General features: G+C 36.4%; 2 protein-coding genes, 1 long non-coding RNA gene and 1 pseudogene across 6 annotated transcripts; all 4 read left to right on the top strand.

The window, feature by feature from the left end:
• Positions 1-33,710: 33,710 nt before the first annotated feature.
• On the top strand, positions 33,711-86,345 carry LOC129870088 (kinesin-like protein KIN-7K, chloroplastic). Of its 2 annotated transcripts, none has more exons than XM_055944677.1 (24): positions 33,711-34,107; positions 34,322-34,565; positions 34,646-34,743; positions 35,847-35,936; positions 39,443-39,495; positions 44,220-44,285; positions 44,360-44,413; positions 46,395-46,454; positions 48,279-48,357; positions 53,811-53,878; positions 54,004-54,066; positions 54,701-54,805; positions 56,182-56,286; positions 56,433-56,540; positions 56,619-56,762; positions 57,803-57,985; positions 58,194-58,352; positions 68,717-68,938; positions 69,289-69,429; positions 69,525-69,650; positions 69,822-69,872; positions 69,993-70,040; positions 70,125-70,328; positions 85,413-86,345. In XM_055944677.1, the coding sequence occupies exons 2-24, from the start codon at positions 34,327-34,329 to the stop codon at positions 86,004-86,006; spliced, it is 3,060 nt and encodes a 1,019-aa protein (XP_055800652.1). In that variant the 5' UTR covers positions 33,711-34,107; positions 34,322-34,326; the 3' UTR covers positions 86,007-86,345. The 2 variants fall into 2 exon arrangements, with proteins under 2 accessions (XP_055800652.1, XP_055800653.1); XM_055944678.1 differs by lacking the exon at positions 33,711-34,107 and adding an exon at positions 34,140-34,245.
• An 8,034-nt stretch (positions 86,346-94,379) lies between these two features.
• Positions 94,380-94,901, top strand: LOC129869704 (uncharacterized). The gene is made up of 2 exons (XM_055944345.1): positions 94,380-94,441; positions 94,568-94,901. The coding sequence occupies exons 1-2, from the start codon at positions 94,380-94,382 to the stop codon at positions 94,899-94,901; spliced, it is 396 nt and encodes a 131-aa protein (XP_055800320.1).
• A 26,446-nt stretch (positions 94,902-121,347) lies between these two features.
• LOC129871730 (uncharacterized) lies at positions 121,348-126,265 on the top strand. 3 transcript variants are annotated; one of them, XR_008762304.1, is made up of 4 exons: positions 121,348-121,706; positions 123,163-123,278; positions 125,521-125,604; positions 126,019-126,265. It is a non-coding gene; the product is annotated as an uncharacterized LOC129871730 (long non-coding RNA). The 3 variants fall into 3 exon arrangements; XR_008762302.1 differs by having other exon boundaries at positions 121,349-121,706; positions 123,172-123,278; XR_008762303.1 differs by lacking the exon at positions 123,163-123,278 and having other exon boundaries at positions 121,352-121,706.
• Positions 126,266-136,600: 10,335 nt separating this feature from the next.
• Positions 136,601-136,720, top strand: LOC129871806 (5S ribosomal RNA; annotated as a pseudogene).
• The last annotated feature ends 7,459 nt before the right edge of the window (positions 136,721-144,179 follow it).

Raw genomic sequence — 144,179 nt, 5'->3', positions numbered from 1 at the left:
TGGTGAGTTTTATTCTATCTTGAGTACCTCTAATGTATTGTTATTTCATTTTTCCATATTACATACTCGTACATTCCACGTATTGACGTCCATTTGGGCCTGCATCATTTTATGATGCAGGGACATGTATTAGTGATCATCAATAGGCGCTTCATTGAAGATATATTTATTTCCTAATAGTGGTGAGAACTCCTTGCCTTCGGAGGGATCATATTCATTCTTTCCATTGCTTATGAGTAGTTATTTTTTTTTGAGCTAGTCATGAACCTGTCATTGGCACCATTTAGGTAATAGAGATAGAGGCTTCATAGACTAGATAGTGATGGATTTATTTTGATGTCTTTAACTCTTGATTAGTTTTCTTTCAAACTATGTTTTTGATTTGAATGATGGAGATTGATGATTAAGTTATCGCACTAAGATTTATTTTTCTCTTAAAGTAAGTATTACGCTGAATCAATGAAAGTGTGATCAGGCCAAGTGTTTCTCTTGGGAGCCATCAATGGCTTTGGAGTGTCGGCACGCCCAGGGTACCCTCTTGGGGCATGAAAGATAATCTTCATTCCAGTATTGTAAAGCTATCAAAATGTTGGACTAAATTCTTCCTCATTCCTTACATATCTATATAGTCAAGTTGAGTTTCAAGTTCGATTTTTTTAATTCTTATAATGTGAATTCTTAAGTTATATATATAAATTCCATTGTATTCTTGTATATATTCAAATATAACTTGATGAGTTTCATAGGTTGAGTTTTTGAGATTATGAATTCATGTTTGCATTCACATAAACCCTAGTTGAGTTTTGTATTAATTATTTTATGCACTATTAATAGTTTACAGAATGATTATTTTCAACATTTAATTAAGAAAGAGTTTGACATGAGTATGAGTTTGAGAAGTATTTTAATTATTACTTTGAGCATGGGCTAAGAAGTCTCATTATCATTATTTTGAGCATGAGTATTAGTTTATTGAACATTTATTTTGAGATTGAGTTGAGGAGTCTAATTATGTTTTAAAACATGCATTCATTGAGTTGAGTTTAAGACTATTTTAGAGAGAAAATATGAGTTGAGTTTTGAGCTAAGTCCAGAAAGAGACTAAATGAGTTAATTGAGTAAATACACTTATTTGAGTTATGAGAATAATAAATTATATTTTGGGAGTAGTATTGAAAAATAATTTGGGTAAGAGTATACAACAACTCGAACCCCATGATCTATGTAGTTAGCATAGGGTAGGATAGTACCGTTCAATCGGGCGACTCCTCATTGTCCCAAAAGACGGCTTTCATTCGATCTAGAGATGAGTTTGCATCCCTTACCCTTGCAAGGTGTTGGACAATTGTGGCAACGATAGAAGTTCATTGTATCATCACTAGCTCATAAGTGATGGTTGTTGGTTAAACAACTCTCCAAGAGTAAAATATTATATTTTTATATACTGAGTTGCATTCACGTATCCATATTTTCTAAAGCATTGTTTTACATATATTGCTTACCTTATTGAGTTGAGCTATTTTCATAGTTATATGAGTTGAGTTAAGATTAGTAATTTTTGAGTAATTTCCTTTCAGCTATTTTACACATTGTATATTTCATGTACTGATGCTATTTGGCACTGCATCATTTTATGATGCAAACACAGATGGTAGAGATCCTCAACAGGCACATCTTTGGAGATCAAATTTCCATCCCTATTTTCGTGAGACCTTTTTACATTCAAAGGTACCCTTGAGTCTTTATCTTTTATTTTTTACTAACTATTTTAAGGTAGTTGTGGGTCTGTCCTGGTACCTATTTCATAGACCATTTTAGAGACTTTATAGACTAGTCACAGACAAAGTTTATTTTGTTATTTTCTAAGTTCATACTTTTAAACCATTGAGCTGTAATCTATATATATTTGAGTATTGAGATTTTATTATGAGAAGTTAAGTTTGCATATACTATTTGTGCCTATATGAAATCCTTTTCATGAGATAAATCTTCCGCTGAATGAGTTAAGCCAGGCCAAGTGGTTCTCTTGGGACCAGCAATGATTTTTGAGTGTCGTCCATGTCTAGTGTGTAGGCTCGCGGTGTGAGCATATTCTAAGGTAGACTCCATATAAATATGAATATGAGTTATATGTCAATCCACTATCTAAACTATTGTAATACCCCATGTTGTGCTAACCTAAACTAGGCTCGATGACGATGAGAAAAGTTGAGGAAAAGAACTGAGTTTGAGGACCATGAGTGACCTCTATGATTTGTAAAGGTTTCTAGGAGTCGTAGAGACAACTAACAGATCCTGCCAACATTTATTTGGCATTTTGGAATTGAAAAGCCTCCTTACGAATTGATCTTATGACTTATAAAGACATCAACGACTCATAGGAATGAGTCATAAAGTTGTTGCATGACTTACGAGAAACATTACCCTCAATACTTTATGTATGATATCAAATCATAGGAAAGACTACGATTCGTAGAAATTGTTACACCCCACACTCTTGAGCTCAGAATGTTTCTTAAGGTTCTTAAAAGTTATCATGTGGGGCAGATAATCTACGACAGTATCAAACAATCCTAAGAAAGGGAGAATGTGGTTCCCCATAGTAGGGAAGGTTGGAAATAGAGTCATGAGAAGTCGAAAGGAGTTGGAGACAAGTAATGAGTCATAGGACTCGATTTACCTACGTAATCTATTAACTTAGAAGTCTTACACACTTGAGCTACATGAGTATATACTAAGATTGCGTAGCCGGGATTACATGGGTTCTTAAGTTAAGACGAGATTATGAACCCACAAGGGAGAGAAAAGGATGACATGTGGCAGCAAGAGGAGAGTGCCACATGGCCACAGGAGGAAGTGCTATGTGGCACCAGCTGAAGTAAGGAGGTGACCCACCAGCCTGCTTGAGGGTGGACCCAACTGCCATGTGGCAGCCCCTTATTGGTTTCATGATTGAGGTGGCCCAATAAGGGTTTGACACGCATCACCCTTAGGGGATGACACATGTTACCTCCTAAGGGAAAGTATATCTATTTCATTTGATGACTAAGTCATCATATTAAATTTTTTACAACCTTAGAAAGTGACAGAGAAAGAGAGAAAAACGCTAGGAGCTAGAGGGAGCAGCCACGGGTTTGAGCAAAAGAAAAAGTAAGGCCCGATTTTATTTCATGAATTAATTATTTAAGGTATTTTATAGTGATATAGCGGTGTTTAAAAACGTAAAATTTTATTTTGGGGCAGCAAGGAAGAGTTACAAACAGTCTGCGACTTTTCAACATGTTAAGAGAACTTCCGAGACAAGTTTTAGCAAGTTTTAGCAAGGTATGGCTTGGTTCTCTTCTCCCACATTTTGGTAAGGGTTTGGTATTAATAATGTAAAGTTGCTTTTTGGAGAAGTATCAAAAGGGTAACAAGCAGCCACAAAATTTCAGCATGTTTAGAGAAGTTCCGAGGTGCAATTTGGCAAGTTTTGGCCAATTTCGGATAAGGTAAGGTTTCTCCTTCCAATTTGAAGTTTATGGTGTTGTTGTAGGGTGTATTATACACCTTGTATGTTGTGGAAGTGTAAGAATTTTGTAGAAATGCTCGACATTAGGAACAAACTAAATTGGAGTCGTTATAATTAAATTGTAGTCGAAATGAGTCATTGTGCGTATGGGGTGCTGCTGCAGGTGTATGGTGGTGTGTTTTAGGGCTGGAACATGGCCTAAAAGAGGTGTGGGTGCTTCTAGTTTCATCCACCTGACCTTTCGTGTTACACCCCACATTTTTAAACCTGGAATGTCTCTTAAGTTTCTTAGACGTTATCATGTGAGCCGGATAAGCTACGACACTATCAAACGACTCTAAAGAAGGGAGAATGTGACACTCCATAGTAGAGGAGATTGAAAATAGAGTCATGAGCATCCGGGAAGAATTGGAGACCAAGTAACGAGTCGTAGGACTCGATTTATCTACGTAAGCTACTAACTTAGAAGTCTTACGTACTTAAGCTATTGGAGTACATACCAAGCTTACATAGCACGGATTACATAGGCTCTTAAAATAAAATGAGATTACGAACCCATGAGGAAGAAAAAAAAGACACATGGCAGTCAATGGAGGAGCAACATGTGGCAGCACCTCAAGCAAGCAGGTGACCCACCTGCTTGGGGTCAAGTAGGTGACCCACCTGCTTAGGGGAGGTGGGCCCCACTGCCACGTGGCAGCTCTCCTTGCTTGCATGGACACGGTGGCCAATAGGGGCTGGACATATGTCCCTCTTAGGGGTATGACACGTGTCACCTCCTAGGACCACATATATACATGTATATTTTGGCTTAATTTCAGTTTCTGCACTTAAACTTCAGCAAAAAAAAGAAGAACAAAACCCTAAGTCTAGAGAGAAAAAAAGGACGGCTTGGAGAAAAAAAGTACGTAAGTCCAAATTTCATTCCGTAAATTAATTATCCATCATCTACCACGATGATATGGAGGTATTAGAAATATAAAATCATGGCTTGGTGCAGCCAAAACAAACAGCAAACAGTACACACAACTTCCAGCACGCTAAAGAGGTTTCCGAGGTGCAACTTTGGCTAGTTTTGGCCAATTTCGGGTAAGGTAAGGTTTCTCCTTTAAATTTGGATTTTATGGGTTTGTTATGGTGTGTATTAGTTATATTTTATACTTCTGTAAGTATAAAAAAGTCGTGGAGATGCTCAGCGAAAGAAACAATCTAAATTGAAGTCGTCGTAGTTAAATTGTAGTCGAAATGAGGCATTGTGGGTATGGAGGCTGCTGCTGGTTTGGTGGTGCGTGTTTCAGGGTCTAAATGTTCCATAAAATAGGTGGGGTATCTTATGGTTGCAGCCACATGACCCCCGCTTCGTATGGTTAAAGATTTTGCAAAATGGAAACAAGAAACCTTATTTTGGCGTTGTAGTTTCGAGTGAGTCATTTGGGGTTTATATTGTGTAATGTTGCCATGATATACATATATATGATCTTATGGTTATGTTTTTGTTTGGGTTTAGGTATTAAGGACGTAATTGGGGATTCGGATAGGGCACATTATAGGGGAGATGCTGCCCGATTTTCGCTAACTCTTTAACTAGTTAAAGAACTAATCTAGGAGGCGAACGAAGAGTTGAGTTCTATGAATACTCATGTGTAACCTAAGGTTCTGGACAGCCAAGGGTTATTAATATTCATGTTGCTTTTATCTTACTTAGGTTCAAAGGAAGACAAGACGAACGGGATAAAAAGTAACCCGTAAGAGGTATGTAAAGCCTATTCTTTCTCTTTATTTTGGCATGCCATAGAGGTAAGTAAAAAGTAATATGATCTCTGAAGTAATTCCATTCCTAAATGTCTCCTGTTCTCTTCTGGATTATGAACTCTCACTTTAGTTGAACTACTTTCCTCGAACTTACTATACGTTAAACAGACAATGAATATACAAGTTTCTAATCGGAGAGACTATATGACTACATGTACTCTGAAATCCTTAAGCGGTTAGCACTACTTTGGTATGGGCCTAAATACCCCAAGATGTTAATTAATATAGTCCTAATGGCCTTTAGATGTCACTTGAGCTGATCATATTACCACCCTGATTCTCAGACGCTAGCTTAGCCTTCATATACTGTCGAGTCTCCGATAATGATTTAAACTACATATAGTTACTCACTACTCTACTCGTATATACTGTAACACTTCTTTCACCATATCCCAGGCCAAGAATAGTAATCGTGCATAATTCGCTGCATTGTCCACCGAGCCCTTCATTAGAGGGTCGGGATACGTATGTATATATATATGATGATGTGTTGTAATAAGGTGGTGATGGCACTGGGTTGTGATGATCTTACAGATATATCCACTAGACCCCTGATAGGGCCAGCTATATGATATAATTTAAACATGCATATTTTTATGATTCACAGAGTACAGGTACAGAGGCTTCTTTTATAGTGTACTTGATTCCTTGCTCCTCCGTTTCAAATATGTTTCCAGTTATGCTATGTTATGTTTTACATACTCAGTACATTTATCGTACTGACCCCCTTTCTCGGATGGTTGCATTCATGCCCGCAGGTACAGGTTCACAATTTGGGGATCCACCAGCATAGGAGTCCCATTCAGTGGTCCAGAAGTGCTCCATTATGATGGAGCCTGATTTTGGGTACTAAACCTTGATGTATGTATTCATTTTGTTCACGGGTATGGTGGGGGACTTGTCCCGCCTTATGTTACTATTCTACATACTCTTAGAGGTCTGTAGATACGGATGTGTATTGTACATATGTGGGGTGTGTGTATATAAATTATATATGAGGGGTATATGAGTTGCATATGCGTGTATGTATAGTTGTGCTGATATAACTTATAATTTGGGGCGTTCCCTTATCATAGCGGTCTTGTCGTCTTGCATATATGTGTATTATGGAATGACCCTATATGTTACAACAGTCTTATTGGCTTGTATATTTTCTTACCTGTTAGTGTATTTTGAGTATAGACAGGAGACAGGCTATGTATAGTTGGTTGGGGTACACGTGTGTATCCAGTTTGGACACCCATCAAGGCCTACGGGGTTGGATCGTGACACTCCATTTTGTATGGTTAAAAGTGTTGCAAAATCGAAACTAGGAACCCTATTTTGGTATTATGGTTTTGAGCGAGTCATTTGGGGTTTATGTTGTATAATGTTGATGTGAATTACATATATATATTCTGCAGGTTATTGTTGTTGGTTGTCTTTAGTTATTAGGAGTGTAATTGGAAATTCGGATAGGGCATATTATAAGGGAGATGCTGCCCGATTTTCGTTAATCCCTTAACTAATTAAGGAACTAGTCGAGAAGGCGAGCGAGGAAACGAGTTCTATGAATTCTCGTAGGTAGTCTAAGATGCTGAAAAGTTTAAGGTTGTTGATACTTGCATTGCTTCCATGTTAAATAGGATTGGAGGAAGACGACGTGAACGTGGTTAAGAGAAGCCCGTAAGAGGTATGTAGAGCCTGTCTCTCTTTTCTTTTGGGCATGTCTTAGATTTAAGTGACAAATGATATGTGTATGAAGCCTGGGGTAATTCTATTCATGAGCTCTGAACATGATTCATGATTCATAATTCGTGTTCACTTCTGAATGTTAAGACTCTTAAAGTAGTTAAGCTCCCATTTCTCAAGTCTTCTATATGTTGAAAAGTAGTGTATGTAAAGCTTATCTTTCCCTTCTTTTGGCATGTCTTCAAGTTAAGTAGTGAATGATATGAGCTTGAGGGTAAATCTACTCATAAATGTCAAGCGTAATTCACGACCCTTATTTACTTCTTAATGAAAGCACTCTGACAGTAATTGAACTAGGGCTTCTCAAGCCTTCCATACGTTAGGAAGTGAGGAGTATGTAAAGTCTATCTTTCTTTTCTTTTGGTATGTCATAATCTTAAGTGGATTGTGTATGTAATGTGGGAATATTTCCATTCATAGAACCCTAAGCATGATTCGTACATATTATTCACTTCTTGATATTAGAACTCCTGCGATAGTTGAGTTATTGTCTTGTAAACCTTGTACGTAATGAAAAGTATTATACGTGAAGCCTATCCTTACCTTCTCTTGAAATGGTTTAATGTAAGTGAAATGCTATGGGATGTGAGTTAGAGTTAGTTCCATTTATAGATTCTGGATGTGATTCATGACTCATACTCACCTTTGAATAATAAGGGCCTTGAAGTAGTTGAACTACGACCCTTGAGCTTTCTATAGGTTGAATAGTGATCGGATGCGTAAGCTCCTATACCTAAGGGCTCTTAAACATACTTTATGGTGATACTTGAGGGATGTTTGATATATTACTAAGGTTTACGTGTACATATATGCATTATTATATCATATAGGGATCGGGTCGAACGTTCCTCGGCACTAACGTATTATATGTATAGGGATCGGGCCAAACATTCCTCGATACTAACTTATTATATGTATAGACATCGGGCCGAACGTTCCTCAGTACTAACGTAATATATGTATAGGGATTAGGCCAAATGTTCCTTAGCACTAACCTATTATATGTATGGATCAGGCCGAACGCTCCTCGGCACTAACCTAATATACATATCGATCGGGTTGTACGTTCCACAACGCTAATAGTATGCATATGCCTATGATGATAAAATAATGCATTTGTTACACCGAGTCCCCGAGCGGGCCGAAACGGTATATGATAATGGTATACATGACCTTATCTTGTAAGGTGCAGGTATAATACTCTGTTAAATTTTATACTTATCCCCTGCACCCCTATGGTAACTGTAATTTCCTTATGATGTTTTGTACTTTACATACTCAGTACATATGTCGTATTGACCCCTCTTTATTCGGGGGGCTGCGTTCATGTCCGTAGGTACAGACACAGGTTTTGAGAGTCTACCAGCTTAGAATTCTGCTCAGCCAGTTTTGAAGAAGCTCCATTGTACCGGAGCTGAGTTTTTGGTACTGAGTATTGGATGTATATGTTTACTTATTTAGGGGTACGGTGGGGGCCCTGTCCCGCCATATGATATGGTTGCTATTCTTAGAGGTCTGTAGACATATGTATGTGGTTGTTTGTAAGTTATTCCAGTTGTGCCTATACAGCGTGTTGTAACATTATTACACTACAGCAGCCTTGTCGGATTATATGATTTCTTATTTGTTGGTATACTAAGAGTCGAACAGGAAATGGTTTTACTTATAATTAGCAGGGGTACACACATGTGTCTAGTTCGGGCACCCGTCAAGGCCTACAGAATTGGGTCATGACAGAAATGACTCACAGAACCGACTCGATAATTGGTCAAATTTTGGAAAGGGGACTCACTCCTACAATTTGAAATAATGAGCATAGAAGTTACTACGAGTCATATAAATGGCCTATAGAGAAACTTCAGAGACCTATCATTTCAGTTTTCTGAGAAACCTATAGGACATGTTTACGACTCGTCGAATTGAGTCATAGACACCAACATTCTTCAACCCAGTTCTATGATTGAATATGGCAACTTGTACAAGTTTGTTTGAGTCGTAATGGCAACTCATAGGCAAATGTTTTTAAGATTTTAATAAGGGTAAATTGGTTTTTTCCCACCCCTCTTAGACTAAAACCCTAATGTTTTAGGACTAAATTAAGTCCTTTAATAGTACCTTGAATGCATAATACTCTCATTAACACTAAGGCAAATTGAGAGCAAGGATTGGAGAATAGGAGAAAGGCTAGGGTTCAAACTCTTCGAGTAAGGTCTTCAAATCATCGATTGTTCTTCACTCCAGGTATGAAGGCTGAACTAAAATATGGATTTTGTCCCTCCATGTGCCCATGATTATGATAGATTAATTGTGAACGGATTGAGTCTCCATGATTGTATTTCTTGAGAAATTCTTGTCTTAAAAATATATATGTTTTATGAATTATTGATGAAATATTAATTTTTTCAAATTAATTCCTTCAACACATGATTTGAAATACTTGTTTACTTAACCCTAGTATCATGGTGATTGATATTGAATTATATACATCTTAAGAATGAGTCTAGAGCCTTGAACTGTGAGTTTACGATTGTGATTGGAATTTGAGTGTGATGATAGTACTGATAGTATTGACAAGTTGATAGTCTGAAATATTGTCATAAATGATTGTCTAAAACCTCTCTTAATAAATAATTGAGAATAATAGGGAAACTGATTGGTTGAAAGAATTGATTTGATATAACGAAAGAGTTGAAAAGAGACTTATTGGTTTGGTTTGATTCGAATTGAATGTTTTATGAGCTTGAGTCTTAGGAGGAGTATCGAGCATAAAATTGGGTAAGAGTAAGTAATAATTCCAACCCAATAACTATGTTGCCAAATGTAAGAGAGGATTAAACCGTTAAAGTTGGATGTTTCCTAAATTTATGGCCTAACATGATAGGACTTGATTGGTTATGGATCCATGATTGTTAATTTGTTCCTACCCTAGCAAGGAAAGGACGGACGTGGCAACAAAATCATCTTGTTATACTATCACTAGCTCATAAGTGATGGTTGTTGGATCAAAGAAACTCCCATATAAAACTTGATAGTACCCTGACTTGGATTGGAATAAATTGGAATGGATTATGTATGATAGGTCTTTATCTAAATCTTATTCTTGTTTAGACTTAGGAGATCAAGTTAGAGTTGTTCATTTTTCTAATTTGAGATTATGAGTTAATTTGATTCTACCCTGATGCATGTTTCATTCGGTTATTTTACATAGTTGTACATTTAATGTACTGACATCCATTTGGGCCTACATCATTCCAAGATATAGAGACAGGTACTAGAGATCATCAACAGGCGCATCGTTGATGATCTATTCGCTTCTAGCTATTTGGTGAGTCCTCCCTATTTTTTAAGGATACCGCAGTTATCTTTCTAGTTTTGAGTTAGCTTTTCTTTATTTGATTTGTGGTAGCCATGAACCTACCATTAACACCTTGTAGATTGTTGATAGAGGATTCATAGACTAGAGTGTTGATGACGTTGATTCTTGTTATTTTGACTAGTTTCTTTTGTACAATTTGTTTAGTTGATGGGATAGATAGTTGGGCTTTGGCCTTCTTTTATAAGTAGTTTCTTAATGATTTGAATCTTTTGCTAATAGAATATGATTGAATGAATGTGTAATTGGACTAAGTAGTTCGCTTAAGTACCAATAATAGTCTTTGAGTGCCAGACACATCTAGGGTACCCTCTCGGGGCATGACAAACTTGGTATCAGAGCAAAAAGTACAAGAGTACTATAGAGTCTATGAAGTCGTGTCTATTAGAGTCTTGCTTATGGGTGTATTGCGCACCACACTTATAGTCAGGAGTCTATAGGACATTCAAAATTGTTTCACTTCTTTCATATACTGAGTTTGTGCTAAAGAGTTTAACTCTAAAAAATCCTTCCTAATTCGTGCATTACACATTTATAGAAAATACCTCCTAAACATACCGCTAGGGAGAGGAAAGCTGCTAATACTGAGTTTCTACAATCCAAGATGCCCCCACCTACTAGAGTTAGAACTAGGGTTTGACCTACAAAGTCTATTGAGGCACTACAAGAGCCTACTACTCAGCTAGCTCCTACTTTAGAAGCCGAGTTTTAAGGTGTCATCACTATGCTCACCCACTTAATAACTGGCCAGAGGGGTAACCAAAGTTCACCAGCTCCCACCTCTATCTCTCAAGATTCATCCACTTCGGTAAGGATCCGAGACTTCTTGAGGATGAACTCACCAGTCTTCAAAGGTTCCAAGGTTAAGGAGGATTCCTAAAATTTTGTTGATGAGATGTGGGAGATCTTGAAAGTGATACATACTACGGAGATTGAGGGGGTTGATTTAGTGTCTTATCAACTTAAGGATGTGGCATATGTCTACAACAACCAATGGGAAGAAAGTAGAGGTGAAGATTTGGAGCCTGCTATCGAAGATAATTCGAGGGAGCCTTCATTAATCACTTCTTTCCCAGAAAGTTGAGGGAAGCAAAGGTAGAGAAGTTTGTGAAGCTAAAATAAGAATGGATGGTAGTGAAAGAGTATAGTTTAAAGTTCATCCAGTTATCCCGATATGCTCCATAGATGATCTCAGATATGAGATCAAACAAATGAAAGTTTGTCTTCCGCTTGGGCAAATATGAGAAGAAGGAGTGCAAAGCGTCACTGCTAATTTCTGACATGGATATTTCCAAGTTGATGATGTATGCACAGCAAGTAGAGAATGATAAGAGGAAAGACAAAGAGGAGCACTTGAGTAAGAAGGCAAAGTCAGTTGGGCATGAAAATGAATAAAGGCAGGGCAAGGGCAACACATCCTTCTTTTAAAAGAGGTCTTCTAACTAAGCCCCATTAGCAGCAAGTGCACTTGCACCGCATAGCATGTATGATCAGTAGCGACAGAGTCACCAAAATTCCAGAGCCCAGGGTTTTCAATCCCAGGCTAGTGTGGTTCAGGGTTTGAAAGGAAAGCCGTCTTATAACAAATGCGCTAAGCTTCACTTGGGAGAGTGTAGAGAGGGGAAGAATGGTTGTTACAAATATGGTCAAGTGGGCCATTTTCAGAGGGAGTGTCTGACATGGGGCAATGGAGCCTAGTCTTCTACCACAGCACCACCGACTAGAGGTAATTAGAAGGGCACTACTTCAAGTACGAGCAGAGTTACAAATTATCTATAAGCCATGGGTAGTCACTAGGATTAGGAGAACTCCCCAGACATTGTGACAGGTATGATTTGAGTCTTTACTCTTAATTGTTATGATTTGATGGATTCAACTGCCACTTTATCCTTTGTATCTCCTTATGTGTCTAGTAGATTTGATAAAATTTTGAGTGTCTTCTTGAGCCTTTCAGCATATCTACTCATGTTTGCAAGACTATCCTAGCTGAGAGGGTATATAGAGATTGTATGGTGTCTATCTATCACAAGGATACCATGGTTGACTTAGCTGAGTTGGACATTGATGATTTTGTTGTAATTCTTGGCATGGACGGGCTATAGTTTTATGCCTCTATTGATTGTAGATTTCGGATTGTTAAGTTCAATTTCTTGAATGAGCTTATCTTAGAATGGAAGGATAGTTTTATTGTGCCTAAGGTTAAGTTTATCTCCTATCCTATGGAAAAACGTTAATCTCTATAGAGTGTATTTATCACCTTGTTAAAGTCAAATATGATAGTGTTAAGTCCCCCACTCTTGAGTCTATCCCAATTGTAAATGAGTTTCCTAAAGTGTTTCTTGAGGATCTGCCTAGAGTCCCTCTTGATAGAGAGATTGACTTTGGGATTGATATTCTTTCCGATACGTAGTCCATCTCTATTCCGTAATATAGAATGGCTCCTACTGAGTTGAAAGAGTTGAAAAAGTAGCTGAAAGATCTCCTAGATAAGGGATTCATTAGGCTGAGTGTCTCAAATTGGGGGCTCCGGTCCTATTTATGCAAAAGAAAGATGGGTCATTGAGAATATGCATTGATTATCGTCAACTAAATAAGGTCACCACAAAGAACAAGTACCCATTTCCAATGATAGATGATCTATTTGACCAGCTTCAATATGCCACTTGCTTCTAAAAGATACACCTCAGATCAGGCTACCACCATCTGAAAGTGAGAGAATGTGACATACCAAATACTGCTTTCAGAACCAGGTATGGTCACTTTGAGTTTCTTGTTATGTTCTTTGGTTTGACCAATACTCCTTCAACATTTATGGACTTGATGAACAGAGTGTTCAAAAAGTATTTAGACATGTTTGTGATAATTTATAAATAATATACTGATTTATTCGCGAAGTGAAGAGGAGCATGCTATTATCTCAGAATTGTCATGTAGGCTCTCAAGGATAGGGAACTATATGCGAAGTTTTCAAAGTGTGAATTTTATCTTGCTTATGTAATATTCCTAGGCCATGTTGTATCTGGAGAGGGTATACGAGTTGATTTGCAAAAGATTGAAATGGTTAAGAATTGGCCGAGGTCTACATCCCCGACAGACATAAGGAGTTTCAATGATTTTGCTGGCTTCTACCATAGATTTGTTAAAGGGTTATCATTCATATATTCACCATTGACTAAGGTAACTCAGAAAAAGGCTAAGTTTCAATGGTCAGATGCTTGTGAGAGGAGTTTTCAAAAGTTGAAAACAAGATTGACTACTGCTCTAGTGTTATCCCTACCCCAGGGAACAAATGGGTTTATTATCGATTGTGATGCATCCGGAGTAGGATTAGGATATGTGTTGATGAAGAAGGGAAAACTATTATCTTATGCTTCTAGACAGCTCAACATTCATGAGAGGAACTACCTAACTCATGACCTTGAGTTGGACGAGTTGAACGCCTTAGTATTCGCTCTCAAAATTTGGCGCCATTATCATTATAGCGTATATGTTGATGTGTTCACAAATCACTAGAGCCTTAAGTATGTGTTTACTCAAAAAGAGTTGAACCTAAGGAAGATGAGATGGCTTGAGTTGCTCAAAGATAATGATATGGGCATTCTCTACCACCTAAGTAAAGCTAACGTTGTTGCTAATGCTCTTAGCAGGTTATCTATGGGGAGAACTACCCATGTAGAAGAGAAAAAGAAAAAATTGCCCACAAAGGTACATAGACTAGGGCGTTTGGGAGTTCAACTTATCGCCTCTAGTAAGGGTAGTACAATAGTTCGGAATAGAGCTGAATCATCTTTAGTTGCGGAGGTAAAAGAAAAACAAGATCAAGATTCCACTCTCCTCCAACTAAAAGATGATGTACATAAGCAAAAGGAAATGGTTTTTACCAAAGGGGGAGATAGAGTGTGGAGGTATCAAGGGAAATTATGTGTTCCAAGCATTGATGGAATTTGAGAGAGGATCATGGCAAAGGCCCATAATTCTAGGTATTCCATCCATCTAGGTTCTACAAAGATATACCATAACTTGAGAGACGTATATTGGCGGAGTGGAATAAAGAGAGATATAGCAGAGTTTGTGTATAAGTGTCTGAACTGCCAACAAGTTAAAGTTAAGTACTAGAGGCCTTACGGAATAGCCCAAAATATTGAGATTCCAGAATGGGAGTGGGAGATGATAAATATGGACTACATTATAGGTCTACGGCGGTCCCACAGACAGCATGACTTTATTTGGGTGATTATGGACATAATATCCAAATTTGCCCATTTCTTGCCAGTTAATACTACGGACACAATAGAGGATTACACAAATTGTATCTTAGAGAGATTGTTAGACTGTATGGAGTTCCTTTGGCTATCATTTCAGATAGGAGATCTCAGTTCACAGCTTAATTTTGGAAGTCATTCAAGAAAGTTTGGGTTCAAGCGTGAACCTTAGTACTATTTTTCATCCATAGACAGACGGCCAGGCAGAGCGTACGATTTAGACTTTGGAGGATATGTTGAGAGCCTATGTGATAGACTTTAAAGGTAATTGGGATGATAATATACATCTTATTGAGTTTGTATATAATAATAGCTTCCATTCGAGCATTCAAATGGCTTCTTATGAAGCTCTTTATAGGAGGAGATATCGATCGCCTATCGGTTGGTTTGAGGTTACTAAAGCTGAGTTAATTGGACCAGACTTGATTTATTAATCTATGGAGAAAGTGAAGATCATCCAGGAGAGGTTGATTATATTCGTGCCTTGAGTAAACCCTTAGCTTAGTCTTCATTAGAGGATAAATAATCCCAAGGGCGAGATATTGTAAAACCCTATTTTTTCCTAACCTAAACTAGGCTTGATGACGATGATAAAAGTTGGGAAAAGAACTGAGTTTGAGGATCATGAGTGTCCTTTATGATTCGCAAAGGTTTCTAGGAGTCGTAGAGATGACTCATAGATCCTGCCAATACTTATTGGCATTTTGGAATTGAAAAGCCTCCCTATGAACTGACCTTACGACTCGTAAAGACATTGACAACTCATAGGAATGAGTAATAAAATTATTGCATGACTTATGAGAAACATTACCCTCAGTACTTTAAGTACGATGTCGAATGGTAGGAAGGACTATGAGTCATAGAAATGACTCATAGAACCCACTCGATAATTGGTTAAATTTTGAAAAAGGGAGTCACTCCGATGAATTAAAATAATGAGCCATAGAGTTCCTACGAGTCGTATAAATGACCCATAGACAAACTTCAGAGACTTATCATTTCATTTTTCTGAGAAACCTGCAGGATGAGTCATGTTTACGACACATGAAGATGTTTATGACTCGTTGAATTGAGTCATAGACCCCAACATTCTTCAGCCCAGTACCATGATTGAAGATGACGACTTATAGAAGTTTCTATGAGTTATAATGGCAACTCAGAGGCGACTATTTTTAAGATTTTAATAAGGGTAAATTGGTCTTTTCCCACCCCTCTTAGACTAAAATCCTGACATTTTAGGACTAAATTAAGTCCTTTAATAGTACCCTGAATGCATAATACTCTTATTAAAACTTAGATAAATTGAGAGCGTGGATTAGAGAAGAGGATAAAGGCTAGGGTTCAAACTCTTCGAGTATTATCCAAACATGATAGGACTTGATTGCTTATAGATTTATGATTATAGATTCATTCCCACCCTGGTAAGGTAAGGGTGGACGTGGCAATAATATCGGTTTGTTGTACTATCACTGACTTATAAGTGATGATTATTGGATAATAGAAACTCTTATATAGGTCTTGATACTACTCTGACATGGATTGGAATAGATTGGATGGACTGGATTGTGTATGATAGGACTTTGTCTAAATCTTATTATTGTTTAGACTAGGACATCATGATAGAGTTATTCATACTTCTGATTTGAGATTATGAGTTGATTTGATTCTACCCTGATACATATTTCATTCTGTCATTTTACATACTCATATATTCCATGTACTAACTTCCATTTGGTCTTGCATCATTTCACGATATAGAGACAAGTACTAGAGATCATCAACAGGTGCATCATTGAGAATTTATTCGCTTTCAGCTAATTGGTGAATCCTCCCTAATTTTGAAGGATATCATAGTTGTCTTTCTAACTTTGAGTTAGCTTTTCTTTATTTGATTTATGATAGCCATGAACCTGTCATTGTCACCTCATAGATTATTGATAGAGGCTTCATAGACTAGAGTATTGATGACATTGATTCGTGTTTTTTGACTAGTTTCTTTCATACTATTTATTGAGTTGATGGGATAGATGGTTGGCCTTTGTCCTTGTTTTATGAGTAGTTTCTTAATGACTTGAGTCTTCCACTGATAAAATGTGATTGAATGAATATGTAATTATACTAAGTGGTTCACTTGAGGACCAATAATGGTCTTCGAGTGTTGGTCATGTCTAGGGTACCCTCTTGGAGCATGACAGTCACTAAGGCTTCTACGATAGCACGTAGTTTTAGAACTATAGGTTTCTACTAGGGTTCCTACATGGATTACCACAACAAAGTTCACTCGGTGTTAAGTCATTCCTAATAAAAAACATAATCATTAGGAAAGGCAATTAAACACCAATCCACATTCATAAAATATATTATAATAATAATACCTTCTTAAAAACCATGATCATAACATAATATGTGGACACTTACCTTTCTACGTATCCCAATTATAAATTCCTTCATATTTTGAGAAAACCTGTCATAATTTATGGTTACTTGCTTGAAATATACTTGAAAACTTAATTCATAACTTTCATAAATCTTTCATTAATCCTTGGTCATAAATTCATAGAAAAATACATGAGTCCTTGCAAAACTTATTGAAAACAAGTAATTAAACTTAAATCATGCATGAAATTTACTATTAGAATTAAGTAAGAGCATAATTAAATTGACTCAATGAAAATTGATCAAAACTCTATAATCTTTTAAATTGAAATTAATAGAAAAAGGAGGAAATCTTTGGGACTCCATGACTGAAAAGGATCTATGGATGAATTTCTACATACCTTTATAATAAAATTACAAAAGAAAGCTCTAAGAAATGGAGAATTGACTTTTTCTTGAAACCCTAAGTCTTTCTTGGTGTGGGGAGGACTACTAGAGAGAAAACCTTGAAATCTTTGGGTGAATTTGAGAGAATGAGAGGGCATGAGGGAATTTTGAAGGAATTGGGTACTTGTAGGCTTAGCATAATACCCAAAACAACATAGCTTAGGTGTAAAAAAACAAGAAATACCTAAAATAAAACTCATTAAAAACTATCGGATGGGACCTATGATTGGGATCTACGGGTCGTAAGGATAGAGTCATAGAAAAAGTGCACCAAAACTTGTGCTATTGCAAATTGCACTGAGTGCTGTGTTCAGAATTAGGAGTTGAGGCTTTCTTTGAAGTAATTTCCCCTTTTCCTGTGTTTCTAGTGTTCTTTGTTTATCTAGCTGATCACTTGTGCATGTAAAGTTTGGGTCTACTTTGGTGTGTGAATTGTATTCCCTTGTGGAACATGAGTCGGGCGTAGTAGTTGGAACTGATCCTCTGAGTCAATTCCGTGAATTATGGAGCGAGTCCCACAATTCTTGATTTTTTACTCCAAAATTGGCCCATCTCCGAATTTAATAAATTTAGTTTCATAACGACCATATTAATATTGTGATTCTTTTATTGATAGCATGGCAGCATTTGAAAGCCACTCGTAAGGAAAAAGCTTCGATTTCAAAAGTTGGAGAATGCGTGATCGGCCTACAGGTAGGCTATGGTTTTCCCCTCGTGAGATTGAGCATGTTTAGGTAATTATATATTAATTTGTATGAGTTGGAGGTTTTGGGATGTCAAGCATGCTAAATTCCTAGAATTCATGCCCTACGCACTATTTTAGGAAACTGTTTGACTGTTTAAGCATGACTCTTATTATTATCGTTTATTCGCGCCTTGTGTTGTACATTGTTTTTCCTGTGGTTATATATTTGGAAGCATGTTGGGCCCTAGTTTAGGCTTAGACTAGTGATTTCCTTAATCTTGCACAATTTTAGAGTCGTTGGGCCTTAGAACTTCTCTGCCGTCATTTCTGATAGTTAGTTCCTTATAGACTTATATAACAGACTTGAGTCTGATAGTGTGAGCTTTAGCTAGGCAGTAACTCAGCTTATGACCTTACCTCCATATTGCTCTATTCTCCTATCGGACTGATATATTGATGGCACTCGATTTGGAGGCACTCTCTGTGATGCTCGGTTAGTCGTTGATTCTAATTCGGTTCAATCCCGTAGCTACAGATACCTAGTTCAAGCCCGTGGTCTAACTTACTTGTGTCCGATTCCTTAGCTATAGTTACCTGATTGAAGTTTGTGGTCTAGCTTACTTGTGTTTAGGCTCATTAGCTACAGTTACCTGGTTGAAGTTCGAGGTCTAGCTTCCCCGTGTTCGACCCCTTGGCTACAGTTACCCGGTTGAAGTACGTGGTCTAGCTTACTCGTGTTGACTCATTAACTACAGATATTGGGTTGAAGTCTATGGTCCAGCTTACACATAGTTCAATTCCTGATTCCTTGATGAATCTGTGGTTCAAGTCTTCATCTTTCCTCAGCTTTAGGTTAAGGTATGAGAGTTTGTGGATGGTTCGGTTCAAGTTCGAGAAATGGTGATATTATTGGAATCCTTTTGGCTCCGTTTATTTTACTTTAGCTTTTCTTGCACATCTTGGGCTTATAGGAGTCCGTGCAGGTGGTTACCTTATACTTATGCATGAGCATACCCATCGGGTTTATGGGAGTCCGGCGAATTTAGTTAGACTCTGCCTTTTTGTTTGTTAAGTATGCTCATGTACATACCTACATTTACTTCTACCCTGTCTTTGGTTGTGACCATTTACTCTCACATCAGTTTACTTTTGCTTATCTTGCTCAGTCAGCCTATGATATTTACTGGGTACCTGTTATTTTGGTACTCATACTACACTATGCATCTATTTTGGTGATGTAGATCTGAGTACTATCTACCGGCATTGATTTGAGCTAGTTGCGGTTGTGATCGGAGGCAAGGGTGAGCACATTACATCCAAGACTTACTTGTCTCCATCTGTTTCTACATTTTGCCTGTCTTTTTCTTTCTGAGACACCTCCATTTCCATGGTCCACTTTTGGGACTTGTACTCTTTTACTAGTAGCTCTGTGCATGTGACTTCCAGGTTCTGGAAAGGATCTTTTGGGTTTGTATATATTTAGTTGCTTCCGCCCATTCATGTATGCTCCTATTATTTCTTTACTGTTTTAAATTGTATTTTTAGTCTTCTACCCTGATATCTCATTACTCGATGTTTCGGAATATGAGTTAGCTTGCCTACTAGTGGGTCGTAGTAGGCGTCATCATGACCTGAGAAATCTGGTCGTGACTATTAGCTTTGTTTTGATGTGTTCTTCGATAATTTGATAGAGTGACATCGTTCAGAGATGGCTCGAAAGAAAAAAGCTCAAGTTTAGCGGTTCGTGTGCGGTTTTAGCTTTGAGATAGATTATGGCTTCTTCTTGATAGACTTGGCTTGGTTGGATTTGATATATTTTGAGTGGTAACGAGTGATTAGGTTGGTGATTTAGCTGTTGATATCCTATTAAGCATTTTGGAGTCGATGTTCATCATTAGTATCTAGATTGGGATGTTAGCCGTTGGAGCCTTAGTCTAAGTGCTAGCTTAGCTTGTTTACATCGCTTAGAATCCTTAGAACTTGCCCCTAGGTGATTTGAACTTAGGATGCTGCATGTTTGATTCGTTTGGTTTAGGTTGGCCACTTGTTGTGATTTTTGGCTTAGGCTTTGCCTTATTTGCTTATGATATGGAAATATTGGGCCCGAGGCCGTGCTTTCGATACACCGGAGTCTCAGGTTAGTGATATATAATTTTGACATGCTACTTGTCTTATTTACCTCACCGGTGTTAAAACCCCATTTTAAAAAGAAAGAGTAAAAGATGAGAATAGGATTTTGATTGATGAATAAATATGAGGAATTTAAGAAAATACGGTGATATCTTACTTATGGAAATTCATGGTTGATGAGTTCAAGGTATGATTTCAGGCGGCCCTTTTATTGACTTTGGGCTACACTTTATTTCATTTGATAAGCTTGAGGTGTGAATTTCGGGTGGCCTATTGATACATATACGGGTTATTATTTTGATATTGATGAGCTCGAGGTATGATTCCGGGCGACCCTTTTATTGATGAGCTTGAGGGTTATACCGAGTGCTTCATGATACTTTTGGAGGATGTTGAGACATAACTACGAGTTTACATTTTTGCATTCTTTTGGGATATAACGAGTTGAGATTATTGATGTGATTATATGGCTTGTTGGATTTACTTGATTATTGGATGAGCTTCCCTTACCCCTTTTACTAAGAATGTAGTTTTATGCTTCTCCCCTGTTATTATTAGTATCATCATGTTTCTTATTATATATTTATTCTTTCTGAACTTGATCGGCCTATGATGCCTACTAATTACCCCGTGTTTTGGTACTCATATTGCACCTCTGCATCTTTTTGATACAACTTCTAGTTCGATCCACCTCCAGCGCACGCTTGATCATCAGTAGCTATGCCAGATCCGAATTGTGGTGAGCTCCCAGCGATCAAATACTTGCTACATCCCCCTTTTGCACTGATTTGTATTGTTGTATTTTGGAAAGTCAGTTTTGCGTTGTATATTCATGTTTTATCATCTTTTGTACTTAGTAGCTCCTATATAGGTGACATTAGATTCGGTTTTGGTCTAGCGTCAATCTGTCATTTTTGGTCACTTTTAGAACTTTTTGTATATTTTGTATAGTATTTACATATCTATATATTGGCCCAATTTCTTTCGTTATACTCGTCTTACTTTCGCATTCTTATGTTATTAATTATTTATTTAAATTGAGGTTTGACTTTCGCATTAGTTGGGGTTGGCTTGCCTACTCGGGGGTAATAGTAGACCCCATCATGACCCGAATCCGGATCGTGATAGATCCCTATGAATCATAGAACTTTCTACGGTTTGTAGGACCCTCTCTAGAAATACCATACACTTAGTCAATTTTTCCATTCATCAAGGCCTTACTACGACCCTCTTCTACGGACCGTAGGATCTTTTACGGTCCATAGAAGTCATCCGTAACTTGAACCTTAACTTGCCAAATTTTCCAACTTCGAGTACCCTTTCTATGACACCTTTCTACGGTCCGTAGGACTTCCTATGATCCGTAGGTAGGCTAGTGAAAACTGCACTAGATGAGTTTTCTACAACGTTATTTTTCCGTTTGATTTTTCAACTTCTGGGGTTTTATAAAATAGGAGAGGAGAAATAAAAGAAATAATAGGACCAAAAATCTTATTTTAGAGGTATTTTGTCTTGTGATAGGTTCAAATGAGAGCCATTGAATCAAAAAATTATAAACGATTAAGATTAAACTTGAGCTATAGTTATTGGATCGGGTAAATTGATTGGGTTGTCAGAATTGGTTCAAATTGATCAGATTAAATCAAATTTGAGTCCTTTGGGTTAATTCATTCTTTTTACAAAGAAAAACAGTCAAAAATTAACAATAACAAAAAAATCAAAAATTTAAAAAATATAAATACAAATACAAATATATATATATATATATATATATATATATATATATATATATATATATATATATATATATATATATTGTAGGAGTAATTTGAATACGTCAAAAATAGGTATTCATAAGTACCACTTATATAGTGAGAAAGACATCTAATAATTGGACAAACAATATATAAGTTGTGTTATGTCGAAAAATGGACAAAGTAAGTGTAAAATTAATTTTATTTTTATAAGAAAAAATCAATTTTAGTAAAAGAGGAGTCGCCATTTAATTTTTTAAAGAAATTAAGAAAACTTAATTTAAAAGACTCTAACAGATTTAAGTCTTAAAAATTTAGAGAAAAAGGGTTCGAGGTTCATATTACTATTTTAAGAAGGTTTTAGCACTTAAAATAGCCGCTAACATGCGGTTATCCAACGATTTGAAAATTATTTGACTAACTTTGAGAAATATTAATTTAAAAGAAACGAAGACTTTGAAATTATTTTTTAGAAACAAAATTGATTAAACTTAACATGAATTTGTTTATCCTTAGGGAAATTCAATTAAGTTAAATCAAACTAATCAACTTCTACGTTAGTATAAACAAACGTAAATAAATAAATAAATTATTACAACCCGAATTAAATATAAATGAATAAAGTATGAAAATTTGATCTAACACTTAGTTTCTGTACGCCTGGACTAAGTTATTGGCCCATCTGTATTTTGGGCCTTAAGCCCAATTCCATTATATATCGCAGTTGTATATACACTGTATTGGATTGTATATACACCATATACCATGTGTTTGTTTCCTGTAGATGTTGTATATCACTGTATATCATTTTATATCACTGTGTATCAGATTGTATATATATTGTATACAATTTTTATTTCTTGTAGCTACTGCATATTACTGTATATACACTATATATAGTGTTTATCCCCTGTATCTACTGTATATAACAGCATATATACTGTATATAGTGTATATACAGTATATATAACACTTGTGTACAGTGTTGTACCCCATTTATCTACCGTATATCACTGCATACGTACTATATACAGTGTATATAAAGTGTATATAACACTGTATACAGTGTTTCTTCCCCTGCACATACTATATCATTGTGTATACACTGTATACAATGTATATAACATTATTTCTTTACATCAAATTGTATACACACTGTATATCAGTGTATACGGAATTATTTTCCGCTTGTATTCCGTGTATACAACCCAATATCAATTTTCAAATCATGGATATTACCTTTTTTTCCATGTATCAATTTTCAGTCATTTGATCAAGATGATAGAAGACTCAAAACTCAACGATATGCAAGGATGAAGTCCAAAGATGACTCGAATTGATATCACATGCACCAAAAATAAAATTACAGAAGCATTTACTCATTTTAAACTAAATCAAGGAATATATCATGGCATTTTGAGTTATTAAATTGATGGGCACCCAAGAAGTGACTAACAACATGCTAACTAGCTCAATTTTAAAGAAAGAATCAAATCAATTAGGCTGTAAAGGTTCTAACTAAATATAACTTAAGCATATTTTATTATCCACATTATGTTAAAAAAAGATTTTGAAAACATGAAAACATATATTGTCAAGGAAAATTACTTGAAAAAATAATGAACAAAACTAAGTGTTTTCATTAGATAATCTTAACACATGCTAGCTAATTAATCCTAACGCATGCTAACTATAATGAATTTCTATCACTAATCTAGCTATTTTTAATACATGCTAACTAAGAAAAACAAGACTACAAATCAACTAACTATAAAACATGAAATAATATGAAATAATTAAATAAAATAAAGCTAAGAAAATATTTTACCTTTATTCGGGCCACGAGATGAAAGACGATGAGCGGAAGACATTCACCACCATCCAAGAGCTTGATGGAACTCCAATCTAAAAAAAAAATTAAAAATTTAGACTCGAACCTTCGTGGGTTCGACGTTATAAGAACACTGTTCTTAGCCTAAATTTTGACTTCAATCTCCTATTTTCCTTGAAAAAAAATATAGATTGAAAGTTAAAAAATTTCACAACTTTTAGGCTGGGGATAAGAGTCCAAAAATCTTAGCCAAGTTAAGAAAATTTTTAACTTTGGGTGGCTAAAAAACCTTCCACTTCTTCCTCCTTCTTAATAAGAATATGAGGCTTTATATAGGCTCCAAAGACTTCAAATTTTCATACAATTTTTGATGTGGGAGTTTGAGATATTTTTTTTATTTTTTTTTTTAGAAAAAACTAAAATTTTCAAAAATGCAAACTATAATTAAACTAACCTAACCAACATTGTATTTAGTAAAATATAAAATCTTTTGAGGTGATTTTCGAACAACCAAATAAATATTAATCAAAGATATAGTAATATAGAAATATGTATATTATACTTAAAAAAAATAAAAAAAGATAAAAAAAATAGTTAAGAATAACATAAAAATATTTTTATTTTTTATAAAAGCTAATTATTTCAAAATGTTCGAATTCAAAGAAACTCGATAGCTAATTTGCATTGTGGATGATCAAAATTGGGTGTCAACAAGTTGTATCAGGGGAGGGACTAAGTGACTAACGGAGATATAAGATTGTATTAAAATATAAATCATGCATGAATTTCAAACACAAGTTTCCTTCCTGCTAGACACATAATCTAACTCTTTCCATTTCTCCATTCTCTTCTTCCATGTCTAGTATCGTACCTTTTTTAATCTACAAAGTCTTTAGAGGAACAATTTTGTAGCAGAGGTCAATTTCTCTCATTCCTTCTTGATTTTTTTTTTGTATGTCATTGAATGAATCAATTCTTCTACCTTTTGTTTATGGTTGCCTTTGATTTTTTTGATTTTTTTTCTTACATTTTCTCTTTTATTATGTATAACTTTTGTTTTTGGTGATTGCCAATTTTATTTTATATAGGTCTCAATTCTATCTTCGCGCACCTGCTCCTTTCAGTGCGTTTCAACGTTAAGTTTTTTGTTTCTTTCTTGATCTAGTAATATTTTTGCATATGATAATTATTTGCAGTTGTTAAAGTGAAATTCTTAAAATAGAGATGTGTGATCTATATCTCCTGTTGGTATGGTGAGTTGTCTTCTTGGAGCTTTATCTATCAAGCTGGTTTAGAAAAATCATTCTTTGTCTTAGTATATTTATCTAATTTCAGTTTGTATGAGGATTTACGATCGAAAGATATCATAATACTCCTATGTGTAAACTTACAAGTTGGTATTAGGAGTATTTTTATAATGCTGTAGAGTTAAGTGCAGAGAAGAAAAATTGTCAATTTCCCAATCATTCCCAATTATTTATTTTAAGAGAAGTTTTAGACAATCATTTATGACAACATTCAGTTGAGACCGTTCTCTTGGGTTCAATTATGAAAAATATAAGGGACTATCAAGTTCATCATCAATAACATTATGTTCACATCTCAATCACAATCAAGCATTCACAAATTCGAGCTATAGACTCAATCTTTATATATATATATATATATATATACATACACAATTCAATATCAATCAACTTGCTATTAGGATTTATGAAACAAGCAGTTCAATCATTTGTTCAATAAACTAGTACAAGGAAAAGCTTTAATTTTATTAATAATCAGTAAACATATATAGTTTAAGAAAGAAACTCTCAAGAAACATAATCATGGGGACCCAATTCAATCACAATCAATCTATTACAATCATTGAACACATGAAGGAACAAAGTCCATATTTTAGTTTAGCTTTACATACCTGGACTCAAAGAACAATCGAAAACTCGAAGACCTCTCTTGAAGAACTTGAACCCTAATCTTTCTCCTCTTCTCAAATCCTCGCTCTCAAATAATCTAAGTGTTAATGAGAGTATTATGCGTTCAGGTTACTGATAAGGGGCTCAAAATAGTCTCAAAATATAAAGGTTTTAGTTATGGAAGGGCGGGAAAGGACACGACTACCCTTCATTAAAACCTGAAATTTGACATTTACGAAGCATTTCTATGACTCATAGAAACTTCTATGGGTCATCATTTTCAATCGTTGAACTGGGATGAAAAAGGTAAGAGTTTACAACTCAGGTCTACGAGTTGTAGGCCACTCGATGAGTCGTAGACACGAATCGTCTTGCAAATTTTATCATAAATCTGAAATTTAGAGTCTTTAAAGTTTCTCTACGAATCTTTTCTACGACTCGTAGGAACTTCGACGACTCATCAACTCCACTCGTAGGAGTGACATTCAACTTAGAAATTTGGATAAGTGTCAGGTGTCTATACGAGTCATCTATATGACTCGTAGAAATCATTACGACTCATAATGATAGTTGTAGGTGGCCTCTCAGAATTCCATATTTTACTAAGTGTTAAGAAGGGTCTACGAGTTATCCCTACAACTCATAGAACCCTCTACGAATCATAGAGGATACTCGTGGTCCTCAAGTTCAGTTCTTTTCCTCAATTTTCTCCTAGTCATTGAGCCTAGTTTAGGTTAGGATAACACAGGGTGTTACATTGGGCGTGCCATGCAATATAAATCGTAGAATGCAATGATCAATCAATGTATATGATAAAGAGGATAAGTAAAATCATAAGGAAAACTATAATGATCAAAGCATTTATGTGGGATAGAACTATAACTGACAATAAGACCATGCAAGCTATAACATGAAATCTTGATGTCTCTCCGTACAACGGAAGAAAGGGGAATCTACTTGCCAAAGTAGACTCTACCCCACTAAGCGAGTTTCATGAATATGTGCTACATATGGATCCACTAGCTAGGCCATTAAGACAAATCCTATGGTGGCATGTAGTTATGAGACAAGAGACTTTATATAAGGACTTCGTAGGTCGAGCCTCCACCTCAAGACTCATTCGGTGCTAAATCAAATCCCACAGAATACATAACATAGTAATCATACTTAATATTTATCATAAACTTGTTCATAGGCTTAAGACTCATAGAATAGCTCATTTACATGTCATAATTGCAATGTGAGCAATAGCCTCTCAACATCACAAACCATACTTGCATAATTCATGTCATTAGGTTCCTAGGTCACCGATTAAGGATCCTAAGTCACCTCTTTCATAACTTGCATGAAATTTATATCTTGAACATAATTGAAATCCATGATAATAATTCATACTTGAAATAAGGGTATAACTTGGATACACAGTCAATTTGAGTGAAAATCATGGAAATACTTTGAAGATCATTCAACTTCATAATCATAGTTCATGTAAATCATCATTGAAAATAGCTTCATGCATGAGCATTCAGAATTCGACTTGAAATCATGTAATTAATGTAAAATCATGCTTATAATGATCATTAATAATAATTAAAAATGTAATTGAAACAATCCAATGCAATTCATCAAAACTAGGGTTAGAAAGTAATGGAATTTCAAGAGATTTTTGAGGAAAACCTTGCAACTCCATGGGTGAAAGGAACCCATAAATCAATCCCCATATACCTTGATAAAATCAACTTGGAATTGAAGAGGAACCTTGATGAACTTGAAACCCTAGCTTGAAATTGTAAAAGAAGCTTGAGAGAGATTTGATAGTCTTACCTTATGAAAATTTTGAAGAATGAATAAAATAAGAGGGGAATTTGAGGAGTAGGGTAACTATAAGCCTTGAACTTGGCCATAAAAGTGTCTAGGTTCATTGAATCAAACTTAAAAAAAGATGAAAATACCCTTCATTAAATTTTAAATTTTGATCTTACAATTTGACTCTATGAGTCGTAAATACATTGACGAGTCGTAGGAATGACTTGTCCTATAGGTCCTTGAAACCTTGAGATTTTTGGGTTCTCTAAAGTTGTCTCTACGAGTCGTTCGTATGACTCGTAAGAAGGATTATGGGTCGTAGACCCTTGTCATCCTACAGGTCCTAAGAACCTGCAAATCTGAGCCTCTGATCTTTTCCTACGAACTAGTATTATGACTCATCAAATGACTCATAGACCCACACACTTGCCTTATCAATAGTTGTAGAGTTTCAAACCCTTTACTACGAATGATTTCTACGAGTCATATACTACTTTATGAGTCATCAAATGATCGTAGACCCACACACTTGCCTTATCAAATTTCCACCCTTAAATTCACTTCCACAGTCACCTCTATGACTCGTAAGAGTCCCTACAAGTCGTAGACTCAGAAACTGTTCAAATTTCCTTGAATTCTCTTTTATTCGACTTTTCAACTTTCGGGGACTTACAATAAACACCATGAAATTCATCAATTGAAATCATGCTTTAAATAACCTATCATGAAGTACAAGAACCTTTAAAGAGCTAATTAAGAAAAATGCTTGCAAACCTTCAATACATGCATTTAAAATCATATTACTTCAAAATAGACCAATGAACATTAATTTACTCATGATTCATGCTTTTGAACATAAATTAGAGCAACCCATAAGAGAATCTTACTTGAAAATCAGGGACTTAGTTTGAAAGGTTTTTGAGCTCCATGGGTGAAAGAATTCATGAATAAAGACCCACATACCTTAGTAAATTTCGACCTTGAGATTGGAGAAGGAGACTTGATATTTCTTGAGGAAACCCTAGAATTTTGCTTGGGAATGGAGGAAACCTTGAAAGGAGCCTTAAGAAGGCAAGGATTTTGTGAGTTTGAGAGTTGGTGAAAATGAAGGGTTTGGAAAGGCTTAGGATTAGATAGGGAGGATTTAGTCCCAAAACGAACACACTTCACTGATAAAATATAAGAAACGACTAAAATACCTTTTTTTAAATTGAGCTGGACAGACCCTACGATTGGTCCTTATGACTCATAAATAATTCGATGAGTCATAGAAGTGACTCGTCCTGTAGAGTGAAAATATCTGAGCATCTGATCTTTCTCTACCACTCGTTCCCACGAGTCATCATCGAGTCTACGGGTCGTAAGACCCATTCGTCCTATAGGGTCTAAGAAACTTGCAAATTTAAGTCTCTGAAGTTTCTCTACGAGTCACTTCTACGACTTGTAATACCTTGTACAAGTCATAACTTGGCTGACTCACTTCCTCCCTTAGTCAAATTTACAACCTCAACATCACTTCTAGAGTCAGTCCTATCACGACCCAACTCCGTAGGCCATGACGGGTATCCGAATTGGGCACTCGCATATACCTCTACCAACTATAAGTAAACCTACCCCCTATTTAAGTTACAATGCATCAATAGGCACAATAACATATAAGCCGACGAAGCTATCATAACATATAGGAACAATTGTACACACATACATATACTACCACATGCATGTCCACCCACCTCTAAGAGTAAGAACAGTAACATAAAGTGGGTCAGGGCCTCCGTCGTACCCGTAAACAGATAAACATATACATCGAGGGTTAGTACCCAAAATCTAGGCTCTGGCATAATAGAGCACTTCTAAACTGCTGAGTGGGACTCCTACGCTGGCGGATCCCCAAAATATGTATCTATACCTGCAGGTATGAAACGCAGCCCCCCCGAAGAGAGAGGGGGTCAGTACGACATATGTACTGAGTATACAAAGTATAACTGGAAATATATCTAAAGTAAAGAGAGCCAGTGGGATAAATTCATTATGCAAGAAAACAATGTACCTGTAGCTCGTGAATCATAAAAACATGCATGCTCATTTTATACAATATAGCCGGCCCTTTCAAGGCCCGGTGAATCATAATTGTAGGACCATCATAGGGTTCGGCGCCATCACCACCTTATCACATCACATCATCATCTCATATATATATACATACGTACCCGGCCCTCTAGTGAGGGACGCGGTGAGTTATTCATGTCATCGCATTATTATTTCCTCATATAATGTACCCGACCCTTTAGTGAGGGAATCGATGGATAATGCAATGAACTACGTACGATTATGTACTCGGCCCAAGACTCGGTGATAGAAGGGTTACCGTATACACGAGTAGAGTAGTGAGTAACCATATGAAATTTAAATCATTATCAAGACTCAATGAAGTAGTAAAAATGAATTTTCATTTGAAAATTAAGAAGATAGTCATATCAATCATCTCTCGAATATCACTATTGATCATATCAAAAGAGTCTTAGACATCATAGGCATTTTAGATCGTATCTGAGACTCGATGGAATATTCAAATGTGCTATCATTTAAAAACCAAGACAAAAGTCATATCAAGTACCTTTGGAGTGTCATTATGGTTTGCATCAAAGTAGCACTTTTGAAATCGTCCACTCGTATCAAGGCATGATAAAATATCTTTTAGAAGTCAAGAAAATGGTCATCTTAGTGGCTCTCAGAATGGGGACTTCCTTGGGATCACATATACTTCGTCTATTCGTTTTATAAAGTTCATGCCAAAAAAAAGAAAAGAAGATTAACTTTACCTACTTACTACTTCCCAAGGTATAAAAAAACTTGAGAAACCATAGTTCCATTATTGGAAGAGTTCTAGCATAAAGGAGTGAATAAGAGTCATGCTTTATACCACAACATAAATTATACCAACTTAGGATGGTTGGACACTTTCACATGAATCGAGGCAAAAAGACATAAGTTTTAGGAAATTAAAATGTTGGCCATCCTAGTGTACTTAAGAATAAGAGCTTTTTGTAGACTTCGTGCATTCTTTTTTCGTTGGCTTTCTATGGGTCATGCCAAAAGAAGGAAGAGAATAAGCTTTACATACCCTCTACTTTCCCTCATAGAGTCATTATATACATATACTGTACCCGGCCCGTCATGAGCTCGGTATCATAGCTTTTTCATTGCTTTACCTTACCATCATATAACATACCCGACCCATGATGGGACTCGGTGAGTAATCATAGAATTATAACATCATACTTATGCCAAAGACATATTAAGAGGGAAGAAGGGTAGCTTTACATACTTGTGCCAAAACATGCCAAGAGAAAGAAGGGCTTCACATACCTTTTTCGGGATTAATTGAAATTCGGCTTGCCTTGATACCTCCTTAACCTATTTGACATGAAATTAATACTAAGATTAATAGCCTTTCACTTTCCAATATCCCACTCTACAACTAAGTACTAATAGGAGTTATTTCCTTATCCATTACCCTCGACTAGTTTGTTACTAGTTCCGATGCTACCAAAAATTGGGCAACATTTCCCCTGTAACTTCAACATCCCCGAGATTTCGACTCGGCCAAAACATCAACAATAATACCAACAACAACAACCAGCAGCATATTTACAAGTAAATCACTTCAACATTACCCAATACAAGCTCCAAACAACTAGCTCCACACTACGATATCAAAATAGAGTTTTTAATCTTTATTTCACAAAATCTTTAATCATACCAAACGGAGGGTCGTGTAGCTACAACCAGAAGTACCCACACCTCTTTTAGAAAACTTTCCATCCCTGCAACATACAATCCAACCAGCTGCAACCGCATCACCACAAGCACGACACACTACGCGACTTCGGTTTAACTACTACGACTTTAATCTAGTTTGTTTCTAGCGTCTAGCATCCTTATGCAATTTTTCCACTTCCAACCTTATTTAAGACATGTAATATACCTCACAACCACATCATAAATTTCCAATTTGAAAGAAAAACCCTTACCTTGCCCGAAACTCGTCAAACTTGCCTCGAAAGTTCTTCTAGCACGACTGAAACTTTGTGGCTGTTTGCTAATATTTTGGGGCTGCTCCAAATCATAAATTTATATTACTAGCACCTTCATACCTTCGTGGTATACCATAGTTAATTAATTTACGGAATAAAATCGGAGACTCACCTTTTTTTTCCTCCCAAATCCGAGCTCTTTTTCTCTCTAGCTTCAAGTTTCTCTCCTTTCTTTTCTCTAGAATTTTCTTGTAGTTCTTTTTTGATAAAGATGAACTTAAGGGATAAGAATAGTTGAAAAGTCATCAAATATGTATATATATACCACTTTAGGGGTGACATGTGTCAAGCCCCAAGTGGTGACACATGTCAAGCTCTCATGGGGCCAACGCACCCCCTCCTCCACTTAAGGGCTGCCACATGGCATGTGGGGCCCACCCTCTTTCTGCAGCTGCTGCCACATGGCACTCCCTCATGCTGCCACGTGACACTCTCTCATGGGCTGCCATGTGTCACTTTCTTTTCCTCCTCGTGGGTTCGTAATCTCGTCTTGCTTTACGAACCTATGTAATCCCTACTACGTAACCTTGGTATGTGCTCAAGTAGCTTAAGTATATAAGATTTCCAAATTGGTAGCTTACGCTAATAAGTCGAGTCCTACGACTCATTATTTAGTCTCCAACTTCTCCCCGATTTTTATAACTCCATTTCCAATCTTCTCTACTATGGGATATCGCATTCTCCTTTTCTTAGAGTTGTTTGATAGCGTTATAGATTATCCGGCTCACATGGTAACTCTTAAGAGCTTAAGAGTTCTTAAGAAATCTTAAGAAGCTTTAAGAAACTTAAGAGGCTTACGATCCTTGCAAGAAACTCAAGAGCCTTTCAAGCGACTTAAGAACATGTTCCAAGGTACAAAAGCACGGGGTATAACAAGTCCTACAACTCGTAGAAGCACTTACGGCTCGTAGATTGGTCGTAGAAGCTCATATTGTCCATTTTCTAGAAATCCTTCCTTTGTTTTGACTTTTTGACTTACGGGGTTTTACAATTACTTTTCTTTTTAGTCGGTCTCTCTCTATCCTAATTTATATGACCTACTTTCTTTTTTAGTTGATAAAAAAAATATATTTTTATATTTAGTAACAATTTGACTTTTAAAATATTTATTTTACCTTTAATGAAATAATTTATAGTTACACGAATATTTATGACTCATTTTAGACCACAAAATTCAAAAGATTCCAATTTTTTTTTTGCTTAAGCTCTGTGCCAAATCAAATTAACTCACATAAATTAAAACGGAGGGACATTATGATATTAACTGCCACATCTCCATTCTTTCTCGTGATCTTTCCCTATGATCTTCATGGTTAATGTATAAAAAAAAAATCATATTGTAGACACTTGGAAGAAATTCGAAAAACTTTCATTTCTTGCTCCCTATAATTCATGTTCCTCTTTATTGGTCTTGCTTTCATCTTTTGATATATTGTACTAATTTCTTGTGTTGATTTTTCAATATATTTATTTATTATTGTTCTCAGAAAGCTAATACTTCCTTCAAATCAATTTATATGGTATAATTGAAATTTTAGAAGTTAATCAATTTTTTAAAATCAAAATTTCTCTATATTTTTTCAAAATATTTTAAATTATTAATAAATATAATTTATGATAATTATAAACTCTTTTTTAAACAACTTAAATTTTTATATTGAAATTAAATTTCCATTATGGCATGTGAATTGGAACGGGGTATGATCGAGAATGTTTAGAAAGTAGTAGGAAAACCCGTAATTTTTGTCCATCCTCTAGCACAACATTCTTGTGAAGGTATATGTAAAATGTCATAAATTTGCTCTTGTTGCTCCACAATTTAAGCAATAATAACAAAAAGGAAAACAAATAAATGAAACAAAACGCCCTCACAGTTTCTAAAACTAGCATATCCACCCCTCCCAGCTTTCCCCTTCACTATTTTCCTCTCTCTCTCTCTCTCTCTCTCTCTCTCTCACACACACACACACACATACACACATACACACACACACACACACAACTTCACGGAGTCGCACTCCCCCCCCCCTCGCTAGCCTACTCTATACCTACACTCAGTTATCACACACAACGCATTAGTGTGGGACTGTCCTTTTTCTGTCTGTTCTCCCTTTCTCTCTCTATACACACGACACGGTTATGGTGTCATTGTGCTAAACAGTGGAGTTGGTTTAAGCTTTCATAAAAAAAAGTGTGCATCGCTTCCAAGGCAAGCTAAAATAGATAGAGAGAGAAAGAGATTATCCAATCCAAACACAATCCTCTCACCTAAAAGGCATTCTTTTTGATACTCAGAGAATAATGATGTTTTTTCATCACCTAACTTTTTAGATCTTAAACTAAAGTGAAGATGTACTCGTTCATTTATTGATTAAGGTATTTTCCCCCAATCTCCACTCTAAATGCATGCCGCTACATCAGCAATTTTCACTTTTATACTTTTTCTTGTTCGTAATTATATCTTGAGTCTCAAATCAAGATAAGAAATTTGAGCCTGTAATTTTTTTTCTGAATGTAGGTTTTGATTGTCCGTGTTTTCAGCCTTTTACCTTTATTATCTGTTTCGTTTCTAATGGATAAATTTGTGCAGATAAAATGGCGACAAAACAAGCTTCGAAATTCCAAAAATTGAGCTCAAGAGTAGCTAATTCGCCTACCTCATCAACCACATCATCATCTAAGCAGTTTCCAGAACATTCTATAGACGGTGTGAGCTCGCCGGCTTCCTCATCAGCTAAGAGTAAGCCGCAGTTATACTACTCAGAGAGTGTGTCAGCAGAGACGGAGAGACCCAAAGAGAATGTAACCGTGACAGTGCGTTTCCGACCTCTAAGGTGGAACTGATTTTACTCCATCAGTTTTGGAAATTGGCATCAATTTTTTTTGAAATTAATTTGGTCGTTACTGTGATTAGCCCGAGGGAGATTCGACAAGGAGAGGAAATCTCATGGTACGCAGATGGAGAAACTATTGTTAGAAATGAGCATAATCCTTCACTAGCTTATGCGTATGGTATGTCTTGATGTTTATTGCTATTCTTTGCGTATAGCATAGACAATGCATTGCTCTTATTTTAGAAACGTAAGAGTTTGCTTCCTTATTGCTTGGATGCTACTAGTTCATATCTTTCTTATTCCCTATTATTCAACCAAAAGTGGTATTCAGTTAGCAGTTAACTTAATTTATGGCTAGACTTGAAAATTTCTTTTGATGGTTTATCAACTTCAACTCACTCCGTTAAGGCTACATGTCTTTAGTATCTATTTAGCTGGCACAATGCGTCGCCTTTACATAACTGACAATTTTTTGCATTTTGTTAGCTCCCTGGTTCAAAATTGCTACTCATGTGATGGAGCCAAGTCTTTACATTTTCTAACGTCTTTTGTACTGCCATGCTTCTTCTCGATGACATCATATGAAGCTATTTACTTCATCAATAAAAGAATTGACATTTTCTAATGATATAGAAATGTTTGTCCACTACGTCATAATATTAGGAAGTGCAGCAGTACTTATCAAAAAATAATATAAAATATGTAGTGCAGTAGTAATGTTTGTGACATTCCTGAGCAAATGATAAATTAGCATGACAAATCAACAAATTGTAGATATCATTATTTGCATTCAATGGTAGAAAGGAAAATTCAATCATATATCTGGTGATAACATTTTCGAATGATTCCGAAAAAAAATAATCACCAATTGCTTCATCTTGCGTGCTGCTGAAGGTATATGAGTTCCTTGAGCTAGAAGGTACAAGAAGTTGAAACTTGGGCCACTTTGTCAATTGAGGTCATCTCAAGAAATTGGGTCTGCGACTGAAAATTTAGCATAAAAAGGACACTTCAGTATCCTATATCAGACTTGATTGTTTGAGTCAGTTGTTTGATTGTTTATTGCAGCGTTAGTGTTTCACAGCAGTTAGACTGTTTGAGCTCATTATTCACTACCAGACTGTTTATTTCAGCTAAAACCATAATCATTATTCAGTCTTAATTCTTTTTGTGCATTGTGTCTGACAATTGCTTCAATAATTGATTGTGAGACATGCTTATCTTGTGCATTATAATGTCTTGGTCCTTCTTTAACTAACAAATGTGGTTTTCACTCTACAGATAGGGTTTTTGGTCCTACCACCACAACACGTCATGTCTATGATGTTGCTGCACAGCATGTTGTTGGTGGTTCCATGGAAGGCATAAACGGTATGTAGCTCTTATCTTATGATCAAGGGTTATGTTTACACAAGTAAATGAAGTTCATGTAGCCTTGAATGTGCATTTGCTGCTCATGAACACTACCATTTTTTGCTTGCATATTTTTCTGATAATCTGTACTACAAAAGAATACAGAAAGCTAACACTGTTATAATGGAATGCTCATTTGACTTTGAATTAGTGCCTATCAAATGCAAATACCTGTGTTAAAGAAAAATGGTAGCCAGAATGAAACCTTCACCATCTATGACATGGCTTGTGGTTTTCAGTGAGCAAGCTACCAGAAAGTTGAGGAATGATATTTTTTCCATTGAATTTGACCTGTAGTTAGACCTTTGTTAGGTAGCTGGTTTATCTGTAGCAAACAATCCTTAGAGGGTGTTTTCCTTGTCCAAAAGTAGCTTCAGGTTTCTTACCTATTTAAATAATGTAATTTCAGTTTCTTGAAAAGATCTCCGTATCTTTCTTTTAACCGTGATATCTGGGCTAACTTGAATGCATCATGACTAGTTCCACGGGTTCCTGCCACCTCCCACCAACACGGTAACTATGTCGATCAAGGCTTGGATAGATAGGAAGAGCACCCAGTGTTTTCTGCCTCTGCTGGGATTGAACCAAAAGATCTTCTTATCTATGATCTTTCAAACTTCTTAATCGTAAGCAGCATCCATGACAATAACCTAAATGTGCTGTAAGTACACAGTCAATAGCTTACTAAATACACTTATCAAACCAAAACAAAAGAAGAAGAAAGGCAGTGTAAAAAAGAATAGCTTGAGCTGAAGGTGTAGCATCCATGACAATAACCTAAATGTGCTGTAAGTACATAGTCAATAGCTTACTAACTACACTTATCAAACCAAAAAAAAAGAAGAAGAAGGGCAGTGTAAAAAAGAATAGCTTGAGCTGAAGGTGCAGTAAGGTTCTTGTAAATGATACATGCATTGAAACAAGGCTTTGACAAATCCAGTTCTAGAATAGCTATCATGTGTGTGTGTGGACTCTAGAATGAAAGGAGATAAACCTGGTGTCATGTGCAAGCTAGACATTGAAAAGGCTTATGACCATGTTAATTGGAATTTCTTGATGAGTATACTCAGACAAATGGGAATTGGAGAAAAATGGTTGGCTTGATCAATTTTTGCATCACTACAGTCAAATTTTTTGTTTTGGTGAATGGTGAACCAATTGTTTTTTTCCAATCCGCTAGGGGTTGTAGATAGGGAGATCCTCTATCCCCCTTTCTTTTTGTGCTGACGATGGAAGGATTTAATAGTATGATGAGGAGAGCAATTCAAGACAGAAGGATCAATGGCTTTCAAATAGGAGGTGCTAGAGGTCAATACAAGGAAAATGTCATCTACTTTATGCAGATGATACAATGATTTTTTGTGAACCTACCGAGGAACATATAAGACACATTAGATTGCTACTTCTGTTCTTTGAATCCACTTCTGGCCTGAAAATAAAATGGGGAAAGAGCATTATTTTTCCAATTATGGAGGTGCTAAACATACAGAGTTTGGCAGATATACTATGATGCTAAGTGTAACATCTGCCTACAGTTTACTTGGGCATGCTTCTTGGCTACCAACATAAAGAGATAGTGATATGGGATACCATAATAGAGAAGACAGAAAAAAGATTGACAAGGTGGAAGACCCAATACTTATCACTAGGAGGAAGACTCACTCTCATAAAATCAGCCCTTGATACTCTTACCTACTTGTGTAATGTCACTGTTCCCCTTCCCCAGAAGGTTTTGAAGAAACTGGACAAACTTAGAAGGAATTTCCTATGGCATGATTGTAAGGAGAACAATGGATACAACCTGGTGAAATGGGATACTACACTGAACAATAGATACTTGTGAGGTTTGGGCATCAGAAACCTAAAGAAATAAAATGATAGCCTTCTGATGAAATGGCTCTGGAGATATAATGATGAAAAACAGGCTCTATGGAAGGATGTAATTAGGTGCAAATATGGTGAGGACAACCCTTTGTGCAGTAATGACGGCTCTTTACCTTATGGGGTTGGGGTATGGAGAACAGTCAGAGATCTTTGGTCAATGATAAAAGAGAACATGGTAATTAAAGTGGGAGATGAGAAAAAAACAAAGTTTTGGGGAGATACATGGAACAATCCGATCCCTCTAAAAGATATTTCCCCCGACCTGTTCACCATCTTTAACAACCCTGAAGCAACTGGCAAAGAGTGTTGGACTGAACAGGAATGGGATCGATCTTTTAGGAGACTCTTCAATGATTGGAAAGTGGACAGAGTGGCCAACCTACTCCATGAAATAGGGGACTTCACAGGAACTACTTCAGCTCCAGATGCTGTGATGTGGAAGCACAAAAAGGATAGGATCTGTTAAAAGGGTTTATGAAATAGTTAATACACAACAAAACAGAAGACAACAGGGTTTATGGGAAAATGTCTGGAAAAACATCGCACCATCAAAAGTAAAATGTTTCACATGGTTGGTTGTCAGAAAAGCTTGTCTGACACAAGAGGTTTTGAAGAAAATGAGGAGAATTATAGTATCCAGATGTCAACTTTGTGGTAAAACAGATGACACAAATAGTCATCTTTTTCAGTTATGGAATTTATTTCTTACTCTCACAGACACAAAATGGACCATGCTTGAGCACACTGCAGATCTGCTGGATTAGAAGAGGTTGAAGCACGAGCCAGAAGAAATGGTGCAAAATCATTCCACATTGCATCTGGTGGACTATGTGGAGAGAGAGAAATGGCAGATCTTTCGAAGATAAGTCCAATTCCATTCATAGAGTTAAATGGAATTGTATTGTATCTTTCTTTTTTTGGTGTAAAGAAGCAAATGTAGAGGAATTATAACTTGTAGCTCTGTTGGGGTCTCTGTAAGTAGTTTCTCCCTTAACTCTCTCTTTTGTTCCTCTTTTGAAGGTCTCCTGCATATCCTTAATGCTGAACTATACAACATTACCAGTTTCAAAAAGAAAAAGTTCTAGAATAGCTATTAGTAATTGTGACCTGAGAGAATTTATGATTTTTGAGCAATATCAGGTCAAGCATAAAGATTGAGTGCTAGAATCCTAGTATGTAACGTAGGCATAGGATATCTGTAAATTCAAAGCACTATTTGACCTTGACTGGGATGAAGGAATTATGATTCAAAGCAAGTAGTGACATATAGACTGGTGTTGTGTTCAATGTTCACCACTCTGAATTGCTTACTGGGAGAAATATGTGGTCATATCTATAGCTTACTTCTTGAAGTGGCAATTTATCGCTTGTGTATAATGTATTGAATATAATGATTGGCAAAGGAGAATATAAATGACCTACTAGAGTGTAATTTTATATTGAGAACATTATTTGATAAACTCGGAATTGTTGTAATTTCATCCTAGTCTTTCTTCTGAGACTAACTGTTGTATTCATTTGTTATGAGAGCCCGTCATCCATTACCATATATACTTCATCCTCGTTGTTTTCAATTGCAGGCACGATCTTTGCGTATGGGGTTACGAGCAGTGGGAAAACCCATACGATGCATGTAAGATAATTGTTTCTACATTGTTGGTTTTATCCACATAGAGCATATCTTTTCCTCCTCCAGCATGTATCTTTGTAGACATCCTTGTGTGAGTCAGTGTAGTCAAAGGAGCGCTTTAAGCGCGCTTAAGCCCTGAAGCGAGGCTCAAAACGTGTTGAGCACTTCGCCTCGCTTTATGTGCGCTTCAGTGTCATCATCAAGGTTCTAAGACCAACTTTTCCTTGCCAATGAGCCTCTTCTTAAGAAGTGACGCTAAACAATTGATATTTCACTTTATCATAATTTGTTTTCAATTTCTTTGTTCATATATTTGTCATTCATGTTTATAATTATTAGTCTAGGACTAAACATAAATATTTGTTTTTTTTCTCCCTTTGCGCCTTTTTTCATTAAGGCCCATGCTTTATTTGCGCTTTGTGCTTAAAGCCCTACGGACCTTAGAGCTGTTTTGCGCCTTTCGCCTTTGATAACACTGGTGTGAGTGTACAGGTTGAACATGATTTAGGAGTGGAAATTTATCTATAAGGATCTTACATTTGGAGGAATGGAAAGCCTATTTGATTACTTCTTTTAGCTTTATTTATTAGGTCTTTGCATTTATTTTTAGGTTTTCACATGCCCGTTCTTCTGGAGAAGGATTGTGCATTGTCTTGTTTGGAGATAGCTATGTTTGTGCCTAAATAAAAAACTTATGCAAGAATTGGACAGTAGAAGTTGGTTTTATCTCTAGTTAAACTTGCTACTATATATATATATGCTGCTATGCCGTTTAGATTGGGAATTTTTCTTTTATTTTTTTTGTAAACAGGCTTTGATCATAATTTTGTGTAGATGATCTCATTAAGCAAGTGTTTTTGGACAAGTGCTACACAACCACATTATTACCTGTTCATAGCTGCCTAGTAGATCTACTCTTTGCTTTTCTTGCTTTGACATTATTTATTGGACATATTTTTAATGATTTCCTCTTTGCGTGTGTAAATGAAATAAATAGCCATTTTCTCTCTAAAATTATGTATGGATGATATGCCTGTTGTTGTCATGCCACTCATGGAAGGTTGGACTGAGTAGATGCCAAAGGAAAAGTGGCCTATCCCTAAAAGGAAAAAGGAAAATATCCAAAGGAAACATATGAACTTACATGACAAAAGAAAATATCTAAAGGAAACACATTATAACATATCATATTGAAGAACTCAAAAAACCAGGTGAACAAACGGGATTAGATGAAAGGTGGTTCACAGTTGAAACACTCCGTTCTTTCTTATTCTTTTAATTGGTAATACATTCGTGCTAAAGAAAGAAATAAAGATTATATTAGGCTAGAATCTAGTTATCATAGAAAGGATTTAAGACAGCTCAACTTTACTTTTTTGTAGTAACTATCCCCACGTGAAAATAAGGACCAGAAGCGGTAGCAGATATCGAAACTGCTTGCTAATGTTCATTGAATGGTATGACTGATTATTGTGAAGGAACTTTTAAGTTCTCAAATTTCTTGTAGGACTTCAATGTTATGATAACAAGACTGGTAAGATTGTTTTTTTTTTTGGTAAAGCAAATAATTTATATTGAATATATAAAGCTGTAAGGTTAACTCCTATATACAACCAATATAAAAAGAAGTAAAGAATCTAAAAGTAGGGAACCTATGCTCTAGCAAAAACACCCAATCTTCTATAGAAAAAGGAACTTCATGGGTGCATAAATAAATTGACTAAAGGAGAGAAGCTATTCCTCAAATGAATAAAGCTAGACTCTATCCCTTCAAACACCCTCCTATTTATTTTTAATTTTCTTGGATACGTGAACATTTTATAAGCAAAAGAAGCACCAAGATTTTGCAGTGACTATATCAGGAGCCTTATAAGTATTTCAATTTCATATCCAGGAACCTTCCAAAAACTCAGTTCCTACCTGCTCTAGCCTGGGAGAAAACTGAGAATATCGAAGAAAGTCGCTACAGCATATACATTTTGCGTGTTGCACCAAAAGGCTAAGACGAATAAGAAATTGAACTTCATCTTGTGTGTGCGTGCTCTTTTGCCTTCAAAACATTTAAGATTCCTTTATTTCCAAATGACCCACCAAATACTATTTTGTTGATAGTCTTTGATGCTCGCTGCTCCTTCCCTTTACGAAAAAATGGCAATTAAGGATGCTTTGAGTCTCTTCTCGAACTTTCGATTTCGTCGAGTGGAGCTATGTTTCCCCTCATCTCTCCTTTAATCGTGTTCCAGTACTGTTGGAAGAAAGCCGAAAATAAACCTTCAGACCTAGGAGTTTTCTCTTGCTTACAGCTATTCGCCACCTGCCCAACCTCCTCTTTACCTATTTCCCTCTCCAGCCATTCCCTCATCCCCCTCCTTATTTGTTCCTCTACTCTCTCCTTGTTTGCTTAAATTTGTTCCCCCTTTACAACACCCTTGGTGCTTCCCTTTGGTTAGCGAACCCGGGGAGATATCGAATGCCCTAGGAGTGGGACTTTCAGTGCTGTTACTACTCTTTAGCCTCCACTGCCCAGTCCTCTGTAGCTTCAGCTGATTCAGCCCATATTGCAAAGCTTCCTACCAGGTCTTCAAGAATTCTTTCTCAACTGCATTTGTTCACAAGACCAATTGAAACCCGATTTCTTCCACTTTCTATCTTCCTATACCCTCCAGGTTCAAAGCTGGCCATGCCTGTGCTTCCTTGATTTGAATTTCTTGGCTTGTCAAGAAAGGTCTCTCTCTAGACAATTTTTTCTTTAGCCAGATGGCAAAATATTCTCTGAAAATCAAGCCGACTGAATCTCAGACAATAAAATGTGTTGAAAACTGGATGGGCTGGAAACTGTGATGTTGCACTAGAATCCATTACAAGTGCCGAGCATGATTGCGACTCACGGAAATTACTTCCTTTCTCCCGATGTGTGTCAGTGCGTGGCTGTTCTGTCTGGGAAGCCAATTTGTGATTTGGTTGCGTGGATCTTCCGACACCTTGGCTGTGTCCGGATCTACCAATGAGTCACCAGTTTTGTCTCCAATGTCTTGGCTTTTGTCTGTCAGGGTGAATTGACATTCTCTCTCTGCAGTTTCTTGTCTCTTACTGATATTGCAGTTAAAAACTACATCAGATCATTGTCTATGTTGAAGAATGACAAAGTCCCAATTGGCGGTTCATGAGATGTGTGGACTCTTTATAAAGCTTGGGCTATCCTCCTCCCTTTGAGCTTGCTTTTGGGGTGTAAGTTAGGCCTAAGACCTAATTTTAAATGGTATCAGAGCAGGACCTGTCTCATCCAATGTTGGGCCCCCAAAATTAAAAATTGCGCATGCACCTGGTGCTAAGAACTAGGCATGAGGTGTTAGAAGAATGGCAAAAGTCTCACATTAGTGGTTAATGAGATGGATGGACTCCTTATAAGGCTTTTGCAATCCTAGGGGTGGCAGTTGGGCGGGTTGGGTCAAGTGTGGACGGGTCATAATGGGTTAAGACAACAATTGAGTCAAGATCCAACCCAACCCAGCCCAAATTAGTTTGGGTCAAAACAGGTTGGGTCAAAATGGGTTAGGTAATGGGTTATATAATGGGTCAAGACCCAACCCAACCGAATTTTTACTAAGCTTAATTGTTTTATTTGATCTTTTAAACTATTTTAGTACCTAATAAAATTATATTTTTCTTTATTATGGCTATATATAACATATCAAATTGGGAAAAAAAGTTTTTTAAAAATATTTTAACAAAATTTCTCATGAGCCAATTTGGGTTACATAACAACCCAATATTTTATGGGTTGAAATGGGTTGAACTAATGAATGGACGGGTCAATAACCAATCCAAACTTAAACGGGTTGGGTTGGGCGGGTTGGGTTTGATTTTGCCACCCCTAGGCAATCCTCCTCCCTTTGAGCTAACTTTTGGGATGTGAGTTAGGTGTAAGATCTAATTTTACAGTTTGACAGTACTATTTATAAGAATAAAGATATTTAATGATAAAATTGAAAAGAACATACTGGAAGATAGGGTGTCTAGGGTGTCTGTTGATTACAAACATTGGAGTGAGAAAAAAAATGAAGCCAACCTTCAGGAATAGACAGTGTAATGTATACCTGGGAACATTGTCAGATAGCATACCATTGTGTCTAGTTTCTGAAATATCTGAACTCATGCGTCATCCTACTAGTTTTTTTAAAAGCGAAAAGCAGTAAAAAGCGACAAGGTCCATGGGGCTTGAAGTGAAAAGAGAGAAGTGAAGCACACAATTTATGGGGAAAAATAGAAAGCATCTTTGGGTTTAGTACAAAAAAAGTTAAATTGTAATTCTAATAACTAATTTCAGCATCCAATATCCAATGCCAATATTAATCCAACTCCTCAAAGTTGAAATTCAAAGAGGCAATGAGATCCTTGTTGGGATCACTTTGTGCACCGCTGTTTGAAGCTCAAACTTCTCTAAAGTGGATGGCATCACCCATGAAGCGATAACCCCTTTTCATTGCTTTAAGTTACAAGTGATGGCTTTTAATAGGGCTGATTCATTCTACAAGGAGTTCATAAATCTTTAAATTGCTTTGGCAAGTGTAGGTTTCACATGATAGGCTGGCTCTTTGTTTGCTTGAAAATTGGAGCTGCTGTTACAGTTCCCTGTACATTATGCTATATAGGGGCCTATCTAATCAACTTACTGTTCATTTGAGGGACAAATCTGATAATTCTACGTAACTTGTGTCTCATCATAGGGTGATCAAAGATCTCCTGGTATTATACCATTGGCTGTGAAGGATGCCTTCAGTATTATCCAAGAGGTACTTCTTGTTAGTGCAAACTTTATGGATTATACTCCAACATAAATACTTGGCTGAATTTGTTGCTGGTTTAGACTCCAAGCCGAGAATTTCTGCTTCGTGTCTCATACCTGGAGATCTACAATGAGGTGAGGTTCCAACCATTTATGATGAAATTGGCTGTTTTACTTTAAGTCTGTAGTTCTGCTCGGTGTATCGTTTAGTAACTGTCAATTGTTAATCCCTTTTCTTGATCTACTTTTTTTCCTATGAAATTGGTAACTTTGTATATTCTATAAATAATCAAGATCAAACAGTACATTGGTTGTACTTGCTCCATATTTACATCGAAAGACTCTTAAGAAACTGGAGCTATTCTAGTCTTCTAGAGGGAGTCTAATACATCTAGAATTTCAACAGTTCACCATTTCAACTGTTAATCCCCTTTCTTGATCTACTTTCCTTTTGTTTATCCTAATTACTTGACCGCTTTTAATTAAATGGTGAACTTTTTCCATATCCTTGATTTCCATCACTGTGGATAATGATAAAGTTTGATTTTTCATCTTTTCAACAAATAGCTTCCATTAAATATAAATGCAGAATGATTTTGTAGACCCTTGTACTTGTTCTGGTTTGTCATTCTGGCCCCTGTTCTCTTCAAAGTTTCATTTAAGCACCTGTAATTGTTAAATCACACTATTTAAGCCCTCCTCACCTTGCGTGCTCTTAAGACTTTCCGATATGAATGACATATCAGTGGCCACATCGGATTTTATATTACACTTCATATTAATTTATTAGTTTTATATTACTTTTTTAAAAAAACAACTTTTTTGAATTTTTTCTTTTTCAATCCATCATCACCTTCACCACCTTAAGAATACCCCCACCTACTCACCGACCCCACTCACCCACCATCTCCATTCTCCACCTTTTCCTTCACTGAACCTTCCTCTTCCTTCCACCATCTTCATCTTCTTTTGTTCCACCATTTTACTGTCAATTTTTTCTTTAAATAATAAAAAATAAAAGAGATTCACTGAAACAATTTTCCTTCACCACCAACGGCAAAAATAAGATAAAAGAATGAAGATGAAGAAGGATTTCAGCTTCAACCAAACAGATTCAAAAACCTTTTCAAAAATGAAAACCATCTTCACCGGCATCATAAACAAACAATTTCAGAACCCTTTTTCAAAATAAAAAAATATGTCTTCAGTTTGAAGGTTTCCTAATTGTTTTTCTCAAATATTGATTTCAGGTGGTGAAAATGGGGTGGGGGAAGAAAGGGGAAGGGGAGAAAGGAAAATGAAATGGGGGAGCCTGATGGGGAAAGAGTGGAGGGTGGGGTGGGAGAAAGAAGAAAGAGGTGGCAATTTTTTTTTCTTTTTCTATTGTTGGTCTTTTTCTTTCTTTTTTTTGTTATTTTCTAGTCTAAATTTTCATGTTTACCTCATTATACGTGTGAAATTCATGCACTTGTTCCAACTCAACCATCAAATTGCCACATAGGATTGGTTAATGGTAATAGGGGTTTAAAATAATGTGATTTAACAATTACAGGTGTTTAATAGAAACTTCGTAGTGTACAGGAGTGGGGATGCCAAACCGACATAAGTATGAGGGTCTCTTAGGCCATTCCGCCAAATATAAATTCACATATAGATAAAACTCGAGAATGGTTTATAAGAATTCATCTATACAAATATTAAAAAATGTGTAACATGTATTTATTATGTAACACCATTACCAATCATACAAAAGTTTTGAAGCAATTTTCTTTTTGAAAATTCTCTTTAATCTGAAAATGTATGGGTGGAATGAGCAATAAAACTATGACCCATGCATTTCCGTTTTCTGCTTTTTAGAAATAAGCTATCAATCATCTGATGTGTAAGCATGATTCGTGTATAGTGTAACTTCATAAGGCTTTGACATCATATTGATGATTCCTTGAGTTGTTTGCTTTACCCCAAAAAAATCCATGCATTCAGATTACTAATTTCTTCTGTTTAACTGTGGTTACTTGAGAACTACAGGGTTGATGCTTACAGTTTGGTGTTAGGTGTTTAAAGATGAAGCAGTTTTCTGTTAGTTGATAGTATCCATAATGTCTGCTTTATTCAGGTTGTTAATGACTTGCTAAATCCAGCTGGACAGAATTTAAGAATCAGAGAGGACACTCAGGTTTCATTTCCATTAAGATTCTTATGCATGTTCATGTAAACAATGCTGATAAACACCTAGTTTTCCTTATGATGCTGCATCAAGTCATTAACTGTACGACTTCCTTGTTGCTTTGTTAACTTCCATTCACTTGGCAGCTCTTGTTTTTTCTGCTAGGTATCCCTTTCAATAAAAGGAAACTGCCACTTCTACATCTTGGAGGAAGTGCAGTTTAGTTTAGCATGATCAATCTATTATTGACACCTTCTTGGTTCCTTCAATGAAATTTCACTTAATCCAAAAGAAAAAAAAGGTTCAGGGATTAACCAATTGGACACATATATCTACACATGTAAATTGTTGTGAACCTGCAATAGAGAACAATCATAAATGACATGCATGAATAGCTGCTTCCTTAGGAATGCTACATTGATGGCATTGTCAGCAGTTTGTTCCAAAAACTAGATTCACCTCAGCAACAACAACACCTCAAACTTTATTATCTGAAAGAAGATGCTGGTTATTGCACATTATTTCCGTTGCTTGGGACTAATCATTGCCTCATTGGTTAGTAGTATTTACCATAACAGGCCATGGAGCATGTGATAACTTGGGGGTTAAGTAGTTGCATGAACTACTTGGCTACTAAGATAACTTTGAAATTGAGAAATCTTTGCGAAGCAAAGCTACTTTTGAACTACTATTGAGTAGACAGTAAAAAGAGCTTTTGAACTCTGCTAGAAATTTTCTCTTTTATTTAAATGGGAACATAACAGATAAATTATCTCTATTCATGAATATATAGTCCCCATGTAAAGTGACCCTAGTTTGGCTTGAATGATTTTGCTGGCACATAGTAAAAATTGTGCGAGCCCCCTTGAGATAATAAACAGGACAACAGTAAGTTCACATAAATAACATATCTACTGCAAGGTATACATACAACTATGGATCTGATAAAGAATATATATCACCACGGATACCTCCTCCTTCGGATTAAAAAATATTTCGGCATAAAGTGGTCGCGTCTTTCTTAACATTTAATGACTTGTGTAAATTTAAGGGTTCGTCGGTTGAGAACAGAAGTTCCAGTGAAGGGGGATTGTACTTATATAACTGATATATATGTATAGAGGGACTTGCTGGATTACTGTAGTTCACAGCTCCATAAGAATGTTGACTGGATATAAATTAATTTAGTATTGCAGGCATTTTATAAAAACCAGTACATCTATGGTTCTATTGTGAGCTACAATCTAGGGTTCCGTTTGCTGCTTATACCTTATTTGATGTCACTGTTATCTAACATCACTATTATACTTGGTAGTGCACACATTAACCAGTATGATGGTTATAGCACCTGTAGAGTCATTCTCTGATTGGCTTCTTCTGGGTTCTCCAGCCAGCTTTTTTGTATTAAATGCTACTAAGCATCCTCCTGATGGGATGGCCAGGGTGCTACTTAATCTACAATAAGGGCCTTCTCCTACAAGCCAATCTCACACGCTTATGATCATACATCCAGCCTCCAGAGATTGACATTTGTTGAGCTTCTAACTGCTTTAAACAAAGCATTAAATGCTTACCTTTTCAATCTGCAATGGTCTTTTTTTTTTAAAATTAAAGTAATTTGCAGTGTTCTGGTTAGTTTGTAAAGTATTGCTTATGCTCGGCTGGTTTGTAAAGTATTTGCTTATGCTCATTTTTCTCCATCCTAAGCTATTTTAGTATGTTGAAATATTTTATTTGATGCTAACTGCTTTGAAATTTTATAGCACACTGCCCTTCAATGTTCTTATTTCTAAATACAGTGTTCTCATTTGTTGTTCTCCTTATTAATTTTAGGGGACCTTTGTGGATGGAATCAAGGAAGAAGTTGTTTTATCCCCTGCTCATGCTCTATCCCTTATTGCTGCTGGGGAAGGTATAAGCTTATGCTTTTATAAGTCAGTATAACTATCTTCAAAAAAGAAAATATAAACAGAAATGTTTCTGTTAGAGTTAGAATAGGAATACAAATAGTATATAAAATCCTACTAAAATAAGGATTGCAATGTGGTCTATAAATAGGGCCCAACGCAATAATGTAGATACACAGTTTAATAATATTTTTCTCTTATTTTCTCACATGGTATCAGAGCATGGTGAGAAACATCTGGTGAAAGAAAATTAGGTTAAAATAGCTGCCGTGGGTCAAATTCCGACAACTTTCTAAGGTTGTTTTGCGTCAACCCTGTATTCGTGAGTGTTGTGCAAAAACCAACACCACCACAGGGTCTCCCTGCCTCTTGTGATCATAACCCACTAAATTCCACTAGCAAAAAACCTTCCACACGCCATCAAAAGCACCTTTCTCTGGTGAGATGCCAAGATCTACAACCGCGCCAGGCGTGCGAGCATATTTTCGGCCACTTCTTCGAATAGTATCACTATGCATCATTCCAGTGAAATCAACAGTCATCATGCAAATTCCGGTGAAAATTAGTACCTATCTTTGTTTCCGTTGGTATTTCGCAAAATCCAACACCACCACAAGGTCCAGCAACCTCCAGCGACCAAAGTCCAACCAGCCTCGCCGATAGCATATCCCTCACGCGCCCTCATGCTCGGCTACATCTAGGGTTCCAATGACTTCGTTAGTACCACACATTGGTGTGTGAGGTTTTACGACCAATTTTTCGGCGGCTTGTTCAATATCGACTCACCTCTTGATTCTGAGATGATTCATATATTTTATACTTGACTTTGAACACTTTCTGCTGATCATTGCACTGTTTTCGGTAGAGTTGAGTTTTCCAATAGTGTTTTCTCTCTATTTCAGGTTCACTTTTTCCAAAGGGTATACTCAAATATTTGGGCTGGATGACAGTAATACTTTCTCTTCAGTGGCTAAAATAACATATGTCCACCATTTTCTATCTATGGTTGTCGTTCACCATTAGCCTTTTCATCAGTTGGATATCAAGAATGATTTTCTCCATGATGATCTTGAGGAAGAAGTCAAAATAGAGCAACCACTTGTTTTTTGCTTGGGGGAGTCTAGAAGCCTTGTATGTCGATTGTGCAGGTCACTTCATGGTCTGAAACAATCTTCTCGAGCTTGGTTTGGGAAGTTCAGCACAGTAATTCAGGAGTTTGACATAATTCGTAGTGGAGCTGATCACTTTGTGTTTTATTGACATTCGGCACAAAATTTGTGTATTTATTTTGGTGGTTTATGTCGACGATATCGTTATCATCGGCAATGATCCGTATGATATCATTAATTTGAAGCAACATCTCTTTCATCATTTCCAGACCAAAGACCTCGACAGACTGAATTATTTTCTAGGTATTGAGGTTGCTCAATCCAAATTAGGTATTGTTATTTTGCTATGCAAATATGCCTTAGACATTCTTGAGGAACAAGAATGATGGGATGTAAACCCCATTGACACTCCTATGGATCCGAATGCTAAACTCTTGTCAGGACGGGGGGTGCTACTCAGCAGTCTTAGATGGTATAGACGGCTAGTTGGAAAGATGAATTATCTAACAATGACTAGACCTGACATCTCTTTCCCTAAATAATTGCTGAGAGAACTAAAGTTTGGAGAAATCGATCCAATGGAACTTGTGTGTGATAATCAAGCGACCCTTCATATCACATCAAATTCGGTATTTCATGAGAGGACTAAGCATATTGAGATTAAGTGTCCCTTTGTCAGAGAAAAGATACCCTTGAGAGATATTGGTACAAAATTTGTGAAGTCGAGTGATCAACTTGCATATATCTTCACCAAGTTCCTCACTAGTCATATTAGTTACATCTGTAACAGGTTCGATACATATGACTTGTATGCACTAGTTTGTGGGGGTGTTAGAATAGAATAGGAATAGGAATAAGAAAAGTATATAGAATCCTACTTGAATAAGGATTGTAATGTAGAGTCTATAAATAGGGCTCAGTGTGATAATGTAGATATATAATTCAATAATATTTTTTCTCTTATATTTCTCACAGTTTCCATTTTCATGATTTACTTTCTCCTTGTCTACTTTTGTATCCATGCAAAAGCACACCATTAACTGATGTTGATCAACAATTGTCCACATTTCACACTAATATTTCTGCATAATTCATACCAAACCAGTTTTTTTCTCCATTGTTGGGAAGTTCCTTCACTACAAGTTAAGAAACAAAATTTTGCTAAACATATCATGCCAAAAGGAGCATATGTATATTATTAATGTTTCCTAAATTTGATAATGCCATGAGGATCATATCAATTCCCTGCACTAGGTATTCTAAACAAAATCAAGTGGTACTATCATTACAAACATCCCATCAACACATTTGAGCCATCTCAGCAATATGTTGGCTATTAGGCGGCGACTTGCTCGTCGCATCCTTCTTATACATATGCTTCTTTCTACCTTTTTTTTTTCCTTTTTACAGCCACAAGTTAAACACATAATGGACACATTTCTAATAGCTAATAACAACGTGGGGCCCTCAAAACAGTCCACCACAACCTAAAACTCGACATCCTCCATTTACCGCCCAAAACAGCCACAATCAACCCCTCCCATGAGGCTTCCAATTTTAGAGACAACAATACATATAATGCAACTCAATCACAAAAAGAAAAACTTGAGCTCACGGCTTTCAATCATCGTCTGTGAGTTCGTACAACAATTATGTCTACAATCGTTTCTTTCTTTTTATAAACAATAAGGGAGGGAGGAGGCAAATTCTTGTCAAGTTTGCTGAATGAATGCTCTCAAATGGAGAGTTCTCCATTAAATAGAAAGAATTTTGATTATCATGCCTAAAACCCGGCTATTTACACCCTTAAATATTTGTTATTCCTAATTGTAATATCTTTGAAAATATGCTACATTAATTTGATGTCTCCTATATATGGAAAGCAATTGACACCATAATCACAAGTGGGTCTGGGGAGGGTAGTGTGTATTCATAGTTACGGTAATTTAAAGTTTGAAAAATATTTCTATTAATTGCACCAAGGCAGTGCCAAGTTTTACGACCTATATATAAAGGAACAGTTACTTACACCAAACATATAAACGCAACAATAAAGGCTGTAGATCCTCCTTATTGTCTTCTCAATTCCTTTGTGAAGTACATTCTATTAGGAATTGTTCATCTCTTTTATGTACTTCGTTAGAGTTTACAATTATATTACTCCCTCTATCCTAATTTATGTGTCACCGTTTGACTTGACACCTTGTTTAAGAGAGAAGGAAGACTTTTAAAACTTGTGGTCTACTTAGATATTTGTGGCTATTAAAAAGAGAAAAGCGATATTAAAGAATAAATCAATCCTTTTATTAACTTGTGTTATGCGGTATATAAAGGGCTATACCCAACTTGATTTATACAGAGTCTGATAAAATAGAATAATGAAGTGACTGAGATAAACTCTAATTCTAGAAACTAAAAAGCTACTAAAACAAGAATAAGCTAAAACGTAGGATGAATATTCATTCGTTATTAGCTATAAATCATTTAATTAAGGGTAAATGAGGAATTTTAAAGTTGAATTGTTTCTAATTATTGTTAGAATAGGAATAGGAACAAGAATAATATATACAATCCTACTTAGAATAGGAACAAGGATAGGAATAGTATATAGAATCCTACTTCAAAAATGATTGTATTGTAGTGTCCTAGTTGGAAAAGGAGTCTAATATAGTGTCTCAATGTAATAATGTAGAGACACAATTCTATAATATTTTTCTCATGTATTTCTCACATCGTATCAGAGCTTATACGATCTTGGCAGAGAATCAAAGAGCTTTCGCTGTTGGCGGGCGGCTATAACTCATATATGCTGCCTGTCTTTCACTGGTTATGTTAGCAAAAGTAGGATCAATGATATATGCATGAACCCAACATTCAGTGGAAGAGAACTCAGTCAGACATGTCACGGTGCCTCAATTTTTGGTGACTTTCTGAGACTATTTTGTGTCAACCCGTATCCATTAGTTTTGTGTAGCACCGTGCCATCTTTCCGGTGACTATTTTTTTTCATATTCGATTTGCGTATCACCGTGCATCTTTTTGGTGACTACTTTCTCATAGCTAATTTGTGTAGCACCGTGCCATCCTTCCGGTGATTACTTTCTCACATCTTATTTGTGTAGCACCGTGCCATTTTTTTCGTGACTACTTTCTCATATCCGATTTGTGTAGCACCGTGCCATTTTTTCGATGACTACTTTTTCATATCTGATTTGTGTAGCATTGTTCTTTTCGGTGACTACTTTCTTATTTGTGTAGGGTCGTGCCATCATTCCGACCCTACCCATATAATTCTCTTTCTCAATAGGCTTGTGCCATCATTCCGACCCTACCACATAATTTTATTTCTCTGATTATGACCACTTTCAGCCTTCAAATCTAATACTCCGACGCATGAGCATGTTCCGACTAGTTTTTTAATTACTTTCTTGTTTGATATTGACTCATCTATGAATTCCAAAACGATCCATATATTTTATATCAGATTTTGAGCACTTTTCGGGTGACCGTTGCACTGTAAAGAAGTCTATATGGAGCAACCACATAATTTTGTATCTTAGGGGGAGTTTAGTAGCCTTGTATGTCAATTACGTAAGTCACTCTATGGTCAGAAACAATATTCTCAAGCTTGGTTTGGGAAGTTCAACACTATAATTCATGAATTTATCACTTAGTGTTTTATCGACATTATGCATCAAATTCAATATTTCATGAGAAGACTAAGCACATTGAGATTGACTGTCAATTTTGTGAAATCGAGTGATCAGGAGGTCACGGGTTCAAGCCTTGGAAACAGCCTCTGGCAGAAATGCAAGGTAAGGCTGCGTACAATAGACTCTTGTGGTCGGGCCCTTCCCCGGACCCTGCGCATAGCGGGAGCTTAAGTGCACCGGGCTGCCCTTTTTTCGAGTGATCAACTTTCAAATATCTCACCAAGCCCCTCATCGGTCCTCGTATTAATTACATTTGTAATTTTCAATAAGCTAGGTACATATGACTTGTATGCACCAGCTTGAGGGGGAATGTTAGAATAGGAATAGGAACAAGAATAATATATAAAATCCTACTTTGAATAGGAACATGGATAGAAATAGTATATGGAATCCTACTTAGAAAAGGATTGTACTGTAGTGTTCTAGTTGGAAAAGGAGTCTAATATAGTGTCTATAAATAAGGTCTCAATGTAATAATGTAGAGACACAATTCTATAATATTTTTCTCCTATATTTCTCACAATTATAAAAAGGCGACATTCTTTTTGGGACTGACTAAAAAGGAAAGGGTGCTACATAAATTAGCACATAGGGAGTATGCTTTAAGTTTTTTGAAAATTGGTTTTCTTCTTGCAGAGCATCGGCATGTTGGTTCCACGAACTTCAATCTACTCAGTAGTAGAAGTCATACAATATTTACGCTGGTATTTTATGTTTTCACTAATGAACAATAAATCCGTGATTCATTATGCTATTTGATATTACTTGCATATAGAGTTTCATCGAAACAATGTGTATATAGTTATTTTAACTAATCTTCTTTTAACAGACAATAGAAAGTAGCCCCTGCGGTGAATATAGTGAAGGAGGGGCAGTTACCTTGTCACAACTGGTAAAAACTCTGCTGTAGACTTGTTAGACTTCAACGTAATTACTTTGAACAAATCATACATTCCTTACATCTTATTTGGATGGTTTTTACCTATTGTATTATGTTGTATTATTACTTTAAATACAATATATGTTTTGATTGTTACTTTAATTTTTTGTATCGTATTGTTAAATTCGTTGTTATGTAACAATCAAAAGTGCTATTCTATGTAACAACTGATTTGGTGTATGTGTTGTTACCTTTTTTTCTTGTTCTCATTTTGTCTGTACTTATTATTTATAATTCTATTTTACCCGTCACCCATCTTTTTTTATAATAATCCTACTCGTGCCCAACTTTGTCTTTGTAATATTGTGAGTTTATTATTCATATTACTGGTGTGTGGTATTATGAAACGATACAATCAATCACCGTTATATGTATCAAAACAATATAATACGATACATTATGGAACGATGCGTAACAACCATCCAAACAAGATGTTACTGGCTTAAACTAGTCCTCACTTCTTAACAACTAGTTATTGGGTCAAGTTTTGTTATTTGTCTGAAAGAGTTCATCTTCGTTTTGATTGAGAACTTCTAACTCTTCATTTCCCACTTTTCTGTTTCTTTTAAAAAAAAAATGCTTGCAGCACCTTATTGATTTGGCAGGCTCTGAGAGCTCAAAGGCTGAAACCACCGGTGTGCGCCGAAAGGAGGGATCTTACATCAACAAAAGCCTACTGACTCTTGGAACTGTAAGGGCCAAACCCACTTTCTTTTATCATCAGTGAAATAGTTTTTCTGGACTAATATCATCGTTTTTGCATTTCAGTAATAAAGTTGCTTAGTTATTTAAGAGAAGTTTATATACACGAAGTACCCGTTTTTATGATCACTCATAAGGTATTTGACTTGACATTCTGTTAGAATAGAAATAGAAACATGAATAGTATATGGAATTCTACTTGGATAAGGATTGTAATGTAGTGTCTCTAAATAGGGCTCGGTGTAACAATAGATACACAATTCAATAATATTTTTCTCTTATATTTCTCACATGGTATCAAAGTCAACTTGAGAATTATCTGGGACAGAGAAAGCAGTCACCTGCGCCTTTATGGTGACTCTTTAGATTTGATTTGTGTAGTTCCACTTTTCATTAGTGTTGTGCGAAAACCAACACCACAAAGAGGTCCAATGTCTCTCAGAGACCAAACCCCAACCAACGCCACCGCAAAATGACCTACCGTGCACCTCCCAGAAGGTTGTCACCTCTGGTGAGATTTAGAGCAGAAGCAGAATATGGAGCAATGATTGTAGTAACTTGTGAGCTAATTTGGATTAAACAGTTTCTTAGAGAACTAAAATTTGGAGAAATTGGTTAAATGGAACTTGTGTGTGATAACCAAGTAGCCCTTGATATCACATCAAATTCGGAATTTCATGAGAGGACTAAGCACATTGAGATTGTCTATCAATGACAGTGAAAAGATACTCTCAAGAGATTTGTTTCAAAATTTGTGAAGTAGAGTGATCAACTTGCATATATCTTCACCAAGTCCCTTACCGGTCCTCATATTAGTTTACATCTGTTACAAGCTCGGTACATATGACTTGTATGCACCAGTTTGAAGGGGAGTCTTAGAATAGGAACAGGAGCATGAATAGTATGAAGAATCCTACTTCAATGTAATAATGCAGATAGACAATTCAATAATACTTTTTAATTATAGTTCTCACAATTGTAATGTGCACAAAGGACAAAAGATTTTTAAAACCTGGAATTTTTGATGATTTATTTTTGAAGAACCAAACTATGGTTATATCATTTTAAATATTTGATGATCAAGGTCAAGTTAAAAGAGGTATGTAGTGTATATTGGTAAATAATGACTTTATGAAAGGGGTTTAGAAAATGTTGTGTGAGCATTGTATGATACATGAGTGCTTTGCAGATGCTGTTATTCTTAGTTGTGACTAATGGAAAGTTTATTTAAATCATTTCTGCACAAAATAACTACACAAGATGAGGCTTGTGATTAATAGAACAACAAGAAGGAAGAAAGGAAAGAAGGTTCCTATCTTTGGTTTTCATTTATTTTGGGGTAATATTTACTTGTTTTCATTGCAGGTTATTTCTAAGTTAACTGATGGGAAAGCTACTCATATACCATATAGAGATTCAAAATTGACTAGGCTTCTTCAATCCTCATTAAGTGGTCAAGGACGTGTATCTGTAAGTTCTTTTTTCTTTATGTGTTGATATTACCAGCATTGTGGCTTCTGATGAAACCATGGCTATCATACAAATGATCGTTATTAAACTGATATTTGAATTATAGGGAATACCTTACCAATATGTTTTTTCTTCGTCTTTAATAGCTTATCTGCACTGTGACTCCTTCGTCAAGCAATTCTGAAGAGACACATAACACATTAAAGTTTGCTCACCGTGCTAAACACATTGAGATTCAAGCAGCACAAAACAAGGTCAGACAAGTCCAGATACATGTCGTCTTTTATTGTGGATTGTCAGTAGTGCTTGAAATGGAAACTGTCAATTTGCAGATAATTGATGAAAAATCACTTATCAAGAAATATCAAAATGAAATTCGTCGTCTAAAAGAAGAGTTAGAACAACTGAAGAGAGGCATCGTTACAGTTCCACATATGAAAGATAGCGGAGAAGATCTTGTGCTCCTGAAACAAAAGGTAACCTTGGATGATGTTGCTTTCTCCTCTGGCCTGTATATTATTCCCTTTCATCAGTCAGCAACATTGACTGGTAAAGGTTATACTTCTGTTTCATTCAACTTTATAAAATAATACAGCTAGGCAGATACTTTTCAGTGAGATTGAGTTGATGCCGTTTCCTCACTATCAATTTGCATATGAATTTCTGGTTTTCTTGAAGAGGGTCTTCGATGAAGTGATAACAGGAAGGGAGTGGGAAGGAATACCTTCTGCTAAGCTAATGTGAATGAATAGGTCAAGCATACTTACTGAAAAATAAAAATAAAAATGAATAGGGCAAACATAATTAATTAACAAATAAAAATGAATAGTGCAAACATAATTAGTTAGGGTATCCATTTATGGGTGGTCATAGTGGTAGCTTGTCAGTATTTTTCATCTTTCTCTTTGTTCAAGATTTATTTGAATTATTTTGATAGATTTTAGAGACCTCAACAAGTTTGGGATTGAGGTATAGTTGTTTATTTTGTTATATGGTTTATAACTTACTGATTTCCTCAACTGATAATGGGCTTCTAATGCTTTATTACTGGTTATAGGGTGCTATGTTGTGAAGCCCTCTTTGAACTATTTAACAATCCTTTCAATAAAAATTTAGCTGCCAAACAGTTACTAGATTTAAATCTTATGCACTGGCATATTTGATGTTTATTATGTTGTTCCTGCCCTGTATTTTTTTTTGTAGATTCTATATGAGTTTGTTGTTTGATTGAAGCCTTTATATGGTAAAGAATACAAAGGTTTAGCAGCTTTCCTGCTATCTGGCTGAATCTTGAAATCATTGTTGTCTATCTTAGACATCTGGCTCTCACTGAATAATCACTGCGGAATATGTTGCGTTTTTCTACAGTTAGTACATCATTGTCATTAACAGTGTTTGGTTTATAGTAAATTGGAAGTTTTTGTTTAAATATTGTGTTGGAGTGTACGATGGTTTGTGACTATTGTGTAATGCGTTATCTAACTAAAGTCCATCTATTTTGACATACTTTGTAAAGCTAGAAGATGGTCAAGTCAGACTACAGTCGAGGTTGGAACAAGAAGAGGAAGCTAAAGCAGCTTTGCTTAGTAGAATACAGCGTCTAACAAAGCTAATTCTAGTATCCACTAAAACTTCACAGTCCTCAAGATTTCCTCATCGGGCTGGTCCTAGAAGAAGACATTCCTTTGGAGAAGAAGAGGTGCTGTTACTTGTAATGATTCTTTATTTGGTACTTGCCTTTTGCAGTATGTGCATTTAGTTCTAGTACTTAGTAGACTTTCTAAAGGTAACCTGGTTATAAAATGATGGAACACTTGACACAAGGAAGGAACCTGACTTTACTTACTTTAGTACTGCTTTTACAAGGTTTTAATTGCCCTTTTTCCTTTCCTTTATTGAATGTATAGCTTGCATATCTTCCGCATCGAAGACGAGATCTCATCTTGGAAGATGAAAATGTTGATTTGTATGTTTCGGTTGATGGCAATGTGGACACTTCTGATGATACATTTAAAGAGGAAAAGAAAACTCGGAAAAATGGATTGCTAAACTGGTTTAAGCCACGGGTATTTGGAATCTACTCTATTGTTATTACAACTGCTTCACTTCTTACATGTCTGTTTCATGTTTCTACAATTATGTTAGTGGCATGGACATAGGAACTGTGTTTATTTATCAATTAATAAGCACATTACACTTAACAATGACGATCTAAAACTCTTCTATATGGCTATATGTGACATGAATTTTTCCAGCTTATGACATATCACAAGGTTCATAAGAGTTTGTTATCTCAGTGGTTATTCAAAATCTCATTTTATACTCAGATGAAAGTATACACAGAATGTAATGTGGATAGATTCTGAATCATGCCGTTTATATCAGATGAGGAAAATATTTGTTGTATGGAATCAATGAAGGGACAGCTTATTATGTTCCTAGTTATACTTTCTTTTCCCTTTTTTTCTCTGTGTTCACAACTTTTACTTAAAAAGTTGTAACATATGGATGTGGAACAGTGGAAGAAAGAGAAAAATGACAAAAATGATCACTTTTGTTTGAGGGTAGATTCAAAATAGTCCCTTAAGCATGCACTTAACAACTTTGGTCCTTTAAATTTACCACAAGTTAACATATGGTTCCTTAAAGTATGCACTTAACAAGTATGGTCCTTTAAGTTTGCCAAAAGTTAACACTTTTAGTCTCCGACAAAATATTTATCAAACTCTATCGATTGAATTTGATGGGAACTATGAAAAATAAGAAGAAATTAGCGAGAACTCACATTTAGAGGTACACACTACTAAAAAAGCTAAATACTGAGGGACAAAACCGATGGACGTCGGTAAAACCAAGGAAACCAACTTGATGATATCAGAAAATAGTGCCTCGAAACACAAAAACCAAGAGAGTCCATCGGATAGGTGAAATACGCTAAGCTGGATTTTTATTGAAAAAACCGATAAAAGAAATAAATACTGTGGATCAAGTGAAGTGCATTAAAGACGAAGACGGAAAAGTATTGGTAGAGGAGACCCTTATCAAACAAAGATGGCAGTCATACTTCCATAAACTTTTGAATGACAAAGGGGACAGAGAAATTGTGTTGGGAGATTTGGAACATACAGGAAGGAGTCACGATTTTGGGGGTTGTAGGAGTATTACGGTCGATGAGGTTAAGGATGCTGTTCGTAGGATGCGCTGGGGAAGAGCGACCGGACCTGACGAGATTCCTGGAGAATTTTGGAAGAGTGCGGGCTCGGTAGATTTGGAATGGCTGACTAGGTTATTTAATGTCATCTTTACGACGGCAACGATGCCCGTAGAATGGAGATCGAGCATCATGATCCCGCTTTACAAAAATAAAGGGGATAGCCAGAGCTGTGACAACTATAGAGGTATTAAGCTTCTAAGCCATACTATGAAAGTGTGGGAAAGAGTGGTAGAGATGAGGGTGAGGAGAGGCGTGTCTATTTCGGAGAACCAGTTCGGTTTTATGCCGGGACGCTCAACTACAGAAGCCATCCACCTTATGTGTAGACTAATGGAGCAATATAGGGAGAGGAAGAGAGACTTGCATATGGTGTTCATCGACTTGGAAAAGGCTTACGATAAAGTCCCACGAGAGATACTATGGAGATGTTTGGAGGCTAAAGGTGTACCTGTAGCGTACATAAGGGTGATCAAGGACATGTACGAGGGTGCCAAAACCAGGGTAAGGACAGTAGGAGGGGACTCAGAACACTTTCCAGTTATGATGGGGTTGCATCAAGGATCAGCTCTTAGCCCATTCCTATTTGCCTTGGTGATGGATGGATTGACGCGACAAATTCAAGGTGAGGTGCCATGGTGTATGCTTTTTGCGGACGACATAGTCCTCATCGATGAGACTCGTAGCGGAGTTAACGCTAAACTGAAAGATTGGAGATGCACCTTGGAGTCTAAGGGGTTTAAGTTGAGTAGAACCAAGACAGAGTACCTAGAGTGCAAGTTCAGTGAGACACCTCAAGAGGTTGGCGCGGAAGTTAGGCTCGGGGACCAAGCCATCCAAAAGAGAAGTAGTTTTAAGTACCTTGGTTCTATCATGCAAGACAGCGGAGAGATCGACGAGGATGTCACACACCGTATTGGGGCAGGATGGATGAAATGGAGGCTTGCCTCCGGTGTGTTATGTGACAAGAAGGTGCCACCACAACTTAAGGGCAAGTTCTACAAAGTGGTCGTTAGACCAGCTATGTTATATGGGGCGGAGTGTTGGCCAGTTAAGGTCTCCCACGTGCAAAAGATGAAGGTGGCCGAGATGAGAATGTTGAGATGGATGAGTGGGCATACCAGGAGTGACAGGATTAGAAATGAGGCTATTCGAGAAAAGGTAGGAGTGGCCTCGGTGGAAGACAAGATGCGGGAAACGCGACTGAGATGGTTTGGACATGTGAAGAGGAGAGTCCCAGATGCACCAGTGCGGAGATGTGAGAGGCTGGCCATGGATGGTTTCAGAAGAGGTAGGGGTAGGCCGAAGAAATATTGGGGAGAGGTGATCAGACAGGACATGGCGCATTTACGACTTACCGAGGACATGACCCTAGATAGGAGGGTGTGGAGGACACACATTAGGGTAGAAGGCTAGTACATAGTGGTTTTATTCTCCCTTATTCGTAGGCATATTAGCACACTATGATTTCTTGTACTCTGCTGTATGTTATTTATGGTATTTATGTTATTATCCAATAATAATATCTACTGTTTTTTGTGCTTTGATTATACTATTGTTTGGACCGTTTTCATCATCTACTTATTTACTCTAATATTCTTGTTTGACCTTGTTCTATGTTTTTATTGAGCCGAGGGTCTTTCGGAAACAGCCGTCCTACATTGGTAGGAGTCAGGTCTGCGTACACTCTACCCTCCCCAGACCCCACGATGTGGGATTTCACTGGGTTGTTGTTGTTGTTGTTTTTATTTACACTCTTTAGCTACAGTTTTGCTCTTTGAAAACCAACGGCCGTTGGTCAATTTTCAATTTTTTTTTGATGAACTCCCTCTGTCATTTAAAAAAATTAAAAAACAATCATAGTTTTTCTGCATTTTGCGTGAAATTAACTGACGAACATCCGTTGATTTTTTCTTATTTTTTTTAATATAGTTTCCACGTATTTTGCATTAAATTAACCGAAGATCCGTCCGTCACTTTTTGTAAAATAACATTTGAAAAAATCATTGGCTTTCCAATAGTTTCCCTCGGTTTTCATCTTGTTTTTAGTAGTGAAAGTTTTTCTAGTTTCTGCTATTTGTAATTTATTTCTCAAGTCTGGTGCCGTTTCTTGAGGTGAAATTTCTGCCAAATTTCAAAATATTTTCTTAGTATTTAATGTAGATTTTTGTAGTACATATTTTTGGATTTGATGGGAGTTTCTTGGTGTTTATAACTAATTTTTTTGGTCATAATTCCCGTCAAATTTAACAGATAGAGTTCAAGAAATACTTTGCCAGAGACTAAAAGTGTCAACTTTTTGCAAGTGTAAAGGACCAAAACCCTTAAGTGCATACTTAAGGGACCATTTTTGTAACTTGTGGTAAACTTAAAAGGACCAAAATTGTTAAGTGCATACTAAGGGACGATTTTGAATCTTCCCTCAAACATAAGGACCATTTGTCATCTTCTCATGGAAAGAGAAGGATTTTCAGACGTTTTAGTTGAAAGATATATTTACATTCCACTGATAGAGTAACATTTTGAGAAGTTTGTGTTGATCAATTTTCTCGTCAGGCTGTGCGGAATTTTAAGAAACAGTTGTCCTAAAGAACTTGCTGAACTTAAAAAGTTCTCTCCAAGATAGTAAATGCTCTCAGGCACATACCCCAAGAACACTCCCTCTCCTACTTGCTGGTGGTGGTGGGTGGGATGGGGGGTGGGGCGATAGCTCCTCCGGTAGGATTTCTGCTGGAATCTCCATTTTCTTCCTCTTTTAACATGAGATATTACCTTACATGATAGCTTAACCTGTTCTTCTCATTCATTTTACCTCGGTTTTCATCATCCTAGTACATCAACAACGGGAGAGAATAGAATATACTTCAGCGCAGGATTCAAATCGTTGGACCTTACAAGGTGGAATTCAGTATGGTTTGAATGGGTGGAAAGGAGCCGCAAGATGATGAGAAGATCATCCATGATTAGAAAAATCATGAAGTGGATCTGCTTCACTTTAAGAAGCATTCAGGGACCAAAAGAAGGTGATCAGGAGGTGGAAAATTGCAGAAAGAGAGGCCAAACATTTCTACACAAGAAATTACAACGAGCATGGGAGATTTATTAGTGTTCTAACAATAAATAATGGGGGGAGATCTGTCCTTGTCATTCCAGAACTTGCCATGAATGGTGTATGGTATGACATAGCATTTTAAATTGAGAACTTCATTAAATGCCCTAAAAGGTTGTAAATGGTAGGCCCGCCGAGAGTTACTGAAGCTAACTACCCATATGTGAGAGTTGTACGGGATAGTAAATGTCTATCAAAAGACCTATGAGAAGCAGAAGTAAAAACCAAGGAGGGCAATATTGAGTCTTGACATACATGGACAACCATGATGCAGGGCTATTGAAGAGATGTCTGGCTGGGCATCAGGAAGGGGAATGAAAAGAAAAACTATCTATGATAGAGTTTGGAAGATGGTAGACATTGTCATGGAAGGTCTTTGGTGTGAATATCTACGAGATGTATGGAGGCAAGTTCCTTTTTGAATTTCCTAACAAACACATGGCGGAACAAACCCTAGAATGGCGTAGGAGTCAAAGAACCAGAGATTCTGCCTGGAGTGGTGGAGCCCAATGGTGGGTTGTGTACCAAAAACTACTCTGGAAACTGAAACATGGATCAGAGTTGTCGGAATCCTTCTGTACTTATGGTTGCATAAAGTGTTCCAAAAAATTGGAAACTTATATGGGCGATGGATGGCCATTGAAGAGGAAATGGAAATGGTGTGAGAGATCTTGGAGAAGAAAGGGCAGAGAAAAACCCAGTCCATCCTTTTACCCCAATGATAACTGGGTTTGCTAATTGTAACAAAGTACAAGAATCCCATCAATTTAGGGATTTTGAGTTTAGAGAACACATATGAGGGGTCAGACCGACAACTATCGAAAAGGTTGGAGGAGAAGCACGTGAAAGGCACATGGGTATTTTAAATGTAGTTCCATCACCCATGTTTGGGCTAACTTCAGAAGCCCAACACAAAGAGCCCAGTCTCAAAGAGCAGCCTTTTGATTCAGAACAGAGTCATCTCTCTGGAAGCACTAGAAGATTGTCTTCTCCAATACTTAGTTCAAGAAGACATGCAAGCCACATAACAACCACTATTAGAGGAGAAGGAGGTGGTGAATACGATGGGAGATTCGATAGAATAATCTATGAACCAAATACACTAGAGACAGATGGCTAGGAATTGGGAGATGATGATATCGTAAAAGACAAAGAAAGGTTGCCTAAGGCAGGGGAACAAAATTCAATCACAATAGTTGGGAATTGGAGGTCGAGCAGGCTAAACCACTTCAAATTCAACAACAAGCGATAGTGAACAAGGAAAGGGAGATATCTTTGGGTGCAACAAAACATGATCAAACTGGGCAAAGTATTGGGACAGATTTTCAGGCCTGTAAAGAGGAGTTTTGGAACTACTTTTACAAGTAGATAGTTCTAGACAAGCAAGAAGAATGGAGGTTGAGGCTGTTTGTAAGAGAACAAGATTCAAAGGCTAACAAGTGCTGTAAAGTCTTGTGAAGTTTGATGTGAATTTAAAAAAAAAGTGGGAATAGGAGCAAGGGGAGGAATCAGCTAAACTATTATCGATGAAGTTCAAATTTGTATCTTGGATTGTAAGGGGATTGAACAACAAATATAAAAATAGTAAGTGTTTAGTGGTAGAATGGAATGCAGATATCATATGTCTGTAAGAAACCAACTGGAGGGGGCTCCGTCATCAGAACGGTCCGCCTGGCCACAATGAATGAATATTACATCAATAGAGTAAGTTGTTCTTTAAGTTGTGCTATCAGATGAGGTGAAACAGATATGGGGAGTTAGATGGGTCAGGTTTGCATGCATGGAGGTTACTGGAACTAGAGGGGGGATACTGCTGCTGCGGGAAAGTAGGGTATGGAAGGGTGAAATTCTGGAAACAGGTGCTAGCACTTTAACCTGCAAGTTTGAGGCACAATTGTATAATTATTCGTGTGACATCACAGGGGTGTATTCTCCTAACTCCTTATATTGAAGGAAGGCTAGTGTGGGAGGAGATTGGAGATGTAAGGGGGTTAATGGAAGGGCATTGGGCTGTCTGTGGGACTTTAATGTTGTTAGATTCATATCAGAGAAATGAAATTGCTTGAGAAGAACAAGGGGCATGATAGAATTTTCTGATTTCATTGAAGATTTGAAGCTAAATTATATAAGCTAGAAGACAACACTTTTACTTGGTTCAAAGGGGATCACCAAGAGATAGCTTAGGATTGATAGTTTAAAGGTATGACACCTAGGCGTAACTCAACCTCAAAAGCTAGCTCATAAGGGGAGGATTGTCTAAGTCCATATAAAGAGTCCAATTTCCCATCTCTACCGATGTGGGAATTCTTAATACTACCCCGCACACCTAGGCCTCAACTGGAGCGTGGACACTATAATATGGGGGCCCAACATCAGTGAACAAAGAATTGGGATGGGCCGACTCTGATATCATGTAAAGATATGGCACCTGGGCCTAACTCTACCCTAAAAGCTAGTACATGAGGAGAGGATTGTCCAAATCCATATAAAGAGTCCAATTTCCCATCCCTCTTCCGATGTGCGAAATCTTAACAGATAGGATACTAATCTTAGAGGAGTGGGTGACAAGCTTAAACAAATCCCTCTTCCGAGTCTAAGATCAGATCACACACCACTTGCTTTACAAGGGGGAGTATGGAACAAGAACAAAAATTCCTTCATGTTTGAAACTGTTGGCCAGGTACAGAAGGATTCAATGATAGAATCAAGGAGTGATGGAGCTCTTTCAACTTCTCTAGAAGACTTGATTTCATTCTTGCATCCAAGCTTAAAAGCCTTTAAACAAGCTTGAGGAATGGAGCAAAAGTGAGCCAGGAAACTTGGGGTCAAAACGGAAGAATTTACTCAAAAAGTAGGCAGATTTTGATGATACTCCGGAAGAGTGAAGACTGACAGAAGAATTGACAGCAAGAAGGGAAACAACTCTCCTGGAATATGAGGAGCTGATTAACAATGAAGAAATCTCTTGGAGACAAAAATCAAAATCATTGTGGCTAAAGGAGGGTGATATAAGCACCAAGTTCTTTCACAAAATGGAAAATGCACACAAGAGATACATTAGCATTGACCAACATCTAATTCAGGGGGAATTATCTTAGGATCCAGCTAGAATTGAATGGGATAGTGGATTATTATAAGAAGATATATTCAGAAACCACAAGATGGAGACCTCCCTAATTATGCACAAATTGTCCCAGATTGACAGAGGAGGAAAAGGAGTCACTACAAGGAAACTTTGAGGAAAGTGAGATCTTGAGGTGCCTAAACCTATGTGCAATTAACAAGGCACCTGGTCTAGATGGTTTCACCATGGGATTTTTCTTAAAATGTTGTGAGATTTTGAAGCAGGACATTATGATATGTTGAAGCAGGACATTATGATGGCCGTCTAAATTTCTATGAACAAAAAGTGTTTGAAAGAAGCCTTAATGCTACATTCATAACTCTCATCCCAAAGAAGAAAGGAGCCTAAGAGTTGAGGGATTTCAGGCCAATTAGCTTGGTAGGAAGCATATATTTCCCGAAGTGTGAACCGAAAGGCTAAAAGGTGTAATGGCCAAACTTGTTGATTCACAACAAATGACCTTCATTAAAGATGGACAAATCATGGATGTATTCCTAATAGCCAATGAGGCAGTAGATTACAGAATGAGGCGAAAGAAGCCTGGAATTTTGTGTAAGCTAAACCATGTCAACTGGGAATATCTTTTGGATGCGATGAGACAATGGGTTTTGGGAAGAATGGATCCAATGGATTAAATACCACATCTCAACTGTGAGATTTTCTGTGCTCATCAATGGCTCACTAACATGCTTTTTCAGTGCACAAAGGGGCCTCAAACAGGGAGACCCTTTGTCAGCTTTCCTATTTTAAATAGCCATGGAGGGACTTAACAATATGATCAAGATAACAAAATTGAATAGATGGCTTAGAGGTTTTGATGTTGCCAGAAGTGGAGGAGGCAGTCTGCAGATCACTCATCTACAATATACAGATGATACACTTATACTCTATGATGCTGATGAAGATAAATTCAAACCTTTGAGAGTGATTTTGGTGCTTTTTGAAGGGATTTCTGGTTTACACATTAACTGGAGGAAAAGCTTCTTATGCCCCATTAATGCTGTGCAAAATATGGAGAACACTGAATGAAATCTTAGGTGGTGAGGTAGGGGATCTTCCAACCATCTACTTGGGGATGCCACTGGGAGTCAAATCTCTGCCTTCAGAACTTTGGAATAGTGTAACTGAGAAGTGTGGAAAGAATTGGCAAGATGGAACACACAGCATTTATCTAGAGGGTGGCAGATTGACTCTCATCAACTCAGTCCTTGATTCCTTCCAACCTACATGATGTCTGTGTTAACAATCCCAATTGGGATTATCAGCAGGCTGAATGAAATCAGGAGGAAATTTCTCTGGCAAGGAAACAATGAAAGGAAAGGATACAACTTTAGTGATAGCCAGAAAGAGGCAAGGGAGATTGGGAATCAAGAATCTGAAAATTCCGATTAAGGCTCTTAGAATGAAATGGTTATGGAAATATAGCAATGAGAATCAGTCTCTTTGGAAGGATGTCATGAGTGCAAAGTATGAATAGGAAGACAATTGGATGACCAAGGAGATAACCACACCCTATTGAGTTAGCTTATGGAGGTCTATCAGATTTTTGTGGTGTGAGTTCAACGTCAACACTAAGATCAAAGTGGGTAATGGGGAAAAATTGATTTCTGGTTGGATTAATGGCATGAGGCAGGCAAACTAGGAACCCTTTTTCCATACATACATTCATTAGTATCTCACCAGAAGAAGACTAGTGCACAGAGCACTGGACACCTCAAGGATGGAGCTTCATTTTTGGAAGGCAGTTAAATGACCAGGAGATTCAAAGAGTGGCAGACATTTTCAGCAACATAGACGAGTTTAATGTTCAGGAAGAAGAACCAGATACCTTATGGTGGAAAGGAAGCACAAAGGGCCTTTTCAAAGTGAGTAATGCTTACAATTGGATGAACCACTCCACCCAGGGTCCAATCAATTGGCCTTGGAAAGGTATCTGGAAAGTCAAAATACCACACAAAGTGGCCTGCTTTGTATAGTTGTTGGCCAAGGAAGCAGTACCGACTCAAGATAATTTGATGAGGAGAGGGATATCATTATGCTCTAGGTGTTTCTTCTGTGGTGAGACTGCTGAGACAGTTAATTATCTATTTCTTCACTGCAAAGTCACTGGAGAACTATGGAGGATATTCTTAAATCTCGAGGGAATACTTTGGACTATGCCTGGAAAGATTACGAACAATCAAGAGTTGGGAGGAAGCTGCTGTGCAAGTAAAAAACAGAAATAAATGGAGAATTGTCCCTGCTAGCATTTGGTGGAAAATCTGGAAGGAGGACGAGCTCTAGATGTTTTGATAGTATAGAGATAGTGTGCAAAAGATCAAGCTAAACTGTCATTTGATACTATGTTTTTGGTGTAATCAGTTATACTCAAATGATACTATATCTATAATTGATGTTCTAGATTCAATATAGGATAAAGATAGTGGAATTTTGAAGTAAATGTTGTAAATATTGTTTGAGTACAACCTATGTACTGTTTTTCTCAGAATGAGATACATACAAAGTTGCCAGTTTCAAAAAGAAGTTTGTGTTGATCAATGGTTAGAGCTAAATTGTCTTTTAATGCTATGATTTTGGTGTAATCAGTTATACTCTAATGATATTATCTCTATAATTGATGTTCTAGATTCTATTTAGATAAAGATAGTAGGATTTTGAAGTAAATGTTGTAAATATGGTTTCAGTGCAACCTATGTACTGTTTTGCTCAGAATGAGATATATATATAAAGTTACCAGTTTCAAAAAACAAGAAGTTTGTGTTGATCAAGGATAGCATGGTTGGTTTAATTCTATCCGTAACTTGATTGCATTTTTACTGCAGTTTATATTGCAATGATTTCTAGTGCTGTAGGCTTTCAATCCCAAGGGTCAATCAAGCCTTCGAAACTTGTGACAATAGTCGCCATAATCTGAGTTACTGCTTTCAACAGGACTTTCTTAGCTTATTACATGTGCTGGTTCAAATTCTTCTTCTCTTATTCGCAGAGACGAGACAGTGGGTCAGGTACCTTGGCTAGCACTAGTGATAGATCCAGTGGGCTCAAGTCAACTAGTACACCATCCACTCCTCAAGCTGAAAATCACATGGAATCGAGAAACTCACACTCTATACCCACTGAAAGCACGCCATCTGCAGAGCGTTTATCTGATGTTAGATTGGATAAAGAAGTTCCAGAGGACAACCTTTTGGACCAGGAAACTCCTCTGGTATGGAAGTTAATATTTTTTGCAATGTTTGATAAAGAATTGAACATAAGTATATCTATAATGTCATGTAGCAAACCCCAATATTGGATTAGCAGATTAAGTTAACTATAGTGTTGATCTGGAAAAGCTGCTCTTGAATTCTTCCATTCCTAGTCTGTGTGAAGTTTCTCTGAGAAGTCCCAGATGAGGAAACTAGTGATTGGATCCAAAGTTTTACCTCATGAAATAAATACTAGAAAGCTCCCACATGGAATCACTGCAGCTTTGTGCTTAAGCATAAATAGACAATTTCATGTTTACAGTGCTTTTTCATGGTCTTGTTATTCATAGTTTTGCTTCTTATGTAATAGACTAGCATGAAGACAATTGATCAAATTGACCTCCTGAGAGAGCAGCAAAAGATTTTGTCTGGTGAAGTGGCACTGCATACAAGTGTTTTAAAACGGTTGTCAGAGGAAGCTACACACAGTCCAAAGAAAGAACAAGTGCAAGTATAAGTCATGAAACAATATCTTCTGCATCTTATTGTTTTCTTTTAAAATGCAGCTATTATATTTTCCGACTATTAACTCTTTGAGTGCCTAAGATGGAGATTAGGACATTGACGGATGAAATAAGAATGAAGAATGAACAAATAGCTTCACTGGAGATGCAAATTGCTGAGTCCATTATTAGCCCTTGTGAAAAGATGGAGAACCAGGAAGAAACTGTGGTAAGTTTGGCTTCTTCTACAGCAATAAAATTATTACCTTATCAAATAAAAGAGTCTGATTTCCTTCATCAAAAAATAAAAGAGTCTGGAATCTTCTACTATTGAATGGCAGAAGATATGTGAGTATATTTCTCTATTTACACTCTTTTTGCTTTTGTCTGCACTCTGCAGTCTGTTGCTGAGCTCTTGGCACAGTTGAATGAGAAGTCTTTTGAACTTGAGGTAGTATGATTTGCATGCCTTCACTAAGAATATTATTTCTTCCATTTCTCCTTGTAGTACGATTTTATGCATATCTTTTCAATTGTAGCAAACATCATCCAGTTATATTGCTCTTGCCAGGTTAGAGCTGCTGATAATCGAATAATTCAGGACCAGCTAAATCAAAAGGTGGACTACCTCTTTCTGCTGTTTCCTCATGGAATTTTGATTGATCCAAGGAATCAGTTCTAATGAGATTTCTTATTTTGATAGACCCATGAATGCGAGAATCTACAAGAAGCAATTGTGTCCTTAAAACAACAGCTTTCTGATGCCTTAGACCAGAGAAACTGCAGTCCATCAGTTGCCCATTCACAGCGTCTATCTGAGACCAAAAGTTTACTTGTGGAACTAAGAGCTGAAAAGGAGAGTGTTACCTTAAAGGATGCAAAAGAAGCATTACTCCTACAGGCGCAGGTTCTTATCTGTTTTTCTCTGTTGAGTAGAAACTCTTGTATATCACCTACTGTCTTGTTGGCCACTCAGCTTGTATACCTTGGGATATATATATATATATATATATATATATATATATATATATATATATATATATATATGTTGCAACACAAAAGAAAATGATTTGCTAGAATGAGAAAGATGAAACTAAAAGAATCTTACTAGAGGGATAAAATCAGCTTCAAGCTTAAGGTCATTCTCTCAGCGTTTTACATTTTGTTCCCATGTTGAATTGCAAAGTGTTTCTCCACATCTAGAAAACCTTCTGCAAATGTCTTTTGGATTTCTTATCGCGTTTGCTACCTACTGTTAAATACGCAACCTGACAATCATATTTCTTTTTGATGCAACATTCCCTGATAATCATATTGCTATTGTTTAAATGTAAATGTACGTGTATGCAACTTTTGGCTTGTTATCTTTTTCTCCTTGCAATACCTAATCTCTGAGGCTAAGCTATTTTTATTTTCCGAGTGAAAGAGGCTGCCTGTATCCGGTTTCCAGCTTCTGCCACAAGTATATATCCTATGGAATGGCTTATTCTTGCGATATATTCATATTCAATAAGTCTCTCATCTTTAATAGTAATGCGAACTAAGTGCTCTAGTTGATGATTGTGTTGTTTCATTCTCTACTTAAGATGGAGCTCCAATACTGTGTAAGTTAAAGTGAGTTTTTTGATGTTTTGAATAAGTACTCCAATATTTGGCTTAGAACATTTTTTCAGACAAGATGAGAAGGAGAGATTATCTGGTTGGTTTAGAACATTTCATTTTTGGGAAACATACGAAATAGATAGTTTCTGAAATTAGAGGGATGGATTGTAGTAGATCAGATTTAGAGCCCTCAAGTTGTCTTCAGAAAATGTTTCTTTCAATAACCTACTCTTTTAATAAGTGTAATCCCAAAAAGAGTGACATGATCTATGTGCATGTTCAAAAAAAGTTATATTTTAAAAGTAGAAAAGCTCTTAGGCACAGTTTTCAAGGGGAGGGGAATCTTTTTTCTCCGGTGATCTCTGGTTTATTTCCGGCGTCCTTCTACAATTTGTTTATGAATTATCTCTTAATGATTAATCTATAAACTGGTGTAGTTTCATGGGGAAAAACAGAATCTGCTTTGTAGTAGGTTTAAGTCTTACGTCTTACCAGACTAGCAGCCAGAGCTGAAGTTTGGTATGAATGGGTTGAAAGAAGTAGAGATTTGATGCACAGAACAACCTATAGCAGGAAATCATGGAATAGATGATTTTTGTGTTACGAGAGGCATCGAAAGATTCCAAGACTCATACGAGAAGGTGGTAATTACCCAAGCAACAGACAAACTTCTTGTGCTCGAGAAAACACATGTTTGGAAGATTTATAAGCATTGTTACAGTGCAAGGAGGGAATAGATCCGTCATTATTATTCCAGAAATTACATTTTATGCAGGGTGGGGGAGACATTGGATTTTAGATTGATAACTTCATCAATGAATATAAAGGACCATTTATTACAAATATTCCTTGGCAAGCAGATCCTAAGTCTCCTTATGGAGACTCAGTTAGGGCCAGCAAATGGCAGACTAAGGAGGCGTCCAGACCCACAAATGAATAGGAAGCGAGGCGAGGGTCCTTCATTAAAGGGGGGAATGAATCTCATATCAACATGTCATTTCCGGAGGTGCCGCAATCATTGTAATGGACTGTTAGGCAGGTGTGTTATGGGGAATTTCAATGTAAATTTGAAGAACCAACAGAAGTGGGCTGTGAGCACTTGGAGGAATGCTTTTGGAATTAACAGAAATGAAATGGGTGGTTGCACCTTATTTGAGTTCCCAAACAAACACATGGCAGAACACATCCTACAGGGAGAATGGGGTTGGAAGCATCTGAAGATCCATTTGGAATGATGATTGCTGACTGCTGGATGCTGCGACCGTGGGAAAACCTCAACATGAGTAAGAGTAATGGGTCTTCCTCTCCATCTTTGGACAGAAAATATTCATGCCGTCAGGGCCTAGCTCAAGTGGCAAAGGGTGGAGGAATAGTGGCTTAGGTCACAGGTTCAAGCCCACACCATGCAAAGCGAAGCCTGGTATTTAAGTGGAGAAGGGTGGAGGGGCGGGCCCATTATCCACGAGTTTAGAAGGCTATGGTTGGTCCAAAGGGCGGGCCATAGACAGATTTCTCGGATATCAAAAAATATTCAAAGCCATTGGGAACCTCTGTGGAGGTTGGTTGGAAATAGAGAAGGGAACATCATTAAAGAATCACTTGAATGGGCTAAGATGAGAATCAAAGTAGATGGGGGTGAAGTTCTGAAAGAGGTTAAGGTTGATGATAATGGTCTTACCTTTATTAATCCCATTTGGTGCGAATCGTAGACCATGATGGTCGCCAGAGAGGATGGTTTGGTTCTGTATAAGAACCAATGTGCAAAGAAACCCTGCATAGAGAGGGATATTGTATATAGTTGTGGATTATGAACAAGCATCCTTTTTAAGTTACACTGCTAGCAAGGACCAAGAGACACGTGTACCTGAGGGAGGGGTGGGGCACACAATTTAAAAATATAGGGCCATTCTTGGGTCAGCAAGAAGCCACATTTGAACGAACAAAAGAACTAGCTTTTAAAGCAGGCCTAGTTTTATCTACGGAGGCCCAACTCATTTGTTGAAAATATATCTCAGTATATCTCTAAAATAAAATAGATAGCTGCATTATCTCTAAAATAAAATAGATAGGTGCATTATCCTAAAATATTTGCAGTAAATCTATCAGTAGCTAACTTTTAGGATTTCAAATTATTATTTTGTTAAGTGAATTTAGGAGTTAGTTTCCTACTTTTTTGTGATTTCATTTTAGGAGTTATTATTTTCATTAGCATATTTTTCTATTTTTAAGTTAGGATTGCAGCTATAAATGTATGTCTCTGAATTGTTAATAAAACAATTTCCTTTGTCATCATTGCAGTATTTTCTCTCTAAGACTTTCTATGTTGTTCACTAATTTCTTTGCTATAAACCCATAATTGGTATCTAGAGCCATTTTCTTGAGGAACCTGTGTGTGAGATGAAATCTGAAAATAGCTTTTCCTAGATAGCTCCTCGCGTCTTTGATGGTGAAAATTATCATTTATGGGCAGTAAGAATGGAGACTTATCTTGAGGTTTTAGATCTTTAGTAGGCTGTGGAAGAGGATTATGATGTTCTTCCATTGACCAATAATCCCATGGTAACCCAAATTAAAGCCATAAGGAAAAGACAATTAGAAAATCAGAAAATCAAAGGCCAAATCTACGTTGTTTGTTGGTGTGTCTGCAATAATTTTCATGAGTTACGACTCTCAAATCAGCAAAAGAAATTTGGCATTATCCGAAGGAAGAATACACATGAGATAAAAATACAAGGCATGAAGGTGTTGAATTTACTAAGGGAATTCGAGTTGCAAAAGATAAAGGCATCCGAGATCGTCAAAGAGTACTCAGCCAACTTCATGAATTGTTAACAAAGTAAGATTGCTTGGTAATAAATTTAAAGATTCAAGAATTGTTGAAAAAATTCTTGTTACAGTGACGGGAAGATATGAAGTATCCATAACTACATTGAAAAACACAAAATATTTGTTGGCAGAATTGTTAAATACATTGCAGGCACAAGAACAAAGGAGGCTTATAAGGCAAGATGGTATAGTTGACGGAGCCTTGACAACCAACTACAGGACTCAAAGCAACGGTAATAATTAAATAAAAAATTTACCCACTTTGTTAGCACTATGTTAGAAAAAATCATCTTCATTTTAATGTTGGAATATGCTAGATGCCTAGTGCAAGATCTGCAACCAACTTGGTTATGAAGATGTGATTTGCAAAATCAAATCTCCAAACTATAAAGCAGGTACCCAAGTCACCGATGAAGAAGAAATAGACCACTTATTTGTGGAAACATATTTTTCAACCAAAAAATCTGATTTTGGGATGATTAGCGTCGGGCTCTTACCCATTTTCATCAGCAATGTCATATGGTTAAATACAATAATGCGTCTTTTATATCCCCCATCGACAAAAGAAAGGAGCAATTTTAGAACCATCAACCTCATGGGAATTGTTTACAAGATCATTGCTAAAGTCTTAGCTGAGAGATGAGAGGCAGTCATTGGGAAGTTAGTATCAGGGGATTATAGTGCTTTCCTTAAAAGCAATAGTCTAAAAAGTGTGTATCCTGATATCCTATGTGGAGGAAGACAAGACTTTGAGAGCGAACTCAACTTGATTATTCCCACAAGCTATTGGGGTTCAAATAACTAAGTATACATGTACTAAAAAGGAAAGGAAATCAATACAAATCAATACCGAATTAAAATAGGAGTAAATTTGTCACGCATCGGGAGGGTAACCTAGGTGTGGCTGGCACTCAAAGACCATTGTTGGTCCTCAATTGAACCACTTAGTCCAATCACACATTCATTCAATCACATTCTATCAGCGGAAGACTCAACTCATTAAGAATACTACTCATAAATGAGGTCAAGGACCAACAATCCTTCTAGTCAATCGAATCAACAAGACTAGCATGAATGAAACTAGCCAATAATAAAACCAATTGACAACATCAACAATCTAGTCTATGACAATCTAGTCTATGAAGCCTCTCTCAAATGTCTAAATGGTGTTAATGACAGGTTCATGACTATCTTAAATTAAATGACGAAATCTAAACTCAAGCTAGAATGATAAATGTGGTATCCTACAGATGTAGGGAGGACTCATCAAATAGCTGGATGTGAATAGATCCTCAACGATGTGCCTGTTGACGATCCCTAGTACCTATCATGCAACGATGCAGGCCCAAATGGACGTCACTACATGGAATGTACGAGTATGTAATATAGCAGAATGAAACATGCATCAAGGTATAATCAAACCAGCTCATAGATCTCAAATCAGAAAGGTGAACAACTCAATCAAGATGTCCTAAGTCGAAATAAGAATAAAATTTAGACAAAGACCAATCATATACAATCCAATCTAATCCAATCCAATCAGAGTACTATTGGGACCTATGTGGGAGTTTCACTCATCCGACAACCACCACTTATGAGCCAGTGATAGTACAACAAGTCGACGTTGTTGCCATGTCCGTCTATTACCTTGCCAGCGTAAGAACGAATCAACTAATCATGGATCTAAAACCAATCAAGTCCTGTCATGTCAGGACAATAATTTAGGAAGCATCCGACTTAACGGTTCAATCATCTCCTATGTTTGGCGACCTAGTTATTGGGTTCGAGTTATTACTTACTCTTACCCAATTCGGTGCTTGATACTTCTCCCAAGACTCAAAGCTCATAAGACAATCAATCCAAATCAATGTCTCAAATGGTCTCTTTCAGTTTATCAATTCTATCAAATCAACCCTTTCAACCAATCAATTTCCAAATCATTCCCCATCAATTATTTAAGAGAAATTTAGACAATCATTTATGACAACATTCAGTTGAGACCAATTACTTGGGTTCAATTATGAAAATATAAATGACTATCAAGCTTATCAACACTATCATCCTACTCACATCACAATAACATTCGTACATTCACAAATTCAAGGCTCTAGACTCAATTCTTAAGCATATGCATTCAATATCCATCAATATGCTATTCGGGTTCATGAAGTAATTAGTTCAAGTAATTAATTCGTAGAAAAGAATGAATTTATCAACAATTAGTAAAACATGTTAACTTTAAGAAAGAACCTTTTCAAGAAACACATTCACAGGGACTCAATCCATTCACAATCAATCTATCACAATCATAGGCACATGGATGAACAAGTCCATGTTTTAGTTCAGCCTTACATACCTGGGATTCGCCGAACAATCGAACTTGAAAGGGTGGAAGTGCACGCTTGAACCCTTGCTGTCTTCTCCTCTCCAATTTTTTCTCTCAGTTAAACCAAGTGTTACTGAGGGTTTTTGACGTTTAGGATACTGTTAAGGGGCTTAATTTAGTCCTAAAACGTCAGGGTTTTAGTTTGGAGTTTGGGAAGGGTGGTAAAGGACCAATCTACCCTTCGTTAAAACCTGAAATTGGTCATCTACGAGTAGTCATTATGACTCGTAGAAACTTTGACGGATCGTCAATCCTATTCGTGGAACTGGGCTGAAAAGGTTGTGGTCTACGACTCAGGTCTACAAGTCGTAAACCACTCGACGAGTCGTAGACTCGACTCGCCCTGCAGGTCGTTGAAAATCAGAGAAAATAGAGTCTTTGAACTTTCCATACGAGTCGTAACTCGTAAGCTCTTTGACGAGTCGTCAAATCCACTCGTAGAAGTGACATTGAAGTTTTGGAATTTTGGCTAAGTGTCCATTGTTTTATGAGTCGTAGAGGTCCATCGTAGGGAAGGTTCTCAGGATCTGGAATTTACCAAGTGTTGGGGAGGTGTACGAGTCGTCCCTAGGACTCGTAAAATAGTCTATGAATCGTAGAGGACACTCGTGGTCCTTAGAGTCATTTCTTTTCCTCAATATTTCTCACAGTGATCGAGCCTAGTTTAAGTTAGGATAACACAGGGTGTTACAAAATCAAGCTACCTACTATGTTTTAGCATATGTTATAGAATATTCCTAGGATCCTAATATTCCCTCAAACTGGTGTATACAAATTATATGTACCAAGCTTGTTACATATATAACTTGTTATGGGATTGGCTAGGGGCTTGGTGAATATGTCTATAAGTTGATCACTTGAACGAACAAACGAACTTTGTGACAATGTCTCTTGAGAGTACTTTTTCTCTGACATAATGACAATCAATCTCTATATGTTTGGTCCTCTCGTGAAATACTTGATTCGATGCAAATGTGAAGTGCAACTTCATTAGCACTCACAAGTTCCATTCCTTTAGTATCTCCAAATTTTAACTCATTCAATAGTTGCTTGATCCATTTGAGTTCACATGTTGCCACTACCATAGCCTGATATTTTGCTTCTACACTTGATCTAGCATCTACATGTTGTTTCTTACTTTTCCAAGACACCAAATTTCCCCCAACTAGAACATAATCGTCTGTCTGAGAGTGACCCGTCAGAGGTGATCTAAATATCCAATAGTTTTCTCATGTTCTCGGGCTTTGTAAAGTAGTCCTTTCCCTTGAGCAGATTTTATCTATCCAAGAATTCGAATAACTGCATTCCTATGACTGTCACAAGGAGAATTCAAGAACTGGCTTACAACACTAATCGGGAAGGTAATATCAGGTTGAGTCATTGTTAGATAATTTAACTTTCCTACCAGCCTTCTATATCTTCTTGGATCGTTATGAGGCTCCCCCTAACCCGGTAAGAGCTTAGCATTTGAATCCATTGGATAATCAATAGGCCTACAACCTGTCATCCCTGTCTCTTCAAGAATATCAAGTGCATACTTCCTTTGTGAAATGACAATTCCTGATTTGGATTGAGCAACCTCAATGTCCAAAAATTATCTCAATCAATAAAGACCCTTAGTCTGAAAGTGCTGGAAAAGGATTGAGCAACCTTAATGCCCAAAAAGTATCTCAACCAACCAAGATCCTTAGTCTGAAAGTGCTGGAAAATGTGATGTCTCAATTTGGTAATTCCTTATCATCATTGCATGTGATAACTATGTCATCAACATACACTACCAAATACATGCACAAACTTGGAGCAAAGTGACAATAGAGCACTTAATGATCAGCTTCACTTCGTGCCATGCCAAACTCTTGAATAGCCATGGTAAACTTCCCAAACCATGCTCGAGGAGACTTCTTCAGGCCGTAGAGTGCTTGTCGTAGTTTGCACACCATGTTACTAGACTCCCCTCGAGCAACAAAATTAGATAGTTGCTCCATATATATCTCATCCTTGGGATCTCCATGAAGAAAGACATTTTTAATATCCATCTGCTAGAGAGGCCAATAACGAACAACCACCATGGATAAAAAGAGACGGATTGAAGCAATCTTGGCCACAGGAAAGAAGGTATCACCATAATCAACAACAACAACAACATACCCAGTGTAGTCCGACACAGTGAGGTTTAGGGAGGGTAGAGTGTACGTAAATCTTACCTCTACCTCAAAGGTGAGGAAGAGACTATTTTTGATAGACCCTTGACTTAAGGCAAAAAAAAGTCTAGGAAAAGACATAATGAAAGTACAATATACAATAGATAGTAACTAAACAACATATAGGAACATAATAGTACTACAACAAAATACTACTACAAACAAACTACACGAAATAATATTCATAGAAATCGACGAACAAGAAACTACAAGAGTTCCAACAACTACTAATAAGTGCAACAAGATAAAACACTCCTCCACACTTTCCTGTCTAAGATATTACCATGGTCAAGACCAAAAATTTGTGTATAACCCTTGGCCACTAGTTGAGCTTTTAGGCAATCAATTTGTCCATCAGGGCCACATACCCAACTACAACCAAATGTAGATTGTAGATTCCTCTGGAGGTAGAGGAACAAGCTCCCAAGTACCACTAGAGTGGAAGGCAAACATCTCCTCAATCATAGCTTGTTGCCAGCCTAGATAAGAAAGAGCTTCACTTATAGTCTTAGGAATAGACACAAATGATAGTGTGATACAAAGGTAGAGTGGGCTGTTGACAAACGATGATAGCTCAAACAAGTATAGATAGGATGAGAGTTACGAGTAGAGTGATTATCTTTTCGAGTGGCAATGGAAGGACTGTGTAGACAAGTCCTCAACATGCAAGGATTTTGGTGGCGGGCGTGGATCATTTTGGCGCGGACGATGATGATAGGTTAATAGTGGTGGAGGTACAGAGGAGGAGGATGGAGTTATAGTAGATGGCATGGAATGATAAACTATGGTAGGATTCCTAAAAGATGGAACCGGTAGAACCTCATAAATGCCTAATTGTTCAGCAAGAGAGGATGGAAAGTAGGTTTGACCATTCAAAAAGTAACATTAGAGGACATAAGGTATCGCTGAAGGTCTGGTGATAAGCATGGATATCTAGTAGGTCTGACCATTCAAAAAGTAACATTAGAGGACATAAGGTATCGTTGGAGGTCTGGTGATAAGCATGGATATCCCTTTTGTAACCTTGAATAATCGATAAATACACATATAAGAGCACCAGGAGCGACCTCATTTCCTAGAGTGAGTATATGGACAAAGTATGTGCGCCCAAATATGCATGGTGGAAGAGGGAATAAGGTGGACTAGGGAAACAAAACAGAGTGTAGTACTTGATTTTGAATAGCAGAGGAAAGCGTACTATTAATCAGATAACAAGAGGTGAGCATTGCGTCCCCCCAAAAAGGCCTATGGAACATTTGCTTGTTTGAGTAGTCTTAACAATATGCTAGTTTTTCTCTTTGCAACCCCATTGTGTTGTGTAGTGTAAGGACAAGATATCTGATGAAGAATTCCATGGGAAGACATAAATTGTTTAAATTGAGATGATAAATATTCATGTGCATTATCACTACAAAAAGTGCGAATAGAAACACCTAGCCGATTTTTTATTTCAGCACAAAAAGTTTTAAATATGAAAAATAATTCAGAATAATCTTTCATTAAGAACATCCAAGAGCACCTTGATTAATCATCAATGAAAGTACTAAAATGCCTAAAACCCAATGTAGAACTAACTCTACTAGCACCAAATATCATAATGAACTAAATGAAAAAGAGACTCTGCACAATTATTAGGACTACGTGGAAAAGTAGCTCGGGTGTTCTTCCCAATCTAACATAGATAATTTGGACAAGCTAGGTACCATTTTTTGATGTATGGATAAACTAGGGTGTCCCATTTGTCTATGGATTAAATCTGGAGAGTGGGAGACTGAACAAACTGTATTGGATCTATTAGAATTGAGATAATAAAGTACATCCAACTCATGCCCTTCCAATCATACTTCTCGTACTGAGGTCATGTATAAGAAAGAAGTCACTAAAGAATGAGACGAAACAATTTAAAGCCTTAGCCAAACGACATATTGACAGGAAGCTAAAGGGACATCCGGGGACAAAAAGAATATTATTTAGAGTTGAGGAAGGTAGGAGATTGGCTTGACAGACTCTGGTTGCCATGGTTTGAGAACCATTAGCTAAATAACAGTGGGAAGGAATTGTGAGTAAGTAATTTTAGACAATGAAAATTTGTTACCAAAAATGTTGTCACAAAGCACCTGAGTCCATGACCTAAGGGCCAAGTATGGTGGACTCTGAGATACAAGCAACAAGATTACCAATTTGGGCAATGGAAGCTATTTATGAAGATGTCTGCTTACTTGCTTGACATTGAAGAAAGTCACTGTATCCTCAGACTAAGAGAACAATTGACTGGTTGGATTACCAGTGGATTCAATTTGAGCAACATGAGCATTCTTTGGTTTACCACGGGGAGAGTAGCACACATTACGGGTATGGTGCAATTTGTTACAGTATCCAGATCTTGGTCGTCGTTTCTCCTATCGGCCTCCATGTCGATTTGTTGTCTGAAATGCTAGAACAAAAGAATCTGTAGGTGGTACCGGATGACTAGATGACATAGGTGGAACAACTAGTTGTAAAAATCGAGCGAATATGTCATCCACAATAGGAACAATAGAGCTAGCCAAAATTTGATCTCACACAAAGAGAAGAGTAGATGGAAGTCCAGCAAATGTAACAACTAGAAACATCTTCTGACGCTGCTTCAATTGCTTTTGAACACTTAGTGGCGGGCATTAACTCATTGAATTCTTAGTGGCGGGCATTAACTCATTGAATTCTTCCATAACCGCCTGAATTTGTCCAAGATAAGTAGACATATCCGAGTCCTACTTTTTAAGGTTAGTCAACCGAGAAATCACATTATAATAGTGAGATATGACATTTGTGTATAGCGCACAAGCCTTTCCCCAAACTAAGAAACAAGTTTGGAATGGTTGGAAAAATGGCATCAACTTCGAATCAATAGATTTCCATAACAGAGTACACAATTGAGCAATCTATCTTCTCTCATTCGCCCCTATCTTTTTCAGTAATATCCTTAGCCTGTGTAACCAAGGATTGTGATCCTGAACACCTTGTCCCTTCCACCATAACTTAACAGAAGAGGACCAAGATAAATAGTTCGCACTACTTGTCAAAGCATCTGTGGTGATACCATGGTTTGGGTTGCTGGAGCCCACAAATTTAGTGCAAGAGCATATTGGATCTAAGAGGCATGAAAATAGATCTACTAGTGTCCAAATATAAGGTAAATTCCAAAAAAAATGCTGAAGAATAGATCTGGAAAACTGAAAAATTCTTGCTGTCTTGTCGGAAAAGGTTACAGTTTAAAAAGGAATCTGCCAGAAAAGTGTCCGGCCACATGCGAGGATTCCAATCATAATGGTGGTGTTGGTATATGCACAATACCCCGCCTTCGGAGAGTGTTGGAAGTCGGTTCTTGATTTTTCTTTGTGTCAGTCATTGGAATGCGGTTATTTGCATTCTTCAATACATAAAATCTGTTCCAGGGGAAGGTCTAGTTTACGAAGACGAAGGACATGAGAAATTGTTATGTTGGCGGAATTGCAGAACAGTGGAGGTTTTGCTGGGTTATGCTTGGCAATTTTGTTCTTTTATTTTATTCTTGTTTTCTAACTAAAGATAGCTTTGATACCATGTGAGAAGACGAGTTTGAGAGAAAACTTAGCTTGATTATTGCCACAAGTTACTGGGGCTTAATTAGCTAAGTATACATATCCTAAAAAGGAAAGAAAATCAATACAAATCAATACTTAATTAACATAGGAATAAATTTAGGAGTAAATCAAGCTACCTACTATATTTACACATATGCTATAGAGTATTCCTAGGATTCTAACACTATGCAAACTCGATGTGGAGAAAGGTTTTGACAAACTCAATTGGTCTTATCTATCACAATGCTGAGGAGTATGGGGTTTGGAGATAGGTGGATTAGGTGGATTAAATTCAGTGTTACTACTGTAAAATTTCAGTTTTAGTTAATAGATCCCCAGTTGGTTTCTTGTCCCGTCAAAAAGGGATTAGACAGGGGGATCCTCTCTCTTCATTCTTACTTATCCTAGCTAAGAGTGTCAAATGGACGGGTTGAGTTGAAATTGGAGATATTAAAATGGGTTGAAATAGAAATCAAGTTGGGTCATGACCTGCCCAAATTTTCTTTGGGCTCAAATGGTTGGGCTCCAATGGACTAAAAATCGGATTGGGTTATAACCCTCCCAATTTGACTCTCTTAATCTCAATAATTTTAACATATTGTTATTTACCTTTTATAACTACAATTTGAATTTCAACTCAAGAAAATTAAAAACAAAAGCTACAAATGGAAAGATAAATCCTAGAAGATATAAAATAGATAGTAATTCATACTTACAATATGAGAACATACATTATACCAATGCAAATAAAGAGCCTTAAAACGGGTTGTAATTGGAGACTAGATTGGGCTCAATTGAAGATTCTTTTAAAATGGGTTAAGACCTGAGTGAAAATGGGTTAAGACCTGAGTGAGTTTAGATTGATCCAATTCAAATTATCTTGAGGCCAACCCATAAAATTTTGTGCGGGTTACCTATATTAGGGAACATTTTGACACACTTAATTCCAGTCATGGAGGGTCTTAGGTCTCCACATGGATGGCTCCTGACTTTCAAAAGAATAATGCAAGATTGAGAGATGGAAAGACTGACCAGTTTCTTTGGCACACTAGACCAGTGCAACGGACTGCAGCTGCATGAAGGGAAAGACTCGTTAAGATAGAACAATCACAGTAAAGGGCTCGTTACTGTAAATTCTGCCTACAAAAACATTAATCAGTTGGGCTCACAGATCAGATTTTTTCCTTGGAAACTAATATGGAAAGTCAAAATTCCATACTAAGTGGCTATCTTTACTTGGTTGGTTGTGAAAGAATCTTCCTTACTCATGCGAGTATCTCACGAAAAGGGGAAACCAACTGTGCTCAAGATGCTTTTTATGTGGACAAAATGTAGAGGCAATTAGCCATCTGTACCTTCATTGTAAAGTGGTCTGTCAGTTATGGGACCTGTTTATCAAGTTCAGAAATATAAGATGGACTATGCCACGAAGAACATCAGACGTGCTTGGAATACAGAGGGTGATGGCAACACAACACAAACAAAAACAGATGAAGAATTGTGCCTACAGTAATATGGTGGACAGTTTGGAAAGGAAAAAATTCGAGGTGTTTTAAGGACAATAGTAGTTCTATGCAAAGGATTAAAATGAATTGCATTCTTAGTTTTTGTTATTGTTGCAACTCAGAGTATATAAATGATCCAGTTTCTATTTTAGACATCCTTGGTTCCTTATAAGGATGATATAGGACTTAGTGCTAGTCTACTGTTTCTCTTTTGGTTGTGGATTCACTGATAAATATTTTTGGCTACCAACACTTCTGTGTTGATGATTTATTTACAGATAGTTACCTTGAAAAAAAATAGTGACATGATCTGATACAGCTTAGATCACTGAGTTTCCGTTCATAACTCTGGGAAGCTTTTCTTTTGATCTCCAACTGAGTAACTTGGTGTAGAGGTAGAGCTCCTCCATCTCTGTGATTTCATGCAACATTTGGTTGTGTTGTTATCCTCATTGGTAATTTCAATGGGAATGTAGGAACATCAGTCTTTAATGAAACTTGTAAGTTGTTCTCAGTGTTCTCCTGTTTTTATGTGTGTGTGAGAGAGAGAAACTTAACATGTTCACTTCTTAAATGGACCATGGTAATAAATAAGTATCAATCTTACACAATACAGTGTGAACTTCATTCTCCAAAAAAAGAAGAGATGCTTACTTACCACTCTCAAGACCCCACTTGTGGGATTACAGTGTGTTTGTTGTTGTTACCACTCTTTCATTTTAAAAAAGTACTTACCAAACAATAGTTTAGATTCCGATTCACTTTGAACGAGAGATTACCTCATTTCTGCATACATAAAATTTACCCAAATTTGAAATTATCCCGTACATGCATAATTTGGTAAAACAATACATTATAATTTCAACCTAATCTCTCTTTTATCTTTGGAAAAAAAATTCTTTATCAATATCCTGAGTCTTTCGTACACATATCTCCATAATAGAAAGTGGTAATAGGTTGGATTCATTTAAAAAATTGAGAATCCACTCATGAGACAAGAAACCAATTCCCGCATAAGGCACTAATAAATTTTTAATGTTTAATTAGATCGGGAATCATTCAAATTAAAAACAAAGCTCGTTGCTTTATCTTTTCGTGTAATTTTTATTAAGTCGCAACCCTACCCATTTATTCATTTAACCCAACATTATTTTGTTTCGTCCAAGAATTCTAACGTGGTTTTTATACCCATCTAGGAACAATGAATATTCTCATAACTTTCCGTTGATACGACATGCTATTCTTATCATTCACTCTCTTTCAGGATAAGTTGAGATAGCAACCCGAAGAAAATATCGAAAAAGTTGTGTAGATCCAATCCGGGAAAAAAGAAATAAAGAGATTAGACAAACCAGACAACCAAAACCCATTGAAGAAAGAAATCTAACAAAATACATTCATATTTTCTAGTTAATTTAAAACATAAAATAAAACTAAACAAATCCACTTCATTTATCACAATGAATTATATTTGTTCAATTCCAGTGTTATCAATATAAAGTTTGAATATAGAAAAAAAATAGAATGAAATAAACAAAAACAAATTCAATTGAAAACGATAAAAATATTTTAAAAAAGGACTTGTGTTGGATTGGCACTACAAACATGACATTGTTTTTTGTAAAGGTAAAAGCCAAAAGATATGAACACTTCACTGGTGAGGCATTGTCCTTTTATGGCACTTGGAGACGATTACCGATTTTATGTCTATGCATACATGTTTGTATTACACACAAAATGTTCAAAATACTTAAGGTACCGACAAGTACCCCATACATATGAAGTTGTTGTTAACATTCTTGTGTTATGAATCCACTATCCTCGTCCACAACAATATGTCAACTGAATTGTTGCTTTTGCTCCTGTTAGGCAAGAGAGATTGAAGAACTCCACAAGAAAGTGACGGAACTGGTTGAGGCGAAGGAGCAACTGGAGCTCCGGAACCAGAAATTGGCAGAAGAGAGTACATATGCCAAAGGGCTAGCGTCTGCAGCAGCGGTTGAATTAAAGGCACTTTCTGAAGAAGTTGCAAAGCTAATGAATCATAATGAGAAATTAGCTGCTGAGCTAGCCACCCAGAAGAGTACCTCTACCCAGCGTAAGCCAAGTGTTGCCATGCGAAATGGAAGAAGAGATGCTAATCTCAGACGAAATGAGCAAAATGTGTTGAGTGCAGATATGAAAAGAGAACTGGCTTTGAGCCACGAAAGGGAGCTTTCATATGAAGCTGCTCTTGTGGAAAGGGATCAGAAAGAGGCTGAATTACAGAGGAAGGTTGAAGAATCCAAACAAAGAGAAGCCTATCTCGAAAACGAACTGGCAAATATGTGGGTTCTCATTGCAAAATTAAAGAAGTCTCAGGGAGTTGAATCTGATCCTTCTGAATCAACCATATCAGAAAGCCGAAGAATTGATGGTTTTGAGGTTTGGGATAGTGTTGTGCAGTCTAGAGGACGTCAGTGAGGGATGTTTGTTCTTAGAAGCAAGAGTGAGTTGTGATTGTCTGTATGATAGTTTAGTGGGATTGTTGCAGATTAGGAGGGCCATTCTGTTTATTCTGTTTTTTCCGCTTAAGCCACTGTAAGTAAATTAGTCGTGAGGGGCTCTCTGCATTGTTCTGTGCATGTTGAACTTGCTGCTTTTGTACAGAGGTTGATGTTTGCAATTTTTAAGGCTGGAATGTTGAATGATAGGCATGCAGTTTGAGCACTAATTCTGAGAAATTGGTTTGCTACCCTTTACCAGTTGTCTCTACAAGTCAATAAGTATTGTATAGAAAGAAAATTCCTTTTTCCTCGTTGAGTTGGACGTTTCACTTTTGAGTCTTACCAAATTGCTGTCACTTGAACAAAATAGAGTTTTGCTACTGATTATGTCAAAGAACAACAACACAACAACAACATGCCCAGTATAATCCCACCATGTGGGGTCTGGGGAGGGTAAAGTGTACGCAGACCTAACCCCCACCTTGAAAGGTAGGGCGACTATTTCCAAAAGACCATCGGCTTAAGAGAGAAGAACAAGAGAGGAAAAACAAGGAAAATAAGACATAGGTCAGTAGAGCCAAGCATATCGAAAACAATATAAAAATATGAATAATGAGAGCGAGAAAGTCAGGATAGGAAAGACCGGAAAAAATGGAGCATTAACTACTATAGATTATGTCAAAGAAATTGATTGAAAATATACCCAACGAAAGCATTACAGAATGATCGTTTATTTGAATAATAGACAACATATACCAACATACTAGAATATAATTCAAGAAATCTTTCTAAAAAATGTGTAACAAATGTCCTCCAAGAAGTTGGTTTTCAGTTTCATGATTTTATATAGTGAAGAATAATAGTTGAGAATTCTTTCGATGCTTGGGCGGGGAGGTACGTAATGTGCGAAAAAGTGGTGTTCTTTCTAGGTTGGAAGACCCACTATTTTATACACATTTTTAGCCTTGAAAACCTAGACAAAAATTGAGTTTGATTTTTTTTTTTCACCAGGAAATGAGATTTTGAGTTCTAATAAAATAGGGGTCCAAAAGAGATTGTGAAATTAATTATGGTAAATTTCAGAAATGCCAAACTTATTAAGCTTAATAATTTTCTATAGATATAGTTTCCTTAATTACTCTTCATAGTTATATTTATGTTTTCCATAGTTATTAACATTTGTATATCTCTCTACATTACAAAAATTGAGCTTTCCCGTTTGTATATTTCGTTGCATTATACAAATTGGGCTTCAAAGAGATTGTATATATTTACTTTCAGATTTGTATATTCGCTATATATTCGTTTCTAGATTTGTATATTCACTTTAAGATTTATATATTTTCTTTAGAGATCTGTATATTAACTTTCAAATTTGTATATGAGCAACATATTTGTATAATAGTAAATTTCATTAAACTATAGTCAATTCGTGTAATTAATTGAACTATATCCTTATCGCATAATTATAGTAATAATATTTGCCGATCCACGTAATTTTTTCAATTAATTATTGAGGCTTCTTATTATAAATCAGAAATATGATTAAATTTCGTAGTTGCACTCTTATATATATATATAAATGTTTATTTAAACACTTATTGATTTTTCATGTTAAAATTGCAGGTACTAATTAATAAATTAAATTACTGATGAATTTGATTCATTCATGAATCACTTTTAGAGTATGATTAACTTATAGGGTTTGACAAACTTGTCACGACTCAAGCCTAGGGGCCTAGACGTGACATGGTGAATGAGGAACTCGAACGTACCTCAAAAAAGTCTCTTAGCATTCTTTTAACCTTTCATAGGTAATGACAATAAATAAAAAAACAGAAATCATAATAGTAAATCTTCAACTTACATATGTCCAACAATATCTCTAACTTTTAGATTTAACGGGGCTAAGACGAGTTCATAGCTCACCCTCAATCTTAATAGAAAGAAATGTCATAGTAAGTGTCTAAAGATCTTAACATATAATAAGCTAGAAAGATAAATGAGTACTGCTCTCGGAACATGGGAACTCACCAAAAGTAGTCTTCAAACGAAATTTCAAGTAGCCACGTGGAGGAGAACGAGGAGGAGCATTGGTCCCTACATGGTGATATCATGTAAGAAAGAAAGTATGCGTTAGTATTTTGAATGTACTAAGTATGTAAGCATGCATGAACATTGAGGGAACATTAAAACATTTATGTAATATGAAAAATAATGCAATGCATGCATAATCAATCATGTAGATATCCTTTAAAATATTCATTTTGTGGAAAGATGACCATAACCGACATTTAAGACCATGCGAGCTATTACATGGAATCCAACATAACCCCCTACGTTGGCCGGGGAGACTACTTGCCGGGTAGAACTCCGCCAACTTCATTCATTTCTTTAACTTTAACTTTAAGGTCTATTTGTGGATTCATTAGCCTAAATCTACAAGGGTTCCTATGTTGGCACATAGTTAATAAGACAAAGGTTTTCTACTAGGATTCCCTTATCGAATTTCACCTCAATGACCCATTCGGTGCTAAGTCAATTCCGCGGAATAGTTTAATACTTCAAAATAGTCATAGCATATAGCTTGAGAATTCAAAATATCATATTCGGTAGAATAACTCATTAAAACCTTTGGTAATTCAAATATACAAGAATTGTCCTTATTGCATAAAAAATCCATCATTCATATCATTTCATCATTCATTCATTTCATAAGACTCCCTTTTGATTCTAGATATTGCTTTCATAAACATTCATTTGGAGTCAAAGCTTTCAAGTGAAACTTCATTGAAAACATAGTAAAACTAGGTGGGTTCAAATCACTTCAACTTTTAAACATGAATGTAAATGAAATTATACATAAATACTTTGAATCCATCAATTAAAAATCATGTTTTAAATAACCCATCATGAATTTCAAGAACCTTTAAAGAGCTAAATAGAGAAAATACTTGTAAACCATCAATTCATACATATGAAATCATTTTGCATCAAAATAGATCAATAAGCATTACTTTAACCATGATTCATGCTATTAAGTAGAAATAAGAATTACCCATAAGAAAATCTTACTTGAAATCAAAAGATTTAATTGAAAGAGTTTTGAATTACATGGGTGGAAGAACCGATGGATAAACACCCACATAACTTAGAGTAAAACTTAAAGAAAATAAACACAATTTATCATATAATTAAAATACTTTAGGCATGAGAGTAAAAGGAATACTCTCATTGAAGCCTTACATACACTAATATAAGATAGGTAATTAAACTTCAAATACTTAATAATCTATGCATTTGGAATCATGATATAAAAACCCATAAAGTTTCATACTTGAATTAAATAGAAGACTTTGATAATTCATTTGTGCTTCATGGATGAAAGGATCCATGAATCAATACCCACATACCTTAGAGTAAAGCTTAAAGAAAATAAACATAATTTATCATATAATAAAAATACTTTAGACATGAGAGTGGAAGGAATACTCTCATTGAAGCCTTACATACCTGAAATCCGACGTTTTACTCAGAATCGAAAGACTTAATGAACACTCTTGAGTTCTAGTCTTTTCTCCTCGCCGGAACATTTTGTGTACTATCCGGCGTATATGAATCACCAGAATAGTATTTCTACACTACTAAGAACTAAAACTATATTTTGAGAATGAGTAAAGAAGTGTATAGAGAGAAGAATTTCTTGAGAAAGCTTGATGAACAAAATGATGAAATAAGGTGAGTATTTATAGGTGTGAAGGAGGGACCTAACAATAATTAAATAATTATAAAGAAAAATCTGAAAATTTAATGAAAGTTTGTGATGTCATGGATGATGTGAAATGGAGGACTATTGATGTCATGGGTGATGTCACATGGATCTAGATCTTTCCATGGTTGGTGAGATGAACCTTCTTGTAACAGAATACCCTTTTTTGGAGTTGTGTTTGAAAAATATAACTTCCTAATTAGGATTTGGTGTCTACATATGAATTGTTGATCTAGAAGTCTACTTTTATATCATTCAAGAATCAACTGATTTGGAGCATCCTACAGTGAGATATGAATTTTCTTCTACAAATACTCAATTTCGTCACAGCACAATGTCTTGCAAATATTAATTTATTTGACCTACTTATCCTCTGAATCTTAAGATATGGTCCACGAAAGTTATAGGTAATGATGTTGGGGTTATTCGTAAATTTTAATCACCTAATTTGGACCAACCTATGAAACGTTATGCCCAAAATACAGAAGATGTATCATTTTCGTCCAGAATTGGAACTCCATATACAACGTTTTTAGGGGATGTTACAATATTGAAAGCTTTCCAAAAGACATTATCAATTTCTATATCGAAATATGGATTCTATCAACTTAGTGTTTTATCAATATATATTATTATCATCCAATCTACTTGACATATTGATCCACCTACGAATTCTTACCTTTTAATAAGTAAAAATAATAACTAACATATGCAACTCGTAATAATTATAACAAGATTGAGAAAATAAGAATGTTTAATAGTCTAGAAGATATATATTTCTGAGTCAGCTCGAAATATTTATTTTTACTACATAAAAAATGCACTAGCACAGAAGTTAGATTTTTATCTTTCTCGTTATCAAGATAAATTACCATTAATTTCATGCTACAATCATTTTAACGATTTGTCCAAATTTCATCTTAAATTGTGAACTATACTTTCAACTTTCAAGAATCGATAGTATAATTTTGTGTATAAGTTCAATCTCTACACACCAAATAATATAATTATCTATTTAATGTAACATTTTATTGATTGACTATAAATAGATAATTTCTTCATAAATAATACTATAACTAAACATATGGTTAATTATATATTCTAACAATCTCCCATGTAAATTCATAACCATAAGTATACAACTCTAAGGGGTCGTTTGACAGGATGTATTAGAAAATACCATGATATTAGTAATATAAGGGTGATAAATATATGAATAAGTATGAATAAAGATAGAACGGTTTCCTTAATAAATCAAATCAAACAACACATTAGAAATAATTTGTCATGCATCGAGTGTACACCTTGGACGTGGTCTACTCGAAATCACTACTGACTCCAAGCAAACTCTTGGCCTGGCATGCTATAAGATTAAACACTAAATTATGCAAAAATTGAGAAATAATAGTTATGGGTTGAACTTCTGAAAATGAATTAGTCTCTATAATCAATACTGAAGACAGCAGAAACAATGTCAATACTGAAATTGCTAGTTTATAATAAAGTCTATTGTCTGAACTAAATAAGTCTATCAAGACAAGTCCTTGGGCTACTTGTAAACAAAAACAATCTAGGAACTATACTGTAAATTAATTAACCATAGCTATGTCCTTTGGAAGTAAAGAGGACTTACCATAAGTGCAAATAGCTTAGTGGAATGTCTGATCGCAGGATTAAGTCTAAGCGTCAAAATCTACATGATAAAATGATGTAGTGCAAAGAAGCGTCAATACATTGAATGTATTGATATTTAAGGCAAGGACTGAATAAATATACATCATAATTAAAAGAGAATAAATCTGAGCATCAACAATATAATTACAATAACTCAATGAAGAGAGTCAAGGCTGAGACATGTGAAATAATCATTTAAAATTATCAATAAGCTAATAACATAAAATAAGATCTTAATTGTAAAGTTGAAACAATTACTAAAACTAGATATCTAAAATAACATCATAACTGGCATTTGCATAAAAGATCATAATCAATACTTAAGTAAAGAATACAAGTTTTCTATTTGGGGAGTTTATTATAGCCGGCATACACCATGTGAGCTCATGATATCCAACCTATGGAGCAATTCGAAAAGCTGCTACTGTGGACTCAAAACTAAGCCTCTTAGACTATAGAGGAGTCATCTAAACTAGCAGTACGATCCTACCCTATGGTGGAACATAGTTTTGGGGTGTGGGTTAATTGTTCTACTAAGCCTAATGCTCAAATTATGTATTCTAAAATTATGTTTCGACGTTCATGAACATAGAGTTTTCCTTTCAAAACGACTTTAGTACGGTGAAAATCAATTTTAAATGTAATTTTACTTAAAAATTACTAAGTTAGGTTTTCAAGATTCCTTAAAGCAGTCACAAAACATAAACTATAATTTGAAGATATTGAATTGGAAATTTGGGGACTAAACACCTACTTTATTTCCAAGTAATATAAGACTTTGAAAATCATGGACGTGGAAATGAACAAAGTTTTCCACATTGAATCTTTAAATACCTGAAAGAAGACAAGAACTTTAAATGAAGTTACAAGGCTTAGCTTTTGAGAGACAATCTGTGTCTCAATATTTTTGGTAGAATGAATGAAATAATGGTCGATGTAATCTAATTATATTATGCTATAAGAGACTTAAAATCATACAAGAAAAGGACCAAATTACCCTTATATAATGAAGTAGGAGAAAATTTCACACAAGAGAAGGGAGGTTCACATCGTGCCCTCATCACACGAGGCTACTGGAGTTTAGTGACAAATGCAGTGTGGGTCTCAATGAGGGATACCATAAATGCGGTGCATATCCACTTCTTACGTTAAAAACTCCTATTTAAGTACCGGAACCTATTCCAAATAGAATACAACCATTTTAAAGGCCAAATGACTTAATTGCAAGCTCAAAAGGAATGTTAGGTTACACAAAGCATGAAATAAATTTGGGAGGTGTGTCACAATCCGAGACTAACCCCTAATCACAACACGATGTTTAGAGCCACAAATGTCCCAAGATAACCTCATGGCATGAAATGAGACTAAGATTTATAAAACAACATAAGAGTCTAATTGGAATGCGAAATATATCATGAAGTCTAAAAGAGCGTCTAATATAATGAAAGACAAAATATGAACAATACATGAGCAAAATCTAATCTGACTGTCTAAAAATCCTCTACTAACATATGGGTTTCTGGGACAAACCCCTAGCTAACTCTAAAATCTAAATCTGAAATAGAGATATTATAATGAAAAGATAGCATTGTCCTTGGAACATGAGGACTCACCGCTAGGCACTAGCTGATTTGAGGTAACACTAATCGCGCACTGGATGGGGAGCATAAGAACTTATAATATAGCACAATATAGGCAGAAATATGCAATTAGTACTTTGAATGTATTGAGTATGAAGAATATCTATAAATAAACATGATATTTGAATATGCTAAGTCTATAAAGCATGCTGATGCAATGATCGAGTAAATAAAATGATAATTAAATAACTAAACTCAAATACTTGATCATTCAATAATTGAAATATGAATGATGGTGGGAGATACTAAAAATGAAATAAACCATATGAGCTACTACATGGAGTTCATTTTACTTCTCCCACACTGAAAATAGGGTGTCCAATACTTGCCAAGGTAAAGGGTCTGAAGTTGAGCTAATGTGGATCCACTAAGCTAATGTCTATTTGAGACAAATCTTATGGTGGCACATAGTTCTGAGAATTAAGGATTTCTACTAAAGGTCTACTGATGCTGATAAAAAATCTTCATTCCTTAATCTTCTCGGTGCTAAGTATTACTTCCATGCAAAACATGCGATAAACTAAAGGCAGTAATAATCTGATATTACTAACTTAAACAGATAATCTGATAAATATATTGAGTAGCTCATAAATCATGGTAACTAATCATATATTGAAAGATACTTTAACTGAAAGCATCTAAATAAAAAAAATCTAATAATTTGAAATATGCTTCTAAAATTACATAATTCTAGATCATGAAATTACTTGTATACTTATGGGTTCATGATAATACCATTGAAAGCAAGAAATTATAACTGAATTCATGCAATTAAACATCACACTTGAAGAAGAATTGAAGTTCAATAAGAACCCATTAAAATCATAGAAACCCTACATTTGGAGAATTCATAAAGCTTGAAAATCTAAGGTTTATTTGGGACTCACTAGGGGAAGGGATACCCATTGATGAAATCCCACATACCTAGAGTAGAAACCTATGAAGATTTAACAAAAGATGTCTTTTTAAGTCTTGTTTTTAATATTGGTGACTTTGACTTGGTCAAATGATATTAAATGAAAAGTAGACTTGATTAGAGTAATTAAAAAAATTTAGGGGGGGGGGGGTATATTAATATTTTACATTTTTTGAAAAGTCTTCCCTCCCCTTTTAAATTTCAAATTTTAAAATGTACCTCTTCATTATCTTTTTAATCTTCCTTTCTCTCCTCATCCTTCTCCTTTTTATGGTCTTTGTTGCCACCGTCATCGCCTCTGACGTTCATCAATTTTTATTGTGCGTCCTTACTTTTACAACTTTTCACAATATGTTAGCAATATGTTGCAACAAATTGCATGTTGCAAATAGATTAGCAATATGTTGCAACAGGTGATGACATATGTTGCAACAAATAGGACACCTGCTGCAATATATGACTTACCTGACTTTAGTAGTTTCGAGGTGAAGAAGAGGATGGTTATTACAATAAAAATGTGTTGATTTTGGTGGTAAAAGAAGAGGTGAAGGTGATGGTTGTTGTGGCAGCGACAGTGGAGGAGAAGGAGGTGGAACAATTAGTGGTGGAGGAGAAAGTGGTGGTCGTGGAAGACGAAGAGATGGTGGTGATGGAGTAAGAAGAGGAAGAATTTGTAGAGATGGTGGTTTTTATGTCGGCAACAATGAAAGAGAAGGAGATGGCAACGGTGGTGGTGGAGGAGGAAGTGGTGGTGGTAGAAGACAAGAAGGTGGTGTTAATAGAGGAAGAAGAGGAGAAATTGATGATAGTAAAGGTGGTGGCAACGGCTGTGACGGAGGCAGAAGGGAAATAATAGTGGCAGCAGAAGGGTAGGGTGGGAAGGGATAGGGATGAGATGGTAAAGATACGACTTTTGTGTAAATAATAGAACTTGAAGGTTTGAACATTAGTATCATTAGGACTTATCTTAATATTATCACCTACTACTCAATAATTAAGACTTGAGTCATTTTTTCTTAATTTTAAAATACTTTTGTCACCCTTAATTAAAATTTCCTAGAAACCTTGGCTTGATTGTTGGATTGGAAGCTTGAAGTTTGGAACCCTAGTTCTTGCTTGAGAGAAGGATTGATAGAGAAGAAATCTAGTTTGGGTGAGTTAGGAGTGAATGAGGAAATTAGGCTGATAAGAATCCATTAATCCCACTTAGAATATCCAAAATGATGTAGTATAGGGATTAAAAGAATGTGAAAAGATTGAAAAGCTCCTGATTAAAATCTATCGAACAACTTCTACGAGGGCCTTCTACGAATGATAGTTCATTTTACGGACTGTAGAACCTTGTTCGTTGAAAACAGAGGGAAATTTTAGATCTTTGAACATTGGGTTTACAATACTTGACAACGGTCCATAAACCAATCTACGACTCGTACTGGCTGATCGTAAAAGTTAGGCTTGATTTCTATGTTTCGGAACTTTAATTCCACGATACCAATCTATGGTCCGTAGACTATCCTATAAGCCATAAAAGGTGTTTGTGGAATTCAAAGATTTTTTAAGATTCTGAAGTTTCAGAACTTGGTTCTATAAGACCATCTACGGTCTTAAAACCATCCACGATTTGTAATTCTTCTAGTCCTATTCAAGTTAAAATTTTCAAGTTTTTGAACCTTGGTCTATGATCAAGTCTACGACCCGTAAACCTTTCTATAGTTCATAAACTTGACTCGTAAGCTTTGGACCTATTTTTATTATTTCTGAAGTTGATCTACGGTCCGTAGTTTCTTTTACGATCCATAGATTACTCCTAAAAGCCAAATTTCTGCAGACTTCAACAATTTGTGAACTTCTTTTGGTCTGATCTGAGCTAGAAACTTTCAAAGTGTTACAATATCTCCCCCTTGGTAATATTTATCCTCGAATGGAGTCTGACAAGGCTGAAAATAGTAGAAAAAATACTCGCAACCCAATATTGAAAAGATAAACATGAAAACTGATGGAGTGACTAACTCCGAACTAAAATATGAAGGCTGAGCTTATTTCATGAACATGCATGCATACTGAAATGTGAGAATACTTGATAGACATGAATTTGATGGGAGTACTATGGAGGAACTATTACCTCACTTTGGAACTGAATTGGAAGGAAAAAGATTTTCATACCCCGAAACTACACCCTAGGCATTATCAAAACTAGAAAATCGTTGCTGGTTCTAAGCATACCCTTGGCCTAGATGACTACTTAGCGGAAGACTAAACTCAATAGCTAAAGCATTTAAATGGGGTGAGAATTTCAAATACTTAAATGTAAACTCATGCAAGTCTGAATAAATATAATAAAAATAAAAGTTCAAAACATACTCCGAAAGGTTTAGACAATCTCAACTCTATCTACGAAACCTCTATAACTATGAATAAGTATCGAAACAAGACCATGGCTACCTCAAATGAAACTACTTATACTGAATAAAATAATTGTTAAGGAGCCCTTTAAAAAAAGGAGGCCTTAACAAAAAATGACGAAGTGTGATCTCAACGGAGCATCTATTGACGATCCTGAGTACCTGTATCTGCATCGTGAAATGATGCAATATAGAAAGACGTCTACATGGAATGTATGGTATGTAAAATAACTAAAGGAAACATAATTGCACTAAATATTCAACTGAAAGAAATGCTAAAAATAACTTGACTGAAAAGTAAAGCATGCAAGTGTAATGAAAACCTCAAAGCTTTATAAATGAAATAAGACAAATAATGCAACTCTTGAAAATAGTATTTTCTCTTCTTGGGGAGTTTCTCTAATCGATAACCATCACTATGAGACTTCTGATGATATAAAGTACTACTAAGGTTTCTAGAGCCATCCATTACCTTGTCAAGATAAGGGATGCAAACTCAACTCATGAATCCATATAAAAATCCCTTACTGAGGCTGGTGAGGAGTCACCCAAATCAATAGAACAATCCTTTCCTATGCTGGCTATGTAGTTTAAGGGATTTGACTTATCTGAACTCTTATCCAAATCGGTGCTCAATGCCACTCCCAAAATATGCAATAATGCGCATACTCATAAAACTCTTTGGGTTGAGTTAATACTCGAAATACTTCTCTGAAGTCATAATTGAATTTATTTATCTGATTGAAATTGCTTTCTCTAACTCTTTATGTTTCTATTAAAATACTCATGCTCTTCTTTATACAAGTAATGCATTTGGGACCATTCAAGTTCCTCAAAACTCATTCTTGATGATAAATCCAAAATACTTCAACTCACTTGAAACTTTGAAAATCATGCATAATGAATAGTAATGCAAAAACTCAAAATCAAGTAATGTACTTGGGACACTAATTTTCCTTAAAACTCTTCTTTAACTCATCATTTTGAAATACTTTTACTTTAACTGAAAACATGCATAATGTATAGAAATGTAAGACCTTCAACAACTTTAATCGGATTTATGTGAAAAATAAGCATGAACACCATTCAATAACTATATTCACATAATGAATCATAAACTCAATGATAGAATCAAATTCAATAATAAAGAATCATAGCAACTCGAATTTCAATAAAAGGATTGGGTTAAAACCCCTAGGATAAACTCTTACTGACTGAGTTTTGATGTAGAGTGTGAGGACGATCTCAGCGCAACAGTATGATTAGCCTTATACTATTGTATCCAAACACACACGCAAGTGTACGTGGTCTCAAAAGTAATATAGTGACCCTTTTTAAGAGCCGGATATTGAACCGACAGGAAAAATGCAATTAGGCATTAGTTAACTTTTCTATGAATTCAATTATTCATGTGTGTTTTCAAAGTGTTGAGATCATTTAAATTTTACAAAATAATTATACCAAAAACGATATGAAATTCTGATTTAACAATATTAGAGTCCTTGGGTTATAGCACTCGTAGATTTCCAGTCTAAAATTCTTTACTTTGGTATCCAATGGGTTTTTCGATTAATGGTTTACAAGGTTGATTATACAATTATGATCTTTCGATCTCTAATTGCCTACTCTTGTTGACATCTTAACTACATTGTTGAGCGGGAATAAGCATGAACCAACAAAAATGCATTAATCTTATCATCTTATTTAGTAACCAAACATGGTGTATAGCTATGTGTCACGGTCATTCTATACACAAATTATTCTAGACACTTCTAGAACAAACATGCTTCTTATATTCTAGTATTCTATCCCCTTTCTGTCTTTCGAGTTTGGGGTGGACAACAAATTTTGTTCTAATGGTGATCAAACATTAAAACAATCAAAACAAGAATATAAGAGTAATCACATACACAAATTCATTTTCAACCAAAGCAAATAAGATTCAAACCTTCATCTTATGGCTACAACCCAAGAACAAGAGGATTTAGCCACTCATAATGTATAATGTGTTTACATAAATCATTAATAACATCAAACATGAATTCAAAATGAAAGGAAAGAAGAAACTATCACCAAAAATAGCTCTTTATTCATCTTCTTCAGTTTTTCTCCCGATAATTTGATCTACTCTTTAATAAAATATGTAAAGGTGCTATTTATTGCACCGAAAATGTGGAATTAAAGTAGACGCACTGAAGTCTACGATTTGGACTTGCTTCTGTTCAGTGTAATTTTTTATTTCTTTTTTCGACTGAAAATTGCTCTATACAGAACCAGGTCCGCAACGCAGACCTGGCGCGGACCTTACTGTCTCAACGAATCAACTTCAAAACTTGGAATTAAATCTCAGGGTCCAAGTGCGCGATGCGGACATGCTTTGTAGTAGTGTATTTTCTTCATCTTTTGCTCCCAACCTCTCCTTTGAGCTCCTCTTTCAATCTAATCATGCTTTGAATGTCTATTTTCACACAATTAACCCTGAAAGTGTCTAATCATGATGGTTGGTTATAACAATACAAAATATGAAAAATATGAACTAAACTCTAGGCATTTTCTCTCACTTTGACTAACGATTTATGGGTTTTATTTGCTATTGGGCACATAAATGTACCCAAGATCACCACCACACACTTATAACTTTGTTAGTCCTTGAACAAATTCCCAATTTTATTCCTAGAATGACAAATACATGATATACAAAGCAATTGTACCAAACCATACTGATTGCACAATTAGCTTATCTTACATATACATGTTAATTTTCTGTTTTAAGAAACTGACTAACTCAACACCACAGACTCGAGAGTTGACTTTTTAAAGAAACAACTCACATGTTTTGTTAAATTAAAATTCATGTAGAATTACCATTTCTTCATTAAGCATGTGCCTTTACCAAGAAAGAATTACCCATACTCTCACAGTTTTGTTCATGGATATTTGGACAAAATTTCTCACACTCTCAAATGAAATCACAAGTTGCTCAAGATGAACCATAGGCTTGCCCTTAATGTATTAAGCAACTCTATTAAGGTATCTAAGACTTAGGGATCACTTAGGACCTTTTTAGGTTGTAATGTGGGTTAGGGGACGGGTAGGTAGAAATCTGGGCATGTATAGTTACTTGATTCCTAAGAGCTTTCAACACACTACATTCTTTAATTCCATTCAAGCACTTCATAACCTTATTCTTACCACTTTGTTATGCCGTTAGCTCAACCTTTCACTTCGTTTATCTGTGTAGAGGCATTCTTCTTTTCTTTACTAACTTCAATCATGTGATAGTTGACGTTCTTTTCATTTTCCACCAGTTTGTCTTTTCTTCACAAGATTCTATTTCAATCAATAGCACCAATGGTTTTATTCTTAATAACCCAAGGTTCTTAACCTCCTATTTCTCCACTTTATCTTTTCCAAAGCGCTTGGCGTTTTTTTGGATAAAAATTTATGGTCTCAAAAAAGAAAATTTTGGGATAGGATTCAAACTAGGTTGCCAAAGAATCAAGTTAACGGCTCAAAAGGGCTAACTATGGATTTACATTAAGGTGGGTACACAAGTGGTTTTAAAGCAAGGTTATCAAAGAAATGCCTAGATCCTTTCCCTAAATTCTAAACTTCCTTTATTGTCATCACTCATACACATCGGGCAAGTTCTAGCAATCGAAAGAAACCAAGGATTATACAATTTACCTTACTCACACTGCACATGTTTAATTTCAGAACGACAATTCTTCAGAAATTTCAACCACTGTCATATGAATTCAACATTATTCAAAATCTACAACAGAGTCTTAGGTGTATTAGTTTAGTCAATTCTTTTCTTCATATTTTCATATGCTACCTTATGCAATCTGATGGTTTAGCAAAATACTTTATATACATTTCAACTATCTAAATATTTTTGTATGATTCAAAGGAACTATTCATGGCCAAAGAACCAAAAACAAATGCCATGAAAATCAAATTCATATTTTTTTTATAAATTTAAAATATTAGTGCTGCCAAAATTAAACAAATACCAATGTAGATAAATCACAACATAAGTCTAACACAAGCAAAGACAATTAGTTATCCAACTACATAAAATATTAACTATTAACAATTCAACCATCAAAACATCAAACTTAATCAATCACAAATAAAAATATACAGATATAGTTCAATTAAGCAAACTCCATCCCACACTTATAGTTGGGCACTGTCCTCAGAGCTGAAGGTAGTAGACTTCCCTGCCTACTTATCCATCTGTCCACCAGCATCCAGATCTTCCACTACCAAAGGGTCAAATTTTGTGGCCTCCAGATCTGACTCTACCTCTGAGCCGATCCTCCTCCTATTCTTATTTGTGGGGATGTCTTCTTCAGTCTGCTCATAAAAATTAGATCCCAGTCTGAGGACATCCATAGAATGCTCGTTTAGAGGGTATTGTCTCTCGACCTCACGGAGTTCCTATTAAGTTGAAGATCTTCCTCCTGTGCGGTGTCGAATCTTTTCAAACCCAAACATATGGACTGTGATCATATCATTACACCTTGCACGCTTTTGAGTAGTGAGGACTGGGACGTGAGTGTAATCTGGCCCCTTTATGTTGGTGATATCATAATAATCGAAGGGGAGGGGACCATATAATCATGTTGTTCTTTTGGGACCCCAACCCTTTGGCATATCTCTGTAATGATGCCTCCAAATGCAAACCCCCTGCCTCTTTGAACTCTGCACTTCCGGATGGTAGATTTGATCACAACGGCAACATTCACGTCTATCTCTTTCATAAAGGCATAGACCAATCATACTCTGCCCGTGTCAATTCAGTATAGTGGAGGCCTGGAATAAGACTGTGCATGACAATCTTCACCCATACACATGCTTCTTTGTTAAGATGTGCGTATGGGAATGTGTTGTGATAGCCACGCAGACCGTGACGTACCTACTTTGCCATCGACCTAGGCCCACATAAAGTATGTCGGACATCACTGTATAGCGGTTGGATGTTCAAATTTGTTAAGGCAGTGGTTGGCAAATCTAGCATTCCCAAAATCTCATTTATTTCCATTAGAGATAGAGGGCATCAACCTTTCTTACTGTGATGTAATGCGTGTGCTGATCGGGTTGATAGTTCATGTAGAATTCCCACACTTTTATGAAAGTAAACCAGCCAAAAACAACATATAAGAGTCTATATATCCTTAGAACTTCAAGCCCATACCCATCACTTAAGCATTCCATTAGGATGTAGTTGATATAAAGGTAATCAGACTTTCCTTCATTCGAACACTGTATACATACATGCTAACAAATCAACCCACACTTCAAAACAATCAACATGGTGAGTCCCATTCTCTATGAGTTCAAAACAGTACCCTTTTTCTAGCATATCTTTAAAACATAAACAATCACATACATAATTCAATACTACAACTATTTCAACCCAAACTTCAGAACTACTACATCACCCCAAATGAACTCATAGATAATCTTATAATAGACCCAACATATTATTCAAAGTCAATCATAAATGGGCATATATCCTTACTAGATGCATGTTTTCAAATCATGATTTGAAATAATATAAACTTCACCCCACATTTGTTCACAAATAAAACTTAACTTCAAATCATTACTTTATACATGTTTACTCAAGAATTCAACACACAATATCCATAACAATTACAAAACCCAGTTTGTTCTAATCATCAAAAGTAGGGTTAAAGTTCAAAAACATAACCCTTAATTAGTTAACCACAAAAAGCAATTCTTTAACCAATTTTACATACCCATGAGCATTTCAATCCAAGAGTTATGACAATCAATTATATTGAATCCAAACTTGAGGCCCAAAACTTACTTATGTAGAGTTCAACCATTCATATTATAAAATTAGTTCAAGAATACATACCTTGTTGGTGATGAAGTATACATTCAACAGAAATTTGCTTGGATTTGAAGAGTGCGTCGTGGATTTACCTTAGAAGAGAAGCGTTTTGAGAGTTGAGAAGAGAGGAAACGGTTCAATTTTGAGAAAAAATGGAGTTGAATAGATTCTTTTTAGTGTTTTAAAACTAAATTGGTCTGGTACACCCATTTAAAATGGGTTAAACCCATCTTTTTAATTGAAAGATCCCAAAAATTGTCTCAGGTTCGCTACGGGGACTTGTCGCGGACCTCACTATTTTAGCTTCAAAAATTCCAAGTTGTATTTTGTGTTAAAATGAGCCAGGTCCACGTCGCGGACTTGGCACAGACTTTCATTGGAACTTATTTTCACCAAAAATTGTTCAAAAACGTACCTGAAAAAAATTTGAACTGAGATGTAACATGTCCGTGACGCAAACTTATCGTGGACCTTACTGTTTAGTGACCCAAAATTTCAAATTCCATATGCTGAAATAATGCGGACTTGGTGCACACCGTACTTGGAACTTTTTTTTACAAAAATTGATTGAAAACATACCTGGGAAAATTTGCACTGAGATGGAACAAGTCCTCTTTGTTCCGTCTTCGTCCAAGTTCTCTTTTTAATTTTCTTTTATTTTATAAACTCACTTATATACTGAAATAAAATGAAATTTTAGCAATACTAAGAAGATCAATTATAATTTCTAATTAAAAACACATAATATCTCACGGGTTGCCTCCCATACAGCGCCTAATTTATCGTCACGACACGACCTAGCTATTGCTTCACTCATTTTCTAGTTCAATGGCTTCCTCCTCACGGTTAACATCCTCACTAAAGTAATGTTTAACTCTTTGTCCATTAACTAGGAACGTGGACATTTTTGATGCATTCAATAGTTCCACGTCTCCATGAGTCATCATACTTACTACTTCAAAAGGGCCACTCCACTTGGATCTTAATTTTCTTGGAAAATGTTTGAGTCTAGAGTTAAAAAGAAGTATATTTTTCCCTGGTTCGAAAGTGCGAGTGATGATGTGTTTATCATTCCATCTCTTTGTTTTCTCCTTGTACAACTTGGCATTTTCATAGGCCCGGAGCCTAAACTCCTCCAACTCATATAATTGATCCAACTGCTTTCTCCCTGCTAACTATGGTTCAAGATTCAAATTCTTGATTGCCCAATATGCTTGGTGGTCTAACTCAACCGGTAAGTGACATACTTTACCAAATACCATCTGATATGGAGACATCCTGATGAGGGTTTTGTATGCCATTCGGTATGCCCAAAGTGCTTTATCTAACTTCTCTGACCAACTTTCCTTTGTGCATTTACAATCTTTTGTAATATCTGCTTCACCTCTCTATTGGATACCTCGACTTGCCCACTGGTTTTCAGGTGATATGTTGTATCTACTTTATGCCTCACCCCATACTTATCCAAGATATTTTCCACTGTTTGATTTATGAAGTGAGACCCTCCATCACTGATAATTTCTCTACGAGTGCCAAATCGAGTGAAGATGTGCTTCTTGAGAAACTTGGTCACCACCTTTGAGTCATTGGTGGAAAGAGCTATAGCCTCAACCTACTTGGACACGTAATTTACTGCCACTAAGATAAACTGGTTTCCATATAATGAAGTAAACAGACCCACGAAGTCCATTCCTCATACATCGAAGATTTTAACCTCTAGAATGTTGTTTGAAGGCATTTCATGTCTTTTTGATATTGTGCCCACTCGTTGACACTGATCATAGTTCTTTACATATCCTGCAACATCTTTGGACAGAGTTGGCCAAAAGAAACTCGATTGGAGTACTTTATGGGAAGTACGCTCCCTTCTATGATGGCCGCCTATGGTAATGAATGGCAACTATCCAACACTTAGCGCACCTTAATTTCTGGAGCACACCTCCTAACCATTCGATCAATATCTTGCTTGAATAAATAAGGCTCGTCCCATATGTAGAACTTGACATCATGCATAAGCTTTTTCTTCTAATGTGAGGTAGCATCAGGAGGAAACACTCCACTAATCAAGTAATTGACGACATCTGCGTACCATGGCAATTTAGTTACCTCTAGGGCCAATAGATTCTCATCTGGGAATTCTTCTTTAATCTGCAGTTGTTCTCCAACATGTGTTGAACTCTCTAACCTAGAAAGGTGATCGGCAACTTGATTTCACAACCCTTGCTATCCTTGACCTCGATATTAAAATCTTGTAGTAGCAGGATCCATCTTATGAGCCTTGGCTTTGAATCTTTCTTATTGAATAGGTACCTAAGATCTATATGGTCAGTGTAAACAATTACTTTAGTACCTACCAGATAGGATCTGAACTTGTCAAATACATAAACCAGCGCCAGCATCTCCTTCTCAGTGACTGTGTAGTTGGCTTGAGCTGAATCAAGGGTCTTGCTTGCATAATAAATAGAGTGAAAGATATTCTCTTTTTGCTGCCCTAACACTGCTTCTACTTCTACATCACTAGCATCAAACATAAGCTCAAAATGTAGCTCCCAATTGGGAGTAATTAAAATTAGAGCCTCCGTGAGCTTCTTCTATAACAACTCAAAGGCCTGCACATATTTTTCATCAAATGTGAATTTTATTTCTTTATCCAATAAACTATACATGGGTCTGGATATTTTTGCAAAATCCTAGATGAACCTTCTATAGAACCCTGCATGTCCTAAGAAACTACGCACTTTTTTTTACTGAAATCGAGGGTGGTAGCTTCTCTATCACTTCTATCTTAGCTTTATCTACTGCCAACCCATGTTTTGACACCTTGTGACCCAAGACTATCCCCTCTGTTACTAAAAAATGACATTTCTTCTAGCTCAGGACAAGATTTGTCTTTTTGCACCTTTCTAGCACCTTGTCTAAGTTCTGCAGACACAAATCAAATGATTTCCTGAAGACGGAGAAGTTATCCATAAAAATTTCCATAGAATCTTTGACCATGTCATGAAAGATTTCCATCATACACCTTTGAAATATTGCTGGAGCATTGCATAGCCTAAATGCCATATGCTTAAAGGCATAGGTTCCATATGGACAAGTGAATGTAGTCTTTTCCTAATCTTCAGGTGAAATTGCAACCTGATTATATCCTGAATATCAATCCAAGAAATAGTTGTACTCCTGCCCTGCTAACCTGTCCAGCATTTGATCAATAAAAGGAATTGGGTAGTGAAATTTTCTTGTAGCTTCATTTAACTTGCAGTAATCCATGCAAATTCTCCATCTAGTGAATAGTCTAGTTGGGACTAACTCCTCTTTTTTGTTTGTGATCACAGTCATTCCTCCCTTTTTTGGCACATACTGCACTGGACTTACCTATTTGTTATCTGAGATAGGATATATGATAGCTGCATCTAGCCACTTAATAACCTTTTTTCTCATCACATCCTTCATTACTGGATTCAATCTATGCTAAGGTTGTGTAACTTGTTTATGACCTTCATCCATGAAGATCCTATGCATGCACAAGGCTGGGCTAATCCCATCAGCCATCTGTAATCCCATAGATTTTTTTCTTCTTCTAAGCACCTCCATAGCTGGTTGGACTTGCATTTCATACAAAGAGGATGCGAGGATTATCGGTAATATGTCATTGGGACCAAGGAATGCATACCTGAGATGGGAAGGAAATGGTTTTAACTCCAATTTAGAAGGTTCTTCCGTCGAGGGTTTGGGTGAAGGACCCAACACTATATTCAATGGTTCATCCTTTTTTTTTCCACATGCTCATATTGTGAGCATCTAATACACCAACAATTTCTTATGTTGTTACATCACCTTCTATGCCTTGACCCACTAACTCTTTTTCAAGTGGATCCCTAAATTCCATAAAATTCTCGGCCACTGCTTCATCAATTATCGTTATCGCAAATAACTCTTCATATATGACAGACAATTTCAATAAGTTGTACACATTAAATATTTTCACCTTATCATGAGCCCTCATTGTGAGTTGTCCAGCCGCTACATCTATCAAAGCCCCTCCTGTTGCTAAGAATGGACGTCCCAAAATGAAGGGAACCTTCGGGTCTGGCTCAAAGTCTAGGATAACAAAGTCCATAGGGAAAATGAGAGATCCCACCTGGACTAAGACATCCTTAATGACTCCGTCCGGTTTAGCTACAAAGCGATCTACCAGTTATAACAAGATGGTGGTAGGCTTAGGGTTTCCTAAGCCTAATTTCTTGAACATGTAGGTTGGCATCAATTTTATACTCGCACCTAAGTTACAGAGTCCTCTCGCAACTTGCACCGTGAAACTCTTCGAATCTTTCTACTTGGTTGGAAGCTTAACTTTATTCAAGATTCTGGAATTGCACTCCTCTGTGAGTGCCACTGTTACCTACTCAGCCCAGTTTCTCTTGTTGTCCACAATGTCCTTGACATACTTGGCATAATTAGGGATTCCCTGCAAAACATCAATTACAGGTACATTAATTTGTACTTGTTTTAGAAAGTCTATGAACTTCGCAAAGCACTCCTCTTCCTTTTTCTTCTTAAACTTTTGTGGGAAAGGAGGAGGAGGTTTTATTTTTGGTTCCTCCACTGCTTTTGGTTTGCTGGATTCACCTTCTTCCCCAACTCGCTCTTTACTTTTCACCTCTAACGGTTTAACTTTTGGAGCCAATTCAGTGAAGGGGAGACCACTATGAGTACTCACAACATTCACCTATTTGGGATTTGGGTCAGTGTTAGCTGGTAAACCCCCTTGCTGACGCGAACCCTATGCACTTGCCAATTGCCCAAGCTATTTTTCTAAATTCTGAGTGGCTAACGGATTCTAAAGAACATCTGCAGCTAACTTGGCTTGGTCCATCATGATCTGCTTCAACATGTCCTTTACACTCATGCTTTCTGATTTTCTTGAGCTTTCATTACCTTGATTTTGGTTATTGTACCCTTGACCTTGATTGTTGTATTGTTTCCCACCTCCTTGTGGTCTGAATTGTGTCTTCCCTAACTGCTAATTTTGCTGATTTTCACCCCATGAGAAGTTGGGATAGTTTTTCTAATTTGGGTTGTAAGTGTTTCCATAGTTCTGGTTACCACCACCCCTAGGTACATTACCCACAAAATTCACTGACTCAGGATTACCTCCATAGTATTCTGCCACATGTTCACTACTGCCACACACCTCACATCACATGCGTTGTTGCTGAACCATGTCCACCAAAGCTTGCTGCTGTCTTTTTTCTAAAGTGTTAAAATGCGTTGTCATCATATTTTGCATTGTTGCAATTTGTGCCGGCAAAGATGTCACCGCATCAACTTCCAACATTCCTGCTTGTTTTTGAACCACAGGTCTAGAATTTCCTCCATTCCACTCAGGATTTCCCTGAGATATGTGATTAAGCAACGTATATAGCTCCCTAATGCCTATCCACCTGTAGTAAAATCAAGAAGAATTTTGGTGTTGGGTTCCAACTCTTCTATGAAGGTGTGGACTAACACCTCATTAGCTTGATGATGGTGAGGACAACTGATGAGTAACAATTTAAACCTATCCAAGATTGGTATAAAGTTTCTCCAGATTTTTGCTTAAAGCTTAAAATTTCAGCCCTTAACTTAGCTGTCTTCCCCGAAGAAAATAACCTGATAAGAAATTTGCGAGCTAAATCATTCCATGAAGTGATTGAGTTTGGTGGTTCTGGCTTCAACTACCTCTTAGCTTCCCCCAACAAAGAAAAGGGAAACAATGTTAACCTCACATAGTCAGAAGATACCTTATTAGGCGTATAAGTGTCGCTAATATCCAAGAAGTTCTCTATGTGAACTTGAGGATCTTCATGAGGCGAACATGTAAATTACCCATTAGAGTGCAAAAATTGCATCATGTTCTGTTTCAGTTCAAATCTTCCTCCAGCTGGCGGTTTCTGAATGTTGGAGGGATGTCCATACACGTACTATCCTGGCTGCCATCTCCACAGGGATGTCTACAGGCACTTCATCAGTATCAGCTAGATTTACCTATGGTACAGGATATAGTGAGGCTTCTCTCCTTCTTTGCTGATGCAGAAATATTTCAGGCTCAGCTAGCGTCTCTACAATGTTCCCATTTCTGTCTAGTGTACCTTTTTGAGTTCTCCTGCCAGAAATAACAATTAAAATCAAGTTGTTTAACACCAATACAAATAATAAAAAAACTTCATAAAGAAAACTATTGCCAAATTAAACAAATGTTCCCCGGCAACGACGACAAAAACTTATTGCGTCCAAACGCACACACAAGTGTACGCGGTCTCAAAAGTAACATAGTGACCCTTTTTAAGAGACATATATCGAACCCAAAAGAAAAATGCAATTAGGCATTAGTTAACTTTTCAATGAATCCAATTATTCATGTGTGTTTTCAAAGAGTTGAGTTCATTTAAATTTTACAAAATAATTATACCAAAAATGATATGAAAATCTGATTTAATATTATGAGAGAAATTTTATAACTTTAAAGAAGAGTCCCCAGGTTGTAGCACTCATAGATTTCTAGTCTAAAATACTTTATTTTGGTATCCAATGGGTTTTTCGATAACTGATTTACAAGGTTGATTATACAATTATGATCTTTCGATCTCTAATTGCCTACTCCTATTAACAGCTAAACTACATTATTGAACGGGGATAAGCATGAACCAACAAAAATGCATTAATCTTATCATCTTATTTAGTAACTGTAATGACCTTGAAGTTCATTTTTGGAATTTTTATAAAATGACCATTTTACCCCTCTCTTTAGTTGTCCCGAGTTGTTTCTAATTAGTGCTGGGTGTTGATTTTTGGAAAATTCTATGAAAAGTTAAGTCTTTGGAAATTTTGAGTTTTCATAAGATTTAAGTATTAAAAATGGTATTTGGGGTCAATCAAAGCTGCAGGTCTTGGAATTGAATTGCGTCGATTCCAGCAGCTTCGAAATGTCGAAATTGGCATAAGAGACTTTACAGAATCAGTTTTGGAGTTGTAATGAAGATTTGAGGCCTTGAGTTGAGAATTTGACGAATTTTAAGTTAAGGTTTGACTTTGGTCAAATTTTGGAGTTTCGATGCTCAGAATGGAATTACGACGACTATGCTGGGTTCGGGAGATAATTTTTGGTCTAAAAGAAATGTTGGTTGAATTTTTAGAGGTCTCGAGCCCATTTTGGTATTTTAAAGGCATAAATTAGCTTAGTTGCGACTTTTAGAATTTTGGGTCAAGAAAACCTCGAATTTGAATTCTGATAGTTCCATCAGCTCCGAAATGGCCAAATTAGGCTAGTAGCATTGTTGGAATATATATCAAGGCAATCCATACGAGTTTGGGTCTATTTGGAGCTTTTGACTTTGAAAATTAGCCTATGGTTGACTTTGATCAACATTCTTGGAAAACGCACCCGAATATATATCGAGGTAATCGATACGAGTTTGGGCCATTTGGCGCTTTTGACTTTGAAAGTTAGCCTATGGTTGACTTTGATCAACCTTCTTGGAAAATGCGCCCGAATAAAAATTCTGACAGCGCGGTTAGTTCTGAAATACAGATTTTGGTCTAGAACAACCCTTCATTCGCTTTTCGAGGCTTTCAAACTAATATCGAGGCCCATTGTGGAATGTGGCTTAAAATGGCTCTTAGATGTGGGACCCACTTTTTATTAAAACGATCTCGTATGGAAATTTTGAATGCGACATTAAGTCCAAAACATCGAATTTAGTGGGGTAGCATATCTGGTTTATTTTTATCGAAATTCGAATGAATCCCGAGCACCTCGTCGGAGATTTTGGATTTTTCCAAAATCTGCAAAAAAACTACAGCAACTTTACCTTCTTTTTTTTTGGGGGGGGGGGGGGTTATCTCAACTTTAAAACCCTTTACGTTGGGCTATAGAGCTCCAAATTGGGTGATTCAAAAAGCAAACTTGTGAGATATTTCGTGAAGAACGCATTGGAGAGCTTGAAAACTGATTTGGAGCATTCAATTCAAGTAAAAATCATGATTTTATTTGCAGCAGTGTCCATTTTCGGATTGAGTTTTTGAAGAACTTTGAGAAGTTATTTCTTGACCTATATAAATCCGATTTTTGTGATTCAAGGGTCTAATTTCAAGAAACCTTTGTGAGGAATTTCATGCTGATTTCAGAAATATGAGGGGAAACATCATTCGAGGTAAAAATGCATTTTTAGTTACTGATTTAGTCTTTTTCTGAATAAAATTTTATTGAATTTTGAAAGTGTATCTTGGTCAATATAACTCAGTTTTGAGTGATTATTGAGGCTAGATTATGTGGTTTTTCACAAAGATCATCATAGTATAATTTGTTTGGGTTGAAAGAGTCTTGTTTCTTCAGAATTAGCTAATTTTGATGCTGCCATTTTTTGTCATTTAGTCAGAATTTATGAGTTTTGGTTGCATGCTCGTCCCGCGTAGTTTTCCACCCTAAATTATGTTATAAATATAATTTGTGATCTCAGAGTGATGTTTGGAACCTGTTTTTTTTTGGGGGGGGGGGGTCAAATCCAAAATTTCATATGTGGGTCCCATAATTCCCATTTTAGACTCCGAAATTGGTCTGTCTCCAAAAATTATGAAATTAGTGGCTAAACGACCGTATCGATCTTGTCGTTCTTTTTTTGACAGTGTGGAAGTGTTTCGAGGTCGTTCAAAAAGGAAAAACTCCAGCACAGTGGTTTGAAGCTCGCGTGTTTAGCCTACATGTAGGCTACATTTTTACCTTTCTTTAGATTGAGCTAGAATGTATGAAAGCATGTTGAAATAGTTGGAATTTGGGTTGGGTAGTTTGATTGTATATTTTAGCTGTTAGAAATCATGTTTTAGGCTCGTTATCAGTTTTTTTCTGGATATTTAGAAGCATGTGTATCTTGTCGTTACTTGTTAGTATTATAAGAAGAGTTGAATGAGCATGTTTTGGATACTGTGGAGTATGTTGTCCTTAGTATGGGATGTAAACTTGCTTTAGATGCCCCGACATCGCTCCGGCGGACTTAGATCCTTGTAGAATGGTGTAGCGGGCTAGTGCCTGGTAGTTTGGTCTTAGTTGGACATTACCCTTGCTCTTAAAAATATCCTCATCCATAAGTCGGTATACTCGTGACTTTCTTGATACATCAGCAACACTAGATTTCGTGATCGTTGACTTTGGCTCCAGTTCTAGTTTTAGCGGCATATCAGTTAACTCAATTGGGAAAAGATTTTTGGTATTGTTGTACTCTAGTTGGGAAGTAGAATGTTTGGCATCATGGGATAAATTATCTGTGAGCATCCGGATACCAAGTCCTGGCCTCCATTTTAAATTATCGGGGAGCATCTGGGTACTCATCCCCGGCCTCTACCGGCTTGCTAGTATGACGAGCATCCAGGTACCCAGTCTTGGCCTCGATCATATCGATGTATTACGGTGAGCATCCGGGTACCTAATCCCGGCCTCGACCGCACTTATGTATTATGGAAAGCATCTGAGTATCCAGTTCTGTCCTTGGCCACTTTAAATATTCGGGCGAGCAACTGGGTCCCAGTCCAGGCCTCGAACCCTAAGTCACCCCTATATTGATTGACTCTTAGAGATTTTGGGTTTGGAAATGATACAGTACTTTGGCTCCTGACATCGCAGATTGTTGGTTTCTAGCCTTGGTAGTTGTAGCTATTCTGTGTACTCAGCGGGCTTATGGGGGTTTATCCAGATTTTTATTTAACTTGCGCACGAGTGTCCCGACTGGTCTTATGGGGGATCAGTTGGGTATAGTTAGCTTTAGTTCTCATAGGTAGTACTCTTTCCCTTTTTTGATGCTTATGTTGACTCCTATTTAGGCTATTCCTCTTTTTCATATAGTTTTTACCTTTCCTGCTCATTCGGCCTGTGATGCCTACTGGGTACCTATTGTCTTGGTACTCGTACTACACTCTGCATCTACTTTTGTGATACAGGACCGAGCATCAGCTACCGCCATGGATAGATCGAGCCTGTTGTAGTCAGCTTCGGAGACTAGGGTGAGCATTTGGCATTTTTGGATCATTCTTATCTCCTTCAGTATGGATGACCCATCTTTTGTCTTTTGAGACTAGTCAGTTGTTGTATATATTTTCGGTCTACTTTCAGGACTTGTACTCATATTTTATTTTGTAGTAGCTCTGTACTTGTGACTTCCGGGTTTTGGGAGGGATCTTTAGTTGTTTATATCATGTTTTGGTTTACTTTCGCTTATTCTTTCTGCCTATCTTTATATTTCACCACTCTTGTTTAGTTTCTGCCCTCAAACCCATTACTTGAAGTTTCGGGCTGACGGGTTGGCTTACCTACTGGTGGGTTATAGTATGTGCCATCATGACCTAAGGAATTGGGTCGTGACAGTAACCAAATATGGTGTATATCTATGTGTCACAGTCATTCTATACACGAATTATTCTAGGCACTTCTAGGACAAACATGCTTCTTATATTCTAGTGTTGTATCCCCTTTCCATCTTCCGAGTTCCGGGTGGACAATAAATTTTGTTCTAATGGTGATCACTTATTAAAACAATCAAAATAAGAATATAAGAATAATCACATACACAAATTCATTTTCAACCAAAACAAACAGGATTCAAATCTTCATCTTATGGCTACAACCCAAAAGCAAGAGGATTTAGCCACAAGGCAACAACATGGATCTCCAGCTGAGCAACTTGGAGCTGCTCACACAGCAACAACCCCACAACAATTGCTCCAGTTTTTGGTTGTGTTCTTCCTTCTCTACACAGCTCCATTTCCCTAGAACAAGAACTTCAACCTTCAACAACATTCAGGAGCCTCCAACAACATCTCTCCAGATCAGCAAGACTACTTCCAACACATGGAAATCCATTCAGCAGACATCAAAACTGAATCTTCAGTTCTACCTTTCTTCTCTGTTGTATATCTCTTTATGCAGGCATCATGCAACTTTGAGCCTTGTGTTAGACTTGCTGCAACTGGTTTTGGAAGTCCTACACCAATAAATACATATAGTCTCACAACTCCCCAATGACAACACATGTAGAAGCTACATAACAGCACCAACAACTACATGGTTGAGATGCAGAAGGCTGCATTCACTACTAGTAACAATATTCTTGGAGATCCTTGCTTGGTTACTTGTTTATGCAGGCCCACAAAGCTTCAAACAAAGGGAGATAACACCCATACATGTACGGGTCTCACACTTGCAGCAGGCCCCTTGCATCTAAAATTCTTGGAGCTCCTTGTCTGTTTATTTGTTTAATTACAGGCACAAAAGAATCTCTCTAATTTGCAAGGCACCAACAGTTAAACATCCAAGCAGCTGGTTAAGCCAGGACTTGCAAGATGCTTCTTTTCAGCCCACCACTTTCTTCTTCAAAAATCCTAAGGCTGCTGACTGCTTAAGTTCCATATACTTCTCCTCCTTTCACCCTCCTTAGCTGATATTCATGCTCTGGATGTTGTTGCATAGTTCCTTTGGATTTTCTTGGTACGACAAGACTAAAAATGGCAAATATAAAAAGAGCTTCCTCACCCCATGCGAGATAGAAGGCTCGTATACTTGTTCTACTTCAATTAACTATGTATAATACGTAGTGTAGTTGAATAAGACTAGTGTAGGCTACTTTCTTATTTTCTCATGGAAGGGGAGAGTCTCCCTCATTTATGCTTTCTTAGTCAACTTGTATTGGGAGGAGTCCTCTCATAGGTTTACTGCTTTCTATTTTTTAGTTAGCCCTCTTTTGTATCGGGCATGAGTTAGCCAACCTTAGTAGGTTAGCCGACTTATGAACCAACATAGGATCGGAGGTAAGGTTTTATGTCCCCCTCCTTGTACCTTTCTGTTTATTATTTATGTTAAGGCTTGGGGGTGATGCTCAACCCCTGACTATGCACGAGAGGTGGGAGCCTCGTGTAGGGTCTATTCCCTAAAAAAAAAGAGGATTTAGCCACTCATAGTGTATAACATGTTTACATAAATCATTAATAACATCAAACTTGAATCCAAAATGAAAGAAAAGAAGAAAATATCACCAAAATTAGCTCTTTCTTCATCTTCTTCAGTTTTTCTCATGACAATCTGATCTAGTCTTTAATAAAATATGTAAAGGTTCTATTTAAAGCACTAAAAATGAGGAATTAAAGTAGACACACTGACAGTTCAGTGTAATTTTTTATTTCTTGTGTCGGTTGAAAATTGCTCTATATAGAACCAGTCCGCGATGTGGGCCTAGCGTGGTATTTGCTATCTCGACGAATCAACTCCAAAACTTGGAATTAAAGCTCAGGATCCAAGTGCGCGATGCGTACATGCTTTGTTATAGTGTATTTTCTTCATCTTTTTCTCCCAACCTTTCCTTTGAGCTTCACTTTCAATCTAATCATGCTTTCAATATCCATTTTCACTGAATTAACCCTAAAAGTGTCTAATCATGCTGGTTGTTTATAACAAAACAAAATATGGAAAATATGAACTAAACTCTAGGCATTTTCTCTCACTTTGACTAATGATTTATGGGTTTTATTTGCTATTGGGCACATAAATGTACCTAAGATCATATACCTAGAAGAACAATGTTCGTGAAGAAATTTGAAGAATTCAATGAATGCTTTTGAACCCCTAGCATTTCTCCTCTTGGAACCTTGCTCTAAGTCTTGAGTGTGAGTATTAAGAGGAAAGGGTTGAATGATATTGATAAGGGACTTATTTTGGTCCTGCAATGTCAAAGCTTGGACAGGGAAATGGTGGTAAAAGACCTAAATATCCTTCATTAAAAGCTATTAAAGTTGCCTATGAGGGGACATCAACAGTCCATAGAAGCCATAGAAGTCCTCTTGTGGAAGCTCACCAGTACAGGAGGGGAAGGCTTTGACATTTGGGTCTACAGACCCCTCTATGAGTCGTAGACCTTGCGCATCCTGCATACTTGAATTTCGAAGTATTAGGACTTCGTCTATGAGACCTTCTACAGTCCGTAGACCCTTTTATAGGCCGTAGAAGCCCTTCATCCTGTACACTTGAAATTCTGAATCTTTGAACTTTTTTTATAGATACCACCTGCCGTCCGTAGGAATTCCTATAGGCCGTAGAAGCCATCCGCAGAAAAGTTAGGACATAAGCCAAAATTTCCTAAGTTTAAAAGTGAGATACGAGCCCTACCTTCGACCCATAGCTCCATCTACGGTTTGTAGGTTTTCCTCATGGTTCACTATTCTGAGGGACTTTTCTCACCTTATTTTCACCCTTTCTGAGTTGGTCTGAGTTAAAATTTATGGCGTTACAGAGATATGGGTACTTGTCCATAATAATTGTTACGGATTCCCAAGAATAGAGTTATACTCTGTTGCACGATTGAGAGTACCAAAGAAGTTAATTATTTCCTAAAATGTTTTATAGCCTCCTATTCATAAATATGGCATGTTTTACACCCATGAATAAGACTGTACTTAATGCGACTTTCAGACACCTTAAGACGCTTGAACCTAATGCTCTAATATGAAATTTGTCACAATCCGATACTACCCGCTAGTCGAAACACGGTGCTCAAAGCCACAAGTGACCATATGATAATCTCATCGAATGGAATGACGCTAATGTTTACAAAACAACATAAGAGTATAACTGGAATCTTGACTATATCATAAAGTGTAAAAGAGAGTTTAACATCATAAAAGATATAATCTGAACAATACTTAAGCAACATCTATTCTGACTGTTTGAAAAACCTCTACTAGCATATGAGTTTCTTGGACAAATTCCTAGCTAACTTCAAAATCCAAAATAGAAAAAAGATAGAATTGTACTTGAAACATAAGGACTCACCATTGGCCACTAGCTGATCTGATATAACACTAACCGTGTGCTGGACGGGGAGCATTAGAACCTATATTATAACATAATGTAAGCATAAGTATGCGGTTAGTACTTTGAATGTGTTGAGTATGAGAGTATGAATAAAGAAACATGATATCATAATATGTTGTCTATAAAGCATGCTAATGCTATGATTAAGTAAATAACATGAAAATATATAACTAAACCGAATTAACAATACTTGATCATGCAATAACTGAAATCTGACTGACTGTGAGAGATACTAAAATAGACATAACCTATGTGAGCTACTATATAGATTTTATTGTACTGCCGCCATACAAAAAAAAGGGTTTCCAATACTTGCCAAGGTAAAAGACCTGAAGCTTAGCTAATATGGATCCACTAAGCTAATGTCTACCTCAGAAAAATCCTATAGTTGCATATAATTCTAGGAAGTAGGGATTTCTACTAAATGTCCACGGATGATGACCGAAAATGTCATCCCTCCATCTGCTAGGTTCTAAGTATTTCTCTCCTCGAAAACATACAATAGAATGAAGACAGTAATATCTTATACTATTGACTTAAACTGGTAATTTTACAAACATACTAAGTAGCTCTTAAATCATGATAACTGATTAAACACTGAAAGATAATCTATCTGAAAGTATCTAATTTATGAAAATCATATAATCTTAGACATGCTTCTAAAATTACATAATTCTAGATCATGAAAATACTTGTATAATTATTGGTTCATGAAAATACCATTGAAAAAAAGAAATTATAATTGAATTCATGTAGTTAAAGCTTAAAGAAGAATTGAAGTTCAATAAGAACCCATGAAAATCATAAAAACCCTAAGTTTTGAGAAATTATAAATTTTGAAAATCTGAGTTTTTGTTGGGACTCAACGGGTGAAGGGATACGCATTGATGAAATCCCACATACCTAGAGTAGAACCTTGGCTTGATTCTTGGATTAGAAGCTTGAAGCTTTGAACCCTAGCTCTTGCATGAGAGAAGAAATCTATTTTTGGTGAGTTAGGAGTGAATGAGGTACTTAGGGTGATAAGAATTTCTTAATCCCACTTAGAATAGCCCAAAATGATATAGTATAGGGATTTAAATAATGGGTAAAATATTGAAAATCCCTTGATTAAAGTCTGCTAAACAACTTCTATGAGGGTCTTCTACGGACCATAGTTCCATCTACGAACCGTAGAACCCTGTCTGTAGAAAGTAGATGGAAATTTTAGGTTTTTGTAGATTGGGTTTACGAGACATGACTATGGTCCCTAAACTAATCTATGACTCATACTGGCTGATCGTAAAATTTAGGCTTGATTTTTGAGTTTTTAAACTTTGATTCAACGAGATCAATCTACAGTCTGTAGAATATTCTACGAGCCTAAAAGGTGTTCGTGGAAATCAGTTTTCTTTTATGATTTTGAAGTTTCAGGATTTAGTTCTACCAGACCATCTATGGTCCGTAAAACTATCTATGACCCATAGTTCTTCTCGTCCTTTTCAAGCAATTTTTTTGAAATTTCTAAACCTTGGTCTACAACCCATAAAACATTCTATGTCCATACAGAAAAAGACATATTTTTGCAAACTTTAGCAATTTCTAAACTTCCTCTAGTCTGATCTAGGCTAGGAACTTTCAAGGTGTTACAATATCTCCTTCTTAGAATTATTTGTCCTCAAATGATGATCAAAATTAGAATACATGAACGAATGGAAATAAATCATGTTTTCCTTTGGCTATCTTAAACTATCCTTACTAGTATGAACTAAATTGCATCATATCAAGGTCTAGGGACCAAAAACTAGGAAATACATGAGCATGAGTATAAGCATATTGTAACACCCTAAAGAGTTCCTAAGTCTTGATCAGATCTCAAAAAGTCAGAAACGTGAAAGTTTGGAAAAATTGTTGATTTACAAAATCTTATATGATCCGTAGAAGTATTTACGTAGCGTGATGGGATTCGTAGATCAGAGTTCAGAATTTGCGAAATTTTTCTAAGAATTCACGAACTTTTTTACAAACCATAGAAGCTTTCATGGGTTGTAGATCTGGCTGTAAATTAAGACCAGAATCTTAGGAAAACTCTGTCTTCTATGGAAAATTATATGGATCGTTGGTATGTAAGACCCCCAAATTTGAAAGGTTGGAAAACAGAGTTCAAAGGAATCTTTTTAGAAAATCTCAATTTTTTGGCATAAGGTGAACTTCACGGAGCCCTTCATGGGCCGTGAAGAGGACCAAAAGATTTGGAGAGATCAATTGATCAAAATATGAAAATGAACACTTAATGTGGAGGAACACAAGAGGGTTCACAGAATGTGGGAGGTACCATGAGTTGTGATGGTGTCCTGTGGTTTGGCCACCTTAGGAGTCGTGAGAAGTCCCCACCGCATGGGATGTTCACAATTCGTGTAAGCTTCCACGAATTGTGGTGGTCTCCGTGGAGAAAATCCATCCTAACCCAGCACACAAATTAGTTCAAGTACCTCACCATGACCACCACTACGGGTCGTGGTGAGTTTCACGGACTGTGGTGGGTCCGTCGGTCCAAGTGAGTTTCCAATTTTTAGTTAGCAGTGATTTGGTCTTTTCTTATATTTTTATTAATGAATTTGGATGATTTTTAAGGTTTTATAATAAGCTATTAACTTCCCTAAGCCCTCCTAACCCTCTCATTCTCTCCCAAACACTCAAAACACAAAATCCTCTCTCTAAAGTGTTCTCTCAAGAGTCTTCTTCTTCCTCACGTACCTCAAAGTAATTCTTCATGGTCAAAACTTCAATTCCTTACAAATTAGGGCTTCTAAGATCAAATGTATGTGGGAAAGTGTAACACCCCCTAAAAACGTTGTATATGATGTTCCAATTCTCGATGAAAATGATACCGCTTCTGTATTTTGGGCATAAAGTTTTATAGGATGGTCCAAATTAGGTGATTCAAATTTTTAAATAATCCGAACATCATTACATATAACCTTTGTGAGATCATACTTTAAGTTTCAGAGGTTAAGTAGGTCAAATAAATTAATTGTTGCAAGATATGGTTTTGTGATGAAATAGAGTATTTGTAGAAGAAAAATCATATCTCACTATAGGATGCTCCGAATCGGTTGATTCTTGAACGACATGAAAGAATACTTCTAGAGTAACAATTCATATGTAGACACCAAATCCTAATGAAGAAGTTATCGTTTTTCAAACGCAGCTCCAAAAAGGGTATTCTGTTAAAAGAAAGTTCATCTCACCAACCATGAAAAGATCTAGATCCATTTGACATGATAAAGTATTTTGATTATATGATAAATTGTTCTTATTTTCTTTAAACTTTACTCTAAGTTATGTGGGTGTTTATCCATGGGCCCTTCCACCCATGTAGTCCAAAAATTCTTTCAATTAAATCTCTTAATTTCAAGTAATATTTTCTTATGGGTAATTCTTATTTTTACTTAATAGCATGAATCATGATTAAACTAATAATTATTTATATATTTTGATGCACAATAATTTTATATGTATGAATTGATGGTTTGCAAGTATTTTTTTATTTAGCTCTTTAAAGGTTTTTGAAATTCACGGTGGGTTGTTTAAAACATGATTTTTAATTGATGGATTTCAAAGTATTTATGTATAATTTCATTTACATTCATGTTTGAAAGTTGAAGTGATTTGAACCCACCTAGTTTTACTATGTTTTCATGAAGTTTGACTTAAAAACTTTTACTAGAAATAAATATTTATGAAAGCAATGTCTATGATAAAAAGGGAGTCTTATGAAATGAAAGAATGATGAAATGATATGAATGATGGATTCTTTATGCAATAAGGACAATTCTTGCATATTTGAATTATCAAAGGTTTTAATAAGCTATTCTACCGAATATGATGTTTTGAATTTTCAAGATATATGCTATGACTATTTTGAAGTATTAAACTATTCCGTGGGATTGACTTAACACCGAATAAGTCATTGAGGTGGAATTCGGTAAGGGAATCCTAGTAGCAACCCTTTATCTCATTAATTATGTACCAACATAGGAGCCCTTTTAGGCTTATGCTAATGGATCCACAAATAGCCCTTAAAGTTAAAGTTAAAGAAATGAATAAAGTTGACGGAGTTCTACCTGGTAAGTGGTCTCCCCGACAAAAGTAGGGGATTATGTTGGATTCCATATAATAGCTCGCATGGTCTTAAATGTCGGTTATGGTTATCTTCCCACAAAATGAATGTTTTAAAGCATATCTATATGATTGATTATGCATGCATTGCATCATATTTCATATTACATAAATGTTTTAATGTTTCCTCAATTGTTCATGCATGCTTACATACTTAGTATATTCAAAGTACTAACGCATACTCTTTTACCTACATGATATCACCATGTAGGGACCAGTACTCCTCCTCGTTCTCCTCTACGTGGCTAGTTGAGATTTCGTTTGAAGACTACTTTTGGTGAGTTCTCATGTTCCGGGAACAATACTCCTTTATTTTTCTAGCTTATGATATGTTGAGATCTTTAGACACTTACTATGACATTTCTTTCTAATATGATTGAGGGTGAGCTAGGGACTTGTCTTAGCCCCGTTAAATCTAAAAGTTGAAGGTATTGTTGGACATATGTAAGTTGAAGATTTACTATTATGATTTTCGTTTGTTTATTTATTTTCATTACCTATAAAAGGCTAAAAGAATGCTAAGAGACTTTTTTAGGTACTTTTGGATTCTTCATTCGCCATGTCACGTCTAGGCCCTAGTCTTGGATCGTGATAGAATGCATCCATGGGAACTTTCACCTACGAAATCCCAAGTTTTCTCACAAATTCTCTTATGATTCTTCTTCTAAAACCCCCAGTTTCATAAATTTGCATTGGGTCTTCTTACTTACGATTATTCTCATGATTATTGATTAAATTATGCATTATTCACATGTAATACCTCGGGTATGTGAAAGTTAGAATATGATATAATGAGGAAATTAATTGGCATGGGTGGATTCATTGATGGGTCAATGATGATTTTAATTAAGGACATTATAGACTCTTTCCTATTTTTAGTAGCACTACAAGAAAAAAGTTTATTTAAGACCAACATTTAGGGACGAGATAATAATCTAGTCTCTAAAAGTTCATGTACAGAGACGGCATTCTATTTTGGTCCCTAATTCTATATTTTATTGGAAAGATACTAAATCTAGTCTCTAAAGAAATTAGTACCCGGTCCCAAAATACAATTTATACGTGGGAGCGGGAAAAAGGTGTCCTAAAGGTGATACTAAAATATTAAAAAACATAAAATTTTTCACCATAACATCCATCGCCAAAACTAAGAATTATTTTTCAAAGAAAAAGCAAAAAAACTCTTTGTTTCTCAATACAGATCCCATTGCTATACTTTGCCCTAGCAGCAGCTCCTCTGCAGATCTCTATTCTCAGCTACCATTCATAAAAAACATTACAGTTTCTCAAAACAGAGAAAGCACAACAAATTGTATGTCATCTAGTTTGCTCAAATCTATTTTCATCTATTCTAATATTAGGTATGATTTCTCTTCTGCGAGTTGGTCTTTTTTCTTTTCCCAATTTGCTTTACTATTTGTTTTACTCAAGTAACTCTTCATCTTGAACTTTACAGCTCAAAGTTCCATTTTCCTATTGTTTTTTTTTGAGTGTTAGCTGTGAAATGAACTTTCGAATCTAGCATTTTCAGGTATTGCTTTTATGTGTGTTTTAGTATGGTATAAAGCTTTAATTTTTGTTTGTTGGTTTATTATTACTCTTTTTTTTCCAGTTTTTGTTGGATTGTACGGTGTGCTTGGATGGGGGTACTTGGTTTTGGCCTAAAGGGGTTTGGTGGTTGTGGTTGTGTTAGTGTATGCATAAAGCTTTGATCTTTGTTTGTTTGTTTAGATGATTCTACTTTTTTTGGAAATTTTGGTGGATTGTATTGAGTGCTTTAGTGGGTATACACCGGTTTTGCGATTTGGTGAAGGTGGGTTCATGTTTGCATTTTCAGGTTTAGGATGACTCTTTTTTAGAGCTTTTGTTGGATTGTACCGAGTGCTTAGATGGGGGTACTTGATTTTCACCTAAAGGGGTTTTGGTGGTTGTGCTTGCGCTTGTGTTAGTGTATGCTTAAAACTTTGATCTTTGTTTTTTTTGTTTAGATGATTCTCTTTTTTTTTTGGAAAGTTTTGGTGCATTATACTGAGTGTTGTGTACACTGGTTCTGTAATTTAGTGATGGTGAGTTCATGACTGCATGTTTGCATTTTCAGTTTTTTGATTTTTGTTTTCTCTGTGTAAGTAAGGTTTGGTTTTCTTTATGTTTGTTTAGATGGATCTTTTGGTGTATGTTGGTTTTGGGGTTTTATGTATGTGTCTGCTTTTTGTTGGAATGTTGAAACTGTATAGTTTCAGTTGATGAAATTTTAGCTTTGGGGGTGAATGTATTCCGGTGAAGTGAAAATGGTACTTTTAATGGTTATATTTTTGGTTCATGATTGTAAATTGTAATTGATTTGATTTCTGTTTTGGATTTGAGCTGTAAAAGGTTAAACATATGCCACCATTAGGATTTTAGGAACTAGTAAGTACATGTTAGAAGGCCGTTATGCACAAGGAACATGAAACAGATTCCTAGTAGTCCATGGAGATACTATTGCCAATTGACCAAAGTGAGAGAGTGATACATAAAAACTTCGTGGTTCTTGAGAAAGTATATATGCAAGTTAATACTATTTTTCCTTCATATACTAATCAAGTTAACCAACACACCCAAGAAGTTGAAACAAGTAAGTTTTTTTAAATCAATTGAGATTTTAGTTACATATATAACTGAAATTAAATGCCAAAGCTTTGTTTGTTCGAACAAAACAATTTCTTATTAAAAACAGCTTATTCTTAATGGGATTACACTTTTTTTATCAAACAATACAACTTATTATTGATTACAACTTATTCCCAACTTATGCCCCATGATGTATATTAACTGTAGAAGCTACAGGTGCTGAAGAGACAATTTTTGTTGCATCATCTTCAACGAGGGATAGTTAACTCTCATTAAGATTTAAGTCCTCAATAATTGCAGCTGCAACTCCTTCAACTCCTTTTGTAAGTTGTTGTATTATTGAAATATATGTACCCCTTTATTACAAAAATATGTTGGATAAAACATTCTTATCCCTTGAATATTTAGCTGAAGCTTAATCTAGGGACTGTATGACTGATTAACATATAATGTCCCTCTCTCAAAGTCTCTTTGGGTGAAGATTTAGGAGTCCATGCTAAAAATGTGATTCAGTTATTGATATTCCATCTGGTCAGGACCTTTGAACTCTATTCTTTTGTAAAAGCTACACTTAAGTTTCGTTTTACTACACTTGCTCCAGTTTATCCAAATTATACAGTGCTTAGTTCTTAATTGCTTTAGAATTCTGTACAGTGTGAGAAAAAAATATGTCCAGTTTTAGGTTAGAGAATTTGCCGCTTCTCTATTTAGTTGTTCATTTTGTGATGTTATCAGTGTTGCGAAAAAGCGCCGAAGCGCTCGCTTTAAGCGTGAAGCGAAGCGAGGCGAGACTCTAGCGCTTCAATACCGTGAAGCGAAGCGATTTCAGAAAAACGTGCGCTTCATGGGAGAAGCGAGAAGCCCATTTCATGTAGAAGCGAGAAAAAAGCTCGCTTATTTGGAAAAAGCGGGTAGTGAAGAAAATAATCTCAGTATTAAAAAATTTATAGAGAAAATCATTCATATTTTTCCTCATAATTGTATATTAAGAAAAATTATAAAGTTAACTTAGTGCTATTGCCAGGAAGGTCTAAAAGCAAAAGCATGAATCACTTGTCTGCCACAAAGTCTAAAAGGTTACACTTAGAGGATTGATAATTAGGTATATATTAATTTAATACTCTGCTCACTTCCATTTCATTTTTGTTTGAAACTATTTTTTTTTATTCAATCCAGATATAATATTAATATTTAATTAGAAAGCTAATCAAAATTACTTATAAGAATACTACTGATCTGCTCACTTTATATTACTTTTTCCATTTCATTTTTATTTGACACTATTTTTCTTATTAGTCCGTCCAGATATAATATTAATATTTTTATAATTTCTTAATTAAAAGCTTTTATTTCTACACAAATACTATGATATGCTTACACTCACAGTTTCTAAAGGTTCGATTTGGTACTCTTTTCATTTCAATTTGATTGTTTGGTTTTGACTTGATACAAAGTATTAAAAAAAACTTATGAACCTTGTGATCTTAAACTAAAGATATATTAATTGTATTTAAAGATCTTTTAATCTTATAGTTTTAGGGGGAGTACTTTAAGGGGCAAGGAAAAAAGAGTAGCTACAGGTTCAAGTTCAAATAGAAGTAGAACTCTTGTTGATGAGTCCTCCGATGAAGAAGATGAGGACCAAGTAGAACCCTTGTTGATGGCACTTCAAGAGTTTGAGGATCTTGTTGAAGAATAGGATTTTTCTCTCTTTGTGATTTAGTTATGCATTTGCTTTATATGTTGTTACTTATGAGGATTATTGACTATCTATTTACTTTTTAATCTAAGTCTTTTGAATTCTTGATTATTTATCTATGCATATTTTATATTTTTTATTTTTATACTAAATAACGCTTTTTCTGAAAAAAGCATGCGCTTCGCTTCACGCTTCTGTGAAGCGAGCCCCCATCGCTTTTTTCCGCTTCTCGCTTCTCAAAACACTGGATGTTATTGAATTACTTACTGCAAAGTATGAATCTACTGATTGACAATGTACATAACCTGCGTTCGAAACCCCTTGCCAACGAAAGCAAGGGGTTCGCCTTCTGGGTTGGGCTCATCACGCCGGGCTTGTCTAGTGCGGGTCACCTCTCTTGTGTGGTTTACGAGCTATTGCAAAAGAGAGGGGGTTCTACCCTGTGGGTTTCCCTTGTCATAAAAAAAAATGTACATAACTTATGTACATAATTACATTTTATCAATTATTTGTAGTTCCATTAAACTTGAGCTTATATAAGCTGTTAAGAAAGACATAGAAATTGACTAGGGAATCTTATGGTGTTGTATGAAAACCTTGAATAACATCCTATTTTATTTCTCATTCTTCTATTATAAGACTTCTTGTCCACTTGTTCAAGCAGACAATTCACAAATGTAGCAACTGCTTATATTAAAGTGAACTTACGATGATGAGAAATGCAAGAATTAACTTTGGCAAAGCAAACTAAAGCAAAATTAATTTCTTTGTTTCATTTTCAACTATTTTTGATTATACTGCTATCTTCATAATTTGAAATTTTCATATCATGGCATATCACCCTACATTTTTTCTTATGGTTCTAGCTCATGGAGAGCTGCTGGATATGGACTTTTATTCTACACGTGTGAAGCTCTAACATCTACTCCTGTGCTTTCGGATTTCCTCAGGTATATTTCTACTCTTGTTTCCTTTATAGGGTGTTTCTTTGATATTTTTTACTCTTATTATAGACAAATTAGTTCATATTGGTGAAAAGAACATCCGTACCGTTTTTATCTTCTTTCCTCTTTTGTTTTCCCATGGCGCTTGTTCATCTCGATGTCCTTCTTGTTCATTTTCTTTGCCAATGCGTATGTTTATATTTCTTGCAATCTTATGTATGGTTGAATATTAGCAGTTACTTTATCAAATTATCTTCTTTTGTTATAGAAATATTTTGTATCTATGCCAGTTGCAGAGTAACTAGGAACCAAAAATCTAGATTGCAATATCTTGTTTTTTGTCTACATTGAAATACATTGTATGATTTGATTGTGTATTGTTCTTTTTTCTAAGCAAATTTTGTTTTATACGTTCCACAGGATTTGAATATTTCCGTTTACAAGTCGAGATGCAAGTTTGAAGAAATTAAACAAGTTTTGCCAAATCGGTCATCCTTTCGCTTGGATAGTTTGGCAATACATTTCATTATATATTTAGAGATGTTAGCTTTTTGGCTAATACAACTACAACAACAACATACCAGTGGGAATATAGTGTTGTGTAATCAGTACTGCATGTGAGATGTTTATCTATAGTTTTAAATAATACGATCGATAATTTTGTATATGTGCATTTCATTATCTATATTTAAAATTTTTATAATATTTTAGAAAAGGAGCATGTATTATTTAGTTGCCACATATTTTGGCCATAAATAATCTTTAATATCATATTGTAAATAAATTATATGTTGAACAAAAATGTAAAATCACTTTTAGCGATGAGTATTGCTTTGGTCCTTAAAACTCTTTAAGGACCGGATTGTTAGTCCCAAAAGATACTAGAGACTAGTGAAGTTCTTGAAATCTATATTTAAGGACCAGAAATGTGGTCCCTAAAACATTTAGGGACTAGAATTATATTGGTCGCAAAAGACATTTTAGGGACCAACACCTAAACTCATCCTATAAGTCTTTAGCAATGGAGCCTATTGGGACGGGATATGTAGTCTCTAAAAGTAATTTTGCGATCAACTTTGTTTTCGGCTCTAAAATCATTTAACGATCAAAAAAGAGAGCCCGTCACAATTAAATTTTAGCTAAGAAGGCTATTAGGACGGGTGTCGACCAACCTTTTCCTGTCACAATAGACCATTTAGGACAAGCTTTGGCCTTTTAGGGACCAAATTTTCCTTCCTTAGAGGTTTTTTTTCTTATATTGTAGAGGATGAACCTAGACAATTTTGGGACTAGATTTCTAACCTATTTAATCCTCAAAGCTCTAAATTTCTCCTTATTCATTCACAATTCACTCATCACAAAATTGTCTCTCTACAAAAGGCTCCCAAGACCTCCATTAAAGGCCAAGCAAGGATTTTCCCCCAATTCTCCATTAATCTTCAAGTTTTCTTAAAGCTTCTTCAATTTCTTATTCAAAGTATGTGAGTTTTCATCCATGGGTACCTTTCACCCATGGAGAGAATTCCTTAAATCTTCCATGAATTCTTGTTACATCTTTGAGTCTTCTCAATTTCAAATTCAATTGTATGAACTATGACGTATCTTGTGAATTTTATCTATTTTTGCATGAATTGATAAGTAATTGGATGGTATAGGTAGATTCTATATACATAATCACTATATTGCTATTTAGGGCATAAGAACTCATTATGGGGGATGAATACTCTTGAAAAATGCTAAAAAATTTGGAAATTCATCAGGGAAACACTGGGGCAGAGTGCCACCATCACGCCAGGAACAACCCTTAGTAGTTTAGGGACTGGGACGATGTGCCAGCTGTGCGCCATTACCCAGTAAGCCGTAAAACTCATTCAGTGAATGCAATTTATGTTTTGTGCTTAAATCGCATTCACCAAGTGTGATTTATGTGTTAAAAAAGAATTTAATTGATCCTTACCTCTTATCGTCTACTCTTCCAAGTGCATAAATTAAGATTCCTTTATGATTTAATTTCTCAACTAAGCTTGAATTACCACCTAATTGCATGACTTCCATAAAGTATTACCTAGACACATAGACTATACCAATGTCAAGTATGAATATATGAATGTCTTAGGGTTCCTTCAGCTATGATTTCCATTGACCTAATGTCAAGTATGAATATATGAATGTCTTAGGGTTCCTTCAACTATGATTTCCATTGACCTAATTCAATATGTTTATGCATGATTCAAGTCAATTACATGATTTTTAGATGATTCCACATAGATTCATGCACAAGACTATATTTTCCAAAGATAAGCTTCATGTCATGATTATGTACTTGCAAGGCTTTTAAGCAAGTTATATGAAAGGTATGAATTGAGTTTGATGATGAAGTTTGAGTTAAGTATGAATGATGGTGGAGGATCTCTCACCTAGTTAATGATTAAGGAGCTATCTTATGATTGTGTTTTTATAAAGAATGGACGGGTAATAGATATGGCCCCTCCCACATGATGTTGACTTTATGACTTTTAATTTTTCTATTCTTGTGAGAGTACTACCTAGCACCTAGTTGGACAAGGGACGAATACCCATGTCCCAAAACTACGTGTCACCGTAGGTAATGAAGAATTTGAGGCAAGTACCCAAATTTCTAAGAGGTGAGTACCCGAGTCTAAGAACTAGGGGTGAGTACCCAGTTCACACAATCACTTAGTGGATACACTTAGGAATTAAGGAGCCTACATTGGCAAGTAGCTTCCCCCTTTCCGCCGGTATATGGGTAAACATCGGGACTCCATGATTTAGCTCACATGGTTTCATATTTAAGATTCTTACTACTACTTATGAACTTACAAGCTCTTCTATGATTTCCATTATGACTTATGATTATCCATGCATTGTACAAGTTCTCTTTATAAGATTGCGTTATGGTTTTAAATGACATTAACCTTACTCATGATTCACTATCATGTATATATGGTTTACTTATTAGGTGTTCGAACCATGATCATTACATCATTGCTTTTATTTCATGTATTGCATTGCTCACATACTTACTACATTCAAAGTACTAACACATACTCTTTTGTTTGCCTACATTGTCTTATAATGTAGGGCTTGGTGAACACCTTATATCGTGGCTAGATATAAGACTAGTTCACTTGATTTGGTAAGTCCTCAAGCTTTAGGGACTACCTATCAAGCTTATACTTATTATCTCTAGACTATGTTGTTATTTTGAGACATTCCTTTTCTTTTTTTGGGTGAGCTAGTGGCTTGTTCTATTCCCCCATATATATTAGTATGATAGAGGCATGTTTAGACATAGAGTTGATGTAGTCCGTTTTGGACATATGACTTGGGATTTCGTTTTCATTCCTAGACTTCCATGATTGAGATTGTTCTTCCATTTGCTTTCAGTATGTTTTACTTACCATATGAATGCAATGTATGCTAAGAGTCTTGGCTGAAATCCTTCGGGTTTCCGATCGTCGTGTCACGGCTACGTCCTATTTCGGGTCATGACATAACATTACTTTGCATGATTTCAAGATGAATTTCAGTGACCCATGCTATATGCTAGTTTCAAGTATGTGTATTCAATGAATAATTATCACGAATTTCAATAAAAGCTTTATGAATGATTATAAAGGTTTATGAATGACTCATGAAATATTATGAACGATGTTTCAATGATGCTTTAACTAAGAAGTTATGGTATGATAAGGTAGTTCTCACACAATCATGTTAAAGAGGAGATAAGATAGTTCTCACCAACTCATGGATTTTATGAATCAATCATGTTAATGAGCTATTCCAATGATTTTACTATGATGAGGATTAATATCTATTATTTTCTTTTCTAATGATGTTAATAACTATGTTTTTCATGAAATTCCATTGAGAAAATGACTAAACAACAAGAGAAATTTAAGGTGGGTTCGGTCCAGTTGCCATAGTAGCTACCCAAGAGAATCCTAGTGGCAACCTTTAGTCTCTATCTACATTACTCGCATAGGTTTAAATTTCCAATATGATGTAGCTCATGGATTCATATATAACACAAAGTTAGAGAAAATATCATCACATAGTCTACCATGGCAAAGTAGTCTCCTCCTTCTCGATAGATTTTATGTTATAGTTCATATGGTCTTATATGTCAGTTAAAGGTCCTATCCCACATCAAGGTCAAAGAAAAGTTATTAAGTTTTCATGATGATATTTTGATGCATTGACCAATGATTATGATGTTTTAAGGTTTTCATCATTTTACTCATGTTTTCAGATATTGGTCATGCATCTTATGATTTATATTGATTATGTGCTATATCCATTGTTCATGCATACTTATCACATACATAGTGCATTCTATGTACTAATGCAAACTTTTTGCCTACATTGTATCATAATATAAGGACAGACGATCATTGTACACCTCCTATTTATGAGTAGAGTTGAGCTTGTACTTTTATTATGGTGAGTCCTCATGTTTTGAGGACAAGACATTTATTTTCTTATGTCTTTATGACTTTCTTATTTTATCGTGAGTGAGCTAGGAGCTTGTCTTATGCCTCCATCTAGTTTGTAGATCCATGTTGTAGGTTATTAATGTATGTTTTCTTTTATTTCGAGTTGAGACGTATACTCTTTTTTTTAGAATTTATTTTCTACATTTATGTCATGCTTAACTACTTTACCTACCTTATGTATGCTCATGAATGATATGTTAAGATGCTTGGTTGGGGTCCCTTAGGATTCAAATCATCGTGTCGCACTAGGGTCTAGCTTGGATCATGATAAACTTGGTATTAGAGCATAATGTTTAACGTGTATTAGGTAGTATAACATAATGTGTCGAATAGAGTCTTGTTCATCGGTGTAAAGCATGCCACATCTATGAATAGGATGCTATGAGGCGTCATAGGAAAAACATCACTTTTTTCATGATCTCATCCTGCAATAGAGTTGAACTCTAAGGCTTCCTCCTCTAAAAATTTCTCTTTGCAATTTTAGAAATATGCCTGCAAGAAGGAACCCCGTTCAAAGGAACATTTAGGAGGAGAAACAAGCTCAAATTGACCCTTTAAATTAAAAAGTGTCTCATGTGGAGTTTCGAGATGCTTTCCAAGTTCTTTCTTAAGCCACGACGTCTCAAGTTAACCAAGAGGTGGTAGCTTCTGTGAACCCAAATATGGGTACGACCGCTAGACGAGTTCATGATTTTACCCGAATGAACTCTCCCTAGTTTTATGGTTCTAAAGTTGATGAGGATCTATAAGAGTTCATGGAAGGTATTGGTAAGATTTTTGACATTATGGATGTTATCCCAGTGGAAAAAGCGGACTTAGCAACATATCAACTCGAAGGGGTTGCTCAAGTTTGGCGTGATCAATGGAAGGATGAAAGAGGTAGAGATAATGGTCCCGTTGATTGGGAAGTATTCAAGGGTGATTTTCTTGGCTGATTCTTTCCTTTGGAGTTGAAGAGGATAAATGCAAGATTTCATCAATTTGCGCCAAGGTAATATAAGTGTGAGGGAGTATGCCCTCAAATTTACAAAGTTGTCCAAGTATGCTCCTTTTATGGTTACGGATCCAAGGGCTCGCATGAGGAAGTTTGTTTCGAGTGGATTTAATTTGGTGGTCAAAGAATGTAGAACCTCCATGCTTATCAAAGAGATAGATATTTCAAGGCTTATGACACATGCCAAGGAAATCGAGGAGGAAAAGTTGAAGGAGAGGTCTTGAAGGGAGTCCAAGTGGGCTCAAGCTGATGGTGGTAATTTCTCTCATGGTAAGTCTAAAAATGGCGATCGTCCTCAGTTTCTTCAAAAGTATTCCGACCAAGCTTCATCTAAAACTCTGGCTCCAAAATTTGATAAAGATAAGGTGTCTAATTCTAAGGCACAAGGAAAAGCTCTGAATGGTCAAATCATCCCTTCATGCAAGAAGTGTGGGAAAAATCACAAGGGAGAATGCAAAGCGGGATCATCTGAAAAACCGGGTTATCATGTGAATAAGTGTAGGAGTGGAGCTAGACCCCAGACGTAGACTTGGGCTACCGATCGTCTAGATCAGTGTGCTACTACTTTGGGTGGCGGTTAGTGCCAAAATAGACTTTATGCCCTTCAGACTCGTCAGGAGTTAGAGGATTCGCCCCAATGTGGGAACCCACATGTTGAAAGTTTTTGACTTTGATATTTATGCATTATTAGATCCAGGTGATACTCTATCATTTGTTACTTCTTATCTTGCTATGAAATTCATTATTACTCCCGAGATCTTGGTAGAGACTTTTTCGGTCTATACTCCTATTGGTGATTAAGTTGTGGATAATAGAGTCTATCAAAATTTCTTGCTTCAATTTTTCATAAAATCATCACAACTGATCTTATAGATCTTGATATGACCGATTTTGAGGTTATTCTTGGTATGGATTGACTTCATGCATGCTATGCCTCTATATGCTTTAGAACTCGTGTGGTCAAGTTTCGATTTCCTAATAAGCTAGTCCTAGTATGGAAAGGTAGTAATTCCGTGTTTAAGGGTCAATATATCTCGTTCCTTAAATCTCAAAAAATGATTTCAAATGGTTGCATTTATCATTTGGTTTGGGTTTGAGATACAATTCCAAAGCTCATACTCTTGAGTCAGTTTATGTTGTTAATGAGTTTCTGGAAGTTTTTCTCGATGATCTTCAGGTATCACTCCCAAAAGGGAAATAGACTTTGGTATTGTCACGACCCAACCTCGTAGGCCGCGATTGGGGTCCGATCTGGACCCCTCATATACCTAACTATCAACTATGGTCAAATTGAACTGTAAATAAAACAATATCATGTAATAGAGCACCATTGGGCGATAACATTTTCATAAACCTGTAGCCCTTTTCATTTGTGTCGTAATATGAAAGGGCATGCAAGAAGACAAGGATGCCATAACATAATAACATATACCCTACATCATGTAGACTCAGCTGAATCAAACTAATATACACAACCCACATATACATGTCTGCAGACCTCTAACAATATCAATGACAACATATGGCAGGACAGGGCCTCCGCCGTACCCCTGAATAACAAAACAATACTATACATCAGCGGCCAATGCCAAAAACTAGGCTCCGATACAATAGAGCTTCTTCCAGTTGAGCTGAGCGGAATCCTAAGATGACGGACTCTCAAAACCTATAGTTGTACCTGCAGGCATGAAATGCAGCCCCCCCGAGAAAAAGGGGGGGTCAGTACGATATATGTACTGAGTATGTAAAACATAACACAATATGACAAGAGGCATATCTGAAATAGAGAAGTAGGGGATAAAATATCAAATCAGAAACCTGTACCTGAAAAAGTAAAATCAAGCATGCTCAAATTTTTAATATAGCCAGCCCTATCAGGGATCCGGTGAATCATAGCTGTAGTAACATCACCTCCTTATTACAACACATCATCATATATATACATACGTACCGGGCCCTCTAGTGAGGGAGTGATGAATAATGTAGTGGAATTGTGCACGATTACTATTCTCGACCCCAGGGTCGATGAAAAGAGTGTTATAGTATGCACGAGTAGAGTAATAAGAAACAAAACACAGTTTAAATCATTAACGGAGACTCAATGAAGTCATCAGGTGAATCATCCCTGGAATCAGGGCAGAAAGTATCTGACGTATATCCCCTAAATGTTAATAAGGACTAGGTAAAAGGGAGTTTTAAAAATCTTAGACATATACTAGTGTGAAATATCTTATAACAGTCCGAGCGTTGGTTATCTCAGAGCCTTTCTTTTTTTTTTATAGAAAAGAGCTTAGTCGAATCAATCGTTATACAGTCATATAGAAGACTCGGGGAGTATAACTATTTTAAAAGTCTTAACATCCAAAAGTGATCCAGAGTCCTGAAGTCATATTCAAAACCTAAGAGTGAAGTTTCCCCGAAGTTTTCATCATCCATAGCCTACATCTAAGACATGCCAAAAGAAAGAGAAAAGATAGGCTTTACATACCTATGTAAAAAACATACCAAGAGAAGCTTCACATACCTCTTATGAGTTACTCTTTATCTCATTCGCCTCGTCATCCTTTGAACCTATTCAATATGAAAGAAATACGAATATCAACAAAACTTGACTGTTCATCACCTTTAATTATACACGAGTATTCATAGGACTCATTTCCTCGCTCGTCTTCTCGACTAGTTCCTTAACTAGTTAAAGAGTTAACGGAAATCGGGCTGCACCTCCCCTATAATATGCCCTATCCAAATTTCCAATCATACCCACTATCAAAATGTGAATTCTGGACAACTTGCTGTCTTGCATTGTCGCTTCATTTTGAAGGGGTAATTGAGGGAAATAGGCTTTATGTCCTCATTAAAGTTATAGACATATGTCTTAGGGTCGCATAAAATTTCGAATCACCCCTACATCAATTCTGTACAAAATGATATGCCCAAAGTACCAACAGCAGTCCGTGTAAGATGTCCAAAACCAAAATCTAGGCAGTACCTCCTCTATACTTCATCACCCTTTTTTGAGCCGATAAAAGCAAAACTGGATTTTAAAGGCAAAAGGAAAGTTATAGAGCTATGAAATAACTTTACAAAACATATTTAATCACTCGAAACTAAGATGTACACAAGAATTTATACTAATATTACTAACAACAGTCCCTTTCCGAAAATGGGTTTGTTAACTAGCTCTTAACGTTTTCTCCCTTTGTTCTTTCAACTTTCTCTCAAGTTTCCAAGTGTAAGGCTGAAGTAACGACTCATTATTCATCCTAATACACATATATACACTTCCATGTGCCTGAGGAATACCGTAGATAATTAATTCACGGAGGAAAATGTTGGAAAACTTACCTTGAACTCTTTCAAGCCATGGCTGCCTCCTTCTCTTCTCTCACTTTTTTCCTCTTCTTTGGCTGCTATTTTTGGATGAATAATGAGGTTAAGAGTCACTTAACATGTATATATATGTTTCCTTAGGGGGTGACACATGTCATCCCCTAAGGGTAACACGTGTTTGGCCCTTATTGGGCTAACACATACATGCTGCCAATAAGGGGCTTCCACGTGGCAGTGGGGTCCACCTCCCCCAAGCATGTGGGTCACCTGCTTGCTTGAGATGCTACCATGTGTCACTCCTCCATTGGCTGGCACGTGTTGTCTTTTTCCCTTCTTCGTGGGTTTGTAATCTCGTCCTATTTTAGGAGCTTATGTAATCCATGCTACATAAGCTTGGTATGTCCTCAATTAGCTCATGTATGTAAGACTTCTAAGTTAGTAGCTTACGTAGGTAAGTCGAGCCCTACGACTCATCACTTGGCCTCCAATTCTTTCCGGATTCTTATGACTCTATTTCCAACCTTCTCTACTATGGGGTATCTCATCCTCCCTTCCTTAGAGTCGTTTGATAGTGTCTAGCATATCTGGATCACATGATAATGTCTAAGGAACTTATAAGACATTCCGAGTTTAAAAGTGTGGGGTGTAACATCCTTCCCCTTTTAGAACATTCGTCCCCAAATGTTAAACAAAACTTTCCTTAGCACCTTATACAAATCGTAGGGAGATTCTTTACTGTTTCCATAACACATACTTCTATCCAAGTACTTAATATACGAGTTTCAAGAGTTGGGGTTACCTACAGACACCGGGAATAGGTGCGAATACTTGTGTTTCATGTTCTCTTTAGCTTCCTCGGTTATCCTCTTTCTGGTTTTGATTTTGCCACAGTATCTTGATGGAAGGCACGTCTTTAGTCTACAATCTTCTAGTTTGCCAATCTAAGATGGCAATAGGTTATTCCTCGCAGGATTCTATTTCCTGAACATCATCTATGGAATATACCCTAGGTGGCTCGTCAGTACCCTTGCGAAGCATCCCTATCTGATGGACTGGGCGTATAGTTTTCAAATAAGGTGGTAAGCTCAACTTACCGTCCACTTTTCCCACCTCACGAGCAACTTGATACCATCTAATATATTTTAGGATAAGTTTCCTTTTCTCACCGAATCTTATTATTCCCTTCCTGGGTGACCCTGTTACGAACACCTAATCATCAATTTGAATTTTGACTATTGATGTCGATTATCTGTATACCATTTTTTCAACTCTGGGCTGCTAATCCTTAGCTTGCTCAATCATGTCGGTCTCTTTACCTTAGTCTCTCTAATATTGCCCCATCCAATAGGGGAGTTACACATCTTGCTCTACCAGTCTTGTACGGGGCCATTGGGATACTGGAGTAGTAGTTATTATGGTGGGAAACTTGATAAGTGATGGATAATTATCCCAACTACCTTTGAAGTTAACAATACCAGCTCATGACATATCTTTTAGCGTTTAAATGGTACGCTTTAGCCTGTTCATCAGGTTTGAGGGTAAAGTAGTGTACAAAGACTTATGTGTCTTCCCTTTTTTTTTTCGCGGACTGATCCTCGATAGTTAACTGTAACTTAGGCTCCTTCGTCTGGGATAATAGCTATGGGTACTCCGTAAGGTCCTACTATATTTTCACCCTATAATTTTACACCTCCTCGGCTGAGTCGGTAACCTTTGATCGACGGAGCAGGGTCTAATATCGTTAATCCACAAGTAACATTCCCTCTAGAGTCATCTGGCGCTGGAGTGCGAAGTGAGTCTTGTAGCCCTGGTCATATTATGGGATTTTTGACCTTGCGTATTACTTCTTGTCTTCCTAAATTACATCAACTTATATCCTTACCTTTTGGGTTTTGCTTTTTTTTTTCCTCCCTAAGAGTTGGCTGTCAAGTGGTGTCGAAATTCTCTCGCCCACTGGCCCGTATAGCCATTCTGTGGTTTGCCTCTCATTAACTGGTACTATGTTGAAGAGCTGTGGCATTCGAGTGCGTCGTTAGTTACCAATTAGCTAATCTTTCTTTTCTTTCTTAAATCCTTTTAACAATACCCTCAACGTAATTTATAATACTCTAGGAACATAATCTCATGTTGTTTCTCCGCCGCTAGTTTAGATTCTTCCATCTCACGTGACCACACCCGCACTATCGCACTAAATTCCACTAGAATTTAGAAGTTAAGCGTGCTTGGGCGAGAGAAATACTAGGATGGGTGACCTCCTTGGGAAGTTCTCATGTCACGTTTCATGGTAATCCTTGCAATAATGTGCGGGGAACTCAACTTAGCCCAAGATTTATCTTAGCGTCGTCTCACCAGTCTTTATGTATTGCCTTGCCCTTTTCTCTGTTAACTAGCAACCGGTATAGGGGTAGATCTTTAGTTCCACTACTACCATGTCCCTTTTTGGTCATTTTGGTTTAACTCCTCCTATTGTATTCACCCCTTTTTGTACGCACCCATTCATTAGGGTTGGCTACTAAGTAGCGCTAAAGTTCATTCATATAGTGACCTTTAGAGCCACTTGAGTTCTGTCTATCATTAGCTGGCATAGTTTTAATGGAATTTGACATATAATCTTGCCAATCCTATAGTAACCAGCTAGTCCTGTCAGTTTTATTTAAAACATTTCACAATTTTTCCTTACCCTTGCTTGTAACCTTCTTAACACATTCTCGTGTCATTCTTTACCTTTACAAGAATATGAGAAAGTGCAAGAAATACCTTGTCGCACTTCTTTCTATTTTCTTATTTACTCCTTGCTCATTTTATCTCCTACCATAGGAGTCTTGCTATTTCTTTTCCTTGTTTATTAATCTATCGCACTATCATTTGCAACCAACTCGACAACCAACATTTGGCTTTCGATCTAGCATGCTGCCACTATCCTTCGTAGTGTCTCATGAGTTATTCGATATTCTTTTATTTGTATATTCTTTTGCTTTTATACGTGCCCACCTTCTAGTGTTATATCATTCAGGGTCTCGTCAAAACTTCTTAATGCTGTCTTACACACCATTTTGACTTCAATCCAATTACTAGTGGTTTCTAGATCTTTCTAACTTGGTTTAGCAAGGGATCTTATTATAGTTTACACACCCGTCTCAAGTATGTTGCCCCATCAATTGCCTCCATCTTACCTTTGCAGTTTTCTTACTTGCTTCCCCCCTTTAGAGGGTACTTATACCTGTATCTTCTTATACCTTGCTCTATGTCTTTATGGCCATTCTCCATTTTATCCAATCTCTTTCCCCAATCTACTTGGTATTGCATCGTGTCCCCATCTTTCTATATATTTCATAACCTAATTATCCGCATACGAAATCTTGTCTAAATGACAAAACGATAAGAACCTTTCCATGCATAGTGCGACGTCTCATCTATTAATCTGTACTTAAGTAAGGGGACACATGGAATACTCGTCCAAGGCCACATTTTACTTATCTTCAGCAAAATTTAACTAGTACTTATAGTCGTTCCAATTTCACTTAGGCGGTGCTAGTATTCTGACGATAACTGTTCAAGGTTCTTTTGAAATAGTAGCTTTACCCCAACCTATATCCTTTATTCCTTGGAGTGAATGTAGGTTACACTAATTATTCCTTAAGTTTGCCATCCTCGTCCCTTAAGGGTTCCACTATTTTTGGGGCGACGTTGTGTACACACATCATTTCTTTGTATCTTAAGCTCCATGCTCTTACTGCGTACTCAATGCAGGCTTTTAACTTAGTCAACGTATACTAAGTGCGCCTTACTAGTGGTCCTACTTTATCCCTGTATAATTGTATCACCCTGTTCAATTCATACTTACATATCCCTCTTTTTGTTCGTACTCATATTCAGTTCCTAACATCACTTTTTGGTGCTTCTGTTCTAAGCTCTTTCCCCAATTAGTCGGTGGATGACTAAAACTATTATCGTAAATCATTTTCCAACCATTGTTGGAAGAAACCAGAATCTCTAAAACATCACAATACTTCTTTTAATACTTGACCTAACTGATCTCATTTCGAGTTTATCCTCGAGTTGAACAACTCATATAATTTACAATTAGGAGTTGGGGGATTGGTACTTTCAAAATGAGTGAAGCTCAATTACTGGACATCTTACCTTTTAACCTAAGCTTCTCCTTTTTTTTCTACAGCACAATTATGGCTGGAGATACTGTGGTCTAAACTGTACTGCTCAGACATACTTTTATTTTTCCGTAATAAACTTCCTCGAGTAAAAAGAGTGTCCCTTATTTATGACATGAAGAGTACCCCTTACAGCTTTAATTTAGCATAATATGGGTACTCAATATCAATTTCCAATACATGTTATAAAGCTATGTTTTATTCCCTTTTTCTTGTTTTGGGAAAATTTCGGTAGAGTTTCCTCTATTCTTCTTACTATCCCACAACCTGCATGTAGAAAATACCAACAATGCCTCATAGGGCCAACACATGTATATTTATATTATATCACAGCCACACAAGGATTTCCACGTTAACAATAGTATGAAAGTGATGGACTTACCTTGTATGTCCAACTTTAAACTGCATCTATTGCACTTTCTGTTTGCTTTCCTTTCAGGTTTCAACTTTACATTTCAATCGCATGTCAATACCTTACCCGAAAGATATCTTTCGGGACTTTACTTTACTTAACAACATGCTTCGTAACTTCCCATATTGTCAATTACTTCCTTCTGTTGGTGTCGTCCTTCTGTTAAGATCCAAGGTTAGCATAAGGAATTGTCCTATGACTCGAATCTATATCACAATCTCAGATATAAAAGAAAGGTATTATCCTAAATGTCCTGTAGCCTCCTATTTATAGATGTGGCGCGCAACACATCGATAACCAAGACTCTACTAGATACAGTCTACAGACACTCTAAGGACGAACTACTCTGATACCACTTCTGTCATGACCCAACCCCATAGGCTGCGATTGAGGTTCGACCTAGACCCCTCCGTATACCTAACTATCATCTGTGGTCAAATTGAACTATAAATAAAATAATATCATGTAACAGAGCCCCATTGGGCGATAACATTTTCATAAACCTTTAGCCCTTTTCGTTTGTGTCGTAACATGAAAGGGCATGCAAGCCGACAAGGCCGCCATAACATAATAACATATACCCTATATCATGTAGACCCAGCTGAATCAAACTGATATACACAATCCACATATACATGTCTGTAGACCTCTAACAATATCGATGACAACATATGGCGGGACAAGTCCCTCGCCGTACCCCTGAATAACAAAATAATACTATACATCAACAGCTAATGCCAAAAACTAGGATCTGATACAATGTAGCTTCTTCCAGCTGAGCTGAGAGGGATCCTAAGATGATAAACTCCCAAAACCTGTACTTGTACCTGCGGACATGAAATGCAACCCCCCCTCCCCAAGAAAAGAGAGGTCAGTACGACATATGTACTAAGTATGTAAAACATAACATAATACGACTAGAGGCATATCTGAAATAGAGAAGTAGGGGATAAAATATTAAATTAGAAACCTGTACCTGAAAAAGTAAAATCATGCATGCTTAAATTTTTAATATAGCAGGCCCTATCAGGGATCCGGTGAATCATAACTATAGTAACATCACCTCCTTATTACAACACATCCTCATATCATTATATATATACATACGTACTAGGCCCTCTAGTGAGGGCGCGATGAACAATGCAGTGAAATTGTGCACGATTACTATTCCTGGCCCCAGGGTCGACGAAAGAAGTGTTACAATATGCACGAGTAGAGTAGTGAGAAACAAAACACAGTTTAAATCATTAACAGAGACTCAATGAAGTCATCAGGTGAATCATCCCTAGAGATCAGGGTAGAAAGTATCTAACGTATATCCCCTAAATGTCACTAAGGACTAGGTAAAACGGAGTTTTGGAAATCTTAGACATATACTAGTATGAAATATCTTAACAGTCCGAGCGTTGGTTATCTCAGAGCCTTTTTTTTATAGAAAAGAGCTTAGTGTAACCAATCGTTATACAGTCATATAGAAGACTCGAGGAGTAGGAGTATAACTATTTTAAAAGTCTTAACATCCAGAAGTGATCCAGAGTCCTGAAGTCATATTCAGAACCTAAGGGTGAAGTTGCCCCGAAGCTTTTATCATCCATAGACTACATCTAAGACATGCCAAAAGAAAGAGAAAAGATAGGCTTTACATACCTATGTCAAAAACATACCAAGAGAAGCTTCACATACCTCTTATGAGTTACTCTTTATCCCGTTTGCCTCGTCGTCCTTTCAACCTATTCAATACGAAAGAAATAAGAATATCAACAACCCTTTACTTTTCATCACCTTTAATTATACATGAGTATTCACAGAACTCATTTCTTCGCTCGTCTTCTTTACTAGTTCCTTAACTAGTTAAAGAGTTAATGGAAATCAGGTAGCACCTCCCCTATAATATGCCCTATCTAAATTTCCAATCACACCCCTAATAACTACAGCCAACCAACAACAACAACCTGCAACATATATACAAGCAATTCACACCAACATTACACAATACAAACCCCAAACAACTCACTCCAAACTATCAAAACGTGAATTCTGGACAGCTTACTGTCTTGCATTATCGCTTCATTTCGAAGGGGTAATTGAGGGAAACAGGCTTTATGTCTTTCATTAAAGTTATAGACATGTGTCTTAGGGTCGTATAAAATTTTGTATCACCCCTACATCAATTCTTTACAAAATAATATGCCTAAAGTACCAACAGTAGTCCGTGTAAGATGTCCAAAACCAAAATCTGGGCAGTACCTCCTCTATACTTCATCACCCTTTTTCGAGCAGATAAAAACAAAAATGGATTTTAAAGGATAAATGAAAGTTATGTAACTATGAAATACCTTTCCAAAACATATTTAATCACTCGAAACTAAGCTGTACACAAGAAGTTATGCTAATATTACTAACAAAAGTCCCTTTCCAAAAACGGGTTTGTTAACTAGCTCTTAACGTTTTCTCCCTTTGTTCTTTCAACTTTATATCAAGTTTCCAAGTGTAAGGCTGAAGTAATGACTTATTATTCATCCTAATACACATATATACACTTCCATGTGCTTTAGGAACACCGTAGATAATTAATTCACGAAGGAAAACGTTGGAAAACTTGCCTTGAACTCTTTCAAGCCATGGCTGCCTCCTTCTCTTCTCTCACGTTTTTCTTCTTCTTTGGATGCTGTTTTTGGATGAATAATGAGGTTAAGAGTCACTTAACATGTATATATATGTTGCCTTAGGGGGTGACACATGTCAGCCCCTAAGGGTGACACGTGTTCGGCCCCTATTGGGCCAACACATACATGCTGCCAATAAGAGGCTTCCACATGGCAGTGGGGTCCACCTCCATCAAGCAGGTGGGTTACCTACTTGACCCCAAGTAGGTGGGTCACCTTTTATCATGAGGTGCTGCCATGTGTCACTTCTCCATTGGCTACCATATGTCATCTTTTCCCCTTTCTCGTGGGTTCGTAATCTCATCCTATTTTAGGAGCCTATGTAATCCGTGCTTTGTAAGCTTAGTATATCCTCAAGTAGCTCAAGTATGTAAGACTTCTAAGTTAGTAGCTTACGTAGGTAAGTCAAGCCCTATGACTCATCAATGGGCCTCCAATTCCTTCTGGATTCTTATGACTCTATTTCCAACCTTCTCTACTATGGGGTATCACATCCTCCCTTCCTTAGAGTTGTTTGATAGTGTCTTAGCTTATCCGGCTCACATGATAATGTCTAAGGAACTTATAAGACATTTCTAGTTTAAAAGTGTGGGGTGTAACAGGTATCGATTTGCTTCTCGATACCCAACCTATCTTTACTATTTTTTATCGAATGGCCCCAACAGAATTGAAAGAGTTAAAGGACCAGTTGAAGGATCTATTGGATAAGGGTTTCATTAGATTGAGTATTTCTCCATGGGGTGCTATGGTACTCTTTTTTGGACTTTTATCACGATCCAACCCCACAGGCCATGACTGGGGTCCGACCTGGACCCCTATCTATCTAACTATCAAATATAAGGACTATATACCAGAACCCCCATGGGTGATAACATAGGTGCATACATATAGCCTCTTTCATTTACATGATGTCATGAAAGGGCATGCAAGCCAACAAGAATGCCTTAACATAATAACATTTGCAATATGCCATATAGGCACAACTAAAACAAACTAGTGAGCAACCCACGTACATATATCTACAGACCTTTAAGAATATCAATAGTAATATATGGCGAGACAGGGCCCCTGCCGTACCCATGAATAAGCAAACATATACATCAAGGGTTAGTACCAAAATCTGGGCTCTAGCACAATGGAGCGTTTCCAAATCACTGAGTGGAAACCCTAAGCTGGCGGATCTCCCAAGTAAGTACCTGTACCTACATGCATGAAACACAGCCCTCCGAAGAAAGGGGGGTCAGTACGATATATGTACTGAGTATGTAAAGCATAATACATCATAACTGAGACCATAGATGAACCAGGGATGCAGGGGACAAGTATAACAATTAACAAATAACTGTACCTGCACCTTAGGACACGTAGTCATATACATTATCATACACTGTTCTTGGCTCGCTAAGGAAATCGGTGTCATAATTATTTCATCATATTACCATATCATCACATTATTATGTCATCATCTTTTTCCATCATGTATATTATTTCATCATGTCATCGTATACGACATTATATCATTGTATACGACCTAATCTTATTGTATATGTCATCATATTATATCCGATCCACTATGGGGCTCGGGGTCATAAATGTATCTCTATATTTTCATATACATGCCTACATAAAGTATCCAGCCCTTTAGTGAGGGACTCAATGAAGGGAGTAGTGTACGTCTATAGCGTACCATCATCATATATATATACATACCATACCCGACCCTCTAGTGAGGGACTTGGTGCTATTGTCACATAGTAAAATATGCCAAGGAACGTTCGGCCTAATCTATAATTTAAAACAATGTCGTGGAACATATGACTCAATCCATATTTTCATTATATCATCATATATATATATATCTGGTTCGATACTCGGTGAATAACATCATCATATACGGCATCATCGTATGCTTCAACTTCATCATATACGACATTTTATCATCGTATACTTCATACATATATATATATATATATAGCCAGCCCAGGACTCGATGAAAGAGTAGTAAAGCTGTGCTCGATATAGTTTCCAGCCCATCGTGGGATGCAGAGAAAGAAGGGTTACAACATGCACGAGTGGAGTAGTGAGAAACCATATGCAACTAAGTTATTATTTGAGACTCGATAAAATAGTCAAGTGAACCATCATCTGAAGACCCAAGGAGTAATTATCTGAGGTACCCCTTTAGATGTCATTAGGCTCATATCAGTTGGGGCCTCAAAAATCACATATATGCATCAAGATAATGCCACACAATTTATGCAATAAGAAACACAACTTACATGGTCAGAGACTCAACTTATGCAATCAGACGCACAGTTTATGCAATCAAAGACATTTATCATTTCAGAGCCTTTAGGAAGAGGAGCTTGTATCTCCTCTTACTATTCAACATAAGGTGGCTCAGGAGTAGTGGTCGAACCACTTTAAGACTCTTAATATTCAAAAGTGCCTACAAATCACGAGTGATACCCAGAGTTTATAAGGGAGTTACCT

This window comes from Solanum dulcamara, chromosome 10 (assembly GCF_947179165.1).
Source record: "Solanum dulcamara chromosome 10, daSolDulc1.2, whole genome shotgun sequence".
NCBI lineage: Eukaryota > Viridiplantae > Streptophyta > Magnoliopsida > Solanales > Solanaceae > Solanum > Solanum dulcamara.
The sequence above is the reverse complement of the archived record's forward strand: the minus strand, read 5'-3'. Positions and strand labels throughout refer to the sequence as shown.

Bases quoted from the DNA above. Each gene is read 5' to 3' on its own strand.
- LOC129870088 (XM_055944677.1), top strand. From the start codon at position 34,327: ATGGCGACAAAACAAGCTTCGAAATTCCAAAAATTGAGCTCAAGAGTA. The intron at 68,939-69,288 runs GTATGGAAGTTA...CTTATGTAATAG, and splicing joins TGGACCAGGAAACTCCTCTG to ACTAGCATGAAGACAATTGA. The intron at 69,430-69,524 runs GTATAAGTCATG...TGAGTGCCTAAG, and splicing joins CAAAGAAAGAACAAGTGCAA to ATGGAGATTAGGACATTGAC.
- LOC129869704 (XM_055944345.1), top strand. From the start codon at position 94,380: ATGTTAGCAATATGTTGCAACAAATTGCATGTTGCAAATAGATTAGCA. The intron at 94,442-94,567 runs GTGATGACATAT...TGGTGGTAAAAG, and splicing joins TTAGCAATATGTTGCAACAG to AAGAGGTGAAGGTGATGGTT.